The sequence below is a fragment of the Caloenas nicobarica genome, chromosome 2 (assembly GCF_036013445.1).
Source record: "Caloenas nicobarica isolate bCalNic1 chromosome 2, bCalNic1.hap1, whole genome shotgun sequence".
NCBI lineage: Eukaryota > Metazoa > Chordata > Aves > Columbiformes > Columbidae > Caloenas > Caloenas nicobarica.
The window spans coordinates 79219656-79363834 of NC_088246.1; the positions used below are offsets into that span (position 1 = coordinate 79219656).

A 144179-nucleotide genomic window follows, 5' to 3' on the forward strand; every position below is an offset into this window, starting at 1 on the left:
TATTTTGTTTTGTTTGGTTTGGTTTGGTTTGGTTTTTTTGTTTTTTTAATTTTAAGACTCTGTAGTAAGAGTAGAAATTGAAAACTGCTTCCCTGGGAAGAGAGCAGTTTTCATTGGAATATTTTTACTGCAAAATGCCCATCTCTTAATCGAATAAGGCAAATCTATACACAGAATAGTCATTATACGGTAGCCTCGAACCATTCCCAAATCAAGTCTACCCAGTATGTAACCGAGGAAAATAAGAACTATGATAGTGGAGCATGTAGGAGTTACTATGGTACTTGGACTATGTGGAAATTTGCAATATGGAAGAAGGTTTCTTTGTCTCTCTCTTTCAGCAGTGCACTAGTATGGAAGAAGGCCAGACTGAGCCCTTAGCTAAAAAGGACTGATTTTTTAAAAGAACTGTTTTTCACATGATATAATTAAAGGTCAGAAGACAACCTTCATGCTTTCCTTTTTTTCTGTCTTCTTGCCTTGTTTATACCAAGGCTGCTCAGGTCACTGTTTTGAGATGATGATGCAGGAAGGTTTATGTATCTTTGGCATAATTGTGCATAGTGGTTGTCTAAAGTTTCTGTGCTGGGAGTATCATCTAGAAAGGTTACTGTGACATTTCCAAAATTGCCTCTTGTTAATATGAATGAAATGTTATTTTCCCACATCATGCATATATATTGTGTACATGTATGTGTGTATTTATCCAGAACACACATGCATACATGCATGTATATATAGAATATTGACATTAGAAAGATTTTCTTTGTGTTCCATTCTGCCTTGAAGGCATCAATAAAGAGTAGCAATCAAAACAATACTTCTCAAACATCAATAATTCGGAGGAAAGAGAAAATATGGACAACACAGTTTTCATTAGCCTCTGAGTTATGAACAAGTTTCATCAACTTCTGTTACTAAATAAAGTGTCGCTTATGGGAGCTAAACTAACTATACTATCCTTTACTGTGTCTGATGGACTTTCATATAGAATGAAATATTTTGAATGACAATTTAAATATAGTTACATATAACCTAATGATTGTTAGCTATTATGGCAGCAATGTCTTGAAAATAGAGCCACTAAATTTTCTTCAAATAAATTCTTATTTTGAGCCTGCTTATATTAAAGTGCAACTGTAATGAAGGCAACACGAGTTTGGATGAAAAAAGGTAAAATAAAGCTTTTCTATCAATACCATCTATCATTTTCCTGGTCTGCCTCTCCTCTGGATACTGTTAAAGCATTTTCTGGACAATTATTCCATGATGATTCAGCAACAGCTGCAGATATATAGAAAGAATGTCAAGGATTGCTGATCCATTTGTATTCAGAATTGTAGGGTGGGATTTGTTTTGGGAGGAAGAGAGAATGTCATAAAAATGAGAACATATGCATCATTGTACCAGAAATCTAAAGGTCTCTAGAGCCTGTCTTTGATGGTGGTAAGCTGTGGATGACTGGGAAGAGTGAGACTATAAAGTAAGCCCGTAGTGATACTTCCACATAGAGGTTACATCTATGATCGCTGGCAATGTAAAATTCCAGGGCTTCTTGACTGATCATAACTTGCATTAGGGAGCTTTTGAAACATTTCCTTCAACAGTTTTGTAATCCATTTAAGTAATTAGCATCTACAAAATGTTGCACCAAGGATCTCCGCAGCTTTACATGTGTTTTGTTTCTGAAAAATAACCTCTTTTTCTTTTCGAATCTGATAATTTTTAATTTTATCAGAAGATTCCTGTTTCTTTTTTTTTTTTGAAAATCACCGTCAATAGTAGATCCTCTATATCATTTATGTTTTCAGAGACATCTGTCTTGTCTCCTGTTAGCTGAAGAATCCTAACCTGCCTCATTGTTCCTCACAAAGAAACCATGTTCTGTCTTCTTTTTTTTTTTTTTTCTTTTTTCCCCATTTATCCTCTGCTTTATCTTTTCTAGGTTTAGAATATCTTGTCTGGGGGAGAACATGATAAGGACTGCAATAAAACCTTCAACATAAGGACATGCCAGATAAGAGCATAACAATTTTTCACTTCATATTAATATGTAGTGATTTTATCCTCTAATTTACTTAGTCATTTACAGTTGCAATGTGTCCGTTCATTTTTTATGACTGGCATTTATTTACTGGTCTCAAACTTAACTACAGTCAAAAATACGCTCTCTTACCCCTTAATTAATCTCCTTTTCCAGATCAAAAGATCAGATAATGAAGAATTCCACTTTTAGTTTTCCTCTAACAGGATTATTGAATATTTACTCCTATCACTGATTTTCTGTTTTGTACCCAGGTGAGGGCTTTCATTTTATTCTATGGCAGCTTAATTTCTTTAAAAGTTTTGATAAGAAGCCTTCTCAAACACCTTTTGGATATCTAAGCAGACTCTGAAATCTGGAGTTCCCTCCTCTATATGTAAAAATTGTGACTGCCTTTATTCATAGCAAGAAAACAAAGTTCCTGAAGGTGATAAAATCTTCTGAATTTATCTTCTCAGAAACAAGTAGATTACCACACTATCCAAAAACCAACCAAAATTACGAAAGTTCATCACTTCTGTAATTCTTTCTAATGATGAAATTCATGAGGGGAGATGAATACTAGATATGTGCATTATGATGGAGACATTCTTTATGCACCATTGTTAAATATACCAAAGTTCCTATGTAAATTAAAGTTTGTCAACACTGTCATGATTTCCAGAAGTTTTCAGGAGCTACTGATTGATTGATTTCTTGGATTTGTTGCATTTTTTTAGACTGTACAGCTGCAAGTCACACTACTTTGTCATCCTATAGCATGTTTGGGACATAAAAAATACTTTATAGTTTTAACTGTTGGCTTTCCTCTGGAATTTTGATGATGTACAATTAGAATTTGTTCTGTTTCCCTCAAAAGGACAGGTAAAACAAGCTTGCTGAAAGTTTCTACACACAGTACCTAAACATGGGTGCAAGTATATTTAGAAAATATTTTCTTCCAGTGCTTAATAAATAATCAAAATATTGTTTTGCAAACATTAATGGAAATGTGTTTTTTTTTTTTCAAAAAAAGACAAACTTGCTTTCAGAAAAACTGTTAGTTTAAAAACTGTTATTTTGATTTCATAGTTGACCATACTCCTTTAAAATGAAAACAAATATAGCTGCAAAGAAGCAAAAACAAACAAACAAACTAATTATATCTGGCTTATTGTGTTTATTGGTTCCCATGTTGTTACTACTATATTTTACATCTTCAATTATGTGGTAAGTGGCTTTTCAGCCAGTTCAACCCTATTAGAATAGAGTTTGGATAAGCCTCTGAACAACTGAAAAGACAATAGAGAAGTCCATGACATTTTGTTGGAAAAAAGAAGTATACACATCTCCTTATATTTGCTATTGTCTCCTTATGTTTACTATTTGCATAATGGTTTTGGACATAATAGACAACACTGTTATGAATAAGTGAAATTGTTTTAGCTTGAACATCTATCTGCTCATCTTGCTGTGAACAGATTACTGATGGGTCATTTCTGTGCTGTTCAAGTGAGTCTGATAAGGATAACAAAGTGCTTGAAAGGTTCTGGTAACTTTTGTAGTCAGATCTCTAGTTCACTCATTTGAAAAACAGTAAGGAAACCTAAACTCTTTTTTAATATATTATTATATCAGATATACGTTACTAACTAGCTTCCTAAAATGTTAGTAGATTTTTCTTCTAAATAGTGAAGGGCCATAAGAAAGTATTTACTTTTTCCCAAATGTCGGATAAACCTTGAGGAACACTGTCAAATAATTTGACTTCTGTTAGAATAAAGGCAAAAAAGTCTGAAACAAGCTGGAGCAATGATTGGATTTACTTGTCACCATTATTCACAATTATCATAGTGAGCAGCTCTGCAGCCGTTAACAAGTATTTTTGTAGTTGCTGCAGTAGGAGCAAATTATAAGAAGAGGTTTGAAGGAGAATCATGTAGAAAATTTGGCTCTTTTACTTCCAATTTTATGTGATAGGTAGCATAAGAAAAATTAAAAAAAAACCCACGGGAACATCTGATTCAAGGTCAATAGTGTCACACTGGTCAATGAGAGCATTGAAGGGTAGACTCTTGACAGACAGTAATGTAATTGATAAACAATTTTGCCTGGGAAAAGTATCATATGAAGGATACATGATGTAAATGTGACATGTAACAGCAAATGAGTGAAAAACATCTGCATATACAGGGCTGGCAGCTGGTGGATATTGACATGGTGATGCGCAATGTGAGAATTTTGTTGATTTAGGTGCTTGGTTTACTCCCTGTTGGATTTTTTTGGTTGGTTGGTTTGGTGTTTGTTTGTTTGTTTGTTTTTAGTCTGCTTATGCAGTTTTTATCATCAACCTTTTCCCTGGAGGCCCTATGAAATATTACTGGTTTTCTTGTTGTTGTTAATGTAAGATCTTGTACACACATCCTTTTACTTTTTTTTAAATCAATTTTTGCAACAGACTCTAAGAACTCACTATTTCTTGGGGGTCTAGTGGCTGCAATAGCTTTGGAATGTTTCTAAATTTTTAAACACTCGTAAGGTCTGTCTTGTAAGTCATTTGTAGGTTCTACCTGAAATGCAATGTTACTGTGTTTTCTCTTTGTTTTGTGTAGTCCTGTGGCATGAATATATAGAAAATTCATTCAGACTAAACAATACCAGGGTCTTGTTTACTACATGTGGTTATACTTGGTTAAGTTTCATACAATTTAATGTGGCTAAGCTTAGCAGGTACTACTTGGGAAGCAGGCATCCTGTTTTAAATTTTCTCCACTGTGAATCATTGGGGAGTTTCACTTTCCAATTCCTCACTATTGTAAGGGTATAAGAAAGACACTGGGGTAGTTACCTTGATTCCTTTCTTCTCTCTTTCTGATTGTCTTGGCTTTCACCTTTTACTATATGGCCTTACATTTGACTAAGCTGTTATGACTCATCTTTGACATGTCAGAGCATGGAGAACATTGTGGACTATTTGATGACTGCGTGTAACATTAAGGACCAGACTCAGTTGCTTAAGTGATCTAGTTCCTAAAATAAATTACATATGAGAATGAATTATGACATCCTGAATGCTTTTTTAATATTTGTCTGCACAGCCAACTGCATGTTCTTATGCCCACTTTCACTAGGCTGAGGTATTAGGACAGTAAAATCATATATATTTGTACAGTGAAATGCTATTTATACAGTAACATCTATAGTGCTGAAATGGATCTTTTTCCCCTTTTCTTAAAATGTACTGGGAAATAAAATTCCAAGGATATCACAAGAAGTAAAACAATTTCTACAATTTTCATTTCTACTATTTATATAAAAAAATAGTATTATATTTATATACTGTTACATACTTCCACAACATGTACTACTGTTTTATTTAATAATGCATACAGGATTAAATTTTAAACATTAGGTTCAGCTTCTGCTGAACAATTATAAAATAACTTCCTTAAATGTAGTGGTAGGCAAATATTTCCACATAGTTATTATTCAGAAATAATTCTGTAACACAAACCAAAATAATAGATTTATAATTGACATTTTTTTGATATGTTTAAGGAGCAAGGGAGCCGTATGTGTTTGTTTTTTCTTTCTGGAAACAAAACAGAGATTCTTACTGAGTTATATGTAAAAGTGTCATCTGGACCTGTCTAACCAAAATCTTGTTTTTTAAAAAAGAGTGAAAACCCAGCTGTATTACAGCCTATTTTATCTTCTGTCTTAATACATACTCAGTTAAATATGCAGTGTGTCACTGATCTTAATGTTGCTGCAGACAGAAAACAGCATTGAAAGAGTGCCTTTTGTCCATTTATGTATTTAATGGATGATTTTTTTTGTTTCTTCCTATTACATGCCATTGAAGGACAAATGGAGATTAGGAAGGATGAAAAAATTAGGTCCCTTTCACTAGATAATGATAAAGAAGATTAACTGTTTGTATAGGCTGTAAGACTTCTGCAAAGCTTTTTAATGCTGATTATCTAAGATGTTTCTTAATATTCTCAGAACAATTTTATATTAAGGAATATAAAAATTCCTCAGTTAATGAAAGTATTATAGAGTGAAATGAAGAAAAATCCATAATCTTTACCATTTCTTAATAGATCAAATAGTTTAACTTGATATCAAGTCGATAAAAATTTGGTGTCCGTTGCACCAAAACAGCTTGCATAATGGCACTGTATTCAGCTTTCAGCTTCATTAGGTTTAATCACTCGATTAAGGAGAAGAAATATCTGATCAAATAAGAATGCAGCATTGCACTTTTCGATAGACTAATATATTTTCAATATCTGTTGATTTTATGCCAGTGAGAAGCTGACAGGCAGAGGAGGGATTATCCTTCAGACGTGTTTCTTCCGTAATAAGCAAATACAGACCCTATGACATCCTGCTTTGGCTAAGAAATTATTTCATCTCAGCGATGTTTCAAAATTGTAGTGCCTGTTTACTAAATAGACTTGTGTAAAGAAAGGGGCATCTTAAAATGTCTTGGGATACCTACTTTGTTTTGTGATAGCTAAAGTATAATTTCTGTTATAGTTGCCTAGTTGGTCAGGTTTCTTTTTGCTATGTTTTTCCAAGCTATCAGAAAACTCAGTCAATTGGGTCGGGGGTGTGCTCGTTTCACTGACACTTTGTCAGCCTTCAGCCTGACAGCTTTAAAAGATACTAGGTTACACTCAGTTGATTGGAATACAATACACAGTGGTTTGTCATAAAGTGATTTTTCTTCAGATGATGGTGCTTAAAAATGATTATAAAATGAATAAGAATGAGATAACTTTTTACACTTTATCCATTGCAGTTACAGATCACCTGTGATGATGCAATTATGCTGCAAAATGGAGAACTATAGAAAAAATAAACTCAGTTTTTGAAACTAATTTTTTGTGTTTGGATGGATTAGTTGTACCAGCATGCTTTTAGAAGAAGGTAAATCAAGTTGAGACAAAATAGTAGTTCATATTTCTAGGATGCAATATCATTACTTCAGCTGAAAAATAAAATAAAATTTCTCTTAAATGTGACAACTGTGAGAAGTAGCACTTTTGAGCAAGCAAATAGGTCTGTAACTTGATCTTCTCCCTGTGAGTGCATGTATTTATGGAGAATACTGCAGCATAGAAGTACCAGCAGTTGGCTGTGCTGTCATGGAAGAAATCTCATATTCTCTTCAAGCCTGGAACTGGTGGCCAGAGAAGGCAGGCAAGCATCAACATAGTTGTAAAAACTGGTTTATTTCTTAAAAATAAATACAAAAATATAAATATAAAACATCGGCAGATAGAATTTGATGAAATGAAGTTGCACAAACTTTTTTTTTTTTAAACCAGCTGCATATTACACTTATTAACACCACGTGTACATTTTTGTTTTAATTTTAATTTTAATGTACAGAACAGGACATATTAGATTTTTTCTTCTTTGCCATCTTAAAAGCTGCACTTGCAAGGATAGGACATGTACCTAACATAAGCGGCTTGTACATGAGGTTGCTTAAGGGATTATCACCTTGTTCAAATTTTTGAAGGTAAGGTATTGTTTATTTTACTTACTAAAATGGACAACACTGAATTTCCATAGCTTTGGCTCTTGGAAGGTGGTTAAATAAAATGCTGTATATATTCCATGTGGCATCCTACTAGAAAGAATGAACGACATTAATGGACAAATTTAAAACAAATTTTAAAAGGAAATCATTGTGCTGAGTGGCAGGAAATTTTTCCTGAATGTTAAATATCGTGGAGTGCAGAAGGTGTCTGTAAAATTACTTCCACTCAAAGGAAACAAAACTGTAGCCTACTGTAGATTAAGAAGTGTCCTTGTCACTTTCTCCTCCACCGTACATTTCAGCTAGCTTATTAAATCGAGGGCCCCATTCTCGTAGGTAATCATAGTTTTGGTCTCCTTCAGTAGTACCTGACTCTAAGGAGCTCAGGGATTCAGCTATTGAATCATTTCCTTCATAGGCATAGGTTGCAAGCGAGTCATATGGCGGTGCAGAAGGATCAGTATCATGCTCTTTTAGCCTTTGGTTAATGAAATCTCGGACATCTGTGTTATCTGGTGCTGAAGGAGTCCTCCGTGGTACAAATAACGTTTCAGGGATAATGTCTCGTCGAAGCTTCTTGTCTTCAATAGCTGCAGGATTCCTCAGCGTGCCAATATCAAAGGCTTGGGTATCTTCCTCTCCACCACCTTCATCATTGTAACTCACAATGTTGTCTCTAATGTCTTCTTTAGAGAGGATCAAAGGCTCCTTCTTTCGTTGCCTCTTCAGAGCAGCAAACAGCACCACTATAACTTAGAGAGACAAGCAAAGAATGGTTAAAGATCTCTATTTAACAATTTCTTACTAGCAAATCCACCAGCTGCAAGAGCTTTAATTCAGCTGCATTTCAGCAGTTCATTTCTGTCTAATAAATGGATAAACATCTGTATTACAGTAGCAAAGTAAGGTCTATATCAAAATGTGCTATTTTGCACACACATTGTCTGCTCTGCTTTACTGAACCATGAGCTTGTCTACCTGCTCCTTCTGTGACTTCAATTAGTCTTAAAACAGCCAGGTCTATTGTGAATAACTTTTCCTTTTTTTAAGCTCAAAGTATACTGATAAAAACTGGGTTTGAGGTGAATTATACATCATTAAGTGATACTCTGAAAACTGCAAAATGGGGTTTTACTTTTTCTTTTTTATTATGGCACAAAAACCTTTGGACAGACTGTGTTTTAAAATAGTAGAAACACTATTTACTGGCATATTCTTTGTGAAATATATACAGCATGTTGACTTCAATTATTTACATAAAAAAGAGCCATTCTCTCTCAAAAAAAAGACATGAAAGTGATTTTTGATTATGCTATTACTCCTCTGTGATCTTCATTTTTGGATAACTTAGTGAAAGAACAAAAATAAACTTCTGGTTGCACACTGGTAGTTTTAACAGTCTGGGACTTGAATTCTTATTTATTATAAAATGTCCAATTCCCAGAAAAAAACAGGTTTTGCCTTTTTTTTTTGTTTGTTTTAAGTTGCAGTTCAATTCTTCTTTCAAAATCCATGATTGTTAATTTTACAAACCTGCATAATTTATGGAATGAGTCAGGCCTGATGCACTTGTTCATGGGGGAATAGATGCATTTGTTTTTCTTACCTAGCAGGATAATGATGCAGAGGAGAATGGCAACCAGTGCCCCTGTGCTGAGGCCAGCAGGGAGGAGCAAGGCCTCAGCGTTGCAGGACTGCATGTTCCCCCGGCTGTCGCAGGCACACACTCGAATGGTCAGCGTGCCGGTGCTGCTCTGGATTGGGTAGTCGTTGTCCGATATCACCACTGGTAGAAGGTATGTGCTTATTTCGTGTCGACTAAATCCATTCCTTCTTGTCAAAATTCTGGCAGTGTTATCTAGATTGATTAAAATATACTGTTGTAGAGTATATGAATATAAAATGTATCATTTACAGTAGAATCATAGAATCATTTTGGTTGGAATAGACCCTTAAGATCAACGAGTCCAACTATAACCTAAATCTAGCACTAAACCGTGTCCCTAAGCGCCTCACCTACACGTCTTTTAAACCCCTCCAGGGATGGTGACTCCATCACTTCCCTGGGCAGCCTGTTCCAATGCGCAACAGCCCTTTCCATGAAGAAATGTCTCCTAATGTCTGATCTGAACCATGCCTGGTGCAACTTGAGGCCATTTCCTCTTGTCCTATCACTTCCTACTCAGGAGAAGAGACCAACACCCTCCATGCTAAAACCTCCTTTCAGGTAGTTGTAGACAGAGATAAGGCCTCCCCTCAGCCTCCTTTTCACAAACCATTATATTTCACTTTACTGGTAGAATTTTGCAAGTGTTCCTGATATCATAGTGATATCTCTCTTTTTCTAATAACATTCCCATTTGATCAGAAAGCTATTTATAATTTTTTATATACATTTGGCCTACTCCTCTGTGTCTCTACACCACTTCCGAGTGTGATTTGAAAAGAGGATTTCTCAAAGCTTAAAATGTTTTATAGATTAATGCATTCAGTGCATGACGCAGTTCTAGTTCAAGGCTAAAGCCCTGAATTGAAGTGGCCAACTGAGAAAAAATAACCTTCCACTTCACACTGTTCAACAAGTACTCCGTTCTGAAAGATTCTTGCTATAGATCTTCTGTTACAACACCCACAGGAATGGTATCTGTGAACTCAGTATGAGATTTTCCACACCAAAACACTTTCAACATACTGTAGAACAATGAATTATGTACCTTAGCACATGGAATAGATTTGTGGGGGTAAAAATTGTCTTAGGAATTCAGAATATGTGAAAGATGATAGGGATTCCTGCACAGTTTTGAGAACTGAATTTACTAAACTGTATCTGTAGCAGACAAATCTTAATAGTATGCAGTATACTGCAGCATCAAAAGCTGTTCACTGAGTGGCCAGAGGGAGGGAAAGGAAGGGAAGGGATGTATAACAGGGAGAGACTATTTCTTGTGTTGTTAGCGCCACAACACTAGAGCATAGGCCAATAGTAGAGTTGTTAACTTCTTAGTTCACAAGAGAGAAAATAAAAATTTAATCTCCATTAGAAGGAAAATTTAATTTTCATCATACTCGTGGATCTCTTGAAGTAACTGATTAGCTATCTTGTGGCCAACTTCAGGCTGAATTAAAATAACCCATGTGCAAAAAGAAAGAAAGTAATTACAGATAGAAAAGAAATAGCAAAGTCTATACCTCTACACACTCAGGACTTAGTCACCAGCATATAATCTTTGTTTAAAATATTAGTTTGTGTAATTTTCATAGCCTTCATGATGTGAAACACAAAGTTTTCCTGTATTGCATCCCTCAATTTGTTTTGGTTATTTGTATGCTGTTTGTTTTCACTCAACATCAAAAACTACGTGTCTGACGTATCTTTAAATACCTCTGCTGCTGGAGATTTTATAAGGTACCCAAACAATTTGATTTTAATTATTCACTTTCCCTACTGTTAGAATTTTTTTTCTGCTATTGTTTGCAGCCTATTACTTCCTGAAATCTTAATCAGGAAAAGAGGATTATTCCCATTGCCTTTATGCCTTTAACACCTTTGCAGGCTGATACCATGTAAACTCATTTATTTCTTCTGTAATCTAGAGCCCTCTCAGTTAGTAACAATGATAATGAAGGCCAAAACAGGTGCATAGTTCCCCTTCCCCAACATAATCTTCTGAAAACTTTCCCTAATAAAGAAAGATTGACAAAGGATCAAAAGAAAAGCTGAAGTGGCTTAGAACCATTATTTTCATTAAGGGTCAGAAAGAAGAAAAAAGAACAAAAGACCAGGGGAATCAAAACTATGTTACAGAAGGCTAAAGTGAAAAATCTGAACTTGCAACTGAAGCCATTTTTTAAACCTTTTTTTTCTCCTTCAGTCAAATATTTCATCTGGCTACTCACCCCAAACCAACACTTTTACTGATTTTCTTTATAATTTGTTTTATCACATTTTTGCCATGCTAGTTTTTGCCTCCCTTTTACACAGATAAGAATATAGAAGCCCTAAACCACAAACATTCAGGTAAAATTATTATTCTTGCTAACAGCAGTCTTAACAGCTTCTCCACATATCGACAGACATAAAAAGCAAATATAATTCAGAAATGCATGCCAGACAGCAGAGTTAAAACTCCTTCCCTGGAACAGGCATGAGTTTTACCTTCATTATCTTGAACAGTGAAGTTAGGGTTAACAGCAGCTAAACTGAAGAAGAATTTTTGTCCACCAAGAGGGTCATCTTTGTCTACTGCACTTATGGTTTGAATAAGCTGCAGGGAAAAAAAAGCAAGCAAAGAACAGAACAAGCTAAATACACCTAAGCTTTTGATATAGCTGTCTGATTAATTTAAGAAGACTGGAACTGTTAAGACAGATTCATATTCAGACATCTTGACTTAATCTGTAGAACATATTAACTGAACAAATGTTAAACAAGCATATCATATAAGTTTTTCCAACAAAAGCATCCATACATGTTTCATGTGGTGGTACATGTACACATATAAAATAGCCAGCTTCTGCCTTAGTTCTCCTCTTTTTTTTTTTCCCAATGCATATGTATGTATTTTCGTAACAACACTGAGGACAAAACTTGCCAAAAATTGTTTTCTCTGTACCTTACGTAATTTTTATTCTTCATCTCTGATCTATCATTCAACTGAACACCTACAACAAGAATTCAGAGGATGTTTTGTATTTTTGTGATAAATACAGTATTATTTCACACAGGTGTTCTGGTATGGAAGTTCGAGTTTAAAATTAATTTTAGAATTAAAAAAAAAAAATTCTAAACCAAGATTTTTCTATTTATTAGCCTAGCAATATACACCCATAAGATTCCTGAGATGAAAAATGACAGATTATAAATATATTTCAAGTCTTGTAAAACATTGTAGCATACTTTGCAGATGCATCACCTCAGAATAGGATGAGAATCTGGTGTCACAATTCTCAGAGTAAGCTGCATCAGGTCAGGGCAATACTTGGACTGAGTGCTTTCTGTAATGCCTACAAAAACATTTGGGGTTTTTTTTGAGAAGTAATGGGAAGCCCTTTATCAACATTTGTTAATGTGTCAGGTAAATTAATGTGTGGCTTTTTTTTTTTTTCACTGAAGTTTCTGTACTTAAGTGTGGCAAAATGTCATTTCCTGAACAAAATCCAGGTTTTGTCATATTTATTGCTTTATTTCAGAGGTTTTGTTTTTGTTTTAATATACCATAGTGATAAAAACTGTACTTATGGCTGAAATTCTGTACATGCATAAATGTTCAGTAATGTTCTTAAGTTTAACTTCCAAAAATAGGTTAATCTTTAGCCTGGGTCATTTTTATTCTTCATTTCTGATTCATCTTTTCAAACAGCACTGTTTTTTCAAATATGGAATTGCATCTAATTTTTGAAGCTGCTGCTTCCCTGTGGCATACTTTTTAAACCCTGTTTGTTTTTCCTCCTCCAGTTCTTCCAAATACAGCCATTTCTCTTCATATAGCAGCCTTTGTCAGGAATTATAATCTTTAACATCAACAATTGCCATGTACTCCTGTTTGCCTTAACAAATCCATGATTGACTCCAAACTTCTGTCTTGTTCATCCTGAATACAGTAACAAATTTCTTCATGAGGCAAGGATTGGATTTCTTTTAACAAAGCAGCTTGCTTGCCTTCTCAACTGGAATTTGGTCTTTCTCTAAATTTGTTTTCTCACATAAAATGCAACAACTTACTAGATGACCGATACAGATAATGCAAGCATAGAATTTTACTTGTTTTTAAAGAATTAGCATTTTAATATTTTATTGAGTAATTAGCAAATAAATCTCTAGAGATTTTTTTCAAAATTAAGTCAAGAATACACTAGTCCATTTTACTTCACAACTGGAAGACCATGAATGCAGTCAGTGGTTGGTGTTAAGCTAATGAAAAGCAATTCCTCCATTTCTGAGTGTCCATGCTCATTGTTTAAAAGGAGTGTGTAGGCTTTTTAATAGCCTAAAATCTTTTACCGTTTACAGAGCTCATTCACCTACTACAGCACTGCAGACCAGTGTCCCTTAGCAGATCAACAGACAGCAAGAAAAGATCTGTTAATTCCCCCATCCCTCATTTGTTATAGCAATTGAAGTTCTCTGGGAACTTCTCTGCTCAAATATTGATCATGTTTAACCTAATAAAACATTTTACAAGCAATTTCAGCTAATTTGCTTACATTAGGCATTAAAAAACAAAACAAAACACCTTGCTTGTGTTTTGTTGTTGCAAGCATCATTTAGATATTAAAATGTAAGGATAATTCAAAAATGCCAGCAAACTCCTGGCTGAAAAAATATGTAGTTTCAAATTACTTGCTGATAGTTTCTTTAAAAGGCAAAGTTTTAAGAATTATCTTACTGAAACTGTGCCTAGATACATTGTCACACTTACAGAACCTCTAAACTGAATGTGAAATCCTTCACAAGCAAAAGAATTATTTGATTTGCTGTTTTCAGTTAGAACCTAAACTTTTAATTTTTTTTTTTTTTCAAATTACTGGAAATTCACACTGGAAGTGCATTACTAGCTTCTCTTCAGATGAGGCCACATACACATTCCAATAGAGCAAGTATTCATCATCTCCCGTGTGAGCCTGGAAAGTTCTCCTTGCAGTATCACTGGTGCGCTTGAGTTCCTCCTGTATGTCATCACAAGGAACATGCTGTTCACCAGGTTGGGAGGTCAATGTGGATGAGGTTTATTTAGAGTGGGCCCTTGGTCTTTGGAGGGAGCAGCATCTTCCTGTTTGCTTTTTGAAGCACTGCATGATCTCTTGTGCTCTTTCAAAGCCTGTATGTGAAGCAAGCTTCAAACAACACATGGATACAATGTACAAATGAGAAAGGGGAAAAACAGATTCCTCCTGCATTGGTGGGAAACAATAAAAGTACAGATGTAGACCATAGTCAATGATACAGGTCATTTTGGTGATTTTTTTGCTTGTGTACTCCATCTCTCTTGCAGACAATTATAGCATCATCACAGGCTTGGAACTCCTAAATAGGACATATTTGACTTCGTGATTGCTGACTTGAGCAAAAAGAATTATCACAACTTCTGTTTCAGAAAAGGTTGAAGTCTGGAATCCCTCTGAGCTGCATTATTTTTTTTTTCCCCTCAAAATAGCTCTATTGTACTTGTTTCCTCCACTCTCCTGTATTTCACTGATTGCGATCAAAATGAAGGTGAGGAGACACTGGGGATCCTGGGGTGGGACAGGGAATTTTGCCTCCACAATTTTTTCAGACTAGCCATTTGGACTCTAATGGTTCTGCCTCTTCTCCAAGACTTATCTAATCAAGACGGGGGTTGAAGACAGATCTTTCCATCCCATAGTATTTGTATTGGACAGTTCTTTGTGTTTGACTCTCCCTTTTGTTCCTTAGTGCAAGCAATTGCAACATGTGACAAAACGTGTTTCCTAAGACCGATATGCTATATTATCTTCCAGACTTCTAGTGTATTGGGCTTGCTGCTCCATGTCTTGTTCCTCCAACATTCCAGTCTTACCTATCTTGGGGTACCTTACAGACATAGTGAAAGCTAGTCTTTCTTTGCTCAAATTTTTAATTATTTTTGCAAATACAACCACTTTAAGCAGACTGTACTACAGTCTGACAGGTAAATCCAGTGACTCTGCAGGGGTTTTTTTCTGGTTATTATCCAGTTCTTTGTGGGCACAGAACTCATAGGAGTAATTAAGATTGTAACTAACCATGGGAGCTGTGTTGCATGAGCTTTCCCTTTAGTGCAGTTGCTAGGCAGCCACTTCCAATACTATCCATGTTTTACCAAACCTGAGCTCACTCTTGAAGCTTTAAGGACCAATAAAGCTTCGTGTGTAATAGTTTTTAGCCATTGCTTGCTTGACTCCGAACCTCTAGGCAGTAACTGATAGCAGAATAACTCCTTAGAGTCTCCTAAATATGTGCAAATCCAATTGAGGAAGAAATAAACATTTCTTACTGGGTACACCTCTTTATTTGTAATCAACATGTACATCAGCAGCCTTTTCTCTTTCTCAGTGTCTTTAGAATATAAACCTACAATTGAGAGGAACTGAAATGGCAGAGAGTAACTCTGCCTTGTAGGTCATGTACCACCCAGTGTTACATTGTAAATATAGACAATGAGTATTGCAGAATATCTACTACTCTTAATGTATATTTTTGTTATTTCTTAATAAAACTGAATAATACTGAATTATTAAAAGTTTTAGTCCTCAGTTTCTTAAATTTGTCTATACCATTTTGTACCCTATTTTTCTAAAAGTTTAGTTATCAAGCAGGAGTAACTATCCAGGAAGTACTTAAGTCTTATTAAAAAATCCTGTTTAGTTATAATAGACCCTTTAAAGGAGGAAGTAAATATGATTAAATTCTACTATCCCCCTGCCTTTCTATAAGAAACAGATTTAGCAAACTAGACTTTTAGAAAGAAACCGACAGATTATGGGAAATAGCTATTAGGCTGAACAAGTTTAGAAATTATCAAGACTATTCCAAAAATGGAAATCTGGGAAGTCTTTTGTTTCCCTGGAATTCTCAGAAAGTTATTCTCCGTGATACTGGTAACTATATTAATGTGATATACCCTGTTTTATACATGGTTTCATATAGTGCTGTTTTCCTCTTAGATCAATCAGTCATGGGATATTCCCATTACACCCACAATAAATTGCATCTCCTTGCTAGCAGTGTCACAAAGCGGTAACTGTGGGGAAGCCATTTCTCTGTCTGAAAACAGTCGGGAAAGTAAGGGCTCGAAAGTAGTCAAAGAGGGTTTTTAAGAACTAAAACCTCATAAAACAGTAGAAACAATTTTGATGTGTAGGCTGCTTATTCCAGTGCAATTTACCTTTGTGCTTGGTAGGTCCTCTTTGAGTATCAGTTCTATCCACTGTTTAAATAAATGGTTATTTTTTTCTAAAACACACTGTACATTTGCTTTTAAATTTTGTACAAAGAACAGAAAATATAATGTTTTTTCAGAAAAACAAAACAAAAACCCCACAACCATTTAGAAACCTTATATTGATTTTCATTACAAAAACATTCTCTTGCCGGAGTAAAACAAAGTAAAACTTTGAAAGGTTTTGAAAAAAGTTCTGATATTGCTAGAAACACTGGTGTAAGGTCTATGGAAATATACTGAAGGAATTAAAGTAAGAATAAATCAGTTGGAAAAGGACAGGAAAAAATATTCAAGTAAATTGACCACAAACTGTAGTATGACAAAAGAAATGAGAGACATGCAAATAACAAAGATAACACTTCAGGATCAAAGAGTATAAGAAAGTTACATAAAACCTTCTAAAAAAAAGAAGGGAAAATTGAGTACTAGAAAATGAAACCACAAAGAATTTAGTTTTTCAACAGATATATATTTTAGTTATTTTTTTATGAAAGGAATAATGATTAGAAAGGCACTTGGTGAAAATAATAAGGAAATTACTGGAAATGTAAAGATACCAAAAGCCATGCTTAGGCAAAGTTTGGGAAAAATATCCCTGTTATTTTTTTTTATGTGGGTCAGATGAGTTGATAAGACGAAAAGCAACATAAAAATAATTGATTCAAGAAATCTACTGAGTATATATAATCTATGCTGAATTAAGATACAGGAAATAAAAAAAAGAGAAAAGAATAAATCATTCATATTTTAAAATGTCTTTGAAAGACAATCCATGATGAACTAGATCAATTTATATAACATTGGGACATATGTGAAGGGAGTGGGCATGTATAGATTTGGTAAGATGAAGGCTAAGAACAGCAAAATTGAAACAAGCACACTCGGAGACCCAAACAGATGAAAATACAACTTTCCTCATTGTTTGGGGGGCTTTGAAAGCTGCAGGGAACTGTGCTGTTCGCCTGTTTTGTACTCCTGGCTCAGGGAGATAGTCCTTCAGGGAAACGACACCATCTTTGAAAAGACCAGGATGCCACTGGGCACCCATGATGGCACAGGTCTGTTAACACAAGGCCTATGGATTTGTTACGTAGTGTTTTTAAATTTTGTGTATATAACCGCCCAGACACAAGTGTATATATGTATTATAATGACCAGAGTAGGAGGAAGTGGTGAACAGCCAAAGGGAAATAATGGGAAACTAAGCAGTTTTCTAGCCAGCTCCAGCGGCCCCAGCGCAGGGCACAGCTGAGCCCCTCAGCCACGGGCGGGCGCCTCGGGGAAAGCCGGGGGAAGAAAGGGCAAAACGCTGCCCGGCAGCCAGGGCTGAGGGAAACCGAGTGAGAAACAGCCCTGCCAGCCCCGAGGGGAGAGCAGGAGGAGGGCAGGAGCTGCTCCCTCCCCGCAGAGGTTCCCCTGCGGCCCCGGGACAGGCCCCGCTGGGGCAGCTGTTTCCCTGCAGCCCTGGACTGCAGCAGATTTATCCTGAAGGACAGCAGCCCATGGGGAGTACCCACACTGGAGCAGGGAAAAGTGTGAGGAGGAAGGAGCAGCAGAGAGGACAAGGTAGACCAGTCAGGTATGAAGGGGTGAAGGTGAGCCTGGAAAGGAGGGAGGATGGAGGGAAGGTGTTCAAGTTCTTTTGTCTTTGTTTCTCACCACTCCAAATCTATTTTTATCTGGCAGTAAATTCATTTAGTTGTCTCTCAGTTGTTATCTCAACCTATTTTCTTTTTCATCTTATTTTCTCCTCCATCCTTTTGAGGAGGGAGGGAGTGGCTGGACGGTCACTGGCTGCTGTCTAAGGCCAGCTCATGCCTGCTTTTCTTTTGGCCAGTTGTTTACAAAGGGAGAAGAAGGTGCCTTCCTCTGACCACTACTTTACGGAAAGTGAATATGTAGAAAAAATATACTCAAGCTTTCATGTAAAAACTCTCTAAAGCAGGACTGACTTCTGCTTTCTACACTGTTTCCTGACTTTTACATTAGAGGATTTCTGGAAGCTGGCTGCTGAGGCTGCCAGACCTGTGTCAGCTGGGAGGTGACAAAACCAGTGGGAATCATTCTGCACAGAGACCCAGCTCCTGGCGCTTCTCACCTGGGGGTGGAGGACAGCTGAACTTCTTTGTGTACAGGGCTAAAGCAGTCTGAGGATTTCACTCCTTTCTGCCCCTCAGCTCCTACTGAGTCAGCCTTGTATAGCTCATATAAATGCCCATGTCTCTTTTATGCCATCACATCAAGATTGTCTTCATTTTTTTGGGTGGGGGGTTGAAAGAACAACAACCATCAAAATGTGTTTCTGCCCCAGGTGCTGCTTGTTTGTGGCTTGAACTTTTGGAACCGGCTATCCCCATTGTTTGGAAGGTCATCGTATGATCTGACATCAGCAGTAATAACAAGCAGGAAAACAATCACAGGCCCTTTAAGTCATTCAGACTCCAAAAATCACATTTCATAAAAAGTGCTTTCCCTCTCTCTTGCTATATAGATGCATAAATGTGTACGTGTACATACATACACTCCATATATATTATATATAGTGTATGTGTCTATATATGTAATTGTGTATACATATATATTTTTTTATATGTTTATATTCTATATATACTTCTATATAAATTGAGTGAATGGAAATTTTAAGGGAAAATAAAGACACTGTAAAGCTATAATATTCATTAAAGTGTTTGTCAGTAGGAGATAGGAAATATTTAAATGAGCGCCACAGAATTTGTGACTGATAGTGTCACAGTAGTTTCAGTGCAGATTTAAATTTGATCATGAATCAAACATAATTATGAAACACTGAAAGGAAAAAATTGCATAAATGTGAGAGGAATCACACTTAGAGAGCCGTGTTCAGTATGGATTGATTAGATTCAGTCTCTCAGGACAGACTGGATTCCAAATTAACAAGACTTGCTTATGATCTACCAGTAAGGAAGAAGAATATAATTACATTCAGATAGATTATTCATGTTATCTAGCATTCATTTTTTTCTCTTCCTGTGAATTGTTTTCTTTAAAAAATCATTTACAACTCAGATTTAAAAAAAAAAAAATTATAGGTCGTTTAGTAAACTTGGTACATTTTTTTTTCTGATAAAGGAGACTCTACTGAGCTCTATAACAATTTAAATAAGCATTTATGGATATGTACACTTATTTAGCTTGTCATTTATTAATAATAATTACCGTGGGTTTTTTCAACTTGCTAACTGACAGCCTTTTCTGATTGTAAACAGAAAACCAGTGTAATGCAGAAATAACTTTTATATTTACTTTTAAATTATACTGACCTCAATATTTTAGATAGCTCAGAAAAACAGAGTTTCTCAAAATATGTTTACATAAAAATATAACTGTTCTATTACGGATTTCCTGTACCCTCTATGATTAGTAACCTGGACAGAACAGATTCTAAAATCTCTAATGAGCAGGATTTGTGGATTAATGTATTTAGATGTATTCTTTTTACCAAGGATTGAAAATTGAGTGCTCTGCTTTTCCCATTCTTGATCCATACATCATATTGCAAATTGTTAAAGTATTGCTTTAGCATTTATAGGAGACACTGCAACTGTCAAAAATTCTAGATGTTTAGCCAGTGGTTTCTATTTATCTAATAGCTTGAATTCTCTTATAGCTCTCATAGCAGACAAATGCCCTTGCTTGGTACCTTTAGATATTTTATGCATTAAAAATTTGGGGCTTAAATCCTCTGTTTTAATTTCCAATTGATGTTACTTTAGAAAGTAGAATGGCAACCTGAATGTGAAATTTGTAATACAACCTGAATGCCACATCTGTGGGACTTAAACAGTTAAGAGAAACTGGCACTTCTCTCACGTTTTTTTCAAAGGTGCTAAAATGATTACACAGAGATACTGCTGCTACCATTTTAAAGGGTTAATTATTGGCTGATGGTGCTCTGGGACATACTATGCTGTAACAGGAAATCAGTTTTTCAACAATTCTAATAAGCAGTTGCCTATTAGGAACTAAGTATTAAGCAGTGAGGTCATTTCAGTTAAATTGAAGTACACATTCTGTAGCCTTTAAGAGGCGAAACAAAGTATCATGGTGACCCATTCAAAAAAAAAGTATGTTTTGTACTTTCAGGAGTTTTTGGTGCAATAATAAAAGATAAGTCTAACAATCACAAAAAAACCAAACCAACCCTCCCCCCCCATCCAAAAAAAAGGCACAAAACCACAAAAAAAAACCCCAAACCCCACCAACCAACCAAAACCAAACCAAAACCAAACCGAAACAAACCAAAACAAAGCAAAAAAAACCCAAAACAAACAAAAAAGTTGTGACAGAGGTAGATGTCTGTAATCACCATCAGCATGGATTGAAATATATCTGAATTTTAGTATTTGAGAGTTATTGAAAATAGAGATTAAACTTTTTAGTGGTTACATGTAATATTTTACTTGGTGAAGACAATGGCTAAACTAATTATGAGCCTGTCTCTTGGACATATCTAGTCAAGATTTAACAGTATTACAGGGCTAAGTGAAGAAAAGTGATAATTGATACACTGATGCTATTGGACATGATTTCTCCCAAGCAATAGGCCAGAACAATCTACAATTGAGTGCCACATCAAAACTGAATAGTCAAAAGTGTTTATCAAAGGCATACCTGTCCAGCTCTTGCATTTTCACAGACGAAAGTATCGTAGAATACAGCAAACTGTGGTGCATTGTCATTAACATCCAAAATTCTAACATAGACAGGAACACGAGTAGTATCTTTGGGGTTGTCTGACAGGAGAAGAGAGAAGAATAATGAGTTTATCTTCCTACTAAAAGTTTTCTGTGTTCTTCTGAATTTCGTGACAATATACATGCAAGCCTAGGTATGAAACTGGTCAAAATTTAGCATACAAACTGCTAGCAAGTAAGAATCATGCCTCTTGAAAACAAGGAGATGTTTTGTTTAGAGTAAAAAATAAAGTATTGGTATCTAGTGAGCAATTAAGCTTTTGCACGAAAACAGAGTCTGCAACTGTATGCAAATACAGTCTATGAAAATTATGCCCATTACTATAATGACAAATTGGATTATTTGGTGGGCTTAAGAGTATTATTCTGCTATAGGGTTTTGATTTTTATTTTTGAAATGATTTGTGATCTGTTTTGTTTTACACAAAAAAGACATTATTAACTTTGTGCATACATATTTTGAAAATTTTTCAGGCATGACCTTCCTCTCTTGTGCCTTAAGAAACAGGGAGAAATTGCAACAAAGCCAATGAAAGTATCCTTCCCTCAAATCTAGTAAAGAATTAATTAGAAACAGAATTTTTATGTTTAAATTGCCTTATAAAATATGAATGTAGATTTTCAGACCTTAGGTTAAGAAACAAGAATAGTGACCTCCCCCTTGCCAAATATCAAACCCCTAGTATTAGACTGCCCTCTCATTAGTATAGGTTAATTCAGGAATACAAGTGTCCCTGTTCCCACTTGCTGATCTAGTTATCATACCAAGAATCTGAAATAATGCCTGAGAGTAAAAAAGTGCAGCCATTTCTTGGAATTCTTCTGGCTGGTAGCTAAATACTACATGATTTTACAACTTGAATGGAATAAGTAACAAGAGAGATGATTCAAAATTACTTCTTTTAAGCTGCTGCAAATAAACCAGTAAACATATAGGAGTAGCTGGCATTATGTTCACCTGGTATTAATAAGGCATTTGCTAAAGAGAGTGACGTGGATCTTTTTGACTTCCTGAATTGTTTAAAATGGCAAGTTTAGGGCACTGTTTTTCATAGGTTTTTTTACATTTTTGTACTAACTTTCCAAATGAGTTCTATTCTTAACACTGCTTTCCCATTGTGTCGTGCTTCGCAGGTAATACTTTTTAAAGATTTAAAGACCTGTATCTCCCCTTTCACTTCTTTCTCCAAAACTGATGTATTTCTTGGGAGAATGCTAGCTACTCCAGCTATGTACAGAATGTAAATTTGCTCAGAGTATCCTGATGAATATAAAGGTTTAGAACTATGATATAGGCATACAAGGATACTAAGATTTTCATTATAAAAATACTTCTGAAAAGTAGTCTTACAATGTTAGACAGCACTGTGAAAGATTGTAAGCTTCAGACCATGCATTGCAAGGAAAAAAAAAAAAAAAAGATTTAAAGAAAAAAATATTTAAAAGAAAAAAGATACAGCTACCGGGTATGCTCAATACAACGAGCCTATTGCTCTGGATTACAGAAATGGGGACAGGCACGCTAAGAATGGTTAATAGGCTGGACACAATGTTCCATTTAGTTCTCTGCAGTGTAGTTCTCGCCAGCCACACTTCACTGCTGATCAGCATTTTTTTCTTTTTTCTTTTTTTTTTTTGACTAAGGCAGAATTAACCCTAAAAAACCAGTGTATTTGAAAGCAACCTATCCTCACTAGCTCATTTCGAAGATCAGAACTTTGTCCCTTAGAAAATTTTCTATCAAGTGATTAGAGTCAATTTCAATAATGTAGCAGGTTTAGGAGGATCTCTGCTTTTGTCTTTGTACTTTTAACATGAACATATCTACAGAAAACTGATTTAAATAGTAAATGCTACAGCTTAGGTATCAAATTGAACCTAACTTGTAAAAGAATTGATTCCAAGAGCTGCAGGTGTAGACACCATAGGAGGAGATAATGAAATTACTTCCAAAGAAATGAAGAGAATGATAGAGACAAAAAAATAGATTACCATCCTGAACTCTGCTACTTTAACAGCAAAATCATGTCATTGTCCTCAAAGAAAAGGAAGAAAACAAAATTACTCCAGTGTTGTTATTTAATTGGATAACATTTCAGAAGTTACTTGGATATTAAATGTCAGTGGTGAAGTAGGTAAGGAAAAAAGCAATGAGGAGACAGCTACTGTTAGCTACCTCCATTTTACTTTCCCAGAATATCTAATAGAAAGGGGTGTGGGGGGGAAGGAAGGGAGGTTTTTTTTTTTCTTATGAAGTCACGTCTGTAACTTTGCAGGCTAAGGAAAACTGAAAAGAAAAAGAGACCAAATTGGCTTACTGATCTCAGCTGCTATAACGCTAAGATTGTGCCATTGAGATATCTCACGATCAAGTGGCTTAGATGTATAGATGGACCCATTTCCAGAATGAATGTTAAATATCCTGTCAAGGTCAGTATGACGATCCAGAGAAAACCTAAATATGATAAAGAAAGAAAAAGTATTGTCAAAATGATAGAAAATGGAAAAAGGATATGTTTCACAAAAAGTCAATATAGCTTTTAGGCTCTGTTACATTATAAAGGTTATTTTTGAGAACACATATCTTTAGTTTCTATCAACATGAAAATTCTCAAGGTTAGTTCCATACAATGATGAATAAAAATTGCAAGCATTTCATAAATATGATACAATAGTGTAATATTTGATCATCTGAGCTTTTGTAGACATATTTGAGAATAATAAAAAATAAGTTGGAATTTTAATATAATAATTAAAGAAATGTTTTAATCCTGAAAATAAAATTGTCTTTGATATACTGTTCTTTCACACTGAGACTGACATCTAACTTAGGAGCTTTTCAAAAGTATTGTTATAAGCTCAGTTTCTACATTTTAGGACATTAATTTACTAGAGATCAAGTTAAAAAAACTCTAAAAATAAGCTCACATGCAGAACTTTCATTTTCATGAATGTACTGACGTTAAAGGACCTTCTGTGTTGCTATACTTCTGCAGGCAAAACTTCTACTAACACAATATGACAGAATGTCAAACTACAATCAGAAAATTGCTTTTTCCTCCATTTTTTCTAATATTTAACACTGCCTTCAAAGTTAGGATTGAACCTTTGATGTGGAATTAAATGTAGGACTTTGTGAAGTACAGAACCTTTATCTAACTACCTGGCAGAACTGGGCCAAATAAAAAAAAAAAAGGCTTGCTAATACACTTGTACAGTGCACTCAAAACAATTGCTCATGTTTCTATGAACTTTTATGAGTGATCTAAGATGTTCATCAAGTATATCTGGTTTTACTTACAGTACTTAACTAAACTGAGCCAAATGAAAAATGCTGTAATGAAAATAATGTCTGTAACAGTTTGGTGGGTTTGTTTGCTCACTCCACCACACGCAATACATAAATATGTAAAACAAACAAAACCCCCAAAACCAAGCCAACACCAAAATGAACACACGACAACAAAACAAACAAACAAAAGACAAACAAAAAAGGAAATGAGAGCAGCCAAAAAAGACTGCTGAAAGTGCAGGAAATACTTGCTCAAATTATTTTTTTACTACTGGCTCAATATGATAACTGTTAGTTAGAATTAAATAAAAATCTGCTGTTTTTCAGAGCAACTAAATTTAAGATGGTTTGGCTCATATGATAAGCATTTGATTTTACTCCATCCATGGAAGGAGTTTTAATGAGGAAAAGAACTTACTTCAACAGAGCTCTAGCTAACAGTTTTTCAATATGCAATAATCACTTCTCTAGCTAACGAGATCTATTCCACATTATTTCATTAAAAATCTATACCATTTTATAATAGCCATGAGATAAGCACATACTTTTATCCCGTCACATTACTTCTAATGGCCTGCAAATACTACAAAAATAATTCTTTTCAGAAAATACCTTCATATTCATTGAAGAGAAATAGATATTAGCACATCAGGGAGGTATTGGCACTCGATTTATAGGAAGCCTAACTTATATAGAATTTTAATAAACAGAAATTAATATTTTAAAATAAACAGTTAAACAGAAAAATATAAATCAATTCTAAAACCTGAATCTGATTTTTTTATTAATAGCAGTGTTAAAGTATTATAGAAAGTGCCCTAGTTTCAAAATATCACAACTTTCAAAATACTTTAGTTTAAATGTTAGTTGTTCACTTCTGGGGCAAACATATAGTGCTTTCTATTTAATATTGATATTGTAAGAAGTAAAAGCTTGTAAAAACTTGTCCTAGGTATTTATTGTTTGAATAAATATGCAAGGTTTCTTTGGAAATTGAGACACAGAGCAAATACTGAAGAGAATTCGATCTATGCTTTGCATATGTATTTAAAGTTCTTGTCTTCAACTAGATAGCATTAAATGAAAGCTAAAAGAAATGACTGTACTATGAAGAGTATTATCACAGGTATCTTAATTTTTTTTCCTCAGGAGAACTAAATCTATGTTCAATGGTCCCTTTCAATTTTTTTGAAATTTCTTTGCATTTATTACTATTGGTTTGCTCCGCCTGCCTCTTCTAAATTGTTTTCCATGGGACAATGAAAGAAACATCAAAAGGACGTATACAAAATAATCTTTATGTTGCTACTCTGTGTAAATAATAGTAATGAGGGAAATAACCTGCCGCAGTTCTTCAATTTGTCAAATTGTGTAGAAACCAAAATAAGTGAAAGCTCCAAGTTTGTTCTTTTTCCAGTTATGGTTTAGAAAATGTAGCTACTAAAATTGTCAGTTGTCTCATGCAATTAGAGTGGATAAAGATGCAGCGCTAAGTTATTTATATATTCTTAAATTTTAGAGGCTTGGTGTTTTCTCCTATCTTTTCCATACACACAAATCACCACAGAAGAAAATTAATTTCAGGTTCATTTCCTAATCCAGTTTTAGCACCTGGGCCTCATTAAGAAGTATGTGGCAATTGACTTCAAAGTCAGTAAATAAGGTTATTTTGCCAGAATATAATTTTTGTATTTTGTTCAGCATTTCAGACAGCGCACATCCAACTTGGACAGCATTGTCTTGCCTGTTTCTTAAAGCTTATGTATTATAAAAAACAAACAAAAAACCCCACCCCAAAATATAGTTTACTACATTCACCTAGATTTGATGTAGATTTGAAAAGATTTTTAAAGATGTACGTCTTTCAATGTCTAATTTCTTGGTGTATTTGAGCACACACAAAGATGATTTTATCTTGTATAGCAATCACTCTGGCAAGCCTACAAAGCAAGGAGGCACCAGCCACAGCAGATAAGATCAGCAGCAGGGCTGACCAGAGGAAGCATTAGAAAGCTCTGTACCCTTCCTGAACCAAAGACTGGTGTTGCAGTTTAACCTGAGCTAGCAATAAAACTACAATAGCTGCTCGCTCGCTCCTCTGCTCCCCCATTCTCAAACAGGTGAGAGAATTGAAAGGGAGGGGAGAAAGTCAGGCACTGAGATAAACACAGTTTAATAAAATAACTAATACTAATATATATACCACTACTCCTACTAATATACTAATAATATATGTAAAATAAAAAATTGAATATAAAGTAAGAGCTACTCAATGCAGTTCCTCACAAACTCTGTCCACAGCGAGCAGCTGGTCCTGGGAAGGGAGAACACCCTGGTCCTGAACAGCTGATCCTGGTGAGAGAGAAAAAGGCACAAGGGCACAGAGACCCACTGCAAAATGGCAGGAATGCAAAAGGCTGAACTAAAAGAACTCTGAATGGAACTCAACTGAAATGGAGCAGAACTGAAATGGGTCTCCATCTTCCCAGCCAGAAAATCTGACTATCCTTAAATATGAAGCATGAGACTAATGGCACGGAATATTCTCCCTGATCAGCCTGGGTGTCAGTCAAGGTCTGCCCCATCTATGGCCCTGTTCCTCGATGCCTCACACCTTCAGATAGAGAGCTCCTAGACAACAAGGAAGATAAGAGTAAGGTTGTACATTCTCTTTCTTCCAGCTCAAAAACACTGGCGAGTTACTTGGAGACAAACATTAATTCTGTCCTGGGGTGTTATATTCTTGTTCTCAAACTAAATCCAAATGACCATGCTAGCTATGTAAAAGATGTTTCTAACTTCATGAAGAAAATTAACTCGCTTTCAGTCAAACCAGTACAACTGATTTGACACTTTTTCACAGTGTGAAGCAAGAAGTAGTTCTAAAGAGCCTACTTGAAATCAATGTGTAATTTTATAAGTTTTCTGAGATTTGAAGTACTAGAAATCATTTCCTGTGTCACCTGTATGCAACTGAACAGGCTCTTCCCTGAGGTGTTCAGAGACTTACGGATAGCATCATTCTCAATTCTGTCTATCTCTGGGACACAAATAAAGAACGGAAGAAAACATTAGTATCTTCTTCTTGTGACGATATGTATGTGAAAATTCATGTAGTATTACTATTTGTCTTAGTTTCTTTAGCAGATCTTGTGTTCACAGAGACTGGAGTCTTACCTTATCAGACTTGATGCTGAATCAGGGTCCCGTGCCATTACTGTTCCTATTATTGTCCCCAGCTCAATATCTTCATGCACCTCAAAAAGGTAAGAAGATCTGCTGAAGACGGGAGGTTCATCTACATCTTCTACAGAGATTTTCACAATAGCTGTATCTTTGAAAGGCCCAAGATAATAGAAGCGTGGATCCACGTGGGTATTCTCAGCTTCTACTTTCAATGTATAAAGTCGTCTCGTCTCATAGTCCAGTGGCTAAAAATGAAGATGATGATAAAGTTTATTAAGTTACATTACATATTGATAGATGTTTACCTATATACATAATGGAAACTAAAGAGGACTCAAGCCTTGTCAGATCTTGCCCTGGGTTGGGGGAACCCCAATACAATTCAAGTTTTCCACAGCATAGATATCACTTTCTCCAGTAAGAAATATCCATTGTTTTTAGAGGAGGTATCTATTCCTAAATATTATTTGAATTATCATAGCACCAATGATAAAAAGAGTTTCACTGCAAATTTTCCAATTATTTAGTGAATTTTGCAGCTGTTTCACAAGAATATGGACTTGAAATGATCACATAAGCATTTAAAATATGTGAAATACAGACTTGAAATACTCACATTTCAGAACAAGGTACTAATATTTCTCCGGAAATACTGTAAACTCTTGGATGTTCAAAATGGTCTGAGTATCTTTACTGTCAAACAAATGTAGCTGGTTTTAAGTATCAGGAAAGTTTTAGCTTTCTCTTAAGGAGGGTGTGTGTGTCAAAGTTCTCTATATCTAGAGAAACTTTAAGAGCTTAATCTTGTTCCTTTTCGTTTAATTTAATGAATACAACATCAGAGGTGTCGTGTTTTTGTTGTTTTGTTTTGTAAATAGATTTGACATTCTTGTCAGCAGTTCTTTTTTAAAATGAGAGGAGGAAAGGTTAAAGGTTATAATTAGAAACTGTTTTGGATAGAAAAGAACCTCTATTCCTTCAAATTTTTCTAGCTGTCATAAATGAATAGTGTTAGATAATTAATGACACTGAAAAAATGAGCAAGCTGACAATGTACCTTTCTGAAATAAAGAAGACTTCATTAATTCCCCCAAAATCTCAGGAAGATATCAAACTGGTGGTTTCCATTCGTCGGTATGGGTGGTAGAAGATTTGTGGTTTTCTGCCTAATTGCTTTTAAATTACCCTTCATGACAGATGCCAGAGTGACAGCCTAGAATTTTAAATATTCTATTTAAGAGTAGAAAGATTCAGTCCAATGAAAGGAGGAGTTTCCCCACTGCACCTAACTCCTTTTTCAAAAGCAGTTGAAGCAGAAGGGAGAATATCTATGAATATAATTGAAAAATGCAACACAGTGCTGCTATTTAAGCTGGATCTGAGACTATTGTTGTGTCTAAAAAGCACAGAATGCTCCTGTTAAGGGATGCTGCCTTCAAGCCTAGAAAGAAAGAAGCCACCTTAGTCCTGCTTTATTCTAATTAGTTGGCTTAATTTGCCAGAAGATGTGCCACACAGATGTAGTTAACTTGCTACTAGTACATTCACATCCAGTTTGGACATCTTTTCAGGCTATGCTGTGAAACATGGATATAAAATGTGTGGTTTATACAGGTATTCCAACGTATCATCAGTTGCTCTAATATATGAAATTGTCAATCATTTTGTCCATGAGAACTTGTATAGAAAAAATTACTTTGCAGCTGGTGTAAAATTCAGACTTAGTAAAGGAAGACTAGCTATTGGTAGTTACTCACTGTTGAAACCAGAAATGACAATCAACATGGCTAAATAATGAAAAAATAAAGAATATTTTCATAAATGAACAAACTGAGCATATTTTCTTCCTTGCTAGAGAATGCTGTTTTCTGTACTTTCCAAATAAGCTACTTATTTATCGATATGAAAAAGCATACTGAAAATTGCAAAATGTGTCAGATTGCTAATGACAGAATGAAAAGATATTGTTCATTAACATTTATTGGTGACATTTTTGGAGCTGCTGTGTTATAACTTATGAATGCTTTATGCTTGATCCAGTTGTTAGGCTGGGGGGTTTTTGTTTGTTTGTTTTTGTTTTTGTTTTTTTTCTTCAAAAAAACCTATTTATTTAATATGACAGTCTGTGTGAAAAATCTGAAGCAAACAAAAAAGGAGCAACTTAAGTGAAGCCTTCACAAACTTCTAGGAAAAGGAAAAAGATTGGACCCTAAACTTTGTATTTTCATTCCTTCCCAGATAAAATACAATGCTGACTATGAACATAGTATGAATGTAGAAGAACATAGAGATTAAAAGGGAAAGAACTCTGATCTTTGCAGAACCTTTATTTTCTTTGGTTGTGATTATCAAGAAATGTGGAAATATAATTTATAGTAGTGTTTAATTTGTTATGCTGTGCTTAAGGAAATTTGTTTTAAAAGTGAATATAAACAGTGCTTGATGTTAGAAATGCTGCCTGAAGTCTTTAGAAACATATCTCAAAATCCCAAAGAAAAGGAGTGATGGACTTCTGGAAGGGAAATAGTTGAGGAGTAGGAAAATGGCATTTCCAAATCTGAGATCTTACACCTCTGGATGCTCTGACTTGCAAGACGGAGGGCAGAACTAAAGCCAGGGACACCATTATTATTCACTGCTCCCATGCTAACCACCTGACGTGTTGGAAACAGCAATAAAGCAACACAGCCTGTGACTCAGCTTCTGTGAGTGTGTTTGTGTTCTGGTACACACTGATTGCTTAAGTTGATGAGAATCTCCTAGGTAAATGTCTCTCTGTAGTGAGTGAACTGTATATTGCTTGCTGAAGAGTATAGGTTACATGAATACTGAGAAGTCTGTATTTGAAATCACAGAGATAATTAGTACTAACACATTGAGGACTGTCCATCTTTTACATACTTCATTGGCAATAATGCTTTAAACCAGTTCTGTGTCTCAGGTATTTCTGCCACCTGTTATGTCCAGTTCATCTTGAAAGGAAATAGAACCATTCAGTCACTGATGGAGGATGCTTTCAAGTGTTAAGCAGTTAGAACATGTCAACACATGATAATCACTTTTTTCCAATGAACATTTGTGGCATAACATTGACACCAAAAATATTTAGTGAATGTTGTTAATAGACACCTTTCGCACAGTTATGATGCCTTCCTGTGTGTTCTTCTGTGTCACAATATCAAACATATCTGTCCCATCACCATCTATAATTCTGTACTCTACTTCTGCATTTTTTCCAGTGTCTGCATCTGTGGCTTTGACGCTGCCAATGGCTGTCCCAACTGGGGAGGACTCGGGGACACGGAGGTGGATGGTACCTGTCAAAGAGACAAAGAGCCATTCAGGAGCCCCACAAGCCATTACACATGCATTAAGTAACATCGTGTCACACAATACCCAATTGCATATTTTTGTGTATCTTTTATTCTAGAGAACTCACCATTTAATCCTGAAAGGATGGGCAAAATTTGAGGCAGAGAACTATACAGGGGAAAACTTTAGGTAGAAGGTAGAAAACAAAGTCATAGAAAAACGAAATAATAGAAAAGTAGGACAGAAAAAGACCTTTATTCTCCTACCTCAAAAAACAATTGACTATGTCTGTACTTTTTTTCTGTACATCATTCCTGAAACGTCATGTACAGATACTGTTCTGTGTTCTTTTCAGAATTCACTCTGCTTTTTTCCCATCAAATCTACAGTGAATCTTTTGGGATGCATTTTACATCTATTTTATCATGGAAACGATACAAAGAACAGAATCCCCTGACTTTGCTGGCCAATGCTGAGCAGCAGATTGACATTTCAGCTTTCAAAATTAGATAATCAGATACAATATTAAATAAATTTGAATGACATCTTAATGCGGGGGTAGGTTTTTGAAAATCCACAAGCAGAAAGTGTGCCTATACTTGTTAAAGCAGTTCATTTGTACTTAAATAAGGCTTATGAAGATTGCAATTTTGGTTTTGTGCTACTTTTCCTAGTTCAGTTGTATGCCTTATTGTGGTGTCATATACGTGATAAAAAATGTAGGAATAAACCTGTCATCATTCAGGCATGTCGCAATAAATTGAAATAAATATCTTACCATACATTTTAGTATTCTATGTCCTAGCTTTACTGCGAAAACTGTAAATAAGAGTTAAGATCTCTGGTCCCATCTGTCAGAACATACAGTAGGAAAACACGTGGGACACATAACGGACTATGAAATATTCTCAGAAAAAGATTTAAAAATGAATGCAGATACAGCTGTCATTCCAAAGATGAAAGTTAAGTCATCAAAGCTCTACTGAAAAACATTTTCTTCTCTGGTGATTAACTGTTCCAAGATTTGCTGTTTGACTTAGAAACTTCCTAAGGTAAGTAAAGTGAGATAGAAAGATAGTTTAGTGAACAGTAGCAGAAAACTGGAAGTGCTACAGGCCAGCAGCCACAACAAGAAAAAGTTGAACAGGCTGCCCAAAAAGTGCCACAGATACACCTTGTTACAAGTAAGAAGTACAGAAAAGTCCTTAAAGGGAGTTATTTTGTCCAATCAGGAAGAATCGTGGGAACTGAGCCATGGCAAAACAGTACGGGAACACCACCGGCAACATGATGTTATCATGTTTTCAGGAAAGCACAGGTGAGTCAGGTCAGGATTATCAGTGTCTCTCAATAGACTATATTAGACGCCAGCTAGAGAGTGACAAAGGAACTGGTTTTGGTTTTGGGAACCCCTATTATCCATTGGGAAGTTTGAGAGTTTCTCTTATTCTACAGAACTAGTGTTTTTTGTTGTTGTTCCGTTATCTTACAGTTTGCCAAACTTTAAAAAAAAAAAAAGTAGGCAGCTTTTGATATGAAAGTAATATACAGCAAGACAATTAATGCTTCATGGCCACCACATACATTCCACATTCTATTTATATGAATTTATTTTTGCTCAGTTACATTTTGGTGTTTCAATCAAGTGATTTATCTTGCATTTGCTCTGACATTTTCATTACCTTTCTCTAATACTTAAATCTGTGTATTTTGCTTTGTTAGTATATAATATCTCTGTAATTTCCTAATCATTAAAAAACTAACAAATGAACACACAGAAGAAAAGATAGGCTCTGCTCTGATTTAGTATTTATTCAGTACTATGTGGGACTATGGTGAAAGACCACTTTTTTTTTCCCCAGTTTATATTTTATGTTATAATTAGTTTAACGGTCTGTCAACTATTCCCCACACTTTTTTCCGGAGTGCTTAAAACCACATCCCCAAGCTATGCCTTGTGGACACTACTTTGAGTCTTGCTGCAATAGCCAACTAATCAATTTAGTCTACAAACTGATAAAAGCTCATACCTTGAATTGCTAATAAGTTAGTGGAAACAGTGAAAATAACCAGAAAGATATCTGAAAGATAATTTTATGTCTGACCTATCCATTTATAGAAATCTCCACCGTAGTATGAGACACTTCTTTTTAATTATTTTTGTCATTGAAGACATTTGATGCATTGAGTAAATATGGAATGCAGTGCAGCTTTAGACACTGTATCAGAACACAAACTATACCAAACTGGAATTATTCTTGCAAAACTCTGCTGTCAATAATTTTTCTCTCACTTCTCTTCTGCCTCAAGGAGAGTAGTTTACTGTTTGCATTTACTCCAATGAGTGATCTTTCGTTTGTCTGTCAAGAATAAAAATGGGAGGTTCAAGGAAAGGAAAAGCTTCTCCATATACTAAGGAAATCAGATGGAAGATTAAAGTCTACACACTTGTGTCTGCAAATACTTCATTCAGTCATAAAGAATGAGAAAACAATCGTTTTCATGTTTACCCTTCTTCCCATTTACTCTTGAATAGGCATATAACGTAAAGATAAATATTTTTATAGAATAATCTAGGCTATAGTCTCTCAGTAGGCATTAGATTCCATAACTCACATGCACTGACTTTCAGTCAGACTCAGGCTCCTAAGGCTATAAGCCAGTTTTCCATTTGTCATTGGTCAACACCATCTCCTTACTCCTGAGAACACTTGGAAAATTACAGTTGAAGCAGAGATCCAATACCTGAGATATTTTGGGGCCTTCCTGTGCAGAACCTTCACAACATTTCAAATTTTATCATGTTATCTCAGAGGAACAGCCACTGCTACCTATATGGTTTTCAGGAGATCTTTAAGATCTTTTTGATCAAATATGAGAAAATATAATACACAGAATTTTCCACAATTCTAATATGACATCCTTCTGGAAGAAGTTTAATCTGTGCTGAAACATTTTATTGAAACATGTATCTGTAATATGCTACTGAGTCCTGTAAAAACATAGTGGATCTTTTAATATTTTTCCTGGTCATTTATAAATCTGATATGAATACGATTGTCTCATGAACCCAATACACAAATGTATGGCTTTTATTAATGGAACAGAATAAGAATAATTTAGCTTAATCAGTGTCAATTCCAGTAGTCCTATTGAACTCTATTAAAATTTGGAATCATTATAATGTCTATTTGCATTTTGAGGCTAAATATGATGATTTTTTTTAAAAGTCAATAGCTATTTTTACTTTCATACACCTAGTAAAATGAGTCAGCTTTATAAATATTTTAGCTTTCATTTCCAGTGAAACATACATTTATATCTAGCAAAGATATTGACAGAAAGTAGAGAGAAAAAACAAAACAAATAAACAAAACAAAGCAACAACACACACTCCCCACCATGAGAGTAAGAATAAAACATTCTTTAAAGCAAATGTCATGTTTGATTTACACTGAAATTAACAGAAAAATGCAGGGATATTTCTGGGATGCTAGATCAGATCATCATCTGTCTTAAATATGATGTTGAACTGCCACACAAGTAATGTAAAAATGGTCTAGAAAGTTGATTCCATCATTCTAAGTATTAATTTAACACACTGTTTAATAAACAAGAAAAAAAAGGAGCAAAAGTATGCATATTTGATGCTTATATGCTGTCTTAAATTTAACTGTTGAATTTAGCTTTTCCGTAAAGCTTTGAACATGATAGCTCTTTGAATAGTCTTCCTCAGTAGGTCCAGAGAGGAGTAATACAGCATTCCTCACCTACACAGCACTGGAATTACTGTAATCCTCAATATACAAATGGAAACAAGAAAAGAATAAATAAAAAAGTTGTGGAAGTAAAAAGAACAGGACAAATTAACAATAAATTCTATCCAGAATGGGGCCTGTGTGGAAATGCACAAATCGTAAGTATCCCATTGTTCATGATTTTTCTATTTTGAGTGTGTATATGAAATCGCATGCTGATAAATACCTCAGCTAAACACATATATATCAACTACAGTATTAAACTGAACAAAATTATATACTACATTTGTGCCATAAAGAACATGTTAAAACCAGAGTGATTTGAAGCAGATTCCATTATGTTGAGCCTGAAGGCTGATCATCAGTAACTACTAGATTCAGTAGACTTATAAAGAACAAAAAATGGATGGCGAAGATACCATCCTTTAGCTATGGTGAATATAATCCTTTAACTATTAAGTATGTCCAAACCACCTTGTAAATATTACAACTTCAGTATGTGTAAAAGGCTTCAAATGTGTTTAAAATGCTTAACCTCTAACAAGTTTGATGTTACATGGGTTAGTATTTCCATATTACATAGAGACCAAGAAAGCTTTTATATTTTAGTTTGAGGATACAAAGGCTTGATAGTTGTACTATCAGAAGTTAAAAAGCATTAAAAAGGCTTTGGTAAACTTAATCTTTAAAAAAACAAACAAACAAACAAAAACCTCAGAAAAGTTAATGTAATTTACTTTGGGAAATATTCTATTAGATCTTGTAGCACTGTAACTGGAAAAGTACAAATCTGCTTGATTCCCTTCAAGTAATTTCTTTTCCACATTCTTCATGTTAAATATTTAAGCAGATACTACAATTCAAACACTTCTGCATATCTAGAATTAGTACATGTTTTATTACCTAGTAGGGGAGTAAGTAGGATTTAAACAGTAGGTAAGGCAAAAGAAAAACATTGCTCTAATGCTCTTATGAGTCCACCTACGACGCCCTCCCATAGTCCTGGAAGTTATTCCAGGTTTGCTGCAGTTATATTTGACCATGCAACTGTTTTCCTAACAAACAAATGCTGTAACATTTAATATACTTCTTTAATAATAGTGAATAAATCAGTTCATAAGCCTTTTGTTCATGTGTGCCCCATAATCTAGATTGACTCTAAATTAAACCAGATGGTGATTGCTTAACTCTTTAGTTTGAAGCTCTTACAATGCAAGGCAACTATTAAATGCAGCTTACTCTGGGGGAATCGAGGTGGATTGTCGTTGACATCAGTCAGCGTGATGTTCACGGTGGTGGTCCCTGATAATCCACCCATCTGGCCTCCCATGTCCTTTGCCTGGATAACTACTTGGTACTGCTCTCTATTCTCTCTGTTCATGTTTGGCAAAGCAGTCCTAATGATGCCTTAAATAAAGAAAGAAAAACCAAAAATTGTTAATAATCTCTTTATTTTTAATGTGCAGCAATCTGATGAATACTTTTTGCATTAATCTGTGAAATATATTTCTAAAATATTCATTTCATGTTTTAAAGTACAAATTTCTGTTCGTAAGATTTATAAATAGTCTTCAGTACAGGTTCTTTGTTGAACAAACCTTAGATCTGCATCATAGCTCCCATTTCAGTTTACATTTCATGCAAAAAATAATTTAAGATATTTATGTACCAAGTTTATGAGTAGAAAGAACACATTTTATTAGTCCAAGTAGAACTATTACTACAAACCTTTATTCTTGCCTTTAAATTTAGATCTTTCAGCTACCAACAGTACCACTGTAAAGTTACTTATCCTTCATAGTGTCAGCTTTAATAACTCTAAGGTTTTATATTTATTATAAGAATTATCAATTATGAGGAAAAAGGCAAGAAATATTTAATTTCAGTTAGTTTTTAAATTTTTGTGTGTGTGTGTGATCTAAGATTTTTGAAATGAAATAAAAAGTCTGCAGTTTATGGTAAATGGTAATAATGATGATTTTCCTTACCTGTTTCTGGTTCCACAGAGAAATATGGCTGTCCCTGAAGTATGCTGTAAATTACTCTGGCGCTGTTTCCATACGAAGGGTCGTCGGCATCAGTAGCAGTAACTTGCACCACAGAAGTACCTAAAACATCCAAAGTCAGCTTACTTTCACATAGTACCAGGTGAAGGTCCAAGAACATAAATTTCCATTCAAACAGACTCCAGAGAAAATTTCATCTAATGGTGATTGGACTCTTCAAATATATTTATGAACTTATAGTCACCTTCAAGTGCATTCTTCTGTATTTCAGGATCTCATTCTACCTAAATTGAATCTAAACTTGCCTAATTCCACAAATGTGATTAAGGTCTAATTAGCAAAGTTACACAATAGCTATAGTTGAGCTGAATTCTTATCCTTACCCAGCTACAATAATTTCATACTTATGTACTCTCTTCCTCTTTTCAGAAGACTTATTTGTTTTTATTACAATAAATATCTGCTTTCCATTACCTAGAATGGATTTTAGGTTTTTTTGTCCAATGACATCAATATGACATGAAACTACACTTACAAGAACATGACAGAAATAGATTATTAAATTTATAATTAGAACTTTGGGAAAAATAGTCATCAGTTCTCCCTACCTTGTAAGTGTTAATGTAGATAAATAGTAGCAGAAGAAATATTGCCATATGGACTTTGAAATTTGCTGGACATTTAGAGTCCAGAAATATTTCTAATCTTCAAGACCATCTCTAAATTTTAGTGAGATATACCAGTCCTTCAAAACATGAAATGATTACCATTGCCATCAAAATAGTCTCTACATCCTGTTCAGCTTTTCCACCAGATAAATAAAGTATCAGCAAGGCTCTCCTTTATTGTACCTCCATAAAGTGCAGATATTGATTTTAAGTATATAGGAAAGAAGTGAAAAAAAACAAGGAAAAGAAAATAAATCATCATATGCATGTGACTGGTTGGCCACAGGCTATTCCGAGGATCAGAAGACTTCCAAACCTATTTCTCCTTTTATCCCAATTCTTCTCCTCCACCAAATACTGCCAAATATTGTGAAATAAAGCACCTGTAAATCCAAGCCACTTGACACAACTATTTATTCCCTCATAGTTTGACTACATTACATATTTATTTTAACATAAATAGAAAGGCAAATAGAAATAAATCCTAAGCTTGCTCTGTTTGGGATTTCGCAAGATGACGAAACATTTGCTTTTGACAAGAGAATTGTATAATCATGAACAACTGTGCCGATATCAATGGAATGACACGGGCCTAACTGTTGAATCAGAGATGAGTTCTCAGGAATGTTCAGTTTTCAACTGTTTTAGAATAGAAACACTTTTTTCAGTGAGTCCCTGAAAGGACTTGCATCTCATAAAGAAGACATAATTGGCAAATTCCTGGTTATATTATTACTGGTATTAAAATGGAATAAACCACTGATTTAGCAGAATAAATCCTCAAACACAAAATAAAATTTTAAAAATATTAAACATTTCTACACAAGTATAATGAACAAAAAGATAAAAATTATTAATACTGTCCACTGTACTAATGATTGATTTAGTGGTCATCTAGACTAGGGCCGAGACTGAAAATCTGAACAGCTTTATAAGAATGTAGGTGTGGTAGAGCTGTCCTGAAACCTTCGTCTGTTTCCAATTCACAAATATATCTACAGCCAAACTGAACTCCATTTGTTGATATATGTCTATGTTACTATTCTGTTAAAAGATACAGAGGCCTTTTGGCTGAATATATTTAAAGTTCTGAGGAGTGTTGCCCTGATTCTGAAACGTGCTTTTTGGACCATCGTAGCGTGTAGCCAAATGCAGCGCTAGTACGTATACTTGCTTCTTAAGAATATTTGCTCTGAAATAGCAAAGAGGTGTTATGTAAAAGAAAGATAAGAACAAATCCTGTTCAGTAACTTAATTTGCATGAAAAATGAAGAATGTGTTTAATAACTTTAAAATAAATAAAAACAGAATCCATTTGCCATGTAATAATATGTGTCTAATAGTTACTGCTGCCTCAGTTATGAGTGTCATAAAGCACATATACTAATTAATGCTGTTTTAATACACATATACATGAAGCAGAACAAATCATATGAGCTATCCTCTCTAGCTTCAATGAACATGGCTACATATACACTCAGTAAAATCTGTCAGACACTCCTGAAGATTGCAGATTTGATCCTATTCCCTTTGAAGTCTGTGGGAAGAGACTTGAGCTCCTTAATTTCATCACTATCACACAGCGGGATTTACTCAGTGGGTTGTGCTTAGAGTAACATACACCCCACTACCCAAAAGCAGTAAGGATGAGCTATGCTTTTTAATGTTGCCTCAGCTCTTTGGCTTTTGCTGGCCAGCCACAGGTCAGGTACCTGTCAGGAAAAGTGCAAGGGCAGAGCTACACTTCTGCCTGTCATTTAAGATGCAGAAGTAACCACTTTGATCTTGGCCCTTGCTCATAAGAGGAAGAGAGACATGCTCTCTAGGCTTCTGTTGAGGGATCAGTGATTCTATGAAAAACTTCGCAGAAATTATGCAAACAAGTGAACAGGAGGTGTATATCAGTGTATGAATCTGTCAGTTATGTTGTGCACATCGGCTGTCAAACCATCATCTTGTTTTGCTTTGGTTCAGTTCACTGAAGTCACTGAAGACCACTGATGCTCAATACTACAAATATATTGTTTGCTCTGCTCTGAAACCTGCACCAGAAATCCAAAGGCACTGAAGATTGTCAGTCGTGTTGGGGTTTAAAAGCTAGTGTGGGTGTGACTTAGCCAGCACTGCTTGGTCTGGGCCTTGCTCTGTCTTTTACATAGGCATAGATTGCCTCTGATGAGGTTGGTAAGAATCTTTGGCCTTCAGGATCCAAAGCCTAGTCTGATCTTTATAGGAGTAGATAAAGGAGACAGTGATAATAATATACTGGAGAATATGCACCCAGCGAAGTTATTAATAACCGTTATTAATTCTGTAATTTTCTCCTTCCATACTTGCAAATTTTATTATACAATAAACTAGAATTATACTGTGGTGAGCTAAGCCCAGAAATAAATAGTCATTTGTCAGATTATGGTAGTTCTCAGAGGGCATATTTTAACATAATTTTAATTAGAATGTTTGGATCTCCCTAGGACCTGGTACTATAATAGTAATTAATATATTTGGCCCTTTTTAATGTGTTCTTTGCAAGCATCTTCAAACACTGTACAAGTATTAATGACTTTGACCTCACAATGCATTTATGATGTAGGCATACAGGATAATTAACTTGGAAAAAAACCCCACAGGATATCCATTGCAGAACTGAATTTGACACTTGTATTTCCTTTTCCTTACTCCCAACTGAGTTATGAGATATTTACCTATAACAAGTACCCTCCATAGTACATTATTCAAACAAATAACAGCTAAATTAATAGAAATTTTCTGCTCTTCCTCGCAGAAAAGAGAGGAAATAATGATGCCTGTTCTCCCCTGAAATATACAGCAGAATAACAGAGAAGTGAAAAGGGATACATATTCAGACAAGTCGATGTCAGAAAGATCTTGAAAAAAAAATAACCTGGAAAAAGCATGTCAGTGGGTATTCCTTTAAAGAAAAAAAAAAAAAAGTTTAATCTTGCTTGATTCATTTGTTTTGGTTTTGGTTTTCCCTTTTTGTCCCGTCTTCTTATGGCAGGATTTGCATGGAGAGTGAAATTGGAGTTTGTAAAAAAAATTGAAATTGTAATATAATCATTTGGGTTTTCAAAATGTGTCATTATTGATATTATGAAATTGGAAGTCAGAAGATGCAAAAGGGTTTGGTGACAGAACTATTTAAAAAAAAATATCTTTGTTAATAGGAAACAAGAAGGAAGTGCTGTAAGACAAATGCCAAGACAGAGAGGACTAAACATTGGGAATTGATGGAAAAGCACTAATGAGAGAATGTACAAAAAGCCAGGGAGAAAGCCAAGCAACTAATTCTGAATGCTGTCTGAAGAGAAAGACAAAAAGATAACCACAGGTAGAGATGACAGGCAAACTGTAGGACACCCAACTTGTAGTTCTAATGTAAACCCAGAGGGAGGTTGCATCTTATAAAGCATACACAGATATCCCTAATTTAGGAGCAGAAAAATCCAGCTAGGGAGCATGCCAGATGGCAGAAATAGCTCTGAAGGTACAGGATGGAGTAAGGATAAGGAATGATTAGAGAATATATAGGCTGTAACAGGTGAATAGACAAACATCAACAAATAAAAGAAAGGAGGTGATGATAAAGAAAAAAAAAGTTCTCAGGAGCAGAAAGTTCTGAAAACTTGACTAAAAGATACCAATAGGCAAAATCCACAGGAAAATCTGTATAGGGGAAAATAGACTCATCTGCAGTTCTGAAGAGAAACCTTCAAATGAGCAGAAAGAGGTATACAGGTGAAGAATATGATGGATAGAATATAAGATTGTAGTCAAAACTGTAAGAATATTCTGAGTTATAAACTTTGGATGTAAGGAAAGGGAAAAAAAAGTTAAAGCGGAGAAAATATCCAGTACAAAGACCTCAGGAGAACAAGATGTCTTCTAGGATATTGACCTAACTGCAAGGTCCTGAAGTTGGCCTATTTATCTCTGCCTTTAGTATGATAAATGAACAGCAGAAGAAAGATTGACAACAAAGAATTTATGGACCTTTGTCAAGACACTGTATTTGATAACAGAAATAGCCACATACTCAGTCATCCATCTGGTTAATACCACAGCCTGAGTAAGAAATCAGAACTGATATCCTAAGCTCTGCTTAATGTTTTCAGACACTTATAGAAAGGTTATATCTTTCTATATGGTCACAGAGGTAAGTACCACAGGAGCAGACATAATCAATGCAACAGTACAATTACATCTAAGACTGCAATTTCTCTCAGCATTCCTTACGTCAACAAGTCCAACACTTTCTTAGCCCACGGCCAACAGTACTAGGCAAGTAATGGGCTACTTGCAATACTAAAACGAAAAAAAAAAAAAAATTCTGGAGAGAGCTAAATAGAGCAATTCAGAAATTTCTGTTTTCCTTTTGCTGGGGAAGTGCTGTTGTCATAACTTTTTTTTCCCCATAACCTTCTCATTTATGTTTCTGTACTAAAAATGCTTGAATTGTATGATGTCTGAAAAAAGATACCAATTTTAAAATATTTAGTAATTAACTATGTGATATTTCATTATTATGCAAATATATGAAGACTTTAACATACCGAGTTAAAATTTCTAATTAATTCTATTTGCCTCAAAAGTCTTGTGTAGCTTGTTCTTTTAGAAAATTTCTTCCCTTCTCCATTCAGTCTTTAGCTTTGAGTTTACAGAGTACATTTAAGTTGGAAAATTAAATTAGTGTTATGAATAAATGAATCAAATTTGAGGAGTATCTTATAAAATAACATCATCCACTTATGGATCACAGATGAACATATGCCTCTAGGAATCAGCCAAAAAGCTTGAACTCATAAAGCCAAAAGCAAATTCTACCTATCAGGTAGTCAGAAGTCTAGCAGCTGAATGACCACATTCATAAAATCGAGGAACACGATAAATTTTAAACTACTTACAGTTCCCTAAATTATGTTCACTGGACTGACAGAATAAAGTCTATGGCACTCAGCACAATTATTTGTGCAAGATACGGGGTTAATAGTCTAAATACATTCATTTTTTTAATATAATTTTCTTTTCAGATTCTCTTTTTTTCATATTATTTGTTATTTTTCTGCATTGCAGCAAATTTTGCACTTTCCAAATTTGTACGTTCTATGTGGATGTACAGCTACACTGGAGCTTCACATCTTGAATATTTTTGAACCATTGAAATAATGTCTTGGATGCTTGAGAACACTTAAGAAAAAGATTATTTTTTGGTAATTGAGACTGACAAAAATACAAACCAGCAGATTATAACTGGGTGTTACACAATAGCATAATATTTAATGAAAATACCAAACCATTTTCACAAAATTTTCCGAAACCCAGGAAAGTAAGTATTAAAACATCAATGTCTGTATATAAAAAACATCTCAAAACACTGTTTGATCTAGTTCAGGTAGTAGTAGTAATTACAATAGTAGCAATAGTCAAAAGAGTTATTGAAATTAATGTGTGTTTTCTGAATATTTACTAATTGATATTATATCTGTATTTATATAATGAATAAGTGAATACTAATTTTTAAAAAGAGATCTTATATATATTTAAGCTTTTAAATTTTTTTCTTAAAGAATTGTATGCACTAATTAATAATAGCTCATATTCCATAATGCTATTTTTTATGATCCAAGCCACAACTCGGTAGCTAAGATAGGAACTGAAAATACATTGAAAACAGAAGATTAACTCAAACAGCTGTTTAAGATTCTGGAGTCTGCCACTCATGAGAGTTAAGGGAGGAAGTGAAAGCACAAGAGGATTTGTCCATACACTAAAAATCTGAAAGCAAGGAGATTAAATAGCATGTCTTCCTTCAGGCACTGCATCAGCAGCACATGAGTAAACATATAACTCTCCTCAGCCACAGAAAGAGTGAAAGTGGAGACAACTCTCCACTCAGTGCTTATCACCACTGGGGACTTAGAGTGAAGATGAAAGGAAAAAAATCACTGAGCTTTCAACAGACCGTTTTAGTATATCTTATTCTAACAGTTCTTAAGAAGGAGGGTGATTCACCATTAATTACTTTCTATTTATATTTATATTCCAAAACACTGTAAATGAATAATTTTAATATTCTAAGTAGGAATAGATCTCAAATCACAAAAATCTGTTTCTGGGTGCAATTCCAATATTTGAACAAATGAACCAAAATGAAGAATACTTGAACCATGAGGGAGAATTCTGAACAGGACTGATTTTTCAGATGATGGGGAAATTATTCGTCAAGTAACATAGAACAGGCATTTGTGCCCCAGAATAAAGCACTCACCCACTACTGACATTTCAGGAACACTAGCAGTGTAAATTTCTTCTGGAAATGTTGGTTCATTGTCATTGATGTCATGGATTTTTATGACAAACTCTGATTCCGGTTCCACTGGTCTCAGGGTTCTTCTGTTAATAGCTTGGGCACGCAGGATGTAAAAGGCTTTCTCTTCCCTGTCAATTCTCCGAGTAGCATGAATGTCACCTGTTTTCTCATCAATTATAAAAAGAGTACCAGCCCCATCTCCTGACAAAATGTATTTGAGGGATCCATCTCCCTTGTCCTGGTCAGAATGAAGCTGAAAAAGAAGAAAACCAAGAGTATTAATTTAGAAATATTGAAAGGCTTGGCTTTGTTGTTGTTTGGTGGGGCTTTATTTATTTATTTATTTATAATAATTGTTATATATTAAACCATTCTGAGAGCAACAACATCTTTAACACCAACAAACCAAAGTAACTGACTGGTAGTTATGGTGTCATACTGAGGCATTTGTTTCCTAATTTAGCTCCAAGAATCTTTAAACTTGACTGTTGCTGCAGATTTTAGTTTTGCAGCAACACCTGTTCTCTGTTAAGAAACCTTTGCACCACAATTCTTAAAGAAGATTTTTATGTTAATACTGACCTTTTCCTTCCTTGAAGAGATCCTATTAAAAATTCACAACCTGCTGTGCTAGTTGTAAATTCACTGAGCAGATAAAGAACATTGCAGAATACATGACAATTAAGGAAAATAGAACAACTGGTTCCATGTCATACTATTTCTTTCTAATTTCATTTCATATTATTTATATTTCTCATCAATTAGAGAACACTTTGTTTTAAGTCATTTTCATTTTCACCCCATCAACTAATATAAATAGCCTAAAGGAAAGAAACAGATTTATTAAGCATTCAGTATTAATTTAATAGTGATTATGTAAGTAACATAAAGCTTAAATTCATCTATTAATGACCTGTAGTACTGACTGACTTTAGTAAATCCATAACAAAAAAGATATTCAATTATGTTGCTTTGTTCAGTAGAGTAATGTGGTTGGCTCACTTAGTCTTTTGGATACACTTACCGTAATTTCTCCCATCGCCTTGTTGGAAAGTTCTTTCCAGTTTCAATGGTTTCATAATTGAATTAAAGAATCTGGCATTCAGATTTATTTGCACCATGAAATGTATTTTTTAAAATTATTTTTTGTTTCAGCAGAAGGATGAAATCAAGTAGAAAATCTGATTACAAAAATGAAGTGCAAATATAAAGACTTTTAAAAAATCACACTCTAAAACTATCAGAATGTTCCAAAAAGTTTAAGACAGAACTAGCACATTTTTTCCCTTTCTAAAAATAATTATTTAAACATCCATTTAAAAAACAATTAGAACTTCAGTAATATCATATTTAGTCATGTGAAGGGTTTTTGTTAATTTAAGCTTACATTTCAGGTCATGAAAACCATTGTACATGTAGCTCAGTATAAATATCCCCCGTGGCATGCAGTCATGGAAATCTCTCTCTTTTTTGTCTATGATGCCCTGAAGTTATTTTCCACAGCATCTACTTTAAGTTAGAGGTAGAATATTTTTGATTTTGAATATGGCTTTTCTTGCCTTTTGTGCTGAAACCAAACATACACAACGGAGTGGTAGGATAAGCTGAAGTCAAACAGTGAACTTCGTTACCATTAAACATTTTACAATACTGAATATTTCCTACACACTTGCAATATGTGGAACAGAACAAGTGCATGTAGAAACTTGGATCAAAGCCTCTATGGTAGTAATTTAGAAAACTACCATTGTTCTGAACTTCTATTTTCTATATAAAAGTTTTTGTGTTTTCTTTCAGTTCAGAAATAAACCTTAAGAAACACTGTAAATATTTATCAAAGAATGACAAATTAAAGTTTGCTTATATTACATGTAATGTGTATATTTACTTTATAAAATACATATTTTCTTACTACTTTCTTGATTTCATTCCATAATAAATAAACAGAATGCTCCACCAAACGAAGTAGGATAATAGAAGTGAAATCTTTTGCAAATAAATCCTACTCTTTTCCTTTCATCTCTCTCACTGACTTCAAACTGAAGCTTTCATGCCATTCTCACTCCCCTTTCGGGAAATGAATTTTTACTGTGAAATTTATTCCTTTGTGCTCTTCTCTTGATGGCCCATTGAAGTTGCAACCTTTCACCATTGTAAGTAACTTCGGTGTTAGGAGTCTGGACAGTACCTTGCAGGCTGAGGCCCATTTTATAGCATCATTTAGTGTAACTAGTCCTCAAAATCCTATTAAGTGTTTTCTTCTCCAGGTCTTCCTAGGGTTCCACCTTTTCTTAAGAAATGTTTCAGTCCTAAGAGCTCACTTTTGGTCCATAACCACTAGATACAATATTTCCACAGAAAAGTGGTGAAGAACAGCTGTAGGAGGCTGCTCTTCCTCAGACATGCACCAGAATTACAAAATAAAAGTCTGTTCGAGCAAGAAAGATTGGGAGAAAGATGAACCTTTAAATGGGCACATTGCAATTTTTCTGTATGCTTTCCAAAGTCAGATCTGGTATTATAAATTCTTACCAATGCTGACAACAGTACATTGAGGCTGCAGTGCCTGTTCTTTAACTCAGAAATCAGTTAGCAGAGTCTGGCAAAAGCCATTCTAATACATTCTCTATCTCCAGAAAAGCATAGCCCCATGCAAACAGATCCTAGTATCTAGCCAAATTTAACTCACAAATCATGCATGGAAATTGTTTTGGAGAGTGATACTTAGAAAAACATGCCAGGAATGTAGCAATGCCAACAACCAGTGCTTCTAGTGCCTGGGAATTTTGCCTGGCACTGGAAGCATAAACACAATGTAGTGAAAAGAACTAAATCAGAAAATGAAGAAAATCTCTACACTACAAAATATTAAGCTTTTGAACAACTATATTTAGATCAAAATCAGGATGTAAAGAATTTTAACATAATAATTTGTCTAATATGTAAGGTATCGTCAATGCTGATGTTTTTCCATTGCTATTCCTGTAGCTATGTGTATGTAAAAAATTCTTACTAAGCTGATTTGGAAGTGAAAAATATTCTTTTTACACCACTCACAAAATCATTTTCCTCTTACCTCTGCAAAATTCAAACTTTATACATTTTTTCCCACCTATATTAGCCAAAGGACTGGAAAAGGAGCTGAATATAAGATTTCGAAACATTCACACAAAGGCTTTAGGGAGCCGATAGTTGCTCTTCAGGGTAACATAATGATAAGGAATACTAACCTGTATAGTTTAGAACACTTTACATTATAACACTTTGCATTGTCTAAAAACATTAATCATTTCACTTTGGACTGGTAATCCAATTTAAATTTTATGTATACACATAATATTCCACAGTTACTGTAGAAAAACTTCAAATTCAGAATCACATTTCAGAAAGGCCTTCTTGGGAGACCAGGAAGCACAAAGCTATAGACATAATGAACAAGGCATCCAGACATAATTAAAGGAGCGAAAATGTGCATTACATATGAGCAAGGAAAGATAATACCTCTCATTTCATTTTCTTAGTTCTTAATTCAATCAAGATGTTATTAGAGGAATCAAGATGGCTACAAATCACTATGTGCTTGACAGCTTTCAGCACTGAATCTTTACTCATTCCTGAAATGCATGAGCGGTGTGTCAATCGGCACTGCAAAGTTTTGTCATTTTACTCTAGTATTAAAAAAGTCCTGCAAAATGATCCTTTGTTACTTTTAGTATAAAGTGTTTCCCATAGTTATTTTGTCTAATGGGCATCTGTGATTCATCTCAGCCAGAGAAATGGAGAGACATCTGTTTCATTTAGCAGTTCTATTGCACAAAATGATCAGCTGTAAAGATGTGGTTTTGTTTTTATATCTGACACTGATATTTTGCAAACTCTTGTTTTAGTGAATTTCTTGCTATTCTGCAACAGAAATACTTCCCTTTTCAGCTGACAGTGGTAGGCATACTTTATATATAATTTTTTTTCACTGTATAGAAAATCAGAATCTCTGATGGTTTTATTTTCTATACTCTTGTTTCATTAAACAGTAATTGCAGTTAATGTGAAAGACAATTTTGCATATTTGGTTATCGATCTAAACTGGTTGAACAAACTTTTAAATTGAGAAGGGTTTCACATGACTGAAAAAGGAACATATTGCTTAGTAGAAGATAATAAATATTTAGAGAAGGTAACAAAATGGAGAGTTATGTGAATAGTTAAAAAAGAAACTGGATCATCAATCTAAGACAGAGTGAAAATGATTTTAAAAGACAGATTTTTTTTACAATAAAACCGGAGTTAATTAAAATAAAATACCTTGTTTTTCAAGGTAAATGCAACCATAAATAAAATGAGTTAATGAAAAAAATACTACAATCAAATTCAGCTCAGTATCTTCTTAGATCTGTAAAAGATCTTTGTAAAAGGTCTTTCAGAAGATCTTAGATGTACAACATAATAATTCTGCTTTAAAAGTTACTTGAAAATTACGACGTGGGAATTCTATGTTAGTTGACTTCCAGTGATTCAAATCAAACCTGTCAATTACAGAAGTGTGGGTTTTCTTTCTCCTTCACCCCATGAATTCCACCCAAGTCTGAATCTTCTAATTGACTATTAAGGCTGGGGACTTTTTTCTAACAGCATACAAAGTGTTAATCCTATTTTCATTAAAAAAAGGCAGAAGATGCTACTGTGAAAAAAAGAGTTTATTAAATTAGTCATACCCATTTTATCATACAAACTACTTCTGGAATTTGAAATTATTTATGACAATGCCAGATAAAGACTAAGATTTTTAACACCTGTTTCTATTTGAGTTTCAGTTTTGCAAGTCCCTCTATGAATTTTCAATGATTGGTATTCAGATAACTAAAGACCAGAATATGACAGTATTAATAAACTGGTCTTTAGTTTCAATTTTTGCTATAGGCGTTATTACAGTTCAAGTTGTTATTTTATCTTAATTTAATATGCTATAATGTATAGGCAACTTACCTCTACAATTTACAGTTTTTTGCAGTCCAGTTTTTTGCAGTCTTTACCAAATGACAGACTATTCCAATATTACCTCACTAAACACATTTTTACTGTCCTACTTTATAACAGATATTTTTATTTGTATAATGTAGAAAATGTGTGGGGTTTTTTCTATTTTCTTCTGCAATACATTATTCAATATTTCGACTTAATCCAAGTATCGCAGTAACAAGACCTCAGTACACTCCTGAATTACTTCATCTTTTAGATTTTATTCAAATAAACCCTGAAATTCTCCTAATTGTGATGACAAATTTCAGGGCAAATTCTAACCTATTAACTCTTTTCTAAGTAATCATATTAACCATGTGATGCCAAAATACATCTGTGGAAGCATTCACAATTCGTTTCCTGGTTGTCTGCAGTATGTATGATAATATTAGCACATTCATTAGATACTTTGTAGAATAATAATGGTAGTCTAAATATAATAACAACAGTGGGCAGATTTGATCTGGAATCAGCAGGGAATAATCAACGTAGACTTCCCACAATGGAGATATTCATTTTAAGCATCATGAACTGAACTATAAAATGATGCAGTTGTTTAACATTAGCTGCGCTTACTCTAAGAGATTTTCAGACCTTCAGTAGCTCATGTCCTGTGCAGTATTCTCTTAGTTGCCAGATTTTTCTGTCATGGCTTTGAACCAGATTTTACTCACCAAACCGATGTACTTATTTCATCTTATTCTTAAGGTAACATTTAAAGCAAGCATCTTCAGAATTTGCACTAAGTTTTAATGAGACATGCCACATATTTAATTTTCGTACTCAGTTATATGGTCAGTTTGCCAGTCCTGTGCTATTGTGTGTTATTCAAAAGAGGACACAGGTGGAAAGCAAAAAGGCACATTTCAAAAGGAAGTTTTGTGAGACAAGGAAAGATAAGGGAACAGTAAACTAAAATGGAAGCATAAGAAGTAATGCAGGATGGGGAGAGCTCTGATATTTTTTTGCTTGCTGAGAAGAAACAACAAATAGAAATTAAAAACTACAGTCTGTAGTGAATTTTCAGATTATATTAGTTTACTTTAACTTGATTCATTATCCAAAGGAAAGATAAAAATAATTTTTAACATTTCTGTTGAGAAAGATTACAGTAGTTCCTTGCCGTTCAAGATTTTCATTTGTTTCTACCAATGTTTTAAAACGGTAAGAGAAAAATTAAAAACAATAATAATTTTAGGGTTTCTTTACACATTTTTTCATCACTAGACTTGCATCTTTTGCCCATTATTGTAGCTTATTCTAAAAGGAGGGTTCACAATCTGGAGAAGGTCAATGGTTCTGTCACCGACAAAGTCTTCTAAGATTTCAGCTGAGAAAGGAATTTGGTTTTTTATGACACATTATATGAGGAGCAGACAGTCTTATATAGATGCACTGCCTCAGTGTGCCAATAATCAAACTCTTCTCAAGCCAAGGTCTTTAGCTGATGTTCAGAGGGCTAGAACAAAAAGTTTTGGCTCCATTAGACAGTTGTAGCTTCCATTCCAGAAGACAAACAAGCATTGAGCTAACATGAACTAGAGACTAATTGAATTTCATACACCACAGAGTTCTTGCACGAGCCAATATGCACGTTCTCTTCCAATTTTAGTGTAATAAATATAATCCCTACATCAGGTGAAGACAGAAGCTAGAGAATTGTCACTGAAACTGAAGCGCCCTTACGTTCAGCTAGCTTCGCCTAACAACTTCTGTAGATGACTGGATGTAAGTAGACGCAAGGGAATTATTGAATTAAATGGAAAAAAAAGTCCTGTGGACTAAACAAAGAAGTGGACTAAACAAAGAAACGTTCTTTGGTCCTAGTCCTACTCAGCATGATGTGGCACAAGCCTATATTCCTACTTCCGTGAGTAGTCTCTCTACACTAACCTGTGGTATCAGGATGGAAATAGGTCTGATAAGATTTTCCTCAGACTTTTTTTTTTAATATACTTTTTTTTTTTTTTTAAATGTTTTATGCTGTTTGGCTGCTTCTGAACAATTAAGTAGTTTCCAGAACAATCTCTCTATTCCACCAAGAAATGAACTAGGAAGTCTAATATGATGAGACAACACATAACTTTCTTTTACTGAATTCAGAACAGCTTTTATGATTTGAAAGCTTTGGGGTTTTCTGTTTAGTTTTGGGTTTTTTAAAGGAAATGTCACCACTGATCCACATTCTGTCTGCATTGCTGACGACAAAGAGATAATTATGAAGCAATTTTAAGTTATTTTTTATTTGTTTTTCTGTTAACAGGATTTTTTATTATACCTTATATATATTTTCTTAAAGTAGTTTAGTTATTAACAAAATAACCATTAAAGCAACATTAGCTTTTATATATCCTAATGTACAATTTCACTATGCATAAAAAAGCATCACATTTTTTTAAACGAATGCAGAGAGCATTTGATAATAGTGACGCTTAGTTAATTTTGCCTCCTACTGGAGGCCATTTAAAAACATGTTAAACAAGATTGTCTTTGTTTCCATATGAAGTCACTGTAACGTAAATTGGTAAGAGCTGTGAAGACTTTCTACCTTTATTAGGTGTGCATTTTCTCCACATGAATATTCTAAAGTATATGTGTCTTTGGAAGAAGTATACTTATAGGAAAAAACAAATATATCACAGAGAAGAGAATGACAATGTCTGTCAACACAGAAAGGGGAAAATGTCAGCTAAGGTGGAGGGTATGTGTCAGAATTAAGGAGTAAAAAATATTAAGGGGTTATTTTAATAATCTCCAAAATAGTGATAGCCATGATAACATAGTATTATTGTTAAATTTAATCTTGACGAAGGGAAGAGAGGGAAAGAGGGAGAGTCTTTCATGTGTCTCAGTAAACTACTGATGAACCTGAACTGATGCTACATCTAATATTATAATATTTCAAATAATGAAGTATGAAGTTGTCTTGGATCAATCCTGGCTTAATTTTACAATGAGATCAGTGGGGCTGTTCATGTAATAAATGCATAGTCCAGGAGAGTGTATTGATATCTTATAACTCTACAGGGGTAGTCATGGTATTAAAGGTAGATCTGTGAGAGAAGAGAGAAGGTATATATATAAACCCTTAAATGCAACTGACAGTTTTATTTCCTCATCAAATTTGTCTCTCGTTTTACTAAATTACGAAATTCTTTATTCTGGAGAACAGTAGTCTCAAGAAAAACCCTTTCTATATACCAATTACTAAGAAAAGAAGTTATAGTTTAAATCATGATATACAACTGCAATACAGACTGGTTTAGGTTGGCAGAGACTTCTGGAGGTCATATTGTCCAACCCACCCTACTCAAACAAGACCAACCACAGCGAGTTGTCCAGGACTATGTCTATACAGCTTTTGAATATCTCCAAGGACGGAGACTCCACAACCACTCTGAGCAACCTGTGCTAGTGCTCAGTCACCGTCACAGGATAAAAGTGTTTCCTGATGTTCAGAAGAACAGTGTTTCAGTTTGTGCCCATTGCCTCTGGTCCTGTCACTGGCCAGCAATGAAAAGATTCTGGCTCTGTCCTCTTTGCAACCTCCCTTCATGTATTTCTATGTATTAATAAGATCCGCCCTGAGCCTTCTCTCTCCTAGGGCAAAGAGTTCCAGCACTCTCAGCCTTTCCACATATATGAGGTGCTCCAGTCCCTTAATCATCCTTACGGTCTTTTACTGGACTCTCTCCAGTGTGTCCATGTCTCTCTTGTAGGGGGGTGCCCAGAACTGGACATAGAACTCCAGGTGTGGCCTCACCTGTGTTGAAGAGAAGGGAAGGAACCCCTCCCTCGACCTGCTGGCAAAACTTTGCCTAATGCATCCATTAGCCTTCTTTGTGGCAAGGGCACATTGCTGGCTTATGTTCAATCTGATGCCCAGCAGAACCACTAGGTCCTTTTCTGCCAAGCTGCTTTCCAGCTGGTCAGCTCCCAGTAGATACTGGTGCCTGGGGTTGTTCCACCCCAGATACATGACTTCGCACTTCATCTTGTTGAACTTCATGATATTCCTGTCAGACCATTACTCCAGACTGTTGAGATCCCTCTGGATGGCAGCATGACCCAGCCACTCCTTCCAATTTTGCGTCATTTACAAACTTGCTAAGGGTACACTCAGCCACATCATCCAGATGATTAAGGAAGATGTTAAACAAGACTGTAGCTGATATTGATCCATGTGATATACTACAAGTTACTGGCCTTGAGCTAGATTTTGCGTTGCTGGTCAGCACTCTCTGGACCTGGACTTTAAGCTGATTTTCAGTCCATCTCACTGCTCATCTAGCCTGTATATCAACAACTTGTCTATGAGGAGCTTCTGGAAGACAGTGTCAAAGGACTTACTGAAGTTCAGGTAGAAAATATCCACTGCACTCTCTTCATCTTCCAGGCAAGCCACTTCATCACAGAAGGTTATCAAGCTGGACAAGTATGACTTCCCCTTGGTGAAGCCATGCTTACCACTCCTGATAATTTTCTTGTCCTTAATGTGCCTGGAAATGGCTTCCAGAATTAACTGCTCCATCACCTTCCCAGGGAGATGAGGCTGACTCGCCTGTAGTTCCTGAGGTCCTTCCCTCCCTTCTTGAAGATGCAGGTAACAGTTGCTTTCTTTCAGTCTTCAGGTACTTGTCCCAGTCACCATGATCAGTCAAAGATTATCGAGAGTGGTCTTGCAATGAATCTGCCAGCTTCCTCAGCACTCATGGGTGTATCCCATCAGGGCCTGTGGACTTACGGAAGTGTAATTTTCTCAAGTATTCCCTGGTGTGATTCTCTTCCATTCCTTGTTCTAGCCTTTTTATCTGGTCTCTGGGACCTGGGATTCCTGAAGGCTGGTCTTTCTATTAAAGACTGAATCACAGGATCTTAGAATCATTTCAGTTGGAAGAGACCCTCAGGATCATTGAGTCCAACCATAACCTATCCAAACTCTAGCACTAAACAATGTCCCTAAGAACCTCATCTAAACACCTTTTAAATGCCTCCAGGGATAGTGACTCCACCACTTCCCTGGGCAGCCTGTTCCAATGCCTGACAACCCTTTCCATGAAAATTTTTTTTCCTAATATCCAATCTAAACCTCCCTTGGTGCAACTTGAGGCCATTTCCCCTTGTCCTATCACTTGTTACTTGGCAGAAGAAACCAACACCTTCCATGCTACAACCTCCTTTCAGGTAATTGTAGAGAGCAACAAGATCTCCCCTCAGCCTCCTTTTCTCCACGCTAAACAGCCCCAGTTCCCTCAACTGCTCCTCATCAGACTTGTGCTCCAGGTCCCTCACCAGCTTCGTTGCCCTCCCCTCCACTTTCTCTAGTACTTCAGTGTCCTTCTTATGATGAGGGGCCCAAAACTGAACACAGGATTCAAGGTAGGGCCTCACCAGTGCCCAATACAGTGGCACAACCACTTCCCTAGTCCTGCTGGCCACAATATTTCTGATGTAATCCAGGATGCTGTTGACCTTTTTGGCCCCCGGGCACACTGCTGGCTCATATTCAGCCAGCTGTCAATCAACACCCCCAGATCACTTTCTGCCAGGCAGCTTTCCAGCCCTTCTTCTCCAAACCTGTAGTGTTGCATGGGGTTGTTGAGACCCAAGTGCAGGACCAGGCACTTGGCCTTGTTGAGCCTCATACAACTGGCCTCAGCCCATCGATCCAGCCGGTCCAGATCCCTCTGTATGGCCTTCCTACCCTCCAGTAGATCAACACTCCCACCCAACTTGCTGTTGTCTGCAAACTTACTGAGGGTGCACTCAATCCCCTCATCCAGATCATTGATTAATCAGAGATTAAACAGAACTGGTCCCAATACTGAGCCCTGGGGAACACCACTCATGACTGGCCACCAGCTGGATTTGGCTCTGTTCACCACAACTCTTTGGGCCCGGCCCTCCAGCCGGGTCTTTATCCATCGCAGAGTACACCCATCCAGGCCATGAGCTGTCAGCTTCTCTAGATGCTGTGGGACACAGTGTCAAAGTCTTTACTGAAGTCTAAGTACACAACATCCACATTCCCTGATCTACTAGGTGGGTCACCTTGTCGTAGAAGGAGATTGGAGGCAAAGATGGCATTCACTATTTTCATATTTTCCATGTCCTGTGTAGCCAGATTCTCTGTCTCACTGAACAATGGGCCCACATTTCCCCAGCCTTTCTGTTGTTTCCTATGTACCTATAGAAGCCCTTCTTTTTGTCTTTGACATCCCTTGCCACATCCAATTCCACTGGGGCTTTAGCTTTCCTAACTTCATCTCTGGATGTTTGGACAATGTTTCTGTATTCCTCTGAGGTTACCTGTTCTTGCTTTGAACCTCTGTATACTTCTTTTTTGGGTTTGAGTTTGGCCAGGAGCTCCTTCATCCACGCAGGCCTCCTGGCATTTTTGCTTGACTTCTTATTTATTTGGATGGAACTCTCTTGAGGTGTGGAGGTGATCCTTGAATATTAACCAGCTTTTGTGGGCTTCTTTTCCCTCTAGGGCCTTATCTCATGGGAGTTTTCTAAGCAGATCTTTGAAAAGATCGAAGTCTGCTCTCCTGAAGTTCAGGGTTGTGAGCTTACTTTTCACCCTGCTCCCTCTCCTCAGGATCCTGAGCTCCACCATCTCATGGTCATTGTATCCAAGGCTATCTTTGACCTTCACATCCTCAAAAAGCCCCTCTTTTTTGGTGAGTATGAGGTCTAGCAGAACACCTCTCCTTGTTTCCTCCTCAGTCACTTGGAGGAAAAAGTCATCATCAAAGAACTCCAGGAACCTCCTGGATTGCTTATGCTCTGCTCTGCTCTGTAGCTTCTCCAGTGTTTGAAATTCCCCATGAGGATCAGGGCATATGAACATGAGGTTGTTCCTATCTGTCTTTGGAGGGTGTCATCCACTTATTCTTCCTGGTCAGATGGTTTATAGCAGACACCTATTATAATGTCGCCTTTGCCTGTCCTGTCTTTGAATTTTAACCCATAAACTCTCCATTGACTCCTCTTCCATCCCCAGGCAGAGCCACATGCACTCTAGCTGCTCTCTCACATCTAGGGCAATTCTCTCTCATCTTCCCTTCCTGTCCTTCCTAAAGATGCTGTATCTCTCCATTGCAACACTCCAAACATGGCAGTCACTTCACTACACCTCTGTAATTCCAACAAGGTCACAGCCCTGCAACTGCATGCAGACATCTAACTCGTGTTTATTCCCGATATCGTGTGCATTAGTACACAGGCACTTTAGTGGGGCACCCCAGCATGTTAAGTTCCTGGAGAGGGTTTGGGGAATTTGTCCACAATGATGCCTTGTAGACACCTTGTGGACACCTCAGTTACACAGGGAATTACAAATAGATAGGAAAAATTAAATGAATTCTGTCATGTTTGGTTTAAGACTGGATAGGCAGCTATAATTAAAATTTAAATTAAAATTTTGCCTACCAAAGCAGGATATTTTACTCCTCTATCAGACTGCAAGATAACAAAATAAACAGATTTGGATATAAATCTTGGCACAGGTCATATAGAGCATTGCATGTTATGTGTGTATACATACAAGACAGCATCATCAGACCAGTGAACCGTATTCCTCAGCTACTTTTAATGGAGACAAAAAGCCCATCTTGATCTTCGCTGCTTCAAATTAAGAACTGTACTCCATAGTAATTACTTTCCCTTGCAATGTTAATTGCTGTTTTCAAAACTGTGTTCTGAGTACTGCATCAGTGACAAAAAATTATATCTAACTTATGTGAACTCTGGTAAGCAATTGACAGGGGCAGTCAATACTTCCATAAAGCTTCTATGACATTTGCTGGCATTTGTAAGACATCAAAAGCACCGTTTACCTTATGTCCCTTTTCCTGATTTCCAATAAAATATTATACTATATTGGTTATGCTGTTGGTGTTTGGCATTTTTTGTTGTGGTTGGGTTTTATATTTATTTATTTATTTATTCTTAATCTCCTTGGTTTGGCGTAAATTACTGCTTTATCATCTATATCAAAAGCCTCTGTTCTTTTTGTTTTGTCTATAGAACCACAGAGAGACTTTGCATTCTCTTTTTTCAAGGAATAGGTTCCGTTTAATGAAGCTTCAGTTCTTGCCTTGTGCATTGTTAGCTCCTAATTTCTTTTTTTTTTTTTTTTGATAGTAAAAATAATTCCACACTATTCCTACAAAAGTTCCTAATTCTCTTTTATGATACACAGTCTTACACAGCACTTGAAATATTTCCTTTCTCCTTCAATGACTTTGTTTTCCGTAGCACATCATTACTGCTTCCTAGCAAATACATCAATATTTCTGAAATCTCTACCATTATTCTTAAATCAGAAGTCTTGATTAATCTCATGCAGCTTTTTTCAGTGTCACACCATTCAGTACTCTGCTAGCTATACCATTTATTTTATTTGGCTTTTACTAGAAAATATGCCACTCCTGACACATAGAGAATGGTCTGTCACATAACCTGACCTAACTAAAGAGATAATTAAGCAACCAGTTTCCTTATCTTCCAACTGTATTATTTATATAGCAGAATCATTACGCTTTTTGAAAGACCTAAGACATCCTGTTGATTGCTAAATGTATTTCTAAGTCCGCTGAGGAATCCTCTGTAGAGCTGGCATCCTCAGTAGCATCACTGTGTAAAAATGTGGCTGTATTCCTGCACGGTAGTTCTTACAAGTGACAGATATTTTTAAAGAACAAAAGGAGTGGAGGGTTCTGTGAAATTTTGCAAATAGAAAAAATAATATCAATTTATAAAAGTCCTGTATCTTTCCTGGCTCTGTCGCCTCATAGATGTATCTATCTGCTGTTTGTCTATACTCATGTAGCCTCTCCTGGAGCTCATATATTCTATTTGTTGCACTAATTTAGCATTTCACAAGTACCTCCACTTCATTAATTTTTTTCCTAAATTTTAGTAACATGGCTTGGAACACTGCCACTGCATTACCCTGTCTATCTTCTCTGTTTCCTTCCACAAAATGGATTATTTCATGATATTTCTTTAAATGCCTAGTCTTTCAAACAAAGTTTATATAGAACTCTATTTTTTTTTCTCCCTGTTTACTTCACCTCTTATACAATTGCATTAGCATTTTTTCTCACTGTTAAAATTTAAAATGTCAGTATATTTTTTATCATTTAGTACTAAGCTAGATAATTTATAACCATGATAGAATAGGTAGTAATATATGTTAATTACTATATTCACTCCAAAAGAATATTTCTTAAATATTTCTACTTCCTAGAGATCCCATTTGTAGTGGAATTAGCAATCACAAACATGGCGACTCAAAAATCTTAATTTATGCATATTTTACATCAAATGCCATACCTCAAAAAAGGATATGCAAAAGTACTCATTGGAATATGGGTTCATAACATAGAAAGGAAAAAATCTTTATTTCTACTTCATGTCTCTGCATATCAAGCGTAATTTATTCTCCTAATCACTATTTTGCAGCATACATACTTCTAAATTATATATAATTAAAAAATATTAAAACCTCTAAGGAATAAAAGCATTTTGGTAATGTAAACCAGCTTCTAAACTAAATGGGTGGAAACAGAGGTTGCTTCTTTACTCAGGTGTTTTTAGATGGTTTCTGCATGGTCATCTTTACTATATCATGCAGCCACTTTACAAAATACTCAGAATGGCAATCTGCCAAGTTCTCCTACAAAGTAGGTTTGGTTTTGTTTTTCGTTTGTGTTTTTCTTTTTTTTTCTTTGCCACTGCAGTTTCACCCTAAACCATTTCAAATCAGCACATAAACTCTATTTCCAACTTCATTGTCTTAATAAATGTAATTTGCTTGAGAATTATTAAGAAAGGACAACCATTCTTTGGGCAATAAAAGTAAATCAGAAGTCATCAAAATATTGGCAATGAAGGACAGCATGATTACCTCAAACATTACATAAAGAAGAAACTTAATATGTTCATGTCTTCCCACCGCTGCTTTGAGATATATGTAGGCAAGTTGAAAGAAAAGGCTAGCTTGAAGGAATAAAGTAAAACGTCAGAAGCAGAGAGAGCACCTACACCTTTCTCCAAATAATAATGACCCAGTAAAAGTTAGTCAGATGTGGGTCTGCACCGCATGTAAAACAATAATGCTAAATCCAGGTAGCATAACTGGACTGAAGAACATAGATATAGGAAATGAAGGAGCAAGGCTTTTTTACAGCTAGGAAAAGGGGAACAGAATAGTTGAACAGAACTGTAATTGAGCACTGAGATTTTCTTCCATTTTTAAACATTCTTAGAGGTATTCAGAATTTTTTCCCATAATAATTTTGCACACCCAGCCATGTGAGTCTTACAGTGTAGGCATCTTTGCAACTACATAGTTTTCAAAAGTGCATTATCGTGAATAACTCAGAATATGATGTTCCTTCTTTCAGCTCATATTTTCCATCTAGATGCTTGCATACAGTCTGTTTGGACATACCTTTTACCATGCTAAGCCACCTAATTATTCATTAATGCCTTTCTAAGTTGTTAGGTATGTTCAGACATGTAAGGTGCCTTGCACCTGCATTTTAGGTAACTGGAAGACAGCTTATCTTCTCAGACTTAAAGAGTGTATGAACTCATCTGTGGTTGTATATTTAAAATTGTTATAGACCAAAATATTAGAGCTCAATTTTTTCCCTCAGTTGTCTAGTTCTCCTTTAACACTTTTAAGTAAATAGCTGTTGAACGGCTCAGGAAACAGAATTAATTTTGTCTGAGGAAGTAACACTGATGAGTTGGACAGTGATGGTCGTTTACTTCTGCAAACAAATCCTGCTCTGTCTGCCAGGGACTTCAGATACATTGACGGTATAGCTACTTACTGCGTCAAAACAAAAGGGAGGGTTTGAAAGAACTTTCCATTACAGACTTTTTGGTTCAGCTTATTTTTAATTATCATCAAAGACAAAAACATTCTTATAAATATAAGGAAAAGCTTTAAGCAGGAAGACATTTTAAAAGGGTAAACAAACTTTTAACTTCTTAGAACTCTCTCCCTCATGGGTATTTTGTTGCAAGTCAGTGATTTTCTCTCAGTATTACCCCCAGCTCTTCCTTGCTATCTGTGTATGTGGGATGTTTAAAAGGTCATCAGCATCTGATTAAAAAAAAAAAAAAATCAAGAGAGAAAAAAAAAAAGTTCCTAAGGCATCAGCCTTTGAATTCCTGTTGAAATTATTGTCTATTTATACATTTATCATTTCAAAGAAGGTGTAGGTCAAACACTTCTAAAACTCCCTTTTCTATTATGTTTTTTAATTCCTTGAATGAATGAATTACTGTGATGAAGTAGATTCTACTTTTCCTGAGCTATGGCTTTGAATATAAATCATTTCAGTTTTATCAGTTCTTTCCTTTTAGGAATATCTTTTTGTGACAAGCAGATACAATTTTAAAATTGAAAGAGAAATTGAACTGAAAGTAACTGGAGAGGTCAGACACAACTACTTCTCTGTTTCTTATACTATTTTGAAGCATGATGCCATTTGAAGTGCTAAGCATAATCATGTACAAACTCTGAGTTTAGAAACCACCCAAGAGACCTATAACTCTTCTTTGAGAAGGAAGCAAAATGTATCTTACTGGCGATTTTACACCTGCTGGAAGGATGCCATAACTTAGACTATGTTCCTTCTAAATCTTCCTGACAACTGATCAATGCTATTGCACTTTGTGCTTGCACAGAGCAGAACTGTTTCTTTTAGAAATTAGATTCAAAATGGCAGATCACTGCTATTAGGATTATTAGGGGAAAAAAAAAGTTAACATTTAAAAATAGTTTCCTCAGAGACTGAGAAACACTGTGGCAGGAAACCAACCCCAGTCACTAGTAGGACCATACTGACCACTCAGTCTCATTATGACTTCTCATCAAATTCACACCTGAACCAAGCCTTATTCTGTGTATTATTTATATTGCAACTACCATCTCTACTGTTGTAGATATCTACTGCTCTCAGAAAAGAAAGTCTGCCTTAGTTCCAGCTTAAACTGTTCTCATCAAACAATACACACACACAAAAATCTCTCCAACATCATAAATTGCAGATTGAATTATGGCTCTTATTTTTATTTGAAAACAAAAATGGAGTATATTGATAAATGGCTTGCACTCAAGTATCAAAATGTAAAAAAAGTTAAAACGGAGAAGTTGAAATAATAATCTTCACTCATATCAAAACTAGCAAGTTTTCATTAAACCATTCATTTGGTCCCAGTGGCTTGCATTTACCATACTACCATATTCCAGCAAAAACTACATTAGATGTACCATCTGGTTACTTGAGAGAAAATGAAGAAACAATGTTCAGCTACAGCAATAGTCTGACCCAGTCTCTCATACAACATACTGGAGGATGAAGGGAAAGGCAGAGAAAGAGAGAGAGAGACAGCATTCACTACAAAGCACAGTACGTATTTGCATAAGTGGAGGCTAGAAAAGTATTTTCATAAGGCTTAAACACATGAAAGCAATTAGATGGATGTAGAAAATCATGAAGAGAAACACCCACACTGTTTTGAAAGCATTATCTGTGAAGCACTCACGGCAGATTAAGAATGAGCATAGTGTACGATTCTATAATACTCGGATCTATTGAAACAAGGAAAAGGAAGTAACAAAAATCTGTTTTGCTATACATGAACCAAGTATGCTATCATATAGGGTGCAGGGGACCAGGTGTTGGCCATGGATGCTGCCGGGTTGGGCCCTGTGAGGAGCGGCCGGTTCCGCCCCGTGCCGGACACAGTCGGTTCCAGCGGCCCCAGCGGCCCCAGCGCAGGGCACAGCTGAGCCCCTCAGCCACGGGCGGGCGCCTCGGGGAAAGCCGGGGGAAGAAAGGGTGGAATGGTGCCCATTTTGGCCGAACAGTCCTATTGAATTTATCATTTCAGAGAAAAAGTACAATCCCAAAGCAGTCTGCCTGCTTGATCTTTACGGACAGATTTTAAGCAGAGAGGCATTCAACATATCCAACATTTCTCCTTAACAGAAGAAATACTGACACTGAACAACTCAAGAAGGGCAAAACTGCCTTGGAATATCTACCCTTAGCCCTGTTGGATGCAGCCTGTACCCCTAAGAAAAAGTCTTAAAGGACAGTAATCCATTCCAGCACTATTTCACTGTGAAGCCCTAGAGTTTCATGTAGGTCTCTGTTCTTCCTCACTCTTTCCAAGATTTGCCAGTCCAAACAGGCAACTGAGAATGCTCACTTAAGTCTTTAATTTACAGTGCCTGGCACATCTGACCAAAATTACCATCATATACTTTGGACTCTGTGGATCATCCCCTTAAGCAGTTGGGTTGAATATGCCCGCAGTATGCCTTACTCAAATGAACTGAGCCTTCTTCCCTTGTTACCAGACAACACTTTAAAGAAACTCATGTCCACAGACATCTGTCCAGGGCTGGGAATCCACAGACTTTGAACAAATACATATGGCTTTGGTTTCAGGCACATGACAACTGTGGCTTCATCAGTCTTCACTAAAAGGCTCGTGGATAGTACAAAGCCTTTGCATTCCTTAACAACTGCCATTAATAATTCTGTCCTGTGTCATCCAGCAAAACCCAATGTCTTGTGGGGATACATTCAGTGCAGTAGCTAACAAATAATTCTTTAAAGGAATAAAAAATTATTCTTCAGCCAGGTCAGCTCATTGCCACCAGTACCTTCTGCTGCTGTTTAATGAAGCAAGAAGTCAGAGACTCCAACATACACTGAGGTTTCCAAAGGATTAGCCTTTTGCAAAAAGAAAATATAAACCCTCTGCACACTTCAATTTAGTATAAATGATGAATCTAACCAGCTATAGTCATAAACTCCCTATTAAGCTGGATCCCAGCAAAGTTTGAGAAAGAATTTCATCTCAGCACTCAATGAGAATCAGTCAGCCTCCTGGACAATCTTACAGGAAGCTTTTGACGCCTCTGATCTTATGGGAAAACAATATTTGTACCATGTGTTTTGAGAAGCCATATTAGTTCTTGTGTTCTGGACTACAAGAAGAGGTAGAAAAGAACCAGTCCTTCAAAAGGAAAAGCAATTAAAACATATTTCACTCTGACACTCTTGATTTGTGCTGACATATCTATGAGCCCACAAATGCACCCCATAAAGCAAGCTTTCATATCCTTGCCATAAAATGATGCCTTAAATAAACCCTTTCACAGCCTATAAGTTAAGTCTTGCTGAGAAGGAAATAATTTTCTAAATGTTGTTGTCCCTCAAGTGTCAGTTTCACCACACTGCAGTATCCTCAATGAGATAAGATTTGTGAAGATAAACAGCTGTGAACAACTTACTTTTTGCGTCCTGTAGAGTTAAACCAAAAAAAAGTCAAGTGGCAATTGTTAAATGACAAGCTGTTCTCTGTCACTTTGGCATCTGAGTACTAGACACAGCAGATCACAATTCGTTTGTTCAGTTTGCAGAATGTCTCTCCTCCCTTTCCAATCTTCTTTATCGATGCCTGTCACAAGAATCTGTTCTAGCTGAAAATTCAACCTCTACAGAACTTCAGTGCCACAGAGTTGATTCCCTTCATCTGAAAGCGAAGGCATTTTATGCTCAATCAGATCTTCATACCAGATATTATGTCTGCATATGAGAACTATCAGTTCAAAATCCTACTCTTTAATCTGTCATGGCATGAAAAGTCTTCACAAACAAAAGAGCTGTGGTAGAAACACTCTTCAGGAATAAAAATACAGTTTTTAAAAGTGTTTGGTAATTTTTCATCTTAACACTACAACATCAATATTTCATTGGCATCTTTTCTTTGTCCCACTTAATGGTGAACACTTTGAAATCAAGACAACATGCTCTTTTGTATTACCCTCTCCAAAACCAGTAGTATTGTTAGCTGCTGCATCAGAAAGGTCAATTCAAAATTCCTGCCCAGGGTGGTTTCTGGATTTCATTTCTTTCAGGAAATTTTGTTTAATCTTTCCTTAAAACTGTTTGCTTCTCCAACAGTGACAACTGTATTCACATCTGATCTTATATAATCTTTATCCTTTTATGTTGACAGAATATGTTCTTTCAGGATGTTGTGGTTTAACCCAGCAGGCAGCTAAACACCATACACAGTTTTTCACTAACTCCCCACTCCTAGTGGGATGGGGGAGAAAATTGGGAAAAAAAGGTAAAACTCATGGGTTAAGATAAAGACAGTTTAACAGGACAGAAAGGAAAATAATTAAAATAATGTCAAGAATGACAATAATAATGATGATGATGATAATAATAATAATGATAATGATAATAATAATAACAATGAGCAAAAATGAGTGATGCATGATACAATTGCTCACCAATTGAGGTGACTGAGGCTCAGCTCATCCACAAGTAGCAACATCCCCCAAAATATTAATACATAGTGAGCATGATGTCATTTGGTATCAAATATCCCTTTGGCCAGTTTGGATCAGCTGTCCTGGCTGTGCCCCCTCCCAGCTTCTTATGCACCTGGCACAGTGTGAGAAGCTGAAAAGTCTTTTACTACTTATCATCAACCAAAGCATCAGTGTATTATCAACATTATTCTCATTCTGAATCTATGAAGCAATACTAGACAATACTAACAATACTAAACAATGTGAAGGAATATTAGCAATACTAACTTGAAACAGTATATTTAATTCCAATTAACATATGTTTAACTAGAGTACATGCAACATCTGAAATTTCCCTACTTTACATATTCATGACTAGGTGGTAAACTATTCTGGGCTCCATTCGCAATTTTGTTACACACTGTACTCTTGCTTAGGTGTCTAAAAGCAATACCACCTTTGGGATAACTGTCTTTCAGGCTTCACTGAGTTAAGGATGTGCAACCCTCCTTCAGGTACCAGTTCTGTGGTATATCATCTGCACTGTCTATAGACACATGTAGTTACTTAAAGGAAAAGATAGGCTACGAACAAGTAACTGTTGTTCTGAAGCCATGTCATATATGCCTACCTTGTTAATACTTGAAGTCCTTTCCTCAGAATCCTGCCTGTGTTTAGGTTCTTGAACTGAAAGGAACTAAGTAAGGTTGACATGTTTTGCTCTTTACACCATCAAAGATAATGGGTGCACTATAGAATGATACAATTATGACCAGTGCCAAATAATCCTCTATGGTAACAGTTCTAATATGGCACATGCAGAATTATACATGAATTTCTGTGAAAATATGATAAATTTTCTTTTGAGATACTAAAACCCACTACAGTGTAAATAAGAACTTCACTCTCTTAAGTAGTGAAAAATTCATGTCTGTTGATCCTTTATGTAATCAAACTATTTCTCCTGGGTCATTGGAGGAAGCAATGAGAGGAAGTGGTCTGAGTCAGGTGACCACGAATTGACCAATTGGAGTATTCCATCCCATTCATGACTTCCTGGATATAAAAGGTGGAGACCAGAAGGACTCTCTCTCTCTTCTGCTGGGTCTTCTGCTGCTTTACTTCGCTCTCTGCTTCTTTTCTGCCGTCCCTGCAAGCTGAGGCCTCGTGGCCATCACTGCAAACTGAGGCCTTGTGACAGACTGAATCTAGTTCCAGTTGACTGCAGGATCCTGCCGTAGCAGCTACTGGGAATTGCAAGACTGGTTCTATAATATTTGTTCTGTGTTATTTTTCTCTATGTTTATTTAGTAGCATTAGTAAAACGTTTTCAAATTTTCCAACTCTCTTCTCTCTGTCCTTCTTTTCATTTCCTCTCAAAATCACCTGTCCTTAGTGAAAAGAGTGGGGGTGGGGGTGGGAAAGGAGGAAGAGGGTTAAGGAAAATACATCTGCTGTGGTTTTTGATTGTCTCCCCGTGATCAAACCACGACAGATAATTGGTGTAGAATGCGGGCAAAGCTCGGGCTCAAGAAATTGTTAACATTTTGGCACTAAAAAGGGCTGCTCTTGGTGTCGGCGCGGCTTGGCTCGGCCACGTGTTGTGCTCAGTGTTGCACAGCGTGGCCACGAGGTGGCACTGCCTGCTGGTTCTTTGTGCGCGGCTCGGCACAAAGATCTTTTGGAGATCTTTTGGCTCTTAAAACTGGTCAGACGTACCTTTCAATTTTCTTGGCATGGTGCCAACTCATAGAGTTATAAGACTTGCGGGTCTGGGTGCTTAGGATATTATTTAGTGGTATTAAGGCAGAAGTGAATTACATTGGTTTGAAAATGCTGTGGTATAATTGGTATCAGCTATTTTCTACATTGTGGACAGCTATACCCTATTTGTGTTGACTGTTTCTTGGGGATAGCATCTTATCTTATATAACAACAAAGAACTGGACAATGCTTATGATTGTACTGTGTGGTTTGGCATTGGCTTACTTTATTATATTGCAACCGATAATGAGTTTCTATTTGTTTCTGCTTTACCTTGAGAAACTTCCGAGAGAGATAAAATCCAGCTATGTATTTGCTAAATGGGCTAGCGAATCTTTAGAAAGGTTGACTAAACATACTTTCACCTTCTTGTTAGAGCAGATTATCAACATTTTTGAGTGCTTTGAATATCCGTGGAGTTTTGATAGAACTATAACAATGTTCTCTGTCGTGATGAATGTGCTAGTATTAATACTAGTGTTAAGAGAAATTAGATTAAATCAAAGGTTTGTGTCTCTTTCGAGCAATGAGAGTTGCACGGTGTCTGTTGAAGCTGGAAGAGCAGCTGAAGCTGCAGCTGCAGCCACCGCGCCCCCAGTCGCAGACACCACAGCTACACAGGCTCAAGCTTCTTCCTCAACTGTGAATGATGTCACTTGTCCAAAGGCTATCAGGGCCCCTCCTTCCTCAAACACGGGGCATGGCTGCTGTTGCAACAATAACAACCCCTGTGATAATAGTGAGCCCATATCAACATCAGTTGCCGGTTGTAAGAAAGTCACTAGAAAGGCTACTCGTACTGCAGATGATGGCAACAGGCCAGACTCATCCCAAGGGGCATCATCAAGGGAGGAAGTGACCACTACTTGGTCCTTTTCTCCAGGTGAGCTGAGAGATCTGTGAAAAGACTATAGTTGTCGTGATGGCAAGAATATTGTAACCTGGATGCTCCGATGCTGGGATAATGGGGCTGAAATGATAGAACTGGAGGGCGGAGAAGCAAAACAGCTGGGATCTCTATCAAAGGATTCTACCCTTGATAGGGCAATTGCAAGTGAGCACAACTCCGCTACCCTCTGGACCCGACTCCTGACAGCTATGAAAACGAGATTTCGTCACAAGGGCGTTTGCCAATGCACATCAGGGAAATGGAATACTATGGAGAGAGGTATCCAGTTCCTGAGAGAATTAGCTGTGTGAGAAATCATCTATTTTGGGCCAAACAGCCAAGAGGGGATAGATCCAGATAGAACTGAGTGTACACGATCTATGTGGCGCAGATTAGTACAAAGTGCACCACCTGCATATGCTAAGTCATTGGCAGGAATGGTCTTGTCAACTGGCTGTAGACAAAGTGTTTCTGACATGATTGAGCAGCTCCTGGAATTTGAGGACAGCCTTGCTGCTTCTCTACGGGCTTGTGCCTCTGCTGTGGAGAAACTGTGTGAAAAATCTGATGACCGGTTTGAAAAGCTGTTGCAAGAAATCAAAGCACTCAGAGAAGACACACACGATTCACAACTTGTATGAACCAACGTTGCAGCTATTAGGAGAAGGTGTTTCCAATCTCCGGAGAGAGAACAGAGGCAGACCAGCACCAGAAGTTCACTGTGGTCCTTCCTATGTGAGCAGGGAGAAGATATGAATAAGTGGCATAAAAGACCTACTTCAGAACTTCAAGAACGAGTACGTGAATTAAAAAGGAAAACTCCTGGTAAAATGGCTGCCCCAGTTTACAGAAGGGACAGAAGAGATTCTGGTGCTCTTGACGGAACCTCTAATTCACACTCAGAGACTGTGCAAGACAAAGATTAGAGATGCCCTGCCTCCAGCCAGGTGGGGGAAGGGGATAACAGAGTTTATTGGACTGTACAGATATGATGGCCTGGTACAACGCACCCCCAGGAATACAAGGCTTTGGTGGACACTGGTGCTCAGTGCACGATAATTCCTTCAAACTATAAAGGAATGCAATCAATCAATATTTTTGGAGTGACTGGGGGATCCCAGAAACTGACTGTTGTAGAGGCTGAAATGAGCCTAACTGGAAAAAACTGGCAAAAGCATCCCATTTTGACTGGCCCAGATGCTCTGTACATCCTTGGCACAGACTACCTCAGGAGAGTGTATTTTAAGGACCCAAAAGGGTGTAGGTGGGCATTTGGTATAACATCTGTGGCCACTGAGAAAATTGAACAGCTGTCTGATTTGCCTGGTCTTTCAGACGACTCTTCTGTTGTAGGACTGCTGATGGTTGATGATCAGCAGGTGCCAGTTGCTACCACGACGGTGCATCGTCGACAGTATCGCACCAATCGGGACTCTTTGGTTCCTATTCAGAAATTGATTCGTCAAGTAGAAAGCCAGGGTGTGATCAGTAAGACTCGCTCACCTTTTAATAACCCACTTTGGCCAGTGCGTAAGTCTAGTGATGAGTGGAGACTAACTGTAGACTATCGTGGCCTGAATGAGGTTACACCACCGTTGAGTGCTGCTGTACCTGATATGCTAGAACTGCAATTTGAACTGGAGTCAAAGGCAGCCAAGTGGTATGCCACCATTGACATTGCTAATGCATTTTTCTCTATCCCTTTAGCAGCAGAGTGCAGGCCGCAGTTTGCTTTGACCTGGAGGGGCATCCAGTACACGTGGAATCGCTTGTCCCAGGGGTGGAAACACAGTCCTACCATCTGCCATGGACTGATCCAAACCACGCTGGAAGAAGGTAAATCTCCAGAACACTTGCAGTATATTGATGACATCATTGTATGGGGCGACACAGAGAAAGAAGTCTTTGAGAAAGGTGAGAAAATAATTTATATTCTTCTGGATGCTGGTTTTGCCATAAAATGTAGTAAGGTCAAGGGACCTGGACAAGAGATCCAGTTTTTAGGAGTAAAATGGCAAGATGGTCGGCGTCAGATCCCAACGGAGGTGATCAACAAAATTTCAGCTATGTCTCCACCTGCTAATAAGAAGGAGACACAGACTTTCTTGGGTGTTATAGGTTTTTGGAGAATACATATTCCTGACTATAGCCAGATTGTGAGCCCTCTCTATCGAGTTACTCGTAAAAAGAACCAATTCGAGTGGGGACCAGAACAACGACAAGCCTTTGAACAAATTAAGCGTGAGATAACTCGTGCGGTGGCCCTTGGACCAGTTCGGACTGGACTAGATGTTAAAAATGTGCTCTACACCGTGGCCAGAGATAACGGTCCTACCCGGAGCCTCTGGCAGAAGGCACCAGGAGAAACCCGAGGTCGACCCTTATGTTTTTGGAGTCGAGGATACAAAGGATCGGAGGCTAATTATACTCCAACTGAAAAGGAAATACTTGCAGCTTATGAGGGAGGCTGAGCCGCTTCAGAAGTGATTGGTACTGAAGCTCAGCTCCTCCTGGCACCTCAACTGCCGGTGCTGAGCTGGATGTTTAAAGGGAAGGTTCCCTCTACGCATCATGCAACCAATGCTATGTGGAGTAAATGGATTGCACTGATCACGCAACGAGCTCGAATTGGGAGTCCCAATCGCCTGGGGATCTTAGAAGTGATTACGGACTGGCCAGAAAGTAAAGACTTTGGGATGTCCTCAGAAGAGGAGGAAGTAACACGTGCTGAAGAAGCACCACCATATAATACCCTTACAGAAACTGAAAAGCAGTATGCCCTATTCACAGATGGATCCTGCCATCTTGTAGGTAAACATTGAAGGTGGAAAGCTGCTGTGTGGAGTCCCATACGACGAGTCACAGAAGCCACTGAAGGACAGGGTGAATCTAGTCAATTTGCAGAAGTGAAAGCCATCCAGCTGGCCTTGGACATTGCTGAACGAGAAAAGTGGCCAATACTTTATCTTTATACTGACTCATGGATGGTGGCAAATGCCTTGTGGGGTTGGCTACAGCAATGGAATTAAAACAACTGGCAACGCAGAGGTAAACCCATTTGGGCTGCCACACTGTGGCAAGACATTGCTGCTTGGCTAGAGAGCCTGACTGTGAAAGTTCGTCATGTAGATGCTCATGTGCCTAGAAGTCGAGCCACCAAGGAGCATCAAAACAACCAACAAGCGGATCAAGCTGCTAAGATTCAAGCAGCTGAAGTGGATTTGGACTGACAACATAAAGGTGAACTCTTCTTAGCAAAGTGGGCCCACGATGCTTCAGGGCATCAAGGTAGGGATGCGACCCAGAAATGGGCTCGTGATCGAGGGGTGGACTTACCTGTGGACACTATTTCACAGGTTATTCATGAATGTGAAACTTGCACTGAAATCAAACAAGCTAAAAGGTTAAAGCCTGTATGGTATGGGGGGCGATGGTTAAAGTATAAGTATGGAGAGGCTTGGCAGATTGATTATATTACACTTCCACAAACTTGTCAGGGTAAGCGGTAGGTACTTACAATGGTAGAAGCAACCACCGGATGGTTGGAAACATATGCTGTACCCCATGCTACAGCCCGAAATATGATCTTGGGCCTTGAAAAGCAAGTCCTTTGGTAACATGGTACGCCAAAAAGAATTGAATCTGATAATGATACTCATTTCAGAAACAGTCTTATAGACAACTGGGCCAAAGAACATGCTATTGAATGGGTATATCACATTCCATATCATGCACCAGCTTCTGGGAAAATGGAAAGGTACAATGGTTTGTTAAAAACTACACTAAAAGCACTGGGTGGTGGAACCTTTCAAAACTGGGATTCACATTTAGCAAAAGCCACTTGGTTGGTCAACACTAGAGGATCAACTAATTGAGCCAGGCCTGCACAATCAGAAATTCTATGTACTGTAGAAGGAGATAAAGTCCCTGTAGTACACATGAAAAGTATGTTAGGAAAGGCAGTTTGGGTCACTCCTACCTCAGGCAAAGGCAAGCCCATTCGTGGGATTGTTTTTGCCCAAGGTCCTGGTAGCACCTGGTGGGTGATGCTTAAAGATTGAGAAGTTGGATGTGTACCTCAAGGGGATTTGATTTTAGGTGAAAATAGTCAAGACTGAACTGCATGATGTTAATTTCCATACTAACAGTGTCTAATAAGTGTCTTTCAGATCAAGACAGTGGTGATGGAACCAGAGTTAGTTTCTTCGAGTGGCGCCTGACAACTTCATCGAAGTTGATGTCTTTAACCCACAAACAGTGGTCGTGAGATGTACTAGATGTGTGATAAGTGAACTTAAATGAGCCTTTCCAAAGGATGGTCCATGGCCTAAGAGAATGATGAGCTACACCTGCGTATATATGTATATAGTCATTGTAATTAATGAGATTGTATTGATAGATTGTATTAATTAGATTGTATTGATGAGGTTTAAATATGCCATGAATGGTATGTTATAAGGGGTGGAACATCCTGGGTCATTGGAGGAAGCAACGAGAGGAAGTGGTCTGAATCAGTTGATCATGAATTGACTGATTGGAGTATTCCACCCCATTCATGACTTCCTGGATATAAAAGGTGGAGACCAGAAGGTCTCTCTCTCTCTTCTGCTGGGTCTTCTGCTGCTTTACTTCGCTCTCTGCTTCTTTTCTGCTGTCCCTGCAAGCTGAGGCCTCATGACAGACTGAATCTGGTTCCGGTTGGCTGCAGGATCCTGCCGTAGCAGCTGCTGGGAATTGCAAGACTGGTTCTATAATATTTGTTCTGCATTATTTTTCTCTATGTTTATTTAGTAGCATTAGTAAAATGTTTTCAAATTTTCCAACTCTCTTCTATCTGTTCTTTTCATTTCCTCTCAAAATCACCTGTCCTTAGTGAAAAGGGGTGGGGGGGTGAGAAAGGGGGAAGGGGGAAGAGGGTTAAGGAAATTACATCTGCCACAGTTTTTGATTGTCTCCCTGCGATCAAACCACAACACTATTGTGATGAAAATTGCTGGAAAAGGTCGCTATCTGCCTTCGAAAGCAAAGTGGGAAAAATATCTGCAAGAATGAAAAAAATAGCAAGATTTGGTGAAATAATAAGGAAGGAAAATAAACTTCAATGTGAATGAAGAATATATTTATAAATTAATTTTGAATTACTATAGATTAAGACACTCTTGGTACACACTATTGCTTCCTTTAGGTGACAAAAGAAAAGTGTTTTATTCTAGATGTACTCAAAATAAGGTGAAGTTTTTTCAGAACAAATTTGAAAATATATAATACTTTGTAATGGCAACACCTTACTGGAAAAATAATAAATGGGCCTTGAAACTACATGCTAACAAAAATAAATAAAAATTATGAATCAGTTTTCCATATTTTAAGAAAGATTGATAGAGCATACATAGACCTTCTGCATAGAAAAAGACATAAAGGAAGTATTAACTATAACCCAAGTATGAATAAAATGGCTTTTCTGATATGTTGTTTAAGCTTCTTTTTGAACATCCCTGCACTGCTTCTATGAAACTGGGAAATGTACCTTTTTTTCAGAACTACTGTCTTCTAGTCTATTTTTGCAAAGATAGCTCAAAGATAAATTGTGTAATACATATATATGTCTGGTTTCCTACACTGCTCTTTTATGACTTCAACCTTTACTAGAAATCACCATTGTAATTATTATTTGAGGTTCTGCCTATTTAAGATTCACATATGTAGTTTTGATTTCTACCCTGAGGATGCTGTGTATTACATGAAGGAAAGGATGACCATCCCTTTCTTATAATAACAATAAATACTGACCTGAAGCAATCCGTTAATGTCCATAATCAGTCAATATGTACTTGCCCACCATTTCACAAGTACAGCTGACTTAAACAAGGAACTCTTCAGTTGTTACTGGACGAAGTGTGGGAACGGCAGGATGTGTGGTTCCAGCTAAAGGGCCTTGGACAGGTTATACAGAAGTATGTTTGTTATGAGTGTAAGGAGTGATAGCCCAGGCCAGTGAGAATGATATCTTGGGCCAGAAAACTGCCCCGTATGTATGATGTGTGAATGTTGGGCCCGGGCGTGTGAATGAGTGGGTTGAACGCCACCCACAAGATATGCATGGGAACGTGACTGAAAACAGTCACAACCTGAGTGTGGGGTGTTTGAAATAACATATTTTGAAAAAACATCCTGTCTGACCTCTTGGTCAAGGCCCGTATCTGTAAACCTATAAATTGAGAACTGTTAATAGAAGTCAGCTCAGCCTGGCTCAGCTCTGCTTAGCTCGGCCTAGCTCAGCTCTGCTCAGCTCAGCCTAGCTCTGCTCTCACTGCTAACAAGAACTCTGTGTCTATGTGTCTCTGTCTGTGTCTGTATGCGTTGTTCGTCATCCCCGCACTAAGTATCTCCTTCACTCATTGAACCATATTTCCATCATATTATTCCAGTAGAACCCTCCCAACCTGACTTAAAGAGTGAATAAATGAATGTCTGAATTGCATTGCAAATTTTAGACACTGGTTTCAAGAGTAATGTGATATTCAACAGTTCTCAAGCTCCTTTGACAGATATATAGATGCAGAATAAGAAATGAGAAAAGATATACCAATCATGAGCTCAGAAAACAAGCAGCTGTAGATCACAAATCCAGTTGAATCTTTTAGAGTTTTGGAAGTTTTGGTAGTTTTGGGAATTCTACTGATCCTTTCACTGGTGTGTTTCTTATCTAACTATTACTTTCAGTTTTAAAAATTGCACTTAGTATTTATTTTTGACTGAAACCACTCCACGACAAACATTTTCTCTTAGTCACTGACCACAAATCATGGAGGTCTAACTCATTTTCTTACTATCTCACATGATTTTCAAACACCGTCTTCAAACATATTGCCGATAAATTAGCAGGAAGGTGGCATTTTATATTACCCACCTATCCAAATCATTTTGGCTTTTGATAAAATCAGATAAAAGGAAACATCCAGAAATATTTTGACTGTAAAACCCAGATGGTCTTTGTAAAGGCAAGTGCAACACCAGGAGAAAGAGATAGCTACTATGAAGTTTAAGTACTACAGGTTTAATAATTTTTTTTTCTCTAATAATTTAAGAGTATGGACTGACTGTTAAAACATTAATGAGAGTAGCAATACATTTTTAGGTCCACATATAATGTGTTCCCTTGTGCTTCTTCTGTGTAAAACTCTCCCTGTACAAATACAACACTATGATATTCTTCATTTTTCATGTATTTCCTACACTTTTCCCAAACTTTTCAGAAAATTACTATAAGGCAACTTTATAAACCCAGGTCAATTTTAAATTTGCTTATTCAAATTAGCAACTTTTTTGCTCAAACCAGGACAAAAAAGATAGAAGTGCAGTCTTAACTGCTCCTCAAGTTTCTTCTGAGTTCTGCACTCTTTATTTGCCATTTTACTTATCTTCACTTGTCACCTCTCATCTGCAAACACTTATTTTCCCTCAGTCAAGGTAGTTCTGTCTTTCTCAACATCTCTCTCCCTTTGTCTAATGTAGATGAGTTAGCCTATAAAAATGTTAACCCTTTTCCCTCTAAAGAGTCTTCCTTCACTCATCATGACTGGAAAACATTTATTAACACCACTCACACTTGATTATTTGGGACCATAAATATTAAAAAATAATGCAATAAAAAAAAGTGATCAGTGGGTTTTTGAAGGAGTCTAAATAATTTGAAATTCAGAGTGACCTGCAAAGCTCTTTATTTCCTGGGACTTCTGAGAGCAATACACTTTCAAACATATTAGCATAGTGTTTTGATACAGAGACACTTTTTATTTTGCGTGAAAGGTCAATTTTCATAAGCTATCAGTCTGGCTTGGACTGAGGAACTGACCTAGATACTTTGGAAGACTTGAGAGGCATGATTTTACACATTAGAAGTTTATGAAATAAATATAAGTACTATTTACAAGGCTCTCAGCATGCTTTGGAAAAATCTGTATCATTCAAGTGCTAATGCTAAAATTACACACTCAAAGCACCAAAAAGTCCAAAAAAGGTAGTAATTCACTTTCTCAAGTTGCCCCTCAACATTCTTAATCCTTTCAAGAAATGTTTACTAATATAATAATCCCATGCATCAGTACATGTTGGGGACCAACTGGCTGGAAAGCAGCTTAGCAGAAAGAGGCCTTGAGGTCCCTGTGGACAGCAAGCTAGCCATGAACCAGCAATGTACCTTTGCAGCAAAGAAGGTCAACAGCACCCTGGGATCCATTAGGAAAAGCATCACCATTATATCAAGAGAGATGATTCTTCCCCTCTGCTCTGCCCTGGTGAGACACATCTGGAGTATTGTGTCCAGTTCTGGGGTTCCCAGTAGAGAGAGATGTAGCTATTGGAGAGTCCAGCCAAAGGGCACTAAGATGATTAAGGGATTGGAGCACTTTTTATAGGAGGATAGGCTGAGGAAGCTGGGACTACTCAGCCTGAAGAAGGCTCAACAGGGACCTTATTAATGTATATAAATACCTCATGAGGAGGACTGAGGGAGACAGACCTAGTCTCTTTTTCAGTGGTGCCCAGTGACACGACAAGAGGCAATAGGCACAAACTGAAACACAGGAAATTCCCTTTAAATAGAGGAAGTTTTTAGTGACCAGGTGGCCAAGCACTTGAATAGGTTGCCCAGAGAGATTGCAGAGCCTCTACCTTTGGAGATATTTAAAATCTAACTGAAAATAGTCCTGAGCAAGCTCTAGCTGACCTTGCTTTAAGCTGGGAAGTTGGACTAGATGATCTTCAGAAATACCTCAGCTATTCTGTAAGTCTGAGATTTTCAACAAGTCAGTATTTCTCTGCAGTATTCCACAAGTTCAAAACCATGTAAAAATGAAAATCTGGATCATAGAAAATTAAATTTCTGTGTTTGTAAGCCATTGGTACTAACTGGTACCTATTACTGCTGACAGTAACTTCCGCTTCAAGGAAATTATCATTAATTCCTTGATCTGTTTGAGAGTAGGAAGGCTCTACAGATGGATCTGAACTGGCTGAGGCCAATTGTATGAGGTTCAAGAAGGCCAAATGTTGGGTCCTGCACCTGGTTCACAACAATCCCAGGCAACACCACAGGCTCGGGGAAGAGTGGATGGAAAGCTGTCTGGCGGAAAAGGACCTGAGGGTGTTGTTTGACAGCCAACAGTGTGCCCAGGTAGCCAAAAAGGCCAACAGCATCCTGGCTTGTATCAGCAATAGTGTGGCCAGCAGGACTAGGGAAGTATTCATCTCCTGGTGAGGCTGCACCTTGAATCCTGTGTTCAGTTTTAGGCCCCTCACTACAAGAAAGACATTGAGGTGCTGGAGTGTGACCAAAGAAGGGGAAAAAAAGCTAGTGAAGGATCTGGAGCATAAGATTTATAAGGAGCGACTGAGGGAACTGGAGTTGTTTAACCTGAAGGAGGCTGAGGGGAGACCTTATTGCCCTCTACAACTGCGCATGAAAGGATGTTGTAGCATCAAGGGTGTCAGTATCTTTTCCCACGTTAACAAGTGATAGGATGAGAGGAGACAACCTCATGTTTAACCAGGGGAGGTTTAGATTGTATATCAGGAAAAACTTCTCTACAGGAAGGGCTGTCAGGCACTGGAACAGGCTGCCCTGGGAAGTGATGGAGTCACCACCCCTGGAGGTATTTAAAAGACATGTAGACATGGCTGTTAGGGTCATGGTTTAATGGTAGAGTTGGCAGTGCTAGGTTAATGGTTGGACTTGATGATCTTAAAGGTCTTTTCCAACCTTAACAATTCTGTGATTCTATGATTCTGGAACAATATTCTGAAGCAAACAAATTTGTCAAAGGTTTCTTCATTTGTTTCTTTCAAATATTTCTGAAGTTCTAACCAGCAATATGTAGTGATTTTAGCAGACAAACAATATACGTATTGCTTGGAAAGCTGCTTCTTTCACATTAGAATTAAACAAGGGAACTAAAACTCTGTAGAAAGATAAGTAAACTTGACAATTATTCAGAAATCTTAATGAAATACCTACCTTGCCTACATACTGATAATCAGATCCTGTGTATTCCTCTAAAAGGAAAAACTGGTTCCACATCCAGCCTCGCTTCTGGCGGTGAATTGCTTTTCCATCACTCCCTGATGCACGTCCCCCAAAGCTTTTGGGTCTGAGATCAGGAGTCCTTCTGAACAGCATTTCCGTATGGCAGGGATGTGGCAGCCACATCCAGAGCAGCAGAAGTAACAGGACTTGCTGTATTGTCATAGTTCTCCACCGCTGATGCTCTTCAAGCTGGTCAGCTATGGAGTCTAGAGTTTTGTCTTTCTTGACTTGCTTTGTATGTCTCTAGTTGCTGATGCAGCCAAGCAATTTCCAGCAACTCATCTCCGAACTGTACATAGTAACCAAATCCTGAAAATAAACAGAGAAGAGACAGCTAAGTTGAAATATGTTCACTCCCTAGAGTCCAATATCCCTGCTGTTGTACCCTGCCGATAAAAAATATTATGAAATAGAAAGCACCCTGATTAGGAATATAAATGTTATCCAGATAGGGAGAACATTGTGAGTACGTTAGGTAGCTGCTGTTAAAACACTTCCTAAGAAAGAGTAAGAGTGCCCTGAGATGATCAACGATACCCCTATTAAAACCTTTCAATTTAGAAACTTCTAAAAGTGTTCTTGATATAGACTGGGGGATTAATATTGCTGAAACTTACACATTAAATACTGCTGCCTTTGCTTCAAATGTTTTCCACCTGACTTGATTTACAAGAATTCCAGTGCTTTATGAATCTTACTGTCAAGAGGACTGAAAAGCCAACACAAAGTTGGTTTAGAAATGAGGAAATGGTAAAATACTAGTTCTCCGGGGTGTTTTAAGTGGTAAAAGAGAACATCATATGCATCAGAAGAAATATGACATGACAAGAAGCAAACTTTTAAATAGTAAAAGTTCTTAAGATGATCTTGCAGTATGGGGTGATGCAAAGTTACCCTTGCATGTATGAAGTATTTTGAAAATGAGGGCCTGTTTCACAGGTATCCTGAATAACTTTAATTTTAGAAAGTAACAAAATTATTCTCATTGTGGGAAGTGATATTGCAGAGAGAAGGCAAGCCTCTCCTGACTCGTCTTTGGTTTGTCTCCACTTCTTTTTTTTTTTTTTTTTTGACTTTGTTTTCTTTTAGTTATTCCTTCTTTTGATAGGACCATACGCCAGACAAATTTAGACAGGATCTCTTCACTCTACTTCCATCACAGCATATAAAGAGCAACACTTTTTGCTAAGGAGGTAATTTGATAAAGTTTTCCATCAGTAAATCATGAAAATGATTTTTTTTTTAAGCATGCCACAGAAAAAAAAAAGCGTGGATGGAGGTCACAGTTCCTTGTATACTCTTTCACACGTGGCCCAAAACTGAAGTTGTAAAAAGGTTATTTTTTACTCCTCTTTTCTTATTTTGATAGATAAATAACATTGCACACAGCAGTGTCAGGTATCCACAGGTTTCAATAACATTATACTGTAGCTCAGTATCATCTTAGATATTTTTTATTTTTCAAAGTAAAGCTATGTAAAACTTTCAGAAATTCTTCTGCCTTTCAGTTTGATGTGTTACTTAAGGTATTTCCAGTAAGCCTGTGTTGATTAAAAGAGTTTGCAATAAAATGTCAGGGGTTTAGAGTGGAAAGCCTCTGAAATGTAGTGATTTCTTACAGTTGAAAGACACTGTGTGTGTACATGCATGTGTGTGTGTGTTAATAACTGAGCAGATTCAGTTCAGAAAACAGCTTTTGTCTTCAGACTTTAATTCTTTTGGGAGTAGGTTTTCTCCTCTCCAGCATTTGGCAGATTAAAGGACCCAAAGCCACTGCTTTCAAGGACTTTAACCTGAAGACTCTTCACAGTAACTCACAGGCGTTAATTTCCATTTGTCTAAATAAACACTCGGTTTTGTACAGTTTCACTTACCCCTTCCTTTCTCCTAAAACTTTGACATTTACTTGATTCATGAATTTTGAATACTACCCAGAACAATCTGTTCAAATATAAACTACTAACAACATATGTTGAATTATATCAGCGTGTGTAAACCAGAGATGTGGTCCTGCACCTCGGAAATTATTTATCACAACTCATATTTATGTTCTTTCAAAACAAAGGTATACTGAGTGAGAGAGGAAGACCATGATTTATTATCAGATACATAGCATGTTTCTTCTCAAAGACCATAGGAATTTCAAACTTGAAATTAGCTCTTCATGATATTATCAGTTTCCCTAAAAATTAGGAAGCTATTAGTTTTTCTAGAAAAATATTTTCTTTCTTCTTTTTTTTTTTTTTTTCCCACTTTCTGGTTGCCATCAGTATATATATTCCATTATACACACATTATTATTTGATGTAGAAGTGTTGTTAAATTCCTCTTGGGAAATAATGCTTCAATATTAGAGGATGTTATTGAATTTCCTTCTTGTTAAATTAGGTCAGCAGAATGAAAACTCAGATGAAATTTGTTACAGTTACAAAGTAGCTAATGCACATGGACTTAGCAAGCCTGGCTGCTTAATGGATGTAAGTACCAGCAAGGTCCTTTCCCTCCTTTGAGACTCCTGTTGGCATTCAGCTTCCTGCTTTAAATGTAACAAGTTTCATAGTAATCTACACTAAAGCAATAACATTTACCTGTAAAAATAAGCCAGCAAACAAGAAAAAAACAGACTGAACTAATAGCAACTAAATTAAAAGCACTGGAATTAAGGAAATTTTTGAAGATAATTGGATGAAGGAGACCTTTTAATGTATACCTGCAGAAAATAGATAGAAGTGCAAGTTCCATAATACATCATTTATTTGGATTCTGTGCTACCCTGTCAGAGTTGGAACAGTGAATGGAGATAAATTTATCATCTTTTTTTTGGTTTTTGTTTTTTTTTTTTTAATTCTCTAGAAAATTAATTGGAAAAATGTCTACATTTTGGTGAATATCTTGTCTTAGAAAAGAGTCTGGGAACACAGCAGAATTGTAATAGTTTTCTGGTTTCAAGTACATTTTTTTTTTAAGAACTGAAATAATTTTAAATGGCTTTCAATAATTTTAAATTAAACTATTTCACCAGCCTTTCTTCCCAAATCTCTACCTCTTTTTCCAGAGGATCACTTGTCAACTTTTTCCCACAAGACAAAAGAAACAAAGAAAAAAAGAATTTAAAAAAAAGGCTTTCTAAAAACTATCAAATACGTGCAAGTTTCCATATTTCTGTGTAATATCCTTCTAAACGACCTTAAACTTACTACAGAGGAACATTGTGCCCAACTCCACACTTGTTTATACAAGTTTTGGTTTTGGAATTATTTTTAATGGGTTGTCTTGGAACAATCTCTAGCATGGAGGAGATGGATCAATCATCACTGAAGTTATTAATCATTTTGCCATTAGCTTTCAGCTAACTATTTGAAAACAGATGGGCAGTTCTTACTTTCTACAGGTTAATCACATATAGAACTTAGAAGCAAACGTTTCAATGCAATTCCAACTGTATTCATGTGACTTCAAATGAAATTTTTGCAAAATTTGGAAAATACTATATTTTTCTTGCTAAGTTATGTAAGTCCCTTAATAATACTGAAATATAATTCGTAGCATTTGCAGCTCATGAGATTCAATGGACACATAAGATGGGCCATGAATACCTTTAACTGATGCATTTCTCAATTACACTTCCATTTACTGGTTGCTACAGAAGGTTTATCTTTTACAGCTGATATGTTATGTCTTTAGTAAACTATTTCCTCTTTTTGACTGCCCTTTTGCATAAATGTATAGCTGCTTTTGGAAGTAAACAATTAAATTTAAAGACTGTAATATGGATCAAAAACTTGTCTACTTTTTTTTTTTTTAATCAAGAAATGTAGTAAACTTCTCTCTCCTGTGAAGATAAATTTGAACAGCAAAAAGTTTTACTTGGGATAGTTGCCATTACGATTTTTTTTCTGTATTTAACATTGGTCAAACTGGACCTGAATTTTAATTGTGTAACATTTCAGAAAGCTTGTTTAAAGAAAGTTATGCAATGCTATTTCTCTTTTCACCATTTCCATTTCAGTTGGAAGCCATTATCTATTCACATCTCTAATCTCATCTTTCAATCCTTTTTCGCTATGTTTGTAAAAAAGAAATATATGTTTGGAACCAAAGATGTTTAATGACAAATTCAGTTAAACTACATTGAAATTTTATGAGGAGAAAAATATTTAATTTTATTACAATGGAAGATGCTGAAGCATATTTTGTTCTTGTTTTGTTTTTGCTCTGCAGAGGTGACACCAATAGAGCTATTCTTATGTACAACTACCATGAGAACTTTGCCTATTTTCTGCCCCATTCCTCCAAATCTTTGGTCCCCCTCTAGCCACCAGTACAGAGCTACCACCACAGGCTGCAGACCCTCTTTCAAAGTGTCAACAGTCATCAGTCATGAGACACAGCTGCTACCATTTTGGTTTCCTCCTTGAGTAGATAACTTGGTAATGTGCCTCTCTATTTCAATAAAACTCTGACTTCTGGCTTATGATATCATAAATGAAATTCAAAACTCTTTCAAATAATAGGAACTATTTAACAAGCTAGTAAAAATGGAATTACCAAGACAGCTAAGTGCAGAAAAAGCAATATTTTCAATGAGCCTCAGAAGAATCTCTAACTCACCTAATTTAGTTGTTTTAACTTATTTGTCATCTCTTTATCAAAAACAGGGAGAAAGTTCTAATGCTCTAGAGCACAGTATGATGAAGCAAGTACTTTAAACAGACACCTTTGCAAGAGACTCATTCAAAATACATCAAAATATTGTCCTCTGTAATTATAATGTATAGGTGTAAGTTATCCCATAAGGGAAAAAGAAGGCAACATTTTTTATAAAGGTTTTTAAGAGTTCTTGAAGCAAACAAATGATTTTTTTGAAATGCTCAATTCTTAATGGATTCTAATCTCATCATTCCTTGTATTATAGATTAATGTTCCTTGATTTACCATTATATGCCAATGAAGTTGCCTAAAGCTGTTCAAAATGTAATTGTCTAATTCTGAATGAAGGAGACTATTGGTAAATTGTTAATAAGCTGCTTATTTTATAGCCTCCAGTGGAACACCACAGTGACCACACTTCGAGTTGTTAAATTACAACATGAATTTGCAAAGTAGTCAGCTATAGTTTTGAACTTTAGAATTCAAGTCTCTTTATGAAGTCCTGCAACCCTTGATCCACTTAAGAATTTGATTTGAGCATGCATAGTCTGATGCTTAACTAAAAAAAGCAACTAACACCTCAGAAATTATGTATTTTAATTAGTAATAGCAATCATATTTCCCAATTGTCAAAACTACTTCACTCAAATTGAGTTTTTCATATTATTTTCATAGTTCACAAGGAAAAAGACTGAAAAACAGGCAAAGGAAATAAAAGAAAAGGAAATACTGAGCTTCATAACTTTTGCTACAAGAGTTAAGTAATATTTTAGGCAACAAAGAGATAACATAGAAGCATACCTTATGTCTTATATTTAAGCACATTTATCTAGTAAAAATTCTAATTGTTATTAAAAATAAGCTAACATGCACTATACTGATTTCAAAGTGGAAGGTTAAAGATTCAGTCTGCTTTTCACTGATAGTTCAGTAAATGTGGTATCCAGAAAATGGATAAAATAACCCTAAGCAGCCATTAAACTGGGGAGGAAGAAAGCATTAACACCTCACTTCTCCCAGTTCCTCTGCTGTAGGGAACATTGTCCTCCACTCTGTAGGATCTCCAGATGTCTCACTGCAACGCTGCCTTGTTCCTCTTAGACAAGACAGAAGCTTTCAGTCTTAAGACACAGTGGGACATTGAAAGGGTGAGCAGAACACCAGAGAAAAGGCAAAATATAGTAAGTTATCTTGCATAATAATTTTAACTGTTTATTAATGAGGCTTTTCTGTATTAATTAGATTACTTGGATACCTAACAGTAATTCTTAGTCCTCTATATGTGGTGAATCCAATTTTTGTCACAGCAAGACATTGAGCATAGTGCACTATTATGGTAATTCTCTACTTGGACATTTAAATTTACCTTTGTCCCTAAAATTTTGGGACACAAATTATGCATGGAGCAGTGTGAAAGTTGTAAGTGACTTGTGGACATGCAAAAGTTATTTGAATCTTTATCATCTCAATATGGTGGATTTTTAAATCATTCATTTCTAAAAAAAAAAAAAAAAAAAGTGGGAAAAGAAGATATGTGGACAGGAATATTATTCTTAAGAAGTATGAAATAATCCTTCGTCTCCACTCAGCCTCTTTTCTAATGCTGTTTCCAGGTTTGAACATCACAATACCAAAATATAAATAAACAGAAATGAGGCTAGCAACAAACTGTTTAGGAAAAAGTATTGAGGAAAGAACAACTGCATCTCTTTGTCTAGTCTGCAGGATGGAAAAAAAAATGAGGAAAGTGGTAGGACTGTAGGTTTCAGAAAAAAAAAAACAACACTGTTAAAAATAGGAAATTATTATCAATGCACACCACAGACAGTATAAGGAGCTGATTCCAATAAAAACGATGATTTAGGTTATGCATTGAGAAAACCTTACTATATATTTGCGGAAGTAGTCGGCAGCCAAAATGAGATGTGACTGAAGTCTGAGCAAACAGCCTGAGCAAACCACCTTCAGAAATGCGCTGCCTGCAACTGATATGACCAGAGGATTTCTCATGATCTTTTCAAGCTCTATCCTGTAGAACTCTGTCCCATCTTTTTCCATGTAATTATTTCTCATCATTATGTCTTCCTGCCTCTGGTGACATGGTTACCAGTGGCCATCCTGTTCTATACATGAATACGTATTATTCATTCTAGCTCAATCGTACCCTTTTTCATTTATCTGATTTCATCTCAAAAGCAGCTGTAGATTTACTGTTGTGGCTTGAAAGCAACCAAATATATTTTCCTTGCCAGCCACCATAGCATGATCTTACCCATCAAATGATACAGTCCTAGGCACAATGTTCCCTCCCATTTAGGTAAGGTCTGTGCCATTCCTCTGAGTCTCCCTCCATAAAATTCTGGAGTTGTGTTGATCACATCAGTCATCTGGTTTATTCTCCCTGACAAAGAGTGAATTTAGTGCTTTCCTACTCCACACTGAATTCATCTCATGTTCTCCTTCTTAAATTATTACCTTCTTTGTGTTTAGCCCATGGCCATGCTGGCTTTTAAAACATCCAGATTTAGCAGACTCTTTTCTTATGTAAAGAAGGTAGTCTTCTATTTTATCTACCAAAACAAAACAAAAAACAAACAAAGAAACAAACAAACCACCTCCACAAAAAATAGTTAAAGCTTTTAGTATTTGGTTATACTTTATTTTTCTTTTCTTGGTTTATTTAATTTAAAAAAACCCCAAACACCTCACATACTTGAAAACAAACAAACAAACAAACCCCCAAGACAAAACAAAAAGCAACAACCAACCAACCAACAAGAAAAAAACCAAAACCAAACCCACACCTCTTCTGATATTTATCATACATGCTAGGGGAAGGGGAGAACAGAGTGATGGTGGAGAGGAGGACAGAGATCCATTCTGATGGGAAGCAGCAAACAACAAGTTCCAGAATGTTGTTTTCTTCTCTGAAGAAGTGTGGAGTAGGAAGAAAATAGTGATTTATCAGAGAAAGTAAATCTATTTGTATCATTATAACATTGTAATATAGACACAAGAGCATATAGTAAAGAAATTTTGTTAACACCTTATTTTCTTTTTCATTTCAGTCCATCTCTGACAGACCATGACTTTTCTGCAAATGAAAAGATCAGAAAATTCTGTCTGGATCTTGCCAAGAGCCACAACTGAGAGATCATTGAATATCTAGACCTGGGGACCTAATATTCTTTCTCCCTGTACTGAAGGGTTTTCCTGAACAGGATGAATTGTAACGAATAATGCCAAATGGTTCTGAAAAAAGACAGTATTTTCCTTCAGGGCAGGTGGAATTTTAAAACTCCTAGTCTTTGCTATTCAATGCTTTAACCTGCCAGCAAACTCTAAGTCTTATTAGAGAGACAGAATAAGCACAGAAGCGTGCCCAATATCTAAAAACTCACCCTAATCTCATCAGGAGTTTATATCTTCAGCTCAGGCTGAAACCTTACAGCTTCAGAGAGCAGAGGCAGTTCACTAAAGCATAAAGAATTGGGACACTGAAAGACCGTGCCTGCTTAGAAAACTGTGTAATTTAATAAAATGTTCATTGATGTCTACACAGTGGCTCCTCAAACTTGTGTTAGTGCCTGTGCCTGCAGCATGGATAGTCTCATTCCTGCTAATTAGATGATAGCAGAAGGATTACATTCTTTCTTAGCAGACAGGAAGAAATGGAAACAACCATTTCTCATGGAAACTTACAGCTGAAATGTGAGCGAGGATCACATTTTGAGAAAGTTTGTTAAAGCATACGATTGTATAGCTCACATTTATTGGAATAAAAGTTTAAGTATTGAAAAACGTACTTCATTATCCACAAATCCCATATCTATTTGGCATTAAAGAAATAAATCTCCAATGACAATACAGTATATTTGCAATGCATTTGAAATTTTTTACTATAAATATTTCTTAAAGGGCTTGAAGTTTCGCCTTGTGTTTAATTCCTTTGTAATTATTTTAACATATGAAAACATCCTGCTATGGCTCTTTGTACTGTTCTCAGTTTATACAGTAAAGTCCCTTTATGAGGTGACTGCAATTTGTTGTGTCAGGATGACCTGAAATTATGGGACTGGCAATATAATTTATTATACTAGTTTGCTATGGTTAGAGAAAATGATAATATTTTCCTCACCATTAGTGAGTCAGAATTATAGACCCTCCTTTATAACTTGTCCATAACTTGTTTTAATCCATGATGAGAAACCTCTTCAGAATACACCACATATGTGTATACTATATAATAATCTGTAGCCTTTTGTGCCTGATGTTATATCATTTACAGTGCATTGCAATAAGGTGAAGTACCGTGCATCAGGTATTCATTTTAGGCATTACAATGTTTGATACTGCCTAGGCAATCTGAAACTATCAGTTGTGCGATATATGCAGGATAAGAGATAATTAGAAGATCACATTCTATTTTTTGCCAAATGGTCCTTGCTTTAAAATAGTCCACAGCAGGTTGCAACTGACATACTTTCAAAATTAGTTTTACACCAGGATTAACTATAAAGACCTGAAATTTGTATCATAAATATCCATCTTTTTTGCATATCTCAGTCATGAAAAGTGTGTGTCTTGACTAGTTTTGAAAAGAGATATCTGCTCTTCAGTAGCACTTCACTCTTACAATAAAGCATTATGTGTGGGCATGATAAATTCCTGATAGGCATGGGTTAATTTTGGAGGTAAGGAGATTTTCTCTTAAGAATGCTTCTCTGTACTGTAAAACTGCACCAGCACTGTAATCATCCTGACACTCAGAGAACACTTCACACTTGGTAAACATCCTTTATATGTGTTCTGACATTGCTGTATAAGAACATAGAGGTAGACACTGATCAAATAAATGAAATGTGTATTCTGACCCTGGGCTCCACACTTGTATCAAGACTGTTCTAAATGTTTCCTGCAATAAATGTATAGCTCTATACTTTATAAAACCTCTGTTACAGTTTCAGTCTTCAAGATAAGAGAGATTAGTCCAATACAATAGATTCCATTGGACTAGCAAGTTTAGCTGGAAAAGTCAGATAAACTTGTGGATTTCAGAACTATTGTCTGAACAAATCTGATTATATTTAAGAACAGGTTTATATAGTACAACTTTTTTGACGTGTCTTTCATGGTTGCTGGTTATACAGAGATGTATGTGTTGGTTTGCTGGTTTTCTGTATGATATAGATTAATGGTTATGTTTTTTGATGTTGACCATTGCATAGGAGAAAATGGTAATAATATATGAAAGTTATAGAGATAGTCTGAAGACAGTTACTGAATTTGTGGTGAAAGTCAATAAGGGAGTGCTTGTTTTTCCCATCCAGATGTCATCTATGTAGAACACTGTTTGACAAAACAAATACTTAGAAAATATTATTTCATGGGGAAAAAAAAAAAATCAATGTGCTGAAGAACACTTGTAATACCCACCTCAATAATATGAAGAGAAACTCTTCCCAGGAAGATCACTCCTCTGGAGAAACATCACTGAATTCTACATGTGGTTTTTTCCCATAAGGTAAAATGTTTCACATACTGTTCTGTACACTGTTCTGATAAATACATGGGTGGAAATCAGCAACCGCTTCACACCGGAATGAACTTGCTCAGGTAATTGGTGAAGGGCTATACCCAGCTGCCACAGGAGACACATTTTTTTTCAAAACAGTCATTCCATCTCTGATCTTTCACTCCTGATTTTCAAGGGAAATGAACAAAACACCTTTTAAAGATAAACCTGGAGCAGAACTTCAAAAGGCAGCTGGAAGCCAAAAACAATGGACTCAAATGAGTTTCTGGTTTTATTGAACTTTATAATCTCTCTCTCTTCCCTTCTAACCTCTGTATATCTGCAGGTTATAAATTACCTAACTCTCCCCTTTGAGAGCTAAATATATCTTTTTTTTTTTCCTGTTCAACATCCTTTTCATATGAGTCTATTTCATCTGTGGCAACTATATATGTATATATATATTTCTTTACAGAGTTCACATAATTGATAACTATCTAATTAAAATTAGAGAAATTGTCCTCAAATTTGGTTTATAGTCCACTTTTTATGCTTCAGGTCAAAAAAGGGTCTCTATGCCTGAAAGAATGATTTTTTTTTTTTCCAAATACAGCCAGACAGGCTAGTAAAATATTTTTGACTTTATTAAGACTCATTTGTAAGTCCTTGAATCATTACAGTGACAGCAACACTAGCAGTCTTTATGACATTCATTACTGCTTTATCTAAGATGCAGAGAAGGAATATACTCTTTTCTATTACTCAACAGAACACAATAATAAAATACTATTCTGTTATTCTAGTCTGTTATTCTAGACTATATGAATAAGAAACTCAGTCAATGACAAAGCAATCACCTAAGATTGCAGAGCAAGTATGTGACAGGCAAAGAGGTAAATTGCATCTTTTGAAGTCTCAAGGTAAAATACTGAGCAGTCTTTCATTTATCCTCTTCTGAGAGGCTTTTATTCTGTGTCCTATACTTATGTATCCTTTTTCAAGCCTGTTTGATAAGGTCATGAAGTTTACAAATAGTAATGGACTTACTATTAGTAGAGTGAAATCATTCGTTATATACATTGAAATACACTTGATGGATGAGGGAGATAATGTCAGGCTTGCCTGTGACAAGCTGTGGGATGATACACCAAGGTTAGAGGGACAGGGTGCTAGTGAGGGTTGTCAGCCTAGAGACATGCTGGAGCACACTTGAAGTCTTATGGAGATGAGCCAACAGCTCCTGAGGTAATAAGAGCCACCAGGGACACACCAGTGCAATAACTCAAAGGAATTAAGGAGTGGTCCTCTGAGAAGGTGACACGGCTGACAGCCCAGCTGAAGTGCCCCTACACCAATGCACGCAGCATGGGCAATAAACAGGAGGAGTTGGAAGCCACCATGTTGCTAGAAAGCTACGACCTAGTGGGCCATTACTGAAACTTAGTGGGAGGAATCTCATGACTAGAGTGTGGCTCTCAATGGCTACATTATGTTCAGAAGAGACAGGTGAGAAAGGAGAGGAGGAGGCATTGCCCTCTACATCAATAAATGGATAGATTGTGGAGACCTGTTGCTGAAGAATAGCCATGAGCAGGTTGAAAGCTTATGGGTGAGAATCAGAGACTGAGGCAACAAAGGGAACCTTGTGGTCCGTGTCTGCTATAGGCCGCCCAGTCAAGGGGAGCCTGTTGACAAAGCCTTCCTATTCCAGCTACTGGAGGCATCATGCTTGCAGGCTCTTGTCCTGCTGGGGAACTTTAACCAGCCTGACATCTGCTGGAAAAGTAGCGTGGCGAGCTGTAGGAAATCCAAGAAATTCCTGGAGTGCATTGAGGATAATTTTTTAAGTCAGGTAACAGACAGCCCTGCCAGGGTGCGCGTGATACTGGACCTGATGGTCTCCAATGCATGTGAGCTGATCAGTGACATCAGGAGTGGAGACAGCCTGGGCTGCAGTGATCATGCACTGGTGGAGTTCGCAGTCCTGAGAGATGTGGGACAGGCGAAGAGTGAAGTCACCCTGAATTTTAGGAAAGCCAAATTCCAGCTCTTCAAGGAGTTAGCCAATGGGACGCCCTGGGAAACCACCCTCAGGGACAAGAAAGAACTGAGCTGGCAGATCTTTAAGGACACTTTTCATAAAGCACAAGGGCTCTTGATCCCCAGGTGTAAGGAATCAGGCAAGGAAGGCAAGAGACCAGCATGCCTGAGTCGAGACCTGTTGGTCAAACTGAAGGGCAAGAAGGAAATGCACAGGCAGTGGAAGCAGGGACAGATATCCTAGGAAATGTATAGGAATGCTGCCTGGTTGTAGAGACATGGGGTCAGGAAGACCAAGGTGTGGATGGAGCTGAATTTGGCAAGGGATGCAAAGAACAAGAAGGTCTTCCACAGTTATGTGAGCCAGAAAAGTAAAGTCAAAGAAAGTGTACCCCCTGATGAACGTGACTGGCAAACTGGTAACAACAGATGAGGAGATAGCTGAGGCACTCAACAGCCTTTTTGCTTCAGTCTTTCCTGGCAAGCTCTCTTCCCACACCTCTTGAGTGGACGAACTACAAGACGGGGACTGAGGGAGCAAAGATTCTCCCACTGTAAGGGAAGAGCAAGCAGGTTCATGACCACCTGGGGAATCTGAATATATATAAGTCCATGGGAACTGATGACATGCCTCCCAGAGTCCTGAAGGGAATTGGCTGATGTAGTTGCCAGGTCACTCTTCATGATATTTGAGAAGTCATGGCATCCGGTGAGGACCCCAGTGGCTGGAAAAAGGGAAAAAAATGCACCGATTTTTAAAAAGGGTAGAAAGGAGGGTGCTAGGAACTACTGAACCGTCAGTCTTACCTCTGTGCCTGGGAAGATCATGGAACAGATCCTCTTAGAAGCTATGCTAAGGCACATGGAGGACAGGGAGGTTATTTGAGACAGCCAGCATGGCTTCACCAAGAACAAGTCCTGCCTGACCAACCTAGTGGCCTTCTATGATGGAGTGAATATGTCAGTGGACAAGGCAAGAGCTACGGATGTCATCTATCTGGACTTCTGTAAGGCCTTTGGCAGGGTCCCCCATAATATCCTCTGCCTAAATTGGAGACATATGGATTTACTGAAGGGGCTGTAAGGTGGATGAAGAATTTGTTGGATGGTCACATCTAGGGGGTAGTGGTCAACAGCTCAATGTCCAGATGGAAGATAATGATGAGTGGTGTCTCTCAGGGGTCTGTACTGGGATCAGTACTATTTAATATCTTCATCAGTGACACAGACAGTGGGATTGAGTGCACCCTCAGCAAGTGTGCAGATGACACCAAGCTGAATGGTTGACATACCTCAAAGACAGGATGCCATGCAGAGGGACCTGGACAAGCTCGAGACATAGTCCCATGTGAACCTCATGAGGTTCAACAAGTGCAAGGTCCTGCACCTGGGCCACGGTGACCCTCAGTATCGACACAGGCTGAGGGATGAAGGGACTGAGAGCAGCCCTGCAGAGAAGGACTTGGGGTACTGATGGATGAAAAGTTGGACAGGAGTCAATAGCGCATGCTTGCAGCCCAGAAAGCAAATCATATCTTGGGCTGCATCACAAAAAGCATGGCCAGCAGGTCGATGGAGGCGATTCTGCCCCTCTGCTCTGCTCTGGTGAGACCCCACCTCGAGTCCTGAGTCCAGTTCTGGAGCCCTCAGTACAAGAAACACATGGACCTGTTGCAGAGGGTCCAGAGAAGGCCACAAAAATGACCAGAGGGCTGGAATACCTCTCCTATTAGGTAAGGTTGAGAGAGTTGAGGTTGTTCAGCCTGGAGAAGAGGGAGACCTTATTGCATCCTTTCAGTACTTAAAATGAACCTATAAGAAAGATGGGGACAGACTTTTTATTAGGTCCTATCACAATAGGACAAGGGGTCATGGTTTTAAATTTAAAAAGATTAGATTTAGACTAGATATGAGGAAGACATTTTTTACAATGAGGGTAGTGGAACACCATGACAGTTTGCCCAGAGAAGTGATAGATGCCCCATCCCTGGAAACATTCAAGGTAAGGCTGGACAGGACTATGAACAACCTGATCTAGTTGAAGATGTCCCTGCTCATTGCAGGGGTGTTGGACTAGGTGACCTTTAAAGGTCCCATCCAGTCCAAACTATTATATGACTCTATGGTTCTATGGTTTAGTGGTGGACCTGGCAGTGTTAGGTTAACAGTTGGATGTGATGATCTTAAAGGTACTTTCTATATTATAGTATTATATGAGAAAGGATGTGCAGATGAAGATGTGTCTATATGTCACTTTCAAATATTAATAAATTCAATTTAAAACTTGATGCTGGCTGTCATTAAAATTTGTGAGATTACATATGAGAAGATTAAGTTGCTAACATTAAAACATAAAGGACTGATAAATAATAGGAGAATGAATCATATAATTTATAAGGAACTAGTAAAGATATATACAGGATAGCCATTATTCTCAAGACAGAAGCTGCTGAAAACTGAAATAGTAAACATTTCCTGTGTAAAGGTGGCCAAAATCTATCTGCTTTGCTGCCCCAAATGAAGAAACCTTTGTGTCAGACGAAGTATTGAGTGAAGTTGTGTAGGTAAGTAAGAGCAGACCTTGTCTTCAAAAGATGTGAGATATGATGCAAATTCAGAAAGTCATTTGTAATTAGCATACGAATGGTTGTACCTGAATGTCTGAGTGTGGTTCACAGCATCTGGAGAATGAATAGTTAAACAATGCACAGGACAAAGTGGAGAGTGAGAGGAAAAAAAGACTATAGTGAACCAGCACTCTCTATTTCTTAATCTCCTCTCCCACCCCCAAACCTTGCTTAAAAGCAAATAATGAAGTAGCACATCCATGGTATACAGCATAAAGATATTCCAGAGTGATAACATATGCAAGGAGAGGAATCAGGTAGCAAGAAAGTATCTCTGACTCATGGTACCATTTAAAAGGAATGATTATCCCATATTGGTATGTATACGTATTTATTTGCTCTAACTTGGGAAGTAAAGATCTTCCAGTGTAAGTGAAAGGGAACTGACACAGTGATTGGACTTAAGAAACCTGGAATAATACCATTTAATTATGGATAAACTTGTTCTTAAAGGAGCTATAAAATGAAGAAGACAGGAGAACATCTGAGAAATTTCCCAGACCTTGACATTCACCTGAGACATTTTCTGGTGGTCTGTCCATACTGCCTGAAGGAGGAAAGTCTACTGGGTCTGAGGTTTTGAATTTAAGTTTTTAATTCTTTTGCTTGGCTAAGAGTGCATTAAAAACAACAACAACAACAACAACAACAAGCTTTACCTACAGTTGTATTAAATTTTCTTTTCCCCTCGTTTCTCCTATATCACAGCATTGAGCCCACTAGGTGCAATATATAGATTAAACATTGTAAAATACAAATTTTAAAAATTGTCAATGCGAGAAGGGAGGATTTGTTTAAAAGGTAGGGTTTCTTGTTTGTTTGTTTGTTTATTTTTCTCAGAATATTTTCCCCAACATGTCACTTCATTAACTCCAAAATGATTCAGAAATTCAGTACAGATGTCAGCTGATCAGATATAGAGATGTTAACCAAGGCCATTCCTCTCCAGAAAACTGCTCTGACCACCAGGCCTTAGAATGTCTCACAGCATCTCTCACTGAAATTATTCAACACCATAGACATTTTCAGAGTTGATGAAACATAGGAAAAAAAGTAAGAGAGAATGACAGCTGCCCATGCCACCCAAAAAGGCCTCAGAGGAAGAAATATCAAAGTGAGCCAGAATGTTATAGTTGTTGCTAATCTGCATTCTGCCAAGCTCTCATTGCTCTTGCCTTCTGATTGTAACACCCATTTGTATCTCTAGGATCCATACAAAACACCTGAATAAAACACTGCTTTCATCGATAATTTCTAAGGTGCTAAAATATTTCAAAAACATATTTTGAGACTTGCAAGACCTATTTTTTCATGCACAACAACAATAATCTAGAATGCCTCAATTCATTTCCCTACTGTACTTATTTTGGCTAGGATAAATTTGATTTTCATCACCATAGCTCATAGAGTGTTGTGGTTTTGATTTATGAACAAAACAGTCCTAACAACACCATAATGTTTTAGCCATTGCTGAGCAGTGCTTACACAGAGTCAAGGCCTTTTCTGTTTCTCACACCACCACACCCGCAAGTAGGCTGTGTGTGCACAAGAACTTGGGAGATGTCTTGACACCTGCCTGCCTGTGGGAAGTAGTAAATGAACTCCTTGTTTTGCTTTGCTTGCACACAAGGCTTTTGCATTCCTCATTAAGCTGTCTTAATGAGTTCTCTCATTTTTATCCTTCCCTTTCTCTCCTCTATCCCACTGCAGAGGTAGTAAGGGAGCAGCTGTGTGGTGCTTAGCTGCCTACAAGGGTTAACCCAAAAGATCCACCCATATTTTTCTCACAGAAAGCTATCTTACATAAAAGTAGTCTTTCAGGATAACAAGAACCATTTTTTAATCAACAGATTCCTTCAAATCACTTGCAGCAAGAGAAGCACTATGGAAGAACACAGAAGTATTTGAAATAGACTGTCTTTACCATTCTTGGGTTGCAAAGTCATCAGGAAAATCTGAATCTCATATCTTCTGCTAACACTATTATCTAAAAACTAGCTAGGAAATAAACCCACAAAGATACAGATACAAGAGTACACATACAGATACAATATACTCAGATACCTTCTGCAAAAGGGAAGTAGGAAGTGTCAATATAGGAAACATTGACCATTTTTGATCAAAATCACTCGCTGGGAAGACAAACAATTTCTCTCCAAAGCATACCATGACTTAATGAGCAGCCAAAGAGTTACTATTTTATCCAATCTGCCTTAATATTTTTACAGAATGACATCCGCTTCTCAATTCTCGAAGTCTTATGTCAAACTTGAATGTCTATCATACTGCTACAAACATTATTTGTTGCACCTGCCAAGAAAAATGCATGGACTCAATGCTAGTGTCAGCATGTGATGAAGAAATGTTGAACATTTAAAACTTCCTATTCTGATTTACAGTAAAGCCATCAATCACAAGAAGCTTAGGACTTCAGGCAAAGGTTACTTGATGCCCTACATCCATTCATTAAGGTCGAAAAGAACAATGGTTCCAAACTGGAAGTAAAAGTGATTCTTAACAGGCTGTGAAGGTCACATAAATTACACGGTAATAAATCCCATAAATTGCTTTTTTAATCAGTCCTTCTGTTCACTTTTAGAATTTCCATGCAGTGTCATTTGTGACTTACTTGCTCTAGTTTATATTTTGAACATGGATTTTCATTGGTATGTTGACAGCTATCCCTTCTTTATCTAACATTTTCATTTTATCCCTGGTGTTTCTTTTAGTCCTTTTCCAAACACTTGTTTGAGAAAGGCAGGCTAGCATAAGAATCTAATGTCAATGAAAGAGTTATATTTGTGTTACTACAAGAATGTCAAGGATCTGTTCTGTTTCAGCAACAAAAAGAGAGCTACTTCAGTGACTGAAGTGTACTTCCTGAAGATATTCACTGGTGTCACTCAGAACACAATGTGATATATATTTAAAGTATATATCACCACATTTAAAGAAACCATGGGCATTTTTTCCTCAAACAGGAGAAGCACAGAACTATAGTGCTATAATGTACATATACGCATTTGCAACACTTAGAGAAAATGTCAAGCAATGATTTCCTCCCTTTCCTTTAAACACTATTATAAAGTAAAAGACACACCGTCTCTAATAATTGTTATATGAGTGAAGATCGAAGAACTCAAGTGTAAATTGTTCCTGTGCCTATGAACAAACCTTTCAGTTTGCAGTGACTTCATCATATTACTCAGGCAACTCTTTAAGAAAGACAGCTGTGTGATAGTGAAGAAAAAAAACAACACAAAAACCACATAAAAAAACAAACAACAACAACAAACTAACAACAAAAAGAAAAATGAATACACCAGCTCTAGAAGACAGACAGGTGTTTTAAAATGACCATATGCTAAGTACATCATAAAGTCCCTTTCACACTGTTGAAAACTGCACTTTTCAGACAACTTGTGGGGTCAAACACCACCTGATAGACAATGAGGTCAGCAAGAAGTAATATCACAGAGCTACTGGATCACAGCAGCAACACTGTTGCTGTCGTTTCCATCCTCAGTCCTGACAGATGCTGCATGTGTGTCCCTTCTTTTGGTCTGCAATTGAACAGCAGTCTCTCCAAAGTCTCTATGCCTCAGTGTTTTTCAAATCCTGTTCCACAACTGTTTCCAATTAATTTAGAAACTTTCTCCCCACAAAAGCTCTGTTTAGGTAAACTGCTGAGGGTTTTGTCTTTTCTCAGCCACACAGTTCCTAAAAATAAATTTAGGGCAGGTCGCTAATACAATAAATGTTCATAGAATCACAGAAACACAGAGTGGTTGGGTTTGGAAGGGATCTCTGGACATCATCGAGTCCAACCAATAACTTCTTTCGGAAGCCTGTTCCAGTGCCTGACAACCCTTACCGTGAAGAAGTTTTTCCTAGTATTCAGTCTAAACCTCCCCTGGTGCAACTTGAAGCCACTTCCTCTTGTCCTATCACTTGTTATTTGGGAGAAGAGACAGACAACCTCTTGCTACAACCTCCTTTCACGTAGTTGTAGAGAATGATACATAAGGTCTTCCCTCAGTCTCCTTTTCTCCAGGCTAAACAGACCCAGTTTCCTCAGCTGCTCCTCAAAAGACTTGTGCTCCAGACTCTTCACCAGCTTTTTTGCTCTTCTTTGGACACACTCCAGCACCTCAATGTCTTTCTTGTAGTGAGATGCCCAAAACCGAACATGGTATTCAAAGTGGGGCCTCACCAGTGCCAAGTACAAGGGGATGATCACTTCCCTAGTCCTGCTGGTTACACTATTCCTGATACAAGCCAGGATGCTGTTGGCCTTCTTGGCCGCCTGGGCACACTGTTGGCTCATATTCAGCCAGCTGTCAATCTACATCCCCAGATCCCTTTCTGCCAGGCAGCTTTCCAGCTGCTCTCCCCCAAGCCTGTAGCACTGCCTGGGGTTGTTGTGACCCAAGCGCAGGACCTGGCACTTGGCCTTGTTGAACCTCATAAAGTTGGCCTCAGCCCACTGAGCCAGCCTGTCCAGATCCCTCTGTAGAGCCTTCCTACTCTCCAGCAGATCAACACTTCCACCCAGCTTGGTGTCCTCCGGAAGCTTACTGAGAGTGTCCTTGCTCCCCTCATCCAGATCACTGATAAAGAGATTAAACAGAACTGATTGCAATACTGAGCCCTGTGGAACACCACTCCTAACTGGCTGCCAACTCACAGTTCTCTATCCATTGAAGAGTACAACCATCCAGGCCATGAGCAGCCAGGTTCTCCAGGAGAATGCTGTGGAAAACAGTGCCAAGGGCTTTACTAAAGTCCAGGTAGACAACATACAAAGCCTTTCTCTCATCCACTAAGCAGGCTGGTAAAGCAGGACCTGCCTTTCATAAACCCATTCTGACTGCACATGAACACCTGGTTGCCCTGTACATGACATATTATGGCACTCAAGAAGATGAACAAGGGCTAGTGATTGTGAAACTTCTGCCAGCTGCTTATAGAATATTTTGTCTTCCTCTTCATTCTGTTTGGGTGGTCTTTGACAAACTCACACCAGGTTATCTGCCTTGTTGGCCTTCCTCTTTATTCTTACCCATAAATATTCGACCCTATTGTCACCATGTTTAAGGTCTAGAGTCAATCCAACCACTCTTTAACATACAGGGCTACCCCACTGCCACTCCTTCCTTGCCTGTCCCTTCTGAAGAGTTTATAGCCATGCAATGCAGCAGTCCAGTTGTGGGAGTCATCTCACCATGTTTCCATGGTGGCAACAACATCATAGTCTTTCCACTGCACAATGGCTTCCAGCACCTCCTGATTGTTGCCCATACTGCTGTACTGGCAGCAAGTAATTATTATCTCAACATTAAACAGGAAGAAGTCAGGATAAAGAGTAATTGAAGAATTTAGATGAGAATGGCCAGCCTTTGGAATCCTATTAGCTGTGTAGCAATCTGAGTTTGCAAACAAGAGCCATGAGACACTGGAGAAATCCATAAACAAAGTAGGCGGGAAGTGATGTGAACTCCTTGTGGAGGAGGTGGAATGACACTGGACAAGATATGCAGCTATGACAAAGGCAATCCAGTTACGTGAAGTTATGGGACTCTTCTTTCAGTGACAAGACATTCAGAAAACCCAGAAATCCAGTATCCGCACATTCGTATGTTGATAAAACCACCTCAGCATGGCAGTCAGGCATGCTCCAGGACCACATACTGTCCACTGCAAATTACAGGTGTTCAAAGCACCGGGCCTAACCAATTTACTACTAGTATAGAACATGAATTGGCTGAAGCAGTTTCGGAATAATTAGTCATTTTCTTGTTTAAAAGTATATTTTCCACTGCAATTCCACTCTAAATTCTTTCTATAATTGAATAATTATCATGCCTTGTGGACGGATAAAAATCAGTGACAACCGTCTTAATACTGGTGAGGCAAACAAATCACTGAATATGATTTAATAGCACTATCTGGATCCAAAAAAAGAAACTGATATACAAGGAGGATTACTACCTACAAGAAAAATAAAATGTATCTTCTCTACTCAGACAACAATGGGAAGGGCTCAGCTAAAACAATAAATCCATATTTTAACAACACACCTTAAGAGAGTTGTGGAGAAGTCAGGGTAAAAGAGAAATTGTCATGACTATCCTGGCACAAACGAACAAACCTGTGCCACTAGGTTGTAACAGGAAAGTGTGTGAGAGGGGAGAACAAATAACAACTTTCAAATATTTAAGACTTCTGTAAAAGAGACAGGGAATAATCTGTTATCCACATCTACTGAACATGACAAGAAGTAATGGTTGACATGATTTGTAGCTGGGAAAAAACCTGCAAAACCCAACCAAGTGAATGATTTTTTTTTGTAACTTTAATGATAATTACATCTACAGACAGAACTAGAACACATTTACATAGTACAATTCATCTCTTAAGACTGTCTTGGAGATTAACTTCCCTTTCCACCTCTATCCATCTTTAATCTTGTAAGTGCTACACCCAGAAGACCAAACCTGAATTTCATTTTATATCTACTTAGAAAAGTAATAAAAGGCTATTATATAATAAGTACTTTCTCATATCTTTCACTTCACACACCAACCAAACAAAGCAGGAGAAACAAATTTTTCAAGCCAATCATACAGACATTATTTTGTGAAATAAAAAAATATTAAAAAGCTCTCTTAACCTAGATTCAACATAAGTAATATTTGCAGGCTGGTTTCCACAGCCATCTAGGGAATAAACATAGTTTGAAAAACTAAATGCCTACTCATATATTGTTTAGTAGTAGCTTGCCTTACATTTGTTCTTTTAGATTTATCACTTTAGACTACTGGATTGTCAGAAGTACCTTCTAACATCAATGCAAACAGGAAACATAGCCAAAGGGCCTGAACACAAAATGGTTAATGCTTATATACCTGCTGTGTCTTCAAGGAAAGGAAGATGGAATGATTCCAAGCATGCAGAAGGCATGCTGTCTGAAAGAGGAAAAATAGTATGAAAAGCGTAATCACATTGCTATTAAGGATGACCTGTCTCCGATATGATGCTTGATTCTTTTAGATATTTCAGCCATTTCAAATCACACTTAGCTCTAATGTGATATTCCATTTATCATCAAACATACAACATTATGTTTACAAAGTGATTGTGATAGGAAGAATAAGAGGAAACAAATCAATATTTTTTTAATTTACAGGAAAAAGTCTATAAATAAATAAAATATTTTTAAAATCAATGTTTCCTTAAATCAGTAAACTACCTCTTCATCAGCCTCAAAAGGTCCCAGGAAATTATCTTCTTCTTCCCACATTTATTTTATTACATATTTTCTTTTTTTTTTTCTTAAACATACCAATATGATACATAGCCAGTGGACAGGGGTGAACCTCAAAGAAAGAGTTTCTATTCCTAAATCTTCAAACAATGTGCAGTGTGAGTTAGGGCAACTTTCAAACCTCTGTGAGCTATTTCCTGCTTAATTTATAAATGTCTTATGTCTGTGACAGTCTCTAACAGGCCACAACATTTCCATACAAAGAGTTCCATGCAAATACTTCCAAAACAGCAAGAAAATTGAAGCAGCTAGACTAGGCAGTTTGCACAGGTCTTAATGCTGGAAGCCCCATCACACTATAGTAAGATGTGTTGGGTTTTTTGTTTTATTTTGTTTTTTCCACTCCTGCTTAAGTGTTAACCAGGTAAAGCTGCACATCTTTAGAGAACCGTATGCCCCTTTACATAATATGTGTACCCTGGGTTACATATTTCATTTCCCAGTAAGTACCTCAGACTTCTTGATTATTCTCTCCCCCATAAACACTTTCTTCTCAATCCTTCCACAAGCAAGTTTCGTGGCTCAGGACTTCAAGACAAATTGAAAGATTTTGAACAGGATAACCAAGTCCCACCAGAATGTCATTACAAAGAAAGGGCCCCAGTGATTTATCATATATATATAATATTTACATGTAAAGAGGCCCAATTAGTAGGACAAATTCCCAAGATGAAACTGAGATAGAATGTTGTTCTCAACTTCTATACACTCATAACTGTATTATATATTATTTGATAAGCCCAAATAAACAGGAAGACTCAATTTTAAATTTTACTTGTATATAGTGGTAAGAGCAATCTCTAGATTGAATACTGATTGTTAGTTCAGTTTGGATTCAAAACAAAAAACATCAGTTACAGAATTGTGAATTACTTTATATTTCACTAAATAATCTTCGTATGCTGCCCAGTCATCTGTATAACTCAGCAAAATTTCTAGGAGCTAATAGGACTACAGATCAAGTAGAGTGGATATAGTTTGAGAGGTTTTTTGTGTTCATTGGTTATAATGTATTATATGGACAAAAAGAAGGCCTGAAGTTCTTCAGTGATGCTGAAGTCCTTGCTGCTCTGCAACCAACCAGGCAGTGCACAAATAGATAAAATGACAGAGCCTAAGCACAAACACTACTGAAACTCAAAAAAAACCAGTACTTCGCACACCTATTAATAGAAAATAAGTGGTATATGATAAACACTGACTTGTCTTTATCATTAATTAAATCTTCATAAACGTTCATTATATACTAAAAATTATCCAGGAACTACATTTGTATAGCGTGAACATTATTGATAACATTGAATATTCTTAAAAGCTCAAAAGCATACCATAAAATCCATGTTTAAAAATTAGTAAGAGGCTGAAGAAAAACAAGAAAAAACCCTATTTGTAAGTATATGCAAAGAATCACAGATTATCCAAGAAGTAACAGGATGTATGTACTGATACCTAGAGAGAGTCTATTTTGTATGGACAGATGTGAAGAGACTTATCACCTGAGTGTTTATGTTTGAATAATTTATAAATTATTTTCCTTGCTAGTGTCTCTTATGTGGCATGTTTCTTCACTTTTTCAGCACTGCTACTCAAATTAGTTCTATCAAAGTTTAACCAGTTTTTGTAGGTCCTGGTGATACAGACCAGGGAAAGCATACCTGGAAGAGGTATGACACAGTACTTAGCCACTCACTGGAACAGAGATTTTATATGCCCATCCAGAATTGATATATTTTGTTTTTTAAGAAAAAACAGTTCCATGTTTCAGGTACATAATAAAATTTACCACAGAGGACTTCAGGCTCCTTTTAGCCTGTCACAGTGAATCCCAGTCTTGTTCACAAGAACCAGGATTTTTAAGTATTCAACTTTTATTTTGCTATATTACATCACACAGATGAAAGTCAAACATCTGTGGTTGGCAGGAAATATGAAATGAGAAGCAAACTGAACAAAGAACATGACACATAAAAGGAACACCAAAATACAAATGCCTGCACAGCACAGAAAGAAAGCAGATCATCAGGTTCTGAGTAACAGCTGGACAACATGATGATGTAAGAAATATTACAGAAATATTGCTGATAATTTTGAAAAGTTTATGAACAGAAATACGTAAAAGATAACACAACAAATGTAACTTTATGAGTAAAATATGTGTATTAAAAATCATGGAAATGAAAGCTTGTAATTTGATTTCACTTATTATTTTATGTCACAGTCTAATGCTGACGATTTAATGGTTCTAAAATATTTGGCAGTGTTTGACTTACAATACTGTAGCCTTTCTAGTGAGATAGCATGTTGATATTTTATTAAATATAAATTCTGGATATTGCTTTGGATGTGAAAATTTCTGCTTAATGTACCATGAAGCAAAACTGCAATTAAGTGCTTCCTAGGTAGTAAAAATGGTCAGCTCAGCCTAGGTTCTCATTTTGTACTTCTCTTCCAGGACAAGCTCTGATCACACATATTCTTGTCCTCTGCATTTCATTGCTAAAGTAGAATGCTCATCTTGGTCTGTAAATCAATTAAATCAACTACCTGACAAATACTTACTGGAGATCATTAAAAGGTTTTGAAAAAAATCAGTACCTTCTTAGAATTATATGAGGGATGAAAGTTGCCTTTTTATTAAATTCTAGATGGGAACCAATAAAATATCTGAAAAAACTAGAAGTCCTGGACACAGTACTGCTAAGCACAAACTGAGACAAAGTTAGATATGGTTGATGGTTAACATACAGTTTATCTCAGAAATACAGGGCCATTTTATTCTTATTTTCTGCTAGGAAATTAAAGTCTCAGAACAAGGCACAGCTTTGACTAAGGACTAAGTTGGTCAAAGCACGAGTTAAAAACACAGAGTTATTTGCACAGCGTTAAAAACAATTTAAATGTGCTTATATTTATATATATATGATTAAATCCTGCGAATGGTAATGGGAAGTAAACACTAGCTTAAGTCATCTGCAAAATGCTAAGGTCTCTCATGCACAAAAGCACAGTAGTTAAACTGCGGCCCTCAAACTTACACGGTTTAGTACATCCCCCAAGATTCCAAGACATAGTAGGAGGTGGTTTTTAATCCTCCCTGCAGAAAAGCTCTTTCAATCTAATTAGGAAGAGGGCATCAGAAATGACAATGAGGAGCTTCTGCAGTGCTGTCCATCCCTGCATCTTTTCGTTCTTCAAATTCACGGTTCTTACGCACGAACAAATACACAATATTTCAAGCATGGCCTAATTGACAAGAGCACCCGACTCCTGCTATTAACCAAAATGCCTTTCAGACAAAGTGCCAAAACACACAGAAAGACACAGTATAAGTAAACTCTTATTTTCTCTCCTTAAGGATTTGTTTTGTTTTGGTTTGGTTTTTTTAATGAGGAACAAGGAAGACTGTAGCACGTTCTTTTCAAGGTGCAAAAACTGTGGAGTTCTTATGGATAGCAATATGGACTCACAAAGAGAAAGTAGGAAAGATGATCATTGTTACCATTCCTTTCTCATGTAAATCAGCTGTCCCAAACTCTGAGGATCTAGAAAAGAGGTGTAGCCTGGTATAAGACTACCATGAAATCACTGAAATATATGGAGGCATTTTTTTTTTACTTTGGCTGAGGAGAACTTGATTGAATGCTGTTGAAGAGACACAGTTCTAGAGATAGCATATTTTAGTTTCTCTGAAAATGTTACTTTCCTGCTCAAGCCATTGCAAAGCTATTGCCAGATTATTGTTAAATCAGGGAAAAAAATGTTTTAAAATTTGCTAAGGCAGGACTTTTTGCTCCCATTTTTAAAGGGCTACAATTTATTTTGTCTTTAGCTTCCTGAATTCTCTTCAGAATACTCAAAAGTGACAGCTATATCCATGTCAGTGTTTCACAGTTTACTCTGAATCAGAGAACAGGGATACAAACCCATTGCAGGAAAATACAGTTTAGTTTCTGAAGCACACAGACTTCATTACATCAGTTCAATAAAATATAATTTTAATTTTTGTCTGATTTGTATAGTCATATCTCAAAGACAGCTTAAATTAATTCTACACCATAAAAGGTAGGGAAGGAAAAGAGTGCTTCATTTGGAGTGGATGTATATATAGGCTTCTCTGTTCATGAGAAAACAACCAAGTTCACTTTGGCAAAGGAAAGATCTTTTAATCGAATGCCAAAAAGTACATAACCTGAAATATCAGTGTCACTACTCTTATTTTAGCAGTTCTCTTTTCAATTTAAATAACACTTCCTAGTTCACCATAAACACTGTAATTTCCAAAGGGAAAAGTCAGAGCAACAAACTCACTTAGACTGTTTCTGCAGGTGTCTGAAAAGATGGTACACCTATATCCTGTATGTGAGAATGGCACGCATAGTTGTTGGGATCCTGTGCTTTTGTGACCTTTATGTCTTGTTTAGAATTTCTCTAGATACTCAGGCCCTAAGACATGTCAGTTATATATTACTGCAGTTGTACAGCAGGATGAATTTTCTTCTTTCACTGCCACAGCCAAAGTGTATGTTGCTTAGACTAGTGAGCAGTAACACTAGACATAAATAATTTTGACAGTCAGGAGAAGAACACGTTAAATATACACATTGCAGAGATCACCAATCAATCTTATCTGACAAACTAAACCCAGAAACAGTTTTAAAAAATATTTTTTCCTTTTCATCATCTAGACAAGTTCTGTGACAGACGCTTTTCAGTCTCTCCTTTATATATAGGATCTAGCAGTTTCCAGCATAAATAACGTATTTACTTATCTACATAAAATTCTAACTAAATTAAGCACACTGGGATTGAAAGAGAAAAACCTACTATTCAACAGGTGTAATTTGCAGAAAGAGCATACAAGGGATTTGGCAACTGAGATCAAGAAATTCTCGCAAGGCTACTTCCTTCACAAAACATGCTGTAATGGTACTGTACAGATTTCCAGGTATTCCTGACTATAATCACAAAATCATTAACTAGTTCCGTTTTCTTTTCACCTCCAGAAGGTCCACAAATAAGAATGATCACTTTATTTGACCATGTTTCCTCTTCCCTCTCTAATTTCAATGCAGACATCAATACTTTGGATTCTTTCATCTTTCTAAGACACTTTCCTAACTATATAAATTCTCTTTTTATCCCTTAAATCTATTTTACATCACTCCTATCCACATAACACTGTCAGTAAATTATCTTAATCTTATGTGAACACTATTTCTGCTTAAATCCTTGGCAAAACCACTGTTTCTTCTATCATTGACTATCATGCTTCTTTTGCATGTGGTCTCTTCATTCATTTTTTTAAGGCTGGTGCAGTGCATTTATGTGAATTAAGAGATGCAACCTTTACAACACTTTCTCTCCAAATTTCAAAAGTCTCGTGTCCAAATAAGCATTTGTTTAATTTACTGAAGTGCTTCAGGTATGCATACTAATCAATTCAATAACCCCCCCGACTTCTGCTTTTTGCACTGCATAAACACGGGCACTTCTCATTGGAGACTTTCTCTTTTGTAAGTTATGACATGCTACATCATCTTTCTGTATCTGTGCTTGATTTATTGCCTGTCTTACTCCATGTTTCAGGTTAAGCATGCTGCTTGCCTCACCTGCAGTTTTTATAAGTACATACATTCTAAAAACCTCATAAAACAAATTAAAAAAAAAAAAAAAAAGAAACAAACAAGCAAACAAAAAACCCACACTTTAATTTATGTAACAGAATTTTAGTTTTCCCCTCTTGAATATTCTTTAAAATATTCTGCGCTCATTTTTCACCAAATGTAACCACATGAAAATTATAGTGCCATGCATACACAAATGTATATTCACCCAGAATAAGATGTTAAGAAGACACAATTTTGGTAAATAACTTTCTAGAAAGCTTTTACAGACCATTCACATGATACCTTGAAATGACAGAAAACACAGTTTAATTACTAAATACTGGCTATATTTTTTTATGTAGGAAAATGTAAACTCTACCAGGCCTAGAAATTGCAGCTATAGAAAATGTCTCTGTTAGGTCTAGAAAGCTAATCATAGAATGATAAAGAAACTGATTTTATATGGATTGCAAAAGGTAAAAATTATATTTTGGATTTCAATGTAATTATTACTAATAGATTGTATATGTCATAATAGTGCAATATTATTTATACAAATATTATTTAGAGTCATGCCTTAAGCTTAACAGCTTTCTATCAAAAAGACTATGACACATATTTAGGTTTGTCTTCCTTGTAAGAGAATTTGCACCATGTGAATTCACTGGAATGAACAATTGCAGGTTTTAATTTAGTTAAGTCACCTACCACTTTAATCTTGTAAATAAAGTATACTATAGAAGGTGCTGGACAGAAGCATTCAAGTGTGTTACTTGTCAAGAGAATTTTACTGTGATCAGGAGGAAAAATTAAAACAAATACATCATCACATACATGTACAAAACTTGAAATTCTATATCTTATTACATTAATGTTCTCCATTCCTCCTGACAGGCAACAGAGTTTTATCTCTATCTGAGCTAACCCTAATCAAAGAAATCACACAATCTGTAACCATCCAAAGTAATCCTTCAACTGTGGACTGATTTATAACAAGCTGCTGCAGCATACAACTAAACCTCACCTAGTGATTGCTTGTTGAAAACCACATTCTAGTGACTAACATTTTAATATACATGATATAATTGCTAGAAAACATAGCTTGTATTAACATCCTGGTTATATTTTTATTTTCTGTATAAATTTAGAAAACATATAATATGCAACATGGCAGTATTGGCCATGTGTACAGAAAGTGATGGAAGTGTTTGGCATTGCAAGAATATCCAATTGGAGTACTGCTCCCATTTCAGAGGTGAGATCTTAAACAGTGTTCTCATTTGGTACTCATTTTGAGAATCTTCCCTTCAGCTGGGAGGATATACTGTCAAAAACACTGGGTTTTTGTTGGTTTATTTCTTTTTTGGTCTTTTTTTTTTTTTAAATTTTTTTAATTTTGTGGCTATAGTACTGGACTGAAATGCAAAATTTCAATCTGTTTTCTGGTCCTCGGGTACAAGCAGTTTTAATATTTTTATGTTTTCATACCCGTTGTCTGAGAAAAGCTATTCTAATATCTCACAAAGTTATAATTTGCAATTGATCTTAAATTAATACAAGATATTTGGAAGTTATTTAGACCAGACTATAATAAATGTATTTTAAAAAAAATCCTTAATTCTGAAAGAATGAGAACCACTAGCTAAAGTAAAAGTAGGACTGACATCTTGATGTTCTTCCCAGCTGTTGACAGGGAGTAATATTTTTTCATCTAGAAAACTTCAGCATGACTGGAAGTCAGAACTAAATAAGTAAGCAAATATAGACTATCACAGAGAAAACTCCTCTAGTAAATTGAGCAAGAACGTGATCTGTACTGACTGCAAATATCTACAAGCATTATCTTCAAAAAAACAGATATTAAGCTAGTATTCATAAAGCACAGAACCAAAACCACTCATCTTGCTGAATCCCAATGAAAATATCAGGAAAATAAACAACATTGCTGTGCTGTTATTGCGTTTTTGGATGCAGGCTGGTATGAATTTTCTCAAGCCCAAACCAGAAAATAAAATTAAAAACAAGAATGCTAGCACAGACCTTGGCTTTCCGTTAAACACGATGCTGAACTGAGTATTGCCTTGAGCTTGCTAAGTATTAAAGTATTCTACAGAGATCTAATGCACTAATACAATAAAAATCTACTGACAATTGCCTTGAACTAGTTAAGTATCTAAGTATTCTACAGAGATCTAATGCATTATAGACTAAAAATATATTTATATGCGGAAATTATAGTCAATTTTTGTGAGATTTCTCAAGTCAATAGCGATAGTAATGCATTTAAAAAGAACAAAAAAAGAAAGAAGCAATCAAAGAGAACTTTGTCCTTTGCATGACTTGGTTTGCTTTATTACAGTTACTATAAAAATTCATACATACATATCTATCACCAAAGCAAGATATTTTGCTGGTAAGCATAGAAATTGTGGGCTGGAAAAGGGAGTACTCCTGATTTCATAATTATTCTCTTGCCACAAGATGGCACCAAAAGATTAAAAAAAAAATCTGCATTTCTAAGGTTCCCATCTGAATAAAGGAACAAACTTTTCAGCGAATTAAACAAGAAATGTCATCAACATTTAACTTTCGATTTGATTAGCGAGTTATGAACATCATCCAGATTACTTTGACAAACTGCTGAAATGCTGAGCCTTACCATAGAGTTAATGAATACAGAGAAAAAGTGCTACTAAAGCTTAAGTTTCCTACAAATTGTAAAGAACAAGCAGTGAACATTTAGAATGACGTTTTTAGGACAGGGAAGTAGGAACATACACAAATATGTAAATACAAACTAAACAGATACAAGAAAAAATAACTTCAAACCTATCAGCAATTTCTCCTAAAGGAAATTGTGTCAAAGTTCAGCAGCTTATACATTAAGAATTTTTCTTTTACTTCACTCAGTTTTCCTTCCCAATTGTAATTAAAAAAAAAAAAAAGTACATCTCAAATTTAGTGAACTCTTAAAAAAGCTGTGTGGCATATAGTGTTAAGAAATACTGAAGAAACAATATTTCTAACTTAAGGATTTCTCATTGTCAATTTTCTATTCCCACAACAAAACCTCATCCTTCACAAAGAAAAGTATTATCTAATAAGAAGAGTTCAGAATGCACTAAGTGTATATAACAAAACCAAAACCACAAAAGCTTGTGAGGGAGGAAGAATTTCAAATCATAATTACTTCACTGGCAATTCTTTCATGTAATGTATTTCATTTACCTATTAAAAAAAAATAAAACAACAAATAAACTAGGAAACTAGCGTCTTGGAACATAAAGCTACTAATTCAGCAGCAAATTTCTTTAAGTCACTATAATTGTTTCCTTTAAGGAGAAAAGATCCTCAACAACGTCAAGATTATAAAGTACTTGTTTTCATGTCAATATTATCCTGATCTTCATTGCCAGTGTTTCTGATTGTACAGAAATGTATTAAGCTATCTTCAAATATTTTTTTCTGTACATCACTTAATTTTAGCTCATATATTTTAAAGCACTTATAGATTACCCTTGAGAAGTCAGTGCATGATGATTACACATTAGAATCATTGAGATTAATTCTGTTTACTTAAATAGAATAGAATTTTTTTTTCAGTCATCATGCCATTATAACACCATACTTTTCTCATGTTGCTGTCCCAATAATCAATAGTCCAGTTTTAACCCACTGTAATGGTAACAAAGTAGCTTCTAAATGAGGCCAGAAATCTTTTTTTTTTACTGCTGAGGTTATTATGATTTTACTTGTTTGCTCTTTTTTTTGGTGAAAATAAGTAATTTAATATGCTAAAGTTAGAAGTGGAGTCTAACTAGCATACCCAGAGTAACAAGGAACCAGCCACATCACTAAAATGACCCCGTAGTTATGTATACCTGCAAGACAAGACTGACCGGGTGCTTTTCCAGAGACTGAGCTGGAATCATTTAACTGGGAGCAGTGGGACTGATCCCCCTAGGCTGTTTTTATCCCATTACACCTGATTTTCGCAGGCTGTCCAAGTGGCGAAACACCTCCAACCCTACATACGTAAGCACTCACTGGTTGGATCTTGATGGCTGCCGCCATGGAGGAAGGAAAAGGTGGGCATTTCCTCTCCTGAATGTACATAAGCCCAAATTTAGCAAGAAGTCACTGCTGTGCTAACACAGGTTTTTTTGGTCTTGTAATTTAAAAGGCTGAACTGCTTTGAGCTTTGTCATTTGTGTTTAATTCCAGCTAAGTGGGTGTTGTTAGAAATGAAAACCTAAAAAAACTCATTTGTAGATGGCTATTTGTAAACTCTGTTCTAAAACTTTAGCATAACAAACATGATTTAAACCCCTGAATGTAATGAATTGTAATTACATTGTTACTTTTAAAAAAACTTTGTATTTCAGAACTTAAATAATTGATTTCTCCTTCTTCGTCACAAACTTTTAGAGATCCAATTTAGAACAGGTCAAGCACAATGACCTTTCTTATTCAAAACTTTAATGGGATTATTACTATAATACATTATGTCTTAGTTCATCATTCTTTTCTAATTCTCTGACCTCAAATAAAAAGCTAGAGGAAACCAAGCAATAATTACGATATATTTGGAAATAGCACATGTATTTCAAAGTGGATTCAGATGTCTTGTTAGTCAGGGATAGGAAGAAGAAATGCATGATTTTGTTAATTTTCCATTCTGTACACACATTTCACACACATACTTAAATTTTGGAAAAGAGATCAGTTTCTTCTGATCATCAGAATGATTAAACACTGTCTAAATAATATAAATTTTTAAAAGTAATACATTTCCACCTTAAGAAAGATTTTCTCAAATTAATTAGTCAAATCAGGGTACTGCTCCATTTGAAACCACTTAAAAAGAGAAATTTGAAGGAATTGTATAAGCAAGGGAAAAAATTATATATTTTATAAAATAATAATATTACAGAAGAAAATCCGTCTACCTGTATTTGTACATCTGACATTCAGATGTAACTACCGGGTCTAGTAACACATAACACATAAGCTTTTAAGTTCTTGATTGCTAACTGCCAATAAAATGTCCCCAACTATTAAGTGATGGAGAGAACCAAATGTACTTAGTATGCCTGGGGCTGGGTTCACTCATTTTAATCAACATGTCAGCTTCAGTGTATCTTGACCATGAGCACCATACTCTTACTCAAGGGAAAGAGCACATCTCAGCATGCTAATGACAGAAATGAACTTCATTCAACAGAGGAGAAAGAAAATCACATTTCCTTAAAATGGCACTCACCATGGTGTTCTATGTCCTGCTCTTTTATGGACACTGCAGATTTCTGCCAAAAGCCCGTGGAAACTATCCCAAAAGGAAACAGAAGTACCAGACAAAAATACTATTTAAAACTTGGTCTTGGGAAGTGGGAAGCAGTCGCATATTTTGGGAACTTGGATGAATATGTTTAAGCAGATCTTACACTATCTTTAATGTCAGAATAAAATATTTTACTTCCTTAATCTTAGAAATATGCAGGTTTTTTTCATAGGGCTGCAAAATGACTGGGTACACCCTGGTAACTCATTCATAAATTGAGGTGTAAACTATTACTCACCATTTAGTACAGGACTATCTTGATTAAAGATTGCTGATTAAATGGCTGAATGCTGTTGATCTCTGTTGAAACTCCTCTTATTCTATGGCAATGATTTTATAGATTCCAATGTTTTTTTCTTTTAAACTATGTATTTAACTGTAATTCACTACTAGATGACCCAAGGGTTAGCTAAATTGATTAACTACTTTTCTTTTGATTTTTTAGCAGAGTAATGAGGGCAGGCTAGTAGCTCTACACAGCTTATTTTGCATGAACAAGATTATAATGAAAGAAAAAAATAATATAACATACAACAGTACTGACATATAAAGTCCTCCCTCTATTAAATGAAATTTTAAAAAAATAGAAGGCAACTGTACTGATAAGGAAAATATGATCTATAGCGTGATGTAAAATTTTTGCAAAAGGTTATTTGTATAATGTGTTATTAAAATTTATTATTACAGGTGGAAAGAAAATAAGAACTGAAATATTGTCATTTTCCTGCTTCAGTTCATCATATTTTGGGATATTTTGTTTTAAACACATTCTGGTTTTGTTTCTTTGTATTCTTTCTCTTTTTGTTGAGTTTTGTTTTGCAATTATCTCTAACAACAGTCTGTTACTGAAAATCCAGGCCATCTTCTGAGTAGCCTCAGCATTAAAAAACAAATCAAAACAAAACAACAAAAATAACCAAAAAAAAGAACCACTAAAAACCCCACCCCACATTCAGAATTGAATTTTATTCACCGAATTAGCACATGTACACCTCTAGTGAATGTATTACTTAGACTCTTTATGATGTAGAGAAATCAGCGACATTTAAATCTACTTTTAACTAATTTGCTAATGACACACAGATAAAATGGATCTGTAGGTCTTCATGGTACCTTCTTATGTATCATAAAACAGAGAGGCACCCAAATAGAAACTTTTAGATTCACGCCTTGTCTGATATGTTTACGCTCAGACATTTCTCTAACAAAGAATGGAACATGAAAACATGATTATAAGTGCATGTATTTAAAAAAATTAAGAAAACAATCCGAGTGAAACAAGCCATTTTTAAATTTCAAATTAAGTACAGTAATATTATCCCCAGTTTTAAATCAAGACTACAAGAAGGTTACGTACAATTTTCTCCCCTTTTTCTCTCAAATGCATATAAAGATACATAGAGAAAAGACGACAGTCCTTCCCTTAAAAAATAGAAACTTGTTGATAAAACACACTACAACACCAGTTCATAATTGGAGCCCATATGTCTGTCAAGGCCATAACTGACAGCATTTTAAGGTCTAGTGGGGGACAGTATTCTTAAAAGAACACTATGAGAATGATAACCATATCAAGGAAAAAGAAATATATTATGCCTGTTAAAGCATATGGACAGAGTCAAGAAAATCTTAATGTCATGGCAGTAGTACCAGTACAAAGACTCCTGCAGGGTTACAGGTCCCTTGGCCCTGGAGATTCCACCACCCCAGGACAGGATGCATTGTACACACCACAATGTTACTGATATTTTCCAAATCTTGCATCTTGGACATGATGTGTATTTATGGTCCCAGTTGCACTTCACCATAGAAAAGGCATCAGGAAAATGGTGGGTGACTATTTGTAAGAGAAAGGAATTTATACATCTAAGGGATCATTTTTTTTTTTAGAAATATTAGAAGCAGGATAAACTTGACCATCCTTCCTCTGTCCTGAATACTATTACTCCTAAATAATTACAAATACTTTGGGTTCTCATATATTTTCTCAACCTCATTTAAAAACTCAGGTTTTGTCCATGTATTTTGTCCTCTCTGCAAGATATAAAACATATCCAAGAAAATCTACATGCAAAACTCTCTTGATACCAGTGGAAGTGAAAATCAGTGGTACACTCGTGACACTTAGAGGAACCAATGGCAGAATGCACAGCATCTATGTTTCCTAGACACAGACATATCTCTGTTTTATTTCTGCTTACTGCTAGGATAGCATAGCAATTAACAAGATAATCCTTTCCTTCATTAGACAGATGTACATATCATGTGAACTACTGAATTGTGGCAGACACAAGCACACAATGACAGTCCAGTTATATGGTTTTATATTTAACATTAATTTGGGGAAAAAATTACAAGTCTTGTTGGACATTACATTTTAAGCCTTGCTCATAGTGCTGTAAATTGCATTGGTATAAATTCTTTATGTCTTAAAGGTCTGGATATTATAGCATTGCATGGTTCATGAGGACTGCATTCATTTTTAAGGATCATGATCTGATCGGGCTAAGTGATGGTATATCATGTACTTTATGTTGTAATGCAAAGCACTGAAATAGGATAATACAATAAATCCAATCTGTAATGTGGCAGGTGATGGTATATTAACAGGAAAATCATAAAACATACATATACATGCATATATGTATGACACAACACAGAGTTCTTAATAAGAAAATATTTAGAAGGGTTTTTTTATTTTTGTAAAACACAGAAGAACACAGTTCTAGCTTCTGCTCAACAGAGTTCTGGAAACATTTATTTTCAGTTCATTTTTTGAATCATTACCTTTCTATAAACATATATACACGTGTTTGCTTCTTTACATTATTTCCTACTGTTTGAAATATGATTCAAAGTTCACTTTGATTTACAATTCAGAGATACCATAGTAAAGTTATAAATAAAAAAAAAAATGTGTGAAGAATGTTGTGCACGTGGGAACAATATTAAAAAGGACATCTGCCATGTTCTTTTCATTATATCCAGTTAACTTCATAGGTCTTTGCATTACCCTGATGCAGCCTGTTGGTAGATAGTACTACACACTTCCAACCAGCAGACTTGAGTGAATATCCCAGATCAGATACCCTCTGACAGTATAAGCTGGGGAGTACCTCTGAGATACTGCTACCCTTTTTCCCTGAAAATGGCAGGATCTTATATAAATTTTTCTCCAAAACTTATTTCTTTTTTACATATATAACTGCCTGGACACTATTTAAATTGACTTTTTTTATTAACTGTAACTAGGGCTTATTTTTGGAGTAGGGCTTATATTTTGAGCATCCTCAAAAATTCTGAAAAATCATACAAGGGCTTATTTTCAGAGTAGATCTTATTTTCGAGGAAACAGGGTAGATCTTCATGCTCCCTGCTGGACACATCTCTTTATCAAAAAAAGTGATAAACATCTATGTCATATAAGTTAGTAGAGGGAAGAAATGGTAGTGGAAGCTTAAAGAAAAGGTTAAGTAATAAAAAGTTCATAGAAATTAAGAGAGAAATTGTACCATATTCTGATTGCTAGAATGCAATCCCTGTACAAGTCAAAGTTTTTCCCTGTTTTGACTTTACACACATACACACACAAAATGAGGTAACTGACTCTGACGTTTAATAATCAGGAAGACCTCACATACAAAGACTTGTATAAAGCTTCAAATGGCAGATTTTTGGTAGATCCTCCACATACTAAAAATTAGACTGGTAAGCCAATTAATAGAACATATAAGCTCAATAGGTCTTGGGTGGTGGTTGGATTGGGTGGTAGTCTGGCTTCCCACCAGATAAAAATGGAACAAAGAAAAAATAGTCCTCAGATCTAGCTGATTTTTTCTATGTGTAGTAATAGACCCAGAGAACTGTAACCCATTCAGCTCCTCGAAGACGAGGATCATTTTCCATTGTTTTATTGTAGAGCTTCTAGGCCATGGTGTCGAGGTTTGATTGCGGAGTGACAATAAAACCATGGCAGATGTATTGTTAGCCCCCTCTCCCCTGTTCTCCCCTCTCTCTCCCCGCTTCCCACTAAGGACAGGTGATTGGGAGGGAAAGAAGGACAGAGAGAAGAGAGTTGGAAAAATTAAAAATGTTTTAATAATGCTAGCAATAAAAATAGAGAAAATAATACAAAATATACAAAACCAAGCTTGAAAGTCCCAGCAACTGCTCCGGCAGATGTAGGGCCGGCACCCGAAGTCCTGGACTGGACTCTGCAGCCAACCGGAGCTGGATTCAGTCTGTCACTAGGCCTCAGTTCGCAGGGACAACTCGCAAGGCCCTCTCCCAATGTTGGTCATAAGGAAAAGGGACGAGATCCTCATGATCCCCTGCTTTTATATGAAGTATGACATGAATGGGATGGAATACTTTAGTTGGTCAGTTTTTTGGTCACCTGTTTCAGTTCACTGCTTTTGCGAGATGTGCATCCATCCTTATCAATGACCTCGCATTCCATTGCTATGTCTACCCAAACATGCATCTAGCTTTCAGGAAAACTGCAGTTATTTAGAAGGCTTTATCAGACAGGGAAATTCACTAAAAGAGAAACTTGTTTTTTAACAAAACCAGGACAGGCAAGTTAGGGAAGCTGCCATGCCAAGGACTCATAGTGGAAGAGCTGTAAATCCAGGAAGGGAAACACAAGCAACATTCAAAATAGGAGTGAGTTCCTCTTGGCCTGAAGAGAGATTTTGGGACCATTTGGTTCAGAATACAATTGTTTCTCGCTTTCAAGTTTTTTCAGAACTTGGATGGTAGGGGAAGTATGTTTTATCAAAAACCAAGTGTCCACGTTAGTAGATTTGAGGGTGCAGGATGTGCAGTGTGTGTGTTGTGTTGTGTTGTCAGCCAAGGCTTCAGTGAGCTGTACCTTTAGTTCGCATAAGCTTTCATCGATGGTTGTACACTATACATTGAAAATGTGCTATGGTATAGCAACCTTATGTGCAGTGAAGTCACTATTCATAATGTTTTACTTTGGCATACTTAAATTGCTCATAAGAAAACAAGTTTTTTTCTGAATTTCAGTTTTCCTCCTTTACAATAAATGATACATCAATTAATACGTTATTAAAATCCTATAGCAAATACAATGGTAATACTGAATATATAGTTATGTGGTTCACTTAAAGCACTCACAAAATGTTTCTCCAACCTTTCTATTCTGTCTATTTACTTGTGCAAATAATCAGTGTTTTCCTTCCATTTATGTCTATCATGTAGTATCAAAGAATTAACTGTGCAGCAAATTTTTTCAGATCTTTGAACCAGGACATATTGGAAGTCCATTTAAGATGCCTTGGTATTTACAAACTCGGTTTCAAAGGATAATAATGAACGAATTAAAAATAATATAACTGTCAGAAACCTCATCTCATTGCTACTATTCAACAAAATTTCAATCTTAATTTGACCCCTTGCACTAGTGCTGCAACCTAGTGGTGTGATAACGTATAAAATTGTACTGCTTTGAGGGCAATGTGTTATCATCTGCAACCTGGCTGTGAATACGGTTAACACACACAGAAAATAAGTCACCTGTACAGAATTATCCAGATGAGACAGTCTCTGTTTCAGTCACTTGTTTCCTTGAGAAATCACTTCAAGATCAGGAAATTACTTTCCTGGAATCAGAGGTAGATCTTATTTTCAAATTAACCTCTTCTACCTTTTATATTTAATTATTTAACAAGGAAAAAATAACTTACATTACTTGACTAAAATTTGTATACTGATGTGCATGTATAGATGTGTATCATGAATATCTCTCTACATTTAATGATGAGCTCATTTGCTTTGACATATAACATTATTTTGATGCATTTTCTACCACAGATAAGCACAGAAAAGAACAGTAACTGCAGTGTCTGCTGTGAGCACATTTCAGCATTTTATCAGTTTCTTCACAGATCCTTTGTCTTTTGAGAACATGCAAGTACAAAGTTTTATCATATCTACACTCATTTACTCTAATGCAAAGCCATCAAGATCATTTAAGATCACCTAAGTTCCTACGTATGGTCCCTTTAAGATATATTTTGCTACATTCTTTTCTACGAACTGTTACAAAATATTATAGATATAAAATGTTGGCAAAGCAAGAAACCAAGACATTTTCCAGTGCTACCGAAAGTAACAAAAAATCAAATCATCATCAGCAGCAGTTTCAAGTTTAAGTATCTGTATTATAATCAACACTCCTCAGACATTACAAAGTTCCTATTTAAGTGTCCAAAATCATCTTGACTCCACACAAAGAAAATATGGACATAAAATTAAACTAAAATTAACAGAAACTGCTACAAAAGTGACCTCTTCATTCACACTTTTATTTTATAAAGTATATAAAAATCCAAGAAGACTCTCTCAGGCACAAACCGAATTATCAGTTTATAATCTAAGAAGTATTCATCTCTCGATGTAAAGCCATATTGACTCTAAGAAGCTGGTTTTCAACTCTTGAGAAATATAGCTTGTCTTTTCTACTTGCATTTCCCAGTTCCCTAAGTTCATTCTTTCATCTTCTCCTCTAAAATAGCACTGACTACTATTACATTCAAAAAGTAACAAATTAATATAAAAGTTTGAGTAACTGGCAAATCTCAATAAATGTTTGTACCAGACTCATAATATTCCTAGTAAATTGCGTATTTTAAAAGGATTTAGAGATTCAGAATTACGTTCCAATTTCCCACTTCCTGCTTTCCCCCTCCAGCAATATCGCCATTTAATTTAAAACCTACTAGCTTAAAAAGCAAACACAAGCCACCAGATAATTTTTTACAAACCCACTTCATCACACCATGCACGCACTCACACACTCATATATGCATACACATATGCACATACAACAAGTTGTATGATTCCAAAAATACCTTAAAAGCAACGGGTATGCAGTCAGGGTAATACAGAGGCTTTTACTGAAATGAGAGATGAAGATTATGGGCAACAGCTCCATTTGTGTGGAAGCAGCAGAGATGATAGGTCAGTTTTAAAATGCTGGTTGCTATTTGTCACTGATTACACGTGCAGATGCATTCTCTTAAGCTGAAGGACAGTTAGATTTTTACGGCAGTAACTAGTATCATGTACAGTATTAGCCTACTGCAAATTTATAATGCAGTTGACAATGCCATCAGTAGTAGTTCTGAACAAGGATTTAGACTTGCATTGTGCTGCATTAATTTAACACCACATCAAATATGGATTTTATTGCAGCAGTGACAATAAATGCTCACACAGGTGCAGACTAAATTTTTCCTCCCTCCACCTTCTCCCTTCCCCCCTCCCCTCTACTCAAATGTCAAACCTGGCAATATTTTCCCAATTTGTGTCTATATAGCTCTGTACAGCTATTTGAAATGTTGCCTGTATCCACCCTGCTATCCCTCTCCACTGGGATTTCCTTCATAAGAAGCATCTGCTCTGAGTGTGTATAATTATTCTGAAATTCAGTTCAGGGCAGAACAAATAGCAGTGAAAGCTGTAACAGACTTGCACTGGTATACAGAAAGTGAGGGCACATATGTATGTGTTTCATGCTATGTTCATAACAGTTACACTACGAAACATTGGGCTTTTTTCAATTCAAGTAGTATTGTTCCCCTGCAGCTGAATTTGCAAGAACTGAATACAGATGGAAACTACTGCCTAAAAGATAGCCTGCTTACTAGGAGAAAAAAAGAATTGCAAAATGCTTAGTGTTTCAGTCTTGAGTAAATATGATATTGGTTTACTTTGAAGAGAGAATACACAGCAGTTATTTCCTATCCCTTGTCTCATTACTCTTGAAGCATATTAATAAAATGTAAAAAGTTGTGTATAGTAGAAAAATTCTATTTATTGCATTAAATACCGTACTGTTCATGCTATAATGACGATAATAACAACAGTAACTACAAAGAGCTTAAGGAAATAAGAAAGGCTCCTACCTTTTATTCTGCTTCTGAGAAAGTGAAGTAGTATCCAACCAAATCAAACCGAAAAGCGAGCTATTAGAGTCCTTTTGTTTGTTTGTTTGTTTCCTGTTATTTTCTAAGACTGATCCTACTTGGATCTAACTCGAGCTTTTTCACCCGGCATCACTTAACTCTGGACAACCAGGGAACCAAAGCTAAGGGGGAGCTCTCTCTCTGACTGGCTTTCATTCAGAGCTCCCGATTAAAAAAAAAAAAAAAAAAAAAAAAGGAAGGCACACCATGACCAGCACCACCACGCACACGCAAGATGTACGGACACGCTCACACTCACTCTCCCTCCGCGGACGGGAGCGGGGAGAGCGGCGCTGCTGCTGCCGGAGCCGCAGCACTTACCCGGGGAAGGCAGGTTGGAGACTGGGGAAGCGCCGGCTTTTCCCAGCACACAGCGATTTGCAAGTGAATGCGGTGGGAGGGCACAGCCAACGGAGAGCTTTTTTTGTTGAAGCCTGTCGCCCTCCCTTCGCTGGCAGAATGGTTCTCTGTTTTTTGAAGTCTAAGGTAATCAGCCTCATCTGCTTAGCTTGGCGTGAGAATAAATACGGAAAACACCACAATTTTTTGTGGTGTATTTTCCTTGATTAAATATAGCCACTTTCTTATACCACCAGTGGTCTTGCAGTAATGTTTATAAAATAAATATATATTTTAAAAATATGATGATGCCAAGTTAAATTACAACCTCAGAGGGCTCAGAGGAAACCAGAGAGACTAGTTATATTCTTCAATGAATTGCTTATGCTATTAGATTAGAAACATTTTTTGCTCGTGCTTCATCAGTTTTATGATTAATATAAAACAAGGCAGGTTCATATAATATCAGGTAATTTCACATTTCCAGAAGTTATCTGAAAAAAATGTCAATGTCACTACTAATCCTCCATTAATATTTTTTCCCCAGTTGTTACTTGTGATGCCTATTTTTATTTTGCTTCAGTCACTGTATTTGAACTTCATATTTTGCAATGTGTTTCTTTTCATCAAGTTAATCTGTGTTGGTTTCATGTTTCTTACACAGCAAATTGGATTTAGCACAATCCTTCTTGGATCATATCACGTCCAATCCTTTCATTGTGATACTGTAGAGGGTTATCTGCACATTACTTAGGAGAGATTTAACAAACAGTCACATAAGATTAAACCAATGGATGTCAGTATTGCTCTATCTAAAAATCATCATAAGGGACTTTCTCTGGTTGTAAAAAAGTCTTCCTTAAAAAAAAAAAATCAAAACCCAAATTCCCTTAAAACAGGAGCTGAAAATGTTGTATTTGGGAGTGAGGAAGAAAGTAACAATGAAAATTATTTAATGATTAGAAAATCTAATACAAGATTGCTGGCTATTGTTAGGCTGCTCAGTGGCAACTATTTTGCTTATTTTCAGCTGCTGTCAGTTGAAAAGACAATAAAAAAAGAAAAGCAAGATACTTATCATGCCTAGTATCACTTCCTAATGCGAGCAACTAGTGCCATTTCCCCAGACTTGTAACCATTAGTAGGAACAGAAAAGACCCATCACGTTAAGCGGAACCTTTTGGCAGATGAGCAAGGCAGCATTTAAGTAGTGTGCTAAAGTAGCACGTGAACACGTCATCTGGAGAAAGAAAGAATCAGAGCAGCAAAATGCTGGTGATGGGGATTATTTTTTTACTATCATACATAAAATGATTTAAAAAAATTATCTGCTATGATAGATTTTTAATCTTTCAAGGAAAGACAATGAAGTTCTTCAGATTTGGCTGTCCTTGGGCACACAAATACACAGTGCAATTCATAACACATCTGTAAAAAACATTCCATTGCTGTCCTCACTTTCCCATTGTTACATCAATCTAAAATTAGAATTGCCATATGTCCATCTACTCCTGGTTTCCAAAGAACTTCATTCTCAGTCCTTTTACAGGAAAAGGAGAGACTGCAGAATCTAGATGCAGCTTCCTTATCTCTGCCATCATTTGACGTTACACTATGTGAAGATACATTCACGGTTCACAGTGATCCATGTAGGGCTGACAATATAGAGACATCAGCACTGTCTTCCAAGTTTACCCATTAATTTGTGCAAAACTGAAGGCAGAAAATTCTATTATTTTGGGCAAATTCTCTCACATTGATCTGAAGGTAAAACTCATAGAACTTTCTTTTTTGGCTGTATCAACTGCGCTTCTGCCTCCTGAAATACCAGATCTAGGCTTGGACTCTATAGTAGAAAGTTAAAGACTGACTTAGAGTAAAAACTACACTTTCAATTTGGTAATACTGACAAATTAAACTATAATGAAAGGAGACACAAATGTGTAGAAACATATTTAAATGGCTGGGAAGTAGCTCTTTAAAGCTGGACTGCTTTTTGGATGATGAACACAATATTTAGTGCTGAAAATTAAGTTAAAATCTTCAGCTCCCTTTAACATTTTGTATTCTGTTACTTAAGTTGCAACTATGAAGTGGGAAATAAATGACAATTTTTGTATATGAACAAAAGTTTATTCTACACATGTGCACACAAATTCTGAAGTCAAAGAAAATATATGATCTAGTGGAATTATTCAGGAACAACTTCAGAATCACTGAATGTGCACTTACTCCCTTTTCTGTGGAGTATTTTGGTTAGGGTTTTATTCAGCTACAATGAACTGAGCTTATCCTAGAGATAAATTAATTCATTCTGGCATAGTTACTGCAAGTCACACTTGCACCCTTAAAGTGGACTTACTTTTAGAGTTAAGGTTTAACTCTAGAAAAGCCATACTCTGTCATTAACTCCTTTTTCTGTTGGTATGGTCAACTATTTAAAAGCCACTATTTATTTATACTGATAGCATATGGATATCTAAGGCAAAACAGTTGTTCAACCATATATTTATTCATAGACATGACAGTAATTTTAAAACAAGGTGGCATCAGAACCTATTTTTAACACTGCCTAATACTTCCCATTAGAAGAGTCCTTTTATAGTTGCTTATAAATTTATCCAACAAATTATTTAGGATTAAATTTTCTACGCTGATGATCTGCCTCAGGCAGAAATCATTTAAAAACATTTCAGCCAAAATGATACTGAGATTTCAGAGAACAAGGAAAAATTATACAGCTGGAATTTTCTCACAGGAGTAAAACAACCTTCATGCTTTGAATGCAAAATGTGAAACTCCACAGGGTACAGCTGGCCTTTGAGTCAGAGAAGCTTACCAATGGGGACAGATTAGGTCAAGGAGCATTAAAATAAACGAAGAGTGGTAGAAGCAGAAGGAGTGGAGGCTGGAGGATGTATTCTTCTTGGCCAGCAAAGAAAAATTACATATTTCTGATAAAGAAGCAAGAAGTAAGAAACAGTGGCAGAATAGAGACATTAATTCACAGACAATGAACAAGGAAACCTGGGGTGGGGGAAAAAAAAAAAAAAAGAGGGAAGCACACAGCATAAAATGTCAGAAAGATACAGACTGTACCAGGGACTGTGGGGTTGCTGTTCGCCATGTCTGTCTTCAAGGTAGGCAGCTCTGTCCTCTGAAAAGATGGATCTAGTATGATGCCTACTCAGACTACAGCAGAGACGCTTTCCTTGCTTTTCATTTCTGGATACAAACTTGGCAGAGATCCCAGAAGCCAGCAGTTGCATTTGTAGGAAGATGATGAAGTGTAAAAAGGATGAAAAAGAAAAAATGTGGAATGGGATGCCATTTTCTCAAGTATCACCATCATCAAATGTCTGTCAAAACTACTGGAATTGTCTCCACCCAGGTTAGCCCACATGTTGTAAAAGAGCACATCAGTCTTTTCATGAGCTCACAAAACAGTGATCAGTGTGGTGCTTTTAAAGACTTCAGATATAGCAATGAGCTGTTTGGAACCTAACGATCCCATTTCTCTTTGTTTTTATTCCATGTTTGATGTGTTTTTAACCTCTGTAAAATTGTACATAGCGTGCTGGTTTGACTAAAAATGGGTTAATTTTCTTCATGCTGTTAGAAATCTTTATTTTTCATAGCTAGCATGCTCATTATTTGGACTTAGTTTGAAAACAAGCAGATAACACCCCAGCACAAAGCTAATGTTTTGAATTGCTCTGGTCTGAGAGCCAAGGACATTCTGAGCGCTCTGCTCGCAACTGTGAGGCATCGAGGAAGGGAGGCATGGATGGGGCAGAGCTTGACTGACATCCAAACTGATCAATGAGAGTATTCCATCCCATTAGCGTCATGCTAATTATTTAAGAGTGGGGCCTTCCGGTTTTGGCTCTACCGATCTCTCTGGTTCTTCTCTCTCACTCTCTCTGGGGGTAGACAGGAAGTTCGGTCGAGATGTTTAGCCTGGCCTTTTGCCATCCTGCAGAGACGTCTGAGCCTTTCTGCCCTTTTCCTCTCTTCTGTCTCTCTGGGATCAGCTGTTCAGACCAGGTGTGGCTTGCTGGGAGCGGCTGCTCAGCGTGTTCGTGAGGAATTGCCTTGAGTATCTTTTATTTCTATTTTATATATATTTACTAGTAGTGTATTAGTATTCTGTTATTTTATTAAACTGTGTTTATCTCAATCAAAGTTTCTCCCTTCCCTTTTGATTCTCTTTGCTGTTGGGGGGGTGGGGGAGGGGGTGAGCGAGCGGCTATTGTGGTTTTATTTCTAGCTCAGATTAAACCACGGCATATAGAAACCTAGCAATAAAACCCAAGTACTCCAAAATTAACAGAGATTAGAATAGTTTACCTATATATAGTGCAAACTAAATATATATATATATTAAAGTACATATATGAAAATAAGCCAATTTATTACACACATTTCCTAATTACTTTCTATCTCCTTTCATACACTCCCAATAGTACCCTTCCTCATTGTACAAGATGGACTGGGTCAATGGGTGAGTCACAGTACAGCAACAGTTGTCTAGAAAAGATTTTATTTTAAGGTGTAGAAGCCAGAAAATTTGTTGTGAATGACGCTGAATGGAGGGGAAAATAAGTTTTCACAATTAAAACATTCCCCTTTGAACTAGACCATATCTAATCCTCTGCCACCTATCCCTGAGCATGTCACTTGAATCAGATTTCTTCCATGGATGTTTTCCTGTTATGTCCTATTATTTCTGTGTTTCTGACTGAAGAGCTGTGTCTGATATAAAGACCTGCTGAAGACTAGCAGTTTCAGCACACACTGCTATAATAAGAAAAAAAATCTAAAAATTATGTCTGGTCCTCTGTGTCTTGTCACTAAGTCAGCTTGTACTTCTGACCGTGATGTCTATGCATCAAATTCTATTTTGTGGAAAAGGGTAAGCATCATGGCCCCACATCAGACACTTATTGAGAGGATAAGCTAATGGCTGAAAAACATTCAGCTATTATAACATTAAGCACTACAAAAGTCCTTAAGAAAATTATACAAATGTAGGATTTGAAAAGTGTGCCTCAAACCAAGCCATAAACTACATGGAATAATAACATTGAAGGAGAATTGTTGTTCATTAAGAAAATACGTGCCTTCAGTACAATGATACAGCAAAATATCATGATTCTTATACAACACAACATGTTAGCTGCAGAAAAAGCAAATAATTTTAGCATTTCCTATGTTCTGCAAGCCTGAAACTGAAACCTTAGTTGTGTTGTTTTACAATGACTGCATGTACATCAGTATTTGAAATTTTTATTATTTATTCATTAAGTGACCATGAATGTATTGGGTACCTAGGTACAAATTCTGGTTGGAGGCAACTAGCTAGTGCTATATCCCAGAGATCAATATTGGGTCCCATTGTGTTTAACATCTTCATTAATGATCTGAATGATGGGTCAGATGTACCCTCAACAAGTTTAGAGATGACACAAAACTGGGAGGAGTGGTTCTACTGGGCATCAGGTTGAACATAAGCCAGCAATGTGCCCTTGCCACAAAGAAGGCTAATGGATGCATTAAGCAAAGTTCTGCCATCAGGTCAAGGGAGGGGATCCCTCCCTTCTCCCCAACACTGGTGAGGCCACAGCTGGAGTTCTATGTCCAGTTCTGGCCACCCCCCTACAAGAGAGACATGGACATAGTGGAGAGAGTCCAGAGAAAGGCCATAAAGATGATTAAGGGACTGGAGCACCTCACATATGAGGAAAGGCTGAGAGAGCTGGAACTCTTTACCCTAGGAGAGAGAAGGCTCAGGGCAGATCTTATTAATACATAGAAATACATGAAGGGAGATTGCAAAGAGGACAGAGCCAGGATCTTTTCATTGCTGGGCAGTGACAGGACCAGAGGCAATGGGCACAAACGGAAACACAGGAGGTTCTTCTGAACATCAGGAAACACTTTTATCCTGTGACGGTGACTGAGCACTAGCACAGGTCGCGCAGAGAGGTTGTGGAGTCTCCATCCTTGTAGATATCCAACAGCTGTATAGACACGGTCCTGGACAACTGGGTCCAGATGGCCTTGTTTGAGCAGTGTGGGTTGGACAATATGACCTCCAGAGGTCTCTTACAACCACAACATTTCTGTGATTCAGTGAGACCACACAGACAAAAATACAACAGGTCCCACACAGAGGGATTTTTTCCAAAAAGAAGACATTAAAAGGTGGACAATATAACAGAAAAAGGTCGCTAAGTAGAAATAAAAATAAAAAAAAAAAAAACAAAACACACCACTCAAACAAACAAACAAAACCAGGCAAAACAGGGAAAGAGTTGGGAAAGGCAGAAAGAATAGCAATAAATAGTAAAGGGAGATCATGGTAATATGGGAGCAGAGGCTAAATTCTGTGGAGGAACACATAGATAGCACTAGGAACAAAAGGCTGTTCATGAAGGAAGGAAGAGCAAAATATTTCATAGGATGTGTATTAAGAAAAAAAACTCAACAGAGCAGTACCCAATCCAAAATGTTACTCTTCTGAAAGTAACATTACCACTCTGTTCCATTCAGTATTGTTGATACCAGCTGCAATCCCTGCTCTGACAGTAGCATAATTTCTTTTAATTCTCTATGCAGACTCAGCAATGTCTTGTAGTGCCCAGACTTCTGTTACAAATCTCCTCTGATCTATTATGATGGAAAAAACAAAACAAACCAAATCAACAACAAAAACCAACCAACCAAACGAACAAAAACAAAACCAACAAGAAAGTTGTTTGAGTTCTTTGAGTTTCTGGCATCTCATTTATAACCCAAAATATTTTTTTTCTGACTGCTGAAAGCCATAAGTGAAACAACTACCCATTTTTTCAATAATTACAGTTATTCCAGGGTGCACACATCCTGGTATCTGCTAAAACTCTTTTCTTTCTATAAATCATCTGCCCTCCTACTTCTGCATCTGAGCATTCAAATGTTCTGATGCTGCAAGTGAATTTTAGTACAGTAACTGAAAAATGTTTATAGTTACCTAGAAAAAACACCCATAAGCATGGTATAAATAGAGCATAATTCATATAATAGACTACACACACGAAAGATGAAATTACTAAGAAAGATGTCAATAAAACATCTATATTGTATACAAACTTCTCTATGGCTTATCTAATGATTATGAAAAAAAGTAAGACAGCTATAAAGACAAATCTTTATGGAGTATTGGTAACATTCTTTGAATTACCTATCATGTTTTTTGTGGCTTGAATAGACCGGATGCTTTTTGGAAACAATGCTGTATTAGTACAACCCAGCAGAAGACTTTTGATAGAATGGATATCCCCTGATTTGGATAAAAGGTATTATTTCTGAATAATTCTATGAAAATATATATAACAGAAAATATCTTTACTTGATTTCACTAAAATCTGTGACTTTCTCTTTTTCAAGTCAGTCATTTGTTGTTTTTCTCTTAGTACTGGCTTAAACATTATTGAAGTTTACTTGCAGATGTTAAGTCATTACAATGTGTAAACACAACAGTGCTATGAAAGATGTCCCCAGTAACAGTAATGTGAAAGTTATCAAAGCTCTTTTCCTTGGTGTTTCCATTTCTTAGTTTCTATTCAGCAACAACTGCACCAGAAATGGTATGAGCAATTCCAACAACTCGTTGTTCAATTCTCATCTAACATTAATGTTTCTCTGCATTCACGGGTGAATACAATTTTTATACATTGGGTTTATTCAGATGTTTGCTTTAGTTGCATGGTTCTAATTTTACTATCATATACCAATGCTCTTATACATATATCTGTCTCTGTGGGTTTGTCAGGAAGTTTAGTGCCATTCTATTACATGTAAATAAGAATTACAGAATAGAATCATAGAATCATTTTGGTTGGAAGAGACCCTCAAGATCATTGGGTCCAACTGTAACCTAACTCTGTCACTAAACCATGTCCATAAGAACCTCATCTACACATCTTTTAAACACCTCCAGGGATTGTGACTCCACCACTTCCCTGGGCAGGCTATTCCACTGCTTCACAACCCTTTCCATAATGAAATTTTTCCTAATATACAATCTAAACCTCCCCTGGAGCAACTTGAGGCCATTTCCTCTTGTCTTATCACTTGCTTTTTGGGAGAAGAGACCAACACCCTCCATGCTACAACCTCCTTTCAGGTAATTATAGACAGCAACAAGGTCTCCCCTCAGCCTCCTCTTCTCCAGGCTAAACAGCCCCAGTTCCCTCAGCTGCTTCTCAGAGACATGTTCTCCAGACCCTTCACCAGCTTTGTTTCCCTTCTCTGAACTCTCTGCAGCACTTCAATGTCTTTCTTGTAGTGAGGGGCTCAAAACTGAACACAGAATTCAAGATGAGGCCACACCAGCATTGAGTACAGGGGGAAGATCACTTCCCTAGTCTTGCTGGCCACACTATTCTTGATGCATACCAGGATGCTGTTGGCCTTCTTGGCCGCCTGGGCACACTGTTGGCTCGTATTCAGCCAGCTGTCAACCAACACCCCCAGATCCTTTTCCCCCAGGCAGCTTTCCAGCCACTCTTCTCCAAGCCTGTAGCATTGCCTGGGGTTGTTGTGACCCAAGTGCAGGACCAGGCACTTGGCCTTGTTGAAGCTCATACAATTGACCTCAGCCCATCGACCCAGGCAGTCCAGATCCCTCTGTATGGCCTTCCTGCCCTCCAGCAGATCAATACTCCTACCCAGCTTGGTGTTATCTGCAAACTTACTGAGGATGCAACCGATCCCCTCGTCCAGATCACTGATAAATCGATTAAACAGAACAGAGCCCTGGGGAACATCACTTGTGACCGGCCGCCAACTGGATTTTACTCCATTCACCGCAGATCTTTGGGCCTGGCCATCCAGCCAGTTCTTTACCCAGCGATGTGTACACCCATCCAGGCCATAAGCAGCCAGTTTCTCCAGGAGAATTCTGTAAGAAACAGTGTCAAAGGCTTTACTGAAGTCTAAGTACACAACATCCACAACCTTTCCCTCATCCATTCAGCAGGTGACCTTGTCATAGAAGGAGATCAGGTTGGTGAAGCAGGATCTGCCTTTCATAAGCCCATGCTGACTGGCCCTGATGGCTTGGTTGTCTAGTATGAGCCACGTGATGGCACTCAGGATGATCTGTTCCATGATCTTCCCTGGCACCAAGTGCATGTGTATGCAATTGCAAATAATTGAACTTATAATCAAGAAATCTCTCCTCCCTTGATAACACACGTGGAAGAACACAGATTAAAAGTATCAGTTTTGCATGTGGTAAATGTGATGGTGATATGTTAACAACAGCTAAACTGCTAAACAGCTTTAGATCAATTTCTCACACTTGAAAAAGGCTATATTTATGCAGAGAATAAAATCAAATTAAGCATACTTTTTCAATCTAAGTAATACCAGGAATTACATTTGTAGACAAAAGCTAACAGTAAAGCATAATGCTGCTCAGAGAAAAAAAAAAGACAAAAATACAAAAAACTGCTACATTCCAATGTGTGTAACATTGTAGCTATGTCACATTTGGATTCAGAGAGTCTTAGGGACATTTTAAGCTCATTATTCATTGAAGTGTTCATATGCAATTAGCAGGATGCACATTGACTCTTTTCAGCTTTAACAGATTATGAAAAGTGCTGCTCTTGTGCTACCTTTTTATTTATCAAGCGATACATCTTAAAGTTAGGATAGGAGAAAAGAAGTGACATAAAGGACCTGTTCTTCCTTATGCTGTCCCTGATATAGGTCAAGCTTCCAGTGTGGAAATCAGTACCCATGAGAAAATATGGCTTTTTTTCTTGTTTGTTTGTTTTCCAATGAACCCCTCTCACATAGAGTGATATTAACAGGGCACAAGCCAGATGAAGAAAAAATAAAACAAAACAACAATAAAAAAGCAATACCCACATCCTCAATTCTTTTCTAACACATCTTAAATGATTTGTAACTACCAAGCCTAGTTGTAGTCAGCAGATCTGTAAGTCTCATTAGTAGTCTTTTATATTCCTTCTATGTTTTCACATATAAATTCTTCTGATAGGGATCAACCCTGTGCTTCTACTCTACCTTCATTTTGAAACACCTCCTTAGAAGAGCTTAGATAAGGGACTGGATGAGAATTGGTATTCTGACTAAGAATACAAAACTATGGAACAGCAGAAGTTGCAAAATATTTTTTTCTGTTCTTATTAGCACTGATGTAGGTATCATTTCTTGGTTTGCAAACCTGAGCAGTCTCTGGTATCTCTGGACAAACTCAATGGTTAGAGAAAAGGAAGTTGTCTAACAACAGAAAAGCACTATGGCATTTAATGTTTCATGCCCTACCAAAAATAACAGTACTGATAAATCCCCTGTTGAAGGATACAAGATCAACCTAGGCTCTGGTTCTAAATACTTCAGGCAGTATTTCTGTCTGTTCTAGATAATCTGGATAATAATTTAGTCTAGTTCTCACAATAAGTGGAGGGAGGACTTCACCATACTGTTTCTGACTTAGTATCATAGCTCAAAGACCAAACCATGATACACGCATTGAAATACTACAGAAGCAATAAGACCAAATTTAAGATCTTTACCCAAAAGCAAATCAGAATAACAACATGCAAATCAAATATTTACAGATTCTGATTGTAGCACTTTCATGCAAATTTTTTAGAGGCATCACACACAAACCCAACACTTACCTCTGCATACAAAATACTATGTGTATACAAACTGACCAAGACATGTCTAATATCCAGATGTAAGGGCTGAGAAATTGGCAGTAAATTCACCTACTTCACTTTCTGGTGAATTGTAGGTAGTCAAAAGTAGAAAGAGATAAACTTATCCTTCGCTAGACTATTGGTTTGAGCAGCAAATATGATTGTCTCTTAATTTGGGGAAGTAAATGTTGAATCCTTTCAATTATTACCATAATTATTGAAGGCTTAATTTTATATTTCAAGATATATTTCAAGAATTTGCACATATATCAAGTCTAAATCAAACTGGGATGTTGTTGAACTTGAATGAAATTATTTTTTTAAAAGTTTTTTATTCAATTACATGAAAATGGCATGCACATCTCTTGAGCACAATATGACAGTAGTAATTGTGCACAGGTAGTCTTCTTGTCAGTGTCAGGATTCTCCTGGACCTCATGGGATCTTACCCACTGCATAAATGAAAGGATTAAAGAGGAGGAAGAAGGACTGTTGCATGTCGAAATTGCCTTTTTTTCTTTTTTCTTCAGTGCAAAATCAGATTCTAACTGAGTAATATGATGTTCAGAATGTGGAAGCAGTCAGAATGCTCAGTAAGAGTTGTTTTTAATTGAATGAATAATTATTACTAGATTTTTTTTCATCTCTATGCATAAAGCATTCTTCTGGGTGGCAGAAAGTATCAGTAACAATTGATTTGTTATGTTTTAATTATAAGTATGTCAAAACGAAACAAGCTATTACAAGTATTATACGTTGTAGAAATGTGTTCCTCCTCTCCTGCTAGAAGACAAATACAGGGTTTATACCTTTGACTTCATTAAACTCCAGTATTCTGTCATATTGAAAACTATTTCTTGGTCTGATCTTGTAGCCATCCCTCATTAGAGATTATTTACTCGCTTCATCATCAGAAGCTTTCAAGTTGCTTATATTTTGACAGGAACCTCAAGAAGCTAGTACACAATTGCATGAGACCCCAAATGCAATCGGATAGACTGCAAAGAAACAAGACAGTCAATGAATGAAAAAGAAATATTGTAAAACTGGTCCATGATAGAACTGGGAATAAAATCCAAATTTTCTGTTGCTTAGGCTGGTGCACTTTGGCAATACAACGACTTCCTCCTAATCTAAAAGGCTACAATTGCCTTCTTCCTTTCTGCTTGGAATGTCAGGAGATCTGACCTTTTCAAGGTAATGATGAATTTCTCCTCAGAAGGATGTCCTTAAGGCCATTACCATCCCTGCTGGCTTTCAGGAAACTGAAGCACCAAGAGATATTAAATGGTCTGCCCTTTGCCACTTGGGTTAGACCATGACAGTATCAGGAAGAGTCTTATCAGTCCCATCAGACTGTCAGAACTGTGTTGTTCTCTATATATGCTTCTCTTCAGTTTCCTCTGCACTTGTATTAATACGATAAATAATCCTAGAAAAGCCATGCTTGCGGTAGAAACAAGTTAGTTATGTTTCTAAATCAAAATTTGAAGATACTATCTCAGAATAAATAGAAATAAATAAAAATATTTATAAACTGTAAATAAGTATCATAAAGTCAGAAAACTTGGGAGAATAGTGAATGTTGTAAAGAGCAAAGAGTAAAACACAGTGTTACTAATATATTTTAGACTAGAACTAAAGGAAAACAAAAGGAGAGAAAAAGTCAAAGTCTCACTTTAAAACAATTATATCTTGCATAGATGGATGTTAAAAGACATGTACTAAGCAGCAGAAGGCAGTTTTAGTATTTTTGTAGTAGAGAAAACAATGCACCAGAGTAAAAAAATGAGCACTTTTTGTTAACATTGAAGTTTACTCTAAATTCCCAATCACAAAGCCAAATCTCTCATCTGTATGTTTTATTCTGAATTAAGGGGAAAAAAACCCCCACCAATAGACGTCCATAAAACAGAAGGATCATGCTTTAAAAAAAATTTGCCAGATAATTCACTGAAACTCTGCATCTGTTTTAAAACAATGTATCTACTGCTGCATAAAGCATCTTATTTTTTTCATTCTTTTTTTTTTTTCCCCTTAGAGTAGCACGTCTTAAACTTCCTCAGGTGAACAAACGTCTTTGCTACAGGAACAGTAATATCTGTCTCTGAGGAAGGGATAAAAAGACAAAGTCAAACCATGCATTATCATCTGCATCAGTGTCTGTGAGCAGAACTGTTTGTTTTCTAACCTCTGTATTTACCTGTTTTACACACCTTTTTTTTTTTTCTGGAAAATTTAGTCATATTATCAGCTCCTCTATTCTGAAAACAAGACCAGAGACAGATCAGTCAAGAGACTTCTAGGGATTTCAGTATGAAATAGCACCCTAGATTAGAGTTCATGCTTTTAATATTTCAGTGGGATGCAAAAGAAACACAGAATTCCAGGCTGCATGAGAATGGCTGTTCTCACCTGGCAGGAAAAGCTTCAGAGTGCAGGTACATGCTTAACTATAACCTCAGAGGCAAATTGCTTAAGTCAACAAATGTTCCCATCCATGTTTGGATGACACAGTTGTCCCTCCTCAAGCCTTGAAATCTGATCTTTCTATACAGAGAGAAGAATCCTAATGATGTGTCACCAAAAGTATGTCTCATTTTCAAGACGATCTGTCCTTTACTGATTCCAGCTAAAAGATCAGCATCTACATTGTGTGCACGACTTTCATCATTAAGCTTTCTGAAAAAGAAACTCATTAATTGTCAAAAGACAATTTTTAGCCAAATAACATCGTATTAAATTGCAATTCAAAACTATGTGATAGCTACAGGCAAGTCTCATTTTAGAAATGGATGTCATCAGAATAGGCAAAATACATAACTGAGGACATGACTATGCAGGCACCTTACACTAAAATTTAGTCTGTCATTAATATGAGAAATCTTCATCATTTAATGTCCAGTTAGTGGTTTACATAAAATCACTTTATTGCCTTGGACAACTGCCCAATGAATAAGTACCTACATCATAAATATGCACACATAAAAATCATTATCAGGACTAATTAGAGTAGCAACCTTGTTGGCAGACTCAACAGAAAAGGAAAGGAGATTTGCTTAGGTGACAACACAACATCTGATGCCAAAATAAAAATGAATGAACAAACATTGGCACAGAGAACTGCCTATGAAATCAGAGGAGTTTCAAATTTATAAATAATAAATAAAGAAATAAATCTGTTACATTTGGTTGTGCCTGAATAGAATGAAAGCTAATATACACAGTGTGTTGCTTTCTTGCTGGCTTGCATGGCTTAGTCAGAATAAGACAAGGGAAAATTCTTGCAAAGAATATAAGACGACACAGTTCAACCTATGCTCTAAGGTCACTGCATATTACTTTTGCGTATAACTTTTTGGTTTTTTCTATAAAATTGTATACTTTCAGGAATAAGCAAAAATGAAAGTGTTAATTTTGTGTTTTGTTAGATATTTTTATAACAGATGTGAATTATTTTCTTTTTATTATTACTTGAAGCTTAGGAATTTTTACTTTGATATTATTCCAAAACTAGATGTAAAACTTTTTGGGGCTTTTTATACATTTTTTTTACCACAATGCTATTTACAACTACTTCTTATCCTTTGAAAAAAAACACTGATATATAGAAGGAAATATTATGAATAAAATTAAATATATACCTTTCTAGAAACATGTTCCTCTTTCATGAGATATTTTTATGCAGGAGTCAGGAAGTGACCTAAAAGTTATAGGAAGTGAATTTACCTTCAAGCTCTGACCCTTCATAATTTCATCATGATACGGCCTTTATGGCAAGAATAGTAACATAAACCTCTGAACAACAATTCACGCTTCAGTCATTTAATGCTTTCTCTTTTTGTTCAAAAATGTCACAACATAGCACGAAATTAATTTTACATAGAGCTTTCTGAAAGACCATACAATTTTAGCCTTAGGACAGTAACATTAAAAACAAAACAAAAAAACCCAAACACTACCACCACAACAAAAAAACCACTTAAACCTTAAAAAAGGAAGACCCAAAACAGCAAACAGCCTTTCATAACTTATCTGCAAACTGGACATCAGCTAAGAAGCTTGTGTACACTCTCTTGTTAGGTCATTTCTTTGTAATACATTCTCATCCCCAAGAAAGCAAGTATTCAACAGTTCCAAGTTCTGGATTTTTTTAATTACACTACTGTTCAGTATAATGTGAAGTTATAGGGTATAATGAAGGCCTATGGCAGACTATGAGCACAAGTTTTTTAGGAGCTAGCAAATAATTTTTAATATATATTTTGTCATAAATGCCATATGCAGTATCAGTAATTAGGAGATGCAGATGAAATAACAGAACCTTGAAAAATAGAGTATCATTGTATCACATTTTTCTATACTATGGCCCTTGATTAGTTTTGGCTTTTAATTAAAAAAAAAAAAAAGGAAAATTTCTTTATATGTAAACCTCAGGACAGTTAGGCTGAGCAGAAAATACAGTGCACATTAAGTGGACTGAATTTTTCAAAAATTGGCGTAACTTAAAAGTGTAAAATTTAACACTAAACTGTGAAATCGAGAAGATGTTGTATGGGAAATACCTCACTATTACTGGGTTTGCTACAGGAAAATGAATGTGAGCAGGAAAAAACTGATAACATAAAATTTCTCTTGTAGGTATGATACGGTAGCTTGTATATTCTAAAGGCTGTTTAGTCTAACAGCAACTACATGTGGCAAGTTATAGAGACAATCACCTCTGTTCCATCTCTATCAACTCCTTTCATGAATTTTGGCCAATCACTACAATAGATATAATAATTACAGAACTAGAATATTTCGCTTTCAATTTGTAAATTGTTTATGCAAAGCTTACAGTTTTCTTGCATTTCTTCTGGATAATTAATCATTTCACTTCTCAGCTGGCAATCATTTTTCCACTGAAATTCATGCACTGCTGGCTAGTTTTGAGTGGAAACACATATGATACTGGGTTTTTTGTTGTTGCTGTTTGTTTGTTTGTTTTTTCTTAATTGGGCAAGTGTAGGTTTTAGCAATTAAACTTTCGTTATCAGTCACACATATCTACAAATTCCTGATTACCTTCCACAAAATGTTGGCAGAAACATAATGAGAAATAATGCCTCAGTTGTTATTAAAGAACATGAAATAACGTCAGTAAATACTAACAAAAAAAAAAAAAAATCATTGGGTTTCCCAAGAACTGTGAGAAGTGTCATGCTAAAATTTCTATCATGTTATCGGAAAGCAATTGGATGTTAACAATAATAGTCATTAGAAAAAATCACAATTACTATATTCTTTCTACAAAGTTTATTAAAATACATAATATTTTAGAAGAAAGTTTTGAGTGATGTTGTTTTTTTGTTTTGTTTTGGTTTGTTTGTTTGTTTTTTAACTAGAAGAACAATTCTAACATTTGCAGTAAATTTGACAAATTTGAAATGTCGCCATCCCCATTGAACTGTCAAAATATTTTCCCCAGAACCCAGGAATGTTTCAAGAAAAATATTTTACACCACATTGAGAAGTTATACAGAGGGATGGAAACAGCGCCTGCAGAGAGCAGTAGTTAACTTTTCACTGTGTCAAGAAACACATGGTTAGGAAAAGCTGGCTGAAAGAAAAGAAAAAAAAAAAAATCAAACCCAAACATTCTAGCCTATGGAGCTGAGGTCACTGCAAAGTTAGGATTAGACAAACCTGCTGTGGATCACCAGAAAGGCAAAAAGAAGTTCAAAATAAGACAACTGTTGTGTTCATTAGAGACATGGTGCTTTTCCCAAAATGGCATTCTTTCTGGGTCAGACTACCAGAAAGTCAGGTTTTCAGAAGAAAGCAATATTCATTGTTCAATACTTTCACATCACACAGGCAAGGTACAATTACATTATTTAGAACAGCATGCTGTATTTCAAAGGCATTTTGGATTCAAATCCCTATTTCTCACTTGAAGTCTTTGCAGATAAAAAAGACATAAATCAATCTTGTTAAAATACCCAGAATATCTAAAGCAACATTCTTGGATTACAGTAATATTCTGAAGTTTCTGTCCTTTTAGAATCAGTATATTTTTAATTTCTAGTTGTAAATTAGAAATGTCTCTTCAGATTCTGAGATAACAACAACTGAGAGATGTGAGAACATTGTGTCTTATTAAAAGATGACAGGTATTGCTACAGAGTTGTCCTTGTAGGCTAATCTCTGTCATACGACAGAGATATTACCTTTAGGTTATGTTCCTACTGACTTCACTTCTGATATGCTGAGAACACTCACATAAGTGAATAGCCATATCAAAATCTACTTTGTTTCATTGCTTGGTTTTCTGTGTATCTCTAGTGTGGTATGTTTTTAAAAATAAACCCCTTTACTTTTCATGGAAGACTTCAAAAAGGAACCTTGAACACACTGTGATGGAAAGCAGAATTAAACAGTACTTCCTTTCAATTTATTACTTCCTTTCAATTTATGGAGCATATTTTAATGATTTCAAAATTTATTGATCTCAGTCTTATTTGTAAACTCTGAAATATGCATTTAGCTTTATTTTCGAGCTAGAAATAAGCCTTTACCATTCTTTATCCCTGGACAGGGCTTCACAAACCCAGCTCCAAGCTAATTCTTAAAAAAGGGTATTTCACTATCTATTTGCCTTGATTACGAGCAGCTCTATTCCATGGATTAATTCATTTCTGAAGAACTACTATCCAGTCTCTGCTTCAAAACTTCTGTTGGATTTGTATTTCCCAATGGAAAGGAAGAGCAAAGAAGGATAGAGGGAAAATGCATTACAACAGATAGATGTATTTGTTAAAACATGGGTGGGTCAAGTGTTGATACGTTAACCAGATTTAGGGAACATCTTCATCTAAATCATACACTGAATAAAAAAAAAAAAAAGAAAAATTAAAGCTTTTCATTTCATCTCTCTCCAGCAATGCATAAGCAAATCAATAAGTAAGCAGGGAACACAAGCTTATTTCTTCTGTGTGAGTGAATGAACCATTCAGGACAATGGCACAGTGTTTCTAATTTTAATAGCTATTACATTTTTGTGTGTGAAAATCTAGAGTATTCTAAATCTAAATCACAATCTAGAGCTTCTGCATTGCAAAAGAACTTAGAAAATTAGTTTCATTAACCAATACAGTTGTGACATTTTCTGCAGCAATAATTCTCTAATTTCTGCTCCCAGGGCCCCAAGTTACTGTTCAGCCACACAGGATAGCTGCAGGCACATACAATTGGTTAGGGCTGTTAATGTGGCTATTTGTTACACCAATGCATTCTACAGAAAAATGATACAAACTGTATCTCTTAGTTTCTGGTTAACAGGATGTATAGTGTGGCTTTTTTTTTTTTTTTCTTTCTCTCAAGTGTGAAAGAGGAGGCAAGTGTATGTGAGAATGACCATGATTTTTTTTTTTTTAATTCTTATTACGTTTTTGAATCATAGAATGTCCTGAGTTGGAATGGACCCACCAAGGATCATCGAGTCCAACTCCTGTCCCTGTATATAACAATCCCAAAATTCACACCATGTGTCTGAGGGTATTGTTCAATTGCTTCTTGAATACTGTCAGGCTTCAGACTATGACTACCCCCTGGAGAGTCTGTTCCACCTGTGCTCCACCACCCTCTGAGTGAAGAACCTTCTCCTCATGTCCAACCTAAACCTCCCCTGGCACATCTTCCTGCCATTCCCTCAGGTTCTGTCATTGGTCGCCAGAGAGAAGAGATCAGCACCTGCCCCTTCTCCTCCCCTTGTGAGGAAGCTGTAGGCCACGATGAGGTCACCACTCAGTCTCCTCTTCTCCAGGCTGGACAAACCAAGTGACTTCAGCTGCTCCTCATACGGCTTTCTCTCCAAACCCTTCACCAACTTTGTGGCCCTCTTCTGGACACTCTTCAGCAGCTTTGTATCTTTTTTATACTCTGTCACCCAGAACTGCACCCAGTGCTCCAGGTGAGGCTGCACCAGTGCGGAGCAGAGCAGGACAATCACCTCCCTTGCCCGGCTGGCAATGCTGGGCTTGATGCACCCCAGGACACAGTTGCCCTCTTGACTGCCAGGGCACACTGTTGGCTCATGTTCAAGTTATCGTTGACCAGAATCCCCAGATCCCTCTCTGCAGAGCTGCTTTCCAGCATCTCATTCCCCAGTCTGTATGTACAGCCAGGGTCGCCATGTCCCAGGTGCAAAATCTGGCACTTGCCCTTGTTGAACTTCATGTGGTTGGTGACTGGCCAGCTCTCCAATTTGTCCAGATCCCTCTGCAGGGCCTCTCTGCCTTCAAGAGTGTCAACAGCTCCTCCCAATTTCGTGTCATTGGCAAACTTACTTAGTATCCCATCAAGTTCTGCATCCAAGTCATTTATGAAGACATTAAAGACTACTGGCCCTAAGATGGATCTCTGCTGAACCCCGTTAGTGACTGTTTTTTTCTTACGCTTCTCTTACCTGTTTACTGAAACAGTGGGGAAAAAAAAATACACTGGGTCAGGGTGGTTATGTATACAGCAGTAACTAATTTCAAGTTTAAAAACAGAACCAAACCAGAACGCAGCAAGGAACTGAATATAAGTACACACTATTCCATGTATTGAGATGCACTCACATGTTGAGATGAAAATACTCTGAACTTTTCAACAAACAAGATGACATACTGTTGACTAAAGTAAACCTTTTAGGTGAGTGACAAGGTGGAAGTTAAAACAAAGTTTCTGAATAAGCCATACTTTTTTTAATCAAAGAAAACATGGATAGCTGCATATTCATTTTTTCTTAGACTGTTCAGAGGACGTTTGTCAACATTCAACGTGTTTCTCTACTCTTTTCAAGTCATTTAGATACATATGCACACATCAAATTTTGTGCTATGTATCATTTTGGCAGTTTACAGAAAAAAATCACACTAGTGCACAAAGAACAATGCACAAAGTTTCTATTTCATGATACATTAAACAAAATGATGTACATGAAGTAGGTTAGTTATATACATGAACATACATACACATATGATCTATGAAATTTCATGTAGAAAAATGCTTCATTGCTACATATATAATGAAACTTCCCTATTAGTATCAGCAGATTTTGGGACGGAGTAGGAAGCTCTATGATCTGCACGTCAGGTTAAAATGAACAAATAAAGCCCCGCAGGAATTAGACATAGGTTATGCAAAAAGTGATTAATACTGAATCATTCTTGTTCCAGGAAAAAAAAATATTAGACTATGCATCAAAAACAAAGGGGATAGTGAGGCACTTAGCAGCTAACGGCAGCGGGAGTGTATACCTCTGATTGTGCCACTAGAGATGCTGACCAAACCTTTTATTGGTGTTATGACATTTGTATCATCTCTCCTGAATGAGCATTTTCTTGTATCTAATGAAGAGTGAGGGCACACTAAATCTTTAGTATAATTTAGCTTAAAAAGTCAACCAACAAGAAGAAACAATTGCACTGGAAATTGATCTCCTACAAACTCATAAGTCTTCCAGTAACTCAGAGAACTGTTTCTTAAACCAAACTAACAATTAAAAAAAAAAATTTACTTGTCCTTTATAAATACAATTTCTTATTTTCTATTATTTATGTCAGCAAAACATCTAGAATATCTTCAGTTTATTGACTGTCTGAAACAAAGTTCTCCCACTAATTATATATCATTCTTATTTTATTTCAGCTCTGAGGTTCAATTCCAAAGAGAATGAATGACCAAAAGAAATAACTATAGTTTCTCCCTTGACAGATGCACAACTTTGCTTAAGGAGCGTTATCAAGTAAAGAGATCTTGAATATTTATCTCAGTCTACTTCAGTAGTCTGAGCCATTAGTTACAAAAAGCTGTAATGTTATTTCAACAACTGAAATGAAATAGGGAGGCAGCACCTATATAGGTTGTTAATTTGGTTTCATAATTCCGAAGAAGAAATTCCAGAAAGAAATATAGCACTTTGTCTGGGGGGGAAAAAAAAAAAAATCATCAACAAAGCACAATTGACAGGAGGCATCATTAGAGTATCTATTCAATAATTACTGAAAAGAAATCAATGATTTGGCTGCCCAGGAGACATTTTCAAACTGATAATACTAGCATGCGAATTTATTTTTCAAGTTGAATTTTTAGTAAATATATAGCAGTAATATTACAGTTAAATAAAAGTTAAAGAGGTTAGGACACAGGTATACACCACCAGTTGTCATTTGTTGCTAACCATTGCCTGGATTTGTACAGCATAGTATTAGGTTACTATCTGCAGTAGACAGGGTATTGATATTAAAGTGGCATTAATGGTCATGTGCAATGAGAGAAAGATGATATTTGAACATTGGTTACATTATTTAAAAAGGTTGAAAGGGTATTTCGCCTCTCCTGTGATCAAAACTTGGTTTAATTTAGTCAAAGGCAAATTTTTTTGAGTGGGGCATAATTTTTCAAAAGTCATCAAGTCCCTGTCTGTGGAAACAGTAACTTTTTCACTAGAAGAGCAAGAATTTTTTGTTCTGTTGTGGCTTGCTTGTTTGGTTTTGTATTACAAAATTACTCAATTTGAACTATTGATATATGCAATTTTAGTATGATCTCTTCATTTAAATTTTTGTTACTTAGTGGTCTGCTCCCCAAAAGTCCAATACTGTAGATATTAATAATCATCTGATTATTTTTGTTTTCCGAGAATATTTACTAGTGACGTAGAAGAATACTTACAGCTATCTGCTGCTTAATTGGTGACTATCTTTTGTATCCAGGGTACATAGTTGTTCATATTCTATTTGAACAAGTCATTGGTTCCTATATTTGAAGCTACCTGGAAAGGCTGCTGCCAGTGTTCAGCTTTTTTTTTTTCCCAAACTATCAGTGCACTCTCAGATATTTAAAGTCCCTTGAGACACATATTCTAGATTTCAGAGAAAAAAATATAAGACTGAAATAAAACTGATACTAGCAAGTTCTTAATATATTTAATAATGCAGAACCTTTTGCCCCGTAACCAAAAGCAAAAATATTTACACTGTTATTGGCACCTTTTCTTCCCTCATCCTTCCTCTTTCAAACTAGAAATATCTGGGCACATCAGAGCTATTGTACGTTGCTCAAAATAAGAAAAGGAAAATGTGTAACAATTGGAAGTTGATACCCACAAAACCTACAGTTATCAGATAGTTGTCAGAGGGTAAATAAGCCTATTGGAAAATCGTATTTTCATTTATTGTCCTGCTTTGACTCTTGGGTTGCTAGGCTTTCCACTATTCTCAGTAAGATATCTGGTTAGCAGTATGTCACCTCCATTTTTGTCCAAATCTGGCAACAGTATACTCAAAGAGTTACCAACCCAGAAGAGCTGTGTAGCTCCCTAAACATGATTTCTCAGCATTAACCATACTGTGTGGCAGATGCACTCCTCCTCCTCTCCCCTCACTCTCCCCTGAAAGAAATAGAAACTTCTACTCTGTTTCCCCAAAAATAAGACCTATGCTGAAAATAAGCCCTAGCATGTATTTTTCAGGACTTTTGAGGATGCTAGAAATATAAGCCTTACTCCAAAAATAAGCCCTAGTTACAGTTCAATCAAAATGTCAATTTAAATAGTGTCCAGTCAGCTATACATGTAAAAAAGCTAACAAGTTCAGGAGCAAAAATTAATACAAGACCCTGTCTTATTTTCAGGGAAACAGAGTGGCCACGCACATGCCCTTTGGCAAACAGACAGGGCCTTTGACCAATGAGATGCCTCCGTTGGGAGAAGTTTCTGGAACACTACCACAAATGACCACAGCCCAGATTCAGCTAGGGTATAAATGGAACCCACTGGAAACCCCCTTTGAGTTGGTCTTCATTGGAGCAGCAGGTATGTAGTTGAAAACTCTCCTCCTTAGATTGGCCATCTAAGGAACATTCCCTGGGAACCAAGACACCAACCTGGCAAGTGATCTGGGTACCCTTGAGAGTCCTCACTGACACAGAATGGGAAGATGCACATTTTTAATCATAACTCCAGAGTTTTGGGTTCTGATCCCATTGAGTTTGAGTCAGTTCTGTAGTAATTGAACTCCTAACCAGTATCTGAACCTGTGTTGTATAATGTTGTTGGAGTGCTGAATAATTTTGGATAAACTCTATTTGTAGTTGGTTTTCTGCTAAACAGCTCTGGTTAGAATAATGTCTGTTTGTAGTTTGTTGCCTGCCTAAATTGACTTTTGGGACGTCTCCATGACTCCCTGCATTGCAGAAGGTAAAGCAATTTTCTGAATTATACCAACCATCCCAAAGAGATGTCATGGCAGGTTTGAGTGGAGCTGACGTTAAGTAGGAAGGAAATATTAAGTTGGTGCAAAAGGAATTGCAGGATTTTTTCATTGTTGAAATTTGCCATTTGATATTGGAATACATTCTTAAATAAATATGGTTATGTTGTACATCGCTTTTATGCGCTTTTCTCACTTTATGTTTTTTTCACTACTGACTTATTACTTGCTGTTTATTTTATATTTATTTTAGACTATGGAAATGAAGTTAGGCAAAAAGCAAACTCGAGCAATGTTCTTGAGTTCAAAATGGGCCATAAAGCAGTAGAGACAACTCGCAACATCAACCACACATTTGGCCCAGGAGCTGCTGACAAACATACAGTGCAGTGGTGGTTCAAAAAGTTTTGCAAAGGAGATGAGAGCCTTGAAGACAAGGACCACAGTGGCTGGCCATTGGAAGTTGACAACAACAAATTGAGAGCAATCATTGAAGCTGGTGCTCTTACAACTACACGAGAAGTTGCCGAAGAACTCAATGTCAACCATTCTATGGTTGCTTGGCATTTGAAGCAAATTGGAAAGGTGAAAAAGCTTGATAAGTGCGTGCCTCATGAGCTGACTGAAAATAAAAAAAAAATGACATTTTGAAGCGTCCTCTTATTCTACGCAACAACAACAACCCATTTCTCCATCAGATTGTGATGTGTGATGAAAAGTGGATTTTATACAACAACTGGCGATGACCAGCTCTGTGGTAGGACTGAGGAGAATCTCCAAAGCACTTCCCAAAGCCAAATTTGCACCAAAAAAGGTCATGGTCACTGGTTAGTGGTCTTCTGCTGGTCTGATCCACTAGAGCTTTCTGAATCCCGTCAAAACTATTACATCTGAAAAGTATGCTCATCAAAGCGATGAGATGCAGTGAAAACTTCAACACCTGCAGGCAACATTGGTCAACAGAAAGGGCCCAATTCTTCTCCACAACCACACATTGCACAACCAACACTTAAAAAGTGGAATGAACTGGGCTATGAAGTTTTGCCTCATCTGCCACATTCACTGTACCTCTCACCAACAGACTACCACTTCTTCAAGCATCTCGATGCTTCCACAACCAACAAGATGCAGAAAATGCTTTCCAAGAGTTCATTGAATCCCAGAGCAGGGATTTTTATGCTACAGGAATAAACTAACTTATTTCTTGTTGGCAAAATCTCTCCAAGGTTCACTCCACTCTGAATTCCTTCTCCAAACCCTTACATTGTCAGCTATTGTCTGCCACCCCTAAAGTCCCACTGCCACTGCACATATGAATAGCTGAACACCAGAATGCTTTTTGTAACTTAGGTTTTCCTCTTTCTTTGTCCATTGACCAACCTCTACTTCTCTAGTTAAAGTGAATGCTACTCTTACAGACTGTGTGACTCTTTTCAAAAATCTCCTGTTCTCCTTTCTCTGACTAAACATTTGACCTTTTCCAAGAGGAAACTGAAGCAAGAATGTCTCATTTCCTGCCCTGCTTCAACTTCCTTCTCCCTACAGACACACAAGTTTCTCATTGATTTTAATCCTTTAAGCTCTCCAGTGATCCTCTTGGCTTCTTTTACCTCTAGTCTCAAACTATCCTCCACGTTTTATCACCTCATACTTTATTTTGTGTATTTATTCAGAATACATACATGCATTAATTTAACTCACTTAAATCTCTTAAGTTATCACTCCATCTTCTTTTGGTTTATACGATCCCAAAACTTTATTTATTGAAACGGCTCTTCCTAGACAAGTTTAAATTCTTCATTAACAAAAATAATAAATTTCAGTATTAACTACTGTAAAAAAACCCCAAATCATTAACTTGCTTATGACTTAAGTCAGAGGGCCACACGATGCAGTTAATTCCTTACCTAACTTACTTTGCAAAGGCATAGTAAAAGTATTTGTCTTCTTAACCTTGTGCATTTGGAAAGGCACATTATACAGTGCTGTTTAACAAGTACACTTTTATACAGTACACCACATAAAAATCATATGTAATACATTGGAGAAAATTATTACAAGGGACGTTGCAATATTTTCAGTGTTTGTCTTTCTTTCCAAAGCAACTGTTTCCAGGAATGACACCTTGCGTTTCATATCTGCATGATCTACTCAGCTCAGCTGAAATACTTGTTTGATATTCTAAACCAAACAGTTTAACCACCCGGCATATATGTACATTTTTTAGAAACGGAAGATTTTCCTCTTACACATAATGTTATCAAATAATTGCTTAAACTTTACACAGTATGTTAATAAGGGAAATGCAAGACCACAGAAATAGTAAAAATATTGCAGAAGTGCTGAGTCATCTACAAAGGCCAAGAAAGAGAAAATCCTGTGCCAACAAAGTTACTTTTCCATTCTACCAAGTTGTTTGACTATTGTTCACTGAATTTCTGGAAATAAAGCGCATATTTTAAAATTTTGTTGAATTTGTTTTATTTTGCTTAGTTCACTTTCAAAATCTTTCCCTCTATACCTCCAGTTACTAAGAAATTCTTATTCTCTTGTGAAAGATTCATTCTAATCTCAGGACAAAAGAGAGAAAAAAAAATACAGAGCAACAAATACAAATGCAAAACAGTATTCCACAGACATTTTTTTACTTTATGTGAAAGTCACTGTAAAAAAAATTCTAATAAAAAATTAAGAGGAAAATTATCAAAATGGGTGACAGAACATGAAAAAAAATAAACAAGGAAGTTTTATTTTCTTTTGTAACAAAAGAAAAATGAGTGGAAATCTGCCTTGGATAAAACTTGCAGAAATTTGGAAGATATATACTATAAACACAGGAAGAAAAT

At 36.5% G+C, this 144179-nt stretch overlaps 1 protein-coding gene and 1 pseudogene across 1 annotated transcript; both read right to left on the bottom strand.

Annotated features, from left to right (window-relative positions):
- Positions 1–7362: 7362 nt before the first annotated feature.
- On the bottom strand, positions 7363–118111 carry CDH10 (cadherin 10). The gene is made up of 12 exons (XM_065629913.1): positions 117969–118111; positions 76860–77237; positions 43767–44061; positions 36792–36911; positions 36043–36210; positions 30863–31050; positions 27725–27978; positions 23574–23710; positions 21173–21294; positions 11737–11845; positions 9187–9438; positions 7363–8332 (listed from the first exon to the last, which is right to left on the bottom strand). The coding sequence occupies exons 2-12, from the start codon at positions 77088–77090 to the stop codon at positions 7839–7841; spliced, it is 2370 nt and encodes a 789-aa protein (XP_065485985.1). The 5' UTR covers positions 77091–77237; positions 117969–118111; the 3' UTR covers positions 7363–7838.
- Positions 53771–55199, bottom strand: LOC135986301 (uncharacterized; annotated as a pseudogene).
- Positions 118112–144179: the final 26068 nt, after the last annotated feature.

Coding starts and splice junctions, on each gene's coding strand:
- CDH10 (XM_065629913.1), bottom strand. CDS start 77,090: ATGACAATACAGCAAGTCCTGTTACTTCTGCTGCTCTGGATGTGGCTG. Junction 44,062..76,859: donor ATTATCAGTATGTAGGCAAG/GTAGGTATTTCA, acceptor CTTCTTTTTCAG/CTTCATTCTGACCAGGACAA. Junction 21,295..23,573: donor CGTTATAGCAGCTGAGATCA/GTAAGCCAATTT, acceptor TTCTCCTGTCAG/ACAACCCCAAAGATACTACT.